This window comes from Falco cherrug, chromosome 5, assembly GCF_023634085.1.
Source record: "Falco cherrug isolate bFalChe1 chromosome 5, bFalChe1.pri, whole genome shotgun sequence".
In the NCBI taxonomy this organism is placed as follows: Eukaryota; Metazoa; Chordata; class Aves; order Falconiformes; family Falconidae; genus Falco; species Falco cherrug.
The window spans coordinates 14,295,707-14,439,885 of record NC_073701.1 but is presented as its reverse complement, the minus strand read 5'-3'; the positions used below and the strand labels follow the sequence as shown (position 1 = coordinate 14,439,885).

Below are 144,179 nucleotides of genomic sequence, written 5' to 3'. Positions count from 1 at the left end.
TATTTGCATCCTTAGGTTTTTGAAGAGTAAATTCCAGATTCAACATGGTGTTTAGATACAAATAGGGATTAAAAAACCCCAACCCTTCTCTAGGATGCCTGCACGTTTGCATCCTGAGCCACACAAGCAAAGTAGTCAGTAGGAGTTTTTCCACTAACATTAGCTACTATACTCCCTCCAGCCAAACCCCCATACCAAATTCCCCAGGACACTGCAGCTTTGTCTCCCTGCTTCTCCATCTCTTTGGGGATTCATGGGATTTTTACCTCTGTTCTTCCCAGGTCTGCCACAGACCGGCTGGAAGGCTTTGAGGAAGTCACCTCACTTGAAAATGCTTCCATTTCCCAATATATAAAATGCAAAAAATACTTCCTTCATGTGCTGCAGTCCAATAAGGAAAAACACAACAGTAAAACCCTAAGAAGCTGTTATAATCAGGAGAAATTTTCCATGCACAGCTGTTGGCTAGAAGAGACAACAGAAATCTCACCTGCCACACCTCACTGGTCCCAGTCAAGACGATATAATAAAAAAAAAAACAACCAACCCAAAAACCAGAAAGGCAGTACCTTTGGGCTTCTACCACAAGACCAAAACTGCCACCTACCTCAAAACGCTGACCTAGTATAAGCTCACTCTCACAACTTATATATGTTCAGGAAGTGTTAGCAACAGTGATGCCCTGGCAGGTATCCTCAAGCAGGTACTCTGTCCTCCTACAGCTGCTGGAAAGCTGGAATAAATGCTTTGGCTAATTTGTGGAAAACAAACTCATGTGCCCATACCTGCTGTGGATCAAAGTGGCACTGCAGGTGATCAAGTCAGGCATAGTCCTAGTACTAATTGCTGCAGCACTATGGCCAAATCCCCTGCATAGCATAACCTGCTCAAGGCTACACCTGGTTTTCTATCTGCCACACTAGAGGGGCCAGTGTTAAGGTCTGCTGCACACTACACTTGGGACATTCCTTCAGTCTGCTGGTGGGGACATGCAGTTTGAGCACAGCCTTGGCATGCAAGGTAGCGCTGAATGAAACCAGGATCAAATGGATCTCTGATTTGCTGCAGGCTCTTCCAAGGCACTGACTTTTTCCAACTCCCACTGAACAGGAGTTTTTGGCTTGAGAAGCTCAGCTGCATCACATCGTCAGAGACTGAACTGGAAGAGAAAAGGAAAAAATTCCAAGTTTCCCACAGACGTTAAGGGCTGCATGCCTCTGCTCGCTGCAAAACTGCTTTCCGTGTAGCCATCTAGTGGAATGCAACCGAAATGGTCCCAATTCGGAAAAAAATAGAGAGAGGGTTATTTCAAGCATTCAGAAGACCTTGACACAAATATCCCGTAAATTGAAAAGGAGAACCACCTTGCTGAAAGTTTTCCTAAAGCATAATTTTCAGTTACACAGTAGCAGTTTTATTAGGTAACCTCCTGTTCTTAAGAAAACATGGTAAAGGGACCCCAAATGTCAGGGGTTGATTTCTCTTATCAGCTTGGTCCTACTTTGATGTAACTCTGTTCTGCATTAGATTATTTTGGTTTTGATTAAATAAAGGTAAACGAGGTGGGAATTGGGCCTGTTAAGCGTATATTTAGCTGCTTCCCTAAGCAACATATTTTTTCAAAACCAAGGCTTCCTTATTTGAGACAGGTGTAAAGAACTAATAGAAAAACTAACTCACTGCCTGAAGAAACCTGGTTTGGTTCTTAGCATTAGCACAGCCACCGGTGACCCCAAAGGGCTGCAGTGTCCCTGCAGCTGTGTGCTGGTGTGTACTGCTCCATCAGGTAAAATACCTTGGAGTGGGGCAGGGCAGGGAATTCCTCCTCCTCTTCTATAAATGTGAATCAAATGCATGAAGCACTACACTGACTTAGTAAGGAAACCATGAGGGACAAAAAGGACATTTCTTAAGCTAACTGCAGCAATTAAGTGAGGAGAAAAAACAGAGTCAGCCTGCACTCTATACCAGGCAAATCTCTCTGGTTTTCCATGTATTAATAAAAAGAGAATGCAGAATTTTGCTACCTGCCCTTCCTCCCCTATTCCTTCTCCGCTCTAACACTTTCATTTTAATTGCCAGCTGGGTTCACAAGAAACAAGTTACTCTGAAAGATGCTTCAGCAAAGGGCAGCAGTGGTGACGGAATGTTGCTTCTGCTCCTGACTTCCACTCCCTTTCCAGACTGGAGCCATTTACAGCTGTATTCCTCCCCCAGTTTCTCCACCAGTAAAATGAGAAATGGCAGGGTGAAAAAACACTAGAAGTTAGGATTCTTTTACTGCAAGGTTGGTCTCATCATGTAAATTTTGATATTAACAGCTGTGTCCAGCTGAAATACTTCTTCATAACATAAATACTAATGGGTAATCACCTCTTCCTGGTTTTATGTAATTTTCAAGTACTGTGAACTCTAATGGTTTCACACCTAGCTCTGGGTTATGCCAACACATTGATTAAATGACACGAGAACCTGGTTTAATATTTGCAAAGCATTTTGAGGGTAAAAGGCACCAACAAGCTGTAAACTGAGTGTTATTGGATCTATGCAGAGATTAACTGGAAAGATGAAATTACCAGCCTTACCAGTATTTTCAAATCATAAAACACACCTCTGATTCCTCATGTTGAAAAGTATCTTTGTGACTGATGCCAACAGAGCAAGAGGATAACCCTATGTAAGAAATGTATATGAAGGTTCCAGACTGGGAAGCAGGAGGGTGGTACTACTTACTAGAGTTCCCTTTTACTCCACAAAAAGCTGAGACAACTGGACAGACTTAAGTTGTCTGAAGGGCAAGTTACTATCTAGGCTAAGTGGGGACTTTAGAATTTGTCCTTATGTGGTTGGCTTTTATTTATAATTTGAGCTCTTTTTCACCTCCAAGATAGTACCATAATAGAAACAAACAATTACAGACTCTGAGTTATTCTAGGCTTTTGGATACATTTTTCCTAGAAACACAAAGGTCTTTTTTTATTTTTCTGAATTCCCAAGGTTTACTTGCACATATTCCATTAATATTGATGGGAGTTAGATATCTTAAAAATCCCAACGCACACAAAAAAAGAACAGACTGCTAAGTGAATGTCTATTATAAAATGACAAAGAGCTGTAGTCTTTGCAAAAGCCAGCAAAGAGTATTCTTCTGTTTAATGCTCTAATAAGTGTCCTATTACACTGAATGAGTCTGTTTTTTCCAAAGCCTTTCACTTTGTCACAGTGAGTAAGGGGAGGCTGACAAGAAAGATGAGCCACTGCTAGCTCTTGGGTAGCTACATTGATCTCTCACTATACCTCAGCGAGAACCAGGATCCACTCATTAGCAAAAAGGAAACAGGCATGACAATGGCCCCCAGTAGAGCCCTCAAGGTACCGATCTGACAATGATCCCATTGTAAACCTCTTATCATCAAAATGCTTTTATTCTCATCCATTACCTAATCTTTAGGGGCTCAGACTTAGAAAACAACGAGGAAATGGCACCGTTCTGAACTGCTCAGAATGTAAGACCACGCTGAACAATTTAAGCCCAGAGCTACATGGGTTTTGATATGCTTCTTAATTCCCAGAAATTGGTTCTGTTGGTTTTCCACAACAGTGACAACTTCTTTTAAGAGGCCCCCCTTGTCCTTCTAGAAGAAGCCCTCCACAGTGCCACAGAATGGGACACAAATACACAGTACTTTTAAGTGGAGAAAGTATACAGAGGTATCTCACGCATCAGTGACACCATCACAATTTAGCTAATCTTATCCTATCAAAAGGGTCAGTATTTGAAAACAGTGGATACAAAATAATTAGATTTCAAAGGGATTTCACAGTATTTTGGCATAAGCTGTATATTTAAAGGTGGACTATAGAACTAGTAACAGAAATCTTGCATGTGTATATATTCCATTCAGTAAATAACGCAGTTTCTTAAGTTGCTGAAATGCATATGTATGCAATGGAGTGTCATTGCTTCACACAAGCCCCTTTAATATATTGGGTAATAAAACATCTTAAAAATTGGCTACATTTTTTTTTTTTTTAAAGTGAGGTACACCATAACAGTAACTTGCGAGGCATTATAGCATGTCTGGTAAATTGTCATAAGCAAATGAAAAATTATGTTAGTAAACACACACATGTGCATACATGTTTATACATATACACACTTTTACACCCTGATATGGTGATTTGAATATCCCTACTATATTTGTAGGGCTATGTATTTCCTATTTGAAAATTCCTACTATGGATATGTAGATAAATAGATAGTTAGACTGACACTGTCATGTCTCCTGCCAGTTATTACTGTTGTACCCCAAGGAATAAGTCTTATCTGAAGAATCAAAAACTATTTTAATATAAATAAATCAGTAAATCAAAGCCAAAACAACTTCTGTATGGGGATACTCCAAATGCACAGGTTTCTTTTGCCCACTAGAAGAAGCTTGGGTTGTCCATGTGTTTTCACATGTCCTTGCTCCCAGCATACACCCCAGCCCACAGCATGTACACATGGTCCTTCTTGATTCCCCCCATGAGAAGTGCTCAACATCCTCATCTACCCTATGGCACCAGTGTTGCAGCTCTCAAAACTATTCAGCTACAACAGGTCTTTTACCATCTCATACCAACACACTCTTCATAGCAGTCCCTCTGCTGCCTTCTCCTTGTCTCACCTCATCCAGGGCTCCTCTCTTGCTTCTTCCTCAGCTGCTCACTCTTCATCAGCTCTCAACCACTTAACAGAACCAGCCACAGCTGCACCTTATCTACATCAGCCAACCCCCTGCCCCTCCCTGAAGCCAGCCCACAGCTGTATATTATCAATGTTAATTAACCCAGCTTCATTCCTCTAAACACCAGCATGTGAAGGAGAGACATTAACTGACCTTCAGCATTTTTTTCCAAAGCGAAGCAAGGACTTCCCTCATCCTGAGCCAATTCAGCATGAAAAGGTGGCACTGCAGGTGCAAGGTCTTCCACATGCCTCATTATTGGCCCTGTCTGAGCTTTGCAGAGAAGTTGGAGGACCAAAAAATGACAGAAGCCTGACTTCTTTTCTCACAAAATTAAAAACTGAGTATCTTTGATCATAACCAGCCAGGATATTTGACACACTATGGCAGACATGGTTAAAACAGATATACATCTAAATCCACTTCTCATAGGATTTGGTCTGATGCTACAGAATGACCACACCGACGGATACGTAGGTCATTTTTGATGCACTGAGGGAGCACACACAAGGGTGTTCATTGGAATTGTGGAGGGTCACGACTGAAGGCTTGCTCCTTTAAAGCCTATTAATAACATCCAAAGATTTCTAACAAGGTGCTCAAAAGACACTATCCTAGTAGCAGAAAATGTCTTGTTTGGTTTGAGGACGTGGTTTAATCAGATGGTAATATGTATTTCAAATGTTTTACAAAGTATGCAATGTCAATCAACATTTGACACTGCTCTTGAACATCAGAAAGAGCTTTCCAGAAAATTTCTTCCTATTTATGTCAATTTTCATTTCCATTCATAGAAAACTTGCTAACAAAAGAGTGAATGTGATCAAACCATTTGTGATTACACAAAACACGTCCCTTTTCAGTAAACTCAAAATGTAATTATTTATGGCCTCACTGATCTCAGCTCTTTATTGCCTTTAAAGCCTTTTTCAGTATATCTTCAGTGATTCTGACCTACTCTTGACTTTATGTATATGGTAATAATCTAAAAGCTGGAGTCTCAAAAAATTTTTAAACTTCTTTAAATAAATGAGTTTCATCAATTAGGACTAAAATAACACAGAGAAGTATATAAAGATTAACACAAACAAACACCACCACCACCAAAAAAAGCAAAAACCCTCCAAAATCAGCAGGATTTCAAATATCATCCCAAATTTGGATAGCTATAACACATTTCACAGACAGCAAGAAATCTGTACAGGAAAGATGTGTCGGGAAGACACTTCTATAAGATTAAAAAGTGCTGCTCAGGAGATTCAACTCACTGAGCATTGAAATCAATGCAAAGACTACCACTGTCATCACTGCATATTGTATTGATTTGAACATGAATTGCTGTCTTACTGTTGTTGAGTTCATCCTTCCCAACGTGTATTGGCCACGTCAAAATCATGATTTCCAGAATAACTATACTCACCCAGCTTCATATTCCTTTTGTTTTTTTCAGTACCTACTAAGAGGAAACGATACCTTGTTGTAATATATTCTTCATAATACTTTTAGATGATTAAAGCAAAGGAATAGGGATTAAATATAGTGTATCAATAAAATCAAAAGCCGAAAGGCCCAGTGATTTTATCAGCCTGGACAAGGATTATCAAGCAATAATTGACATTGGTTAGGATTGAATTTGTATGTGTTCAGAGGAAGACTTTGAAATTGCCTTTCTATCCTTCATCTTCCAGGAGTGACTGTACTAGTAGTGTTTATTATCAGTAAGTTGTGAAAAAATATCAGAAGTATTTTAGGAACATGTACTGAAATCAGGATTCATTTAGCTCTCTTGAAATCTCATTTTCCTCCACTTTTCCAGAGAAGTTTCAATAGCCCACTAAACGCGCAAAAATAATGCCACAGTGACTTGGGCTTCTGAATACACATCACAGAAGGCAATCAAGAATGTCAGTGAAACAAGCAACTTTCAAATGACCCTTGATTTGACATGAATTTGAAAAAAGGAGTAAAACCAATTTTGGTTAACAAACAGGTAAAAGTACCACAATATATTTTTGAACAAAATTCTGACAGACTAAAGGTAAACGACCTGCCAGAAGTATTTTTCAAAGCCTAGTTAACATGGGTTTAGATGCAGGCAAAATGGCTTTGATAAAACTGCAACTTGTTCCCCAGCATAACTTCAGTATCATTATTTGCTGAAAGAAACAGAGCTCCAGAAATTAAATTCCAGATCTCAACGTGGACTCAAATCAAAAACAAACAGGAATTGAGGAAAGCTTATAGAAATAGGTGTAATGTGTTTAGAAACAGATTTAATGATTTAACACCCCTGATACTCCATGTCAATTTTTCAGAAGGCTTTAGAGGACACATAGAAATAAAGGCTTACTCATCCATAGTCTTTGAACAAATGCAATGCCAGACCCAATTTGCTGATCCCTAAAAGATGTTCTAAATAACTGCAAAAGGCAAATATAACTACGGTTACACCAGGGATCAGCTCAGCCCATTGTTTTCTTTCCTGGAGGCTATGACATTGAGTAATAATTATTAGAACATTCCTTATTGTCAACGTTTGAAGGGAATAAATGACTAGGAACAAGTGTTTACCTGAGCACCATTTACTCATCAGTTGGCTTCCAAATCATCTTTGGCAGAAGACCACTTTCAGTCTTTCAGTATGCAGCTGAACACTAGGTATTTGGTAAATCCCTATGTACAAGCCTCTTCTGCCTAGACCTATGGAGTATGTATGTTTCACAGCACCACAAATATCTTTTGACTAGGGTTTGCAAGCTTGTATTGGTATGGTCAGAATTTTATCTGAGGTTTCACAGAATTTAGAGCTTTAACATTGCAACCAGTAGTGGCTATTAGCCACATAACGCTTGCAGTTCTAGTCTCATGAAAATTTGATCAGTGCACAGGTTGAGACTGTGTAAACTTTATGGGCCACATGAGAATTTCTGGATGAATAGAACTTGGAGGCACCTTGTGGGTGAGGATTAAGGCTATCTGGCAGGCTCCAGCATGCAATCCCCTCTGGTCGTTCCCCTTATTCTAGAACAGTGAATGATAAAAGAAACAAGGTAATTTAAATGCTTTTTCACCTTTGGGGTATCAATAACATAAAATTTTGGAAAAAGTGTCTCCAGTGTGAAAGGTTAATATGCCATAGCCACAGATCTGCCACCATATGCAAGCACCCCTCATGATCTGCCCTAAAAAACCCTTGTAGCACCCACTTTTCTGTGTCACAGAGGCCTTTAGTAAGTAAAGTATCTGCGGGGGCCCAGAAAAACCTCAGTGTCTGGAATAGCACGTTACAATTACAATTTCATCCTGAGCTTATAACATTTGTTTCCATCATCACACCACAAGAAGGGAAAGGGTCTCCTTCATGCATTGCTTTGTGGTGTCTTGAAGGAAGTATTTCGTATTTTAGAGATTAGCCCACCTACTTTATGCTATGGTACAGGAGTTACTACGGGAGGTACTCGCTATAGAAAATCCTTCCACCCAAGTGCTAACAGCACAAAATTGATTTGTTCTAAATATCTTAGCAAATCTCTGAAAGAAGAAAGTTGAACCTCTCTTTAATGAAGTAACATGATTATTAGTACACAGTATTACAGAAAAGTGGCAATAGCATTATAGAATTATAGTAATGGGATACTTAAAACATTCTTTACATCTGTTCCTAGAGCAGTTGTGCAAAAAGCTGCAGAAAATGGATGTTCTTCAACCAGTGGATAGCTTTTCTTTGGTTATTTAATGAAATTAAAAGTTTATTAGGCAAATTCCTGTTGTGTTTGAAGGAAGATCCCATTTCATAAAGGCAGTTACAGCACGGTTACACTGAGGATATGAAATGAGAGACTCTTGGCTTTCGAAAATATATGCCCTTGTTTTTCAGACAGGGGAAAATAACTTTCCTCTGGTTAAGAGGCAACATAATGTAACCCATAAATCTATACACTTTACTATACAGGCAAAGGACTAAGCTGTGAGCTAGGCTGAGGATACTTTCTATCAAAGCAGTACCCAGAAAATTGGCAACCCTACACTGAAAATGTTGTCTTCAAGCCTTTGAGGACAGGACAAATAGAAAGAAAGCAGCATTTCATACGTTGTATGTAGTGATTATATTCTCACTTAATCTCTGTATAGTACATGGATGGCCATCTGATTACTTATTTCAAGGTAGAAATAAGACCACCGCAGTTTTTAGATGATGAAATGGCCAGGATCCCATAGGATACCTTGTGTATTGGAAACATGCTACTTAAGCTCAGCAAGAGCTAACAGGAATAGCCACAATATAGTTAGCAACTGATGAAGACACCAGTCCTAGCCCGTCCACTTACAGTTTTGGCTTCTAAGATGATGACTGAAAAGTTGTGATCACGTTGTTTGTTCTCAATTTCAGATCCAAGACCTGGGTCCATTTTCCTTAATACACTAGATCTGTTTCTCCACAAGAAAAAAAAAAAAACAAAACTTTTCTTCTTCCAGTCATGTAGCTCAGTGGTGGTACAGTATGACATAGAAAACTAGCAACTATGGAAATTTTTCTTGCATTTGGACTAGTGAAATTTGCATTGGTAGGAAACATATTCCCTACAGAAAACTCCCTGTGGCTTTCAAACCTGCTTGTGGACTGATGAGGCACACTGCCAATGACTGAAAATTTCATATTTGCTGCAAAAATATAACATTTTTCAGCAGTTTATTATGGGGTATTTCCTTAAGGGAAAAAATGTCATAAATAGCATTCTGGAAGAAACACCTTGCCTTGAGACAGGGTGTTTATCAAAACATAATGGAGCCTCTGAGCAGTCCTTTCTCACTGGCACTTCGCTACGTGTAACAGAGTAAGAACCAGGTTAGTCAATAACCTTGAAGTTTGCATAGGCTGCAAAGGACATAAAGTAAATTTTAAAATATCTGTTATTGTGATACTGTATTATATAAGGTAATCAGAATGTTTAAGATATTTGTATGTTAATTTAATTAATGACAGACTGGCTAGAAAGCTGACTTAAACCATTCAATGGCTTCAGATAAGCAGCCTCCTACTAAACAGACAGGAGGATCATTGAAAGATCTTTGCAGTTCCCTTAGAAGATGCTGCTTTCAAGACATGGTTAAATACATTTCTCTTCTGAAAACAGTAGATGTGATGATTAATATTAGTATTCACTCCTCTTCTAACTCTTGTTTATTTCTCCCAACATTGCCTTCATCAGGTTTAGAGGTTATTGCCACTTCAATAGTTTTGAGATTGCACTCCAAGCCAGGTCTATAGAAAGATCTAGCTGAAAACAATTCCCAGGGAGAGAGTAGCAACTACTGAAATAAGATCAAGCCCTGACAGTGGAGTAATATACATAATAATTTCCAGCCTGCAACAGACTACAAGCAATGTTAATGCAGCTGGTTTTGCCAATCTTGTACCAAAGTGATCCATAAGAACGGCAACAGTTAAAAAATGAAAATAGACTAAAATAATGCCCCTAAAGAAACTCCACAGAGAATAAGGAGATGGATTCTACTGTAGGATCTGAAGAAGCAAAATTTCTGTGTCTCCATACCACGGAGCAAAGGCCTTAGGGTAAGAAAGACTGGCATGTAGCTCTTTTATTGCGTTAAAATGTCTTTCTCTTGTGTTCTGTTTTCTTCCGATGATAAAGATTAAATATGTTGGTTTAAAGACAATATTGGGCACTTGAGCACAAACTCCTGAGTTTTTCTGATCTGCAGGATGCTGATCAGATTCCTCAGGGAGGAAGAAAATCAGCAGGCTCTACACTAACACCCAAAGTCCTCCTCGGTACAGGGATGTGTGGAGGCAACAAAGTTAAACAAAATTAAAGGTTTTGCCTTCATAATATTCATTATCTATTTCAGCTATGGTTCAATATAGACAATCCTCCAGCAGTAATGATTCCTTTGGCTATTATTAAAATCTCCTTTAATCTTCACAAGCAGAAAATTCAAAGCATTTACAATCCCAAGTGCATGGTACACAATATTTTTAGCAAGCTTATTCAAGTTGCCATACACTTTAGACAGGGATGAGCGACTGAACTCAGGTGACTGAAGTGTATCAGCTGTCAAAGACTTCTTCCTTCTTGTGTAACAAAAAGCAGCTGGCAATAGAAAATGCAGCTTTCTGTAGACAAGCATAACTGGTGGGTCAGTCTGCCATGTGCATCAGCTACTAACACACAGATTACCACTCTCTCTTGAGGAAAAAGCAGCAGCAAGAGTCCTTTAGAAATAAGAATATTACAGGACTGAAGTAGTCGTGTTAATAATGGACAATACAGCTAAGAAGAGGTTTTTTATTAAAGCCTATTATTTGGTTTAGTGAAAATAATAGCTTAACTGCTGTTCAGTCTGTTTCCCCCCTGAAGAGTGTATTATTTCAAGTATTTCTACATGTGAAATGAGAGCTTTATTATCTTGGATTTCGAAAAATAAAATAAAAGATGAGAACAAATCATAATGTTTCTTGACTTTTTTCTATACTTGAATCACAAGGACTTAGAAAATACCTTGTACAATAGCTCTGAGTACCATTTTCTCAGAATATTTGATTCTGACAAAAGCAAACTGCAGTTTCAAGTAATCCAGACATTAAATGTAGCCCCTTTAAATGTTGATTCCCTTAGAGTCCTCATTTTAACATATATTTCAAAGTTGTTTTCCAAATTTTTTTTTCTAAAGAATTCTGAAGTTTATCATTTGTCTCATTGCTGACACTCATTTATACACACTGTAACGAATCCTCAAGTAGCTCAGCTACCAGAAAAGCATCTCTTCTCTCTTGGGGAGAGGCAATTGAATCACATCCTATCTACTTTGCAGCAAAAGTGGCCTCATTGCTGTGGATGATGGATGGAGAAAAAGGTGACAGTTTTTGCAGCCGATGTTATCTTAATTATCTCTAATTCAGATGAAGTCTATTCATAGTGTAGCTTGTGTTTATTAAGATAAGAACACAAACACAAAGGCTGCAAATGGAGCAAAGGAAAGACATAGTATCAGACTCCCTTCCTGGCTAGTGTTAAATGAGCTCACTGCTGTAGAAAGATCCAGTTAGTCAATAATGTTTTGAAGAAAGATGATAGAGCAGATTGGATGAGAGTATATGATATGAACTCACTCATATTTTGCATCTGGTTTAAACATCTCTGATGGTAAGGAAAAGGTTACTGTTAGGAGTACAGTAATTGCCAGTAATAAGGCATGAGCTGGTATTCTTTTACATAATGATAACACGTCAAACTTCCTGTCATCTCTTCTCTATAATGGAAATTTGCAATGGTATCTCGTTGCTCAGAGCCGAACAAACAGAGAAGTTAGCAAAGTAGTACTCAAAAGACTTTTACTTGCCAAGATAACAATCAAAATACATATCTTACTAAACTTCGCATCAATGTTTTCCCATCCCATAAATATTTTAGAGATGTCAAAACTCTCCCCATCCTGTGGGAGGGCAAATAGGAGGACTTTTCAATACGAGAAAGAGCGACAGACCGACTTCTAAAGTCAGCATAATGAAACAAAAAAAACCCCAAAACAAACCAAACCAAACCAGAAAACACAAAACCCAAGCGAGATATAAAATGTGCACCTCAGCCATCACCCACCCATGCTAGTACAAAACACACTGACCACAGAGATGTGTCTAACAAAGCAATAAATTAAATTATTAACTTTTTCATGACTATTTGTTGGCTTCTTGGGCTACCACGTAATATGCCAAAGCAAGAAACTACTGTATGTTAATGGATTTAGGAAAAAGCAATGCTCAGTACAGGAGAAAAAAGGCTCACAGTGACAACAAGTTGTACGCAAAATTCACAGAGCACAGCAGAGATGACGTGTGTGGTGGGTTCACCCAGGCTGGACACCAGGTACCAACTAGGCTACTCCATCATTCCCCCTCCATAGCTGGACAGGGGGGAGAAAAATATGACAAAAGACTCATGGGTTGAGATAAGGACAGGGAGAGACCACTCACCAATAACCATCACAGGCAAAACAGACTTGACTTGGGGTAATCAATTATAATTTATTGCCAATCAAATCAGAGTAGGGTAATGAGAAATAAAACCAAAACCCCTCCCTTCTTCCCAGGCTCAACTTCACTCCTGATTTCTCTACCTCCTCCCCTAAAGCAGCCACAGGGATGGGGAATGGGGATTGTGGTCAGCTCATCACATGGTGTCTCTGCTGCTCCTTCCTCCTCACACCCTTCCCCTGCTCCAGCACTGGCTCCCTCCCACAGGAGACAGCTCTCCATGAACTCCTCCAATGTGGGTCCTTCTCAGGGGCTACAGTTCTTCATAAACTGCTCCAGTGTGGGTCCCTTCCACAGGGTGCTGTCCATCAGGAACAGGCTGCTCCAGTGTGAGTCCCCCACAGGGGTCACAAATCCTGCCAGCAAACCTGCTTCAGCATGGGTTTTTCTCTTGCCATGGGTCCACAGGTCCTGCCAGGAGCCTGCTCCAGCACAGGCTTCCCACAGGGTCACAGCCTCCTTCAGGCATCCACCTGCTCCAGTGTGGGGTCCTCCATGGGCTGCAGGGGGTTATCTGCTCCACCATGGATCTCCACAGGCTGCAGGGCTGCACCACGGGTCTTAATCAGGGGCTGCCAGGGTATCTCTGCTCCAGCACCTGGCCACATCCTGCCTCCTTCTGCACTGACCTCGCTGTCTGCAGGGCTGTTCCTCGTGCGTATTCTCACTCCTCCCCTTCTTAAATATGTTATCTGAGAAGTGCTACCACTGTTGCTGATGGGCTCACCCTTGGCCAGCAGCAGGTCCGTCTTGGAGCCAGCTGGCATTGGCTCTGTTGGACATAGGGGAAGCTTCCAGCAACTTCTCACAGAAGCCCCCACTGTAGCCCCCACTCCCCCCCACTACCAAACCTCGTCATGCAAACCCAATATGATGTGAGAGGTACCAGGGATCCTTCTAGGTAGATGCCTTCCAGGTAAATGCCTACTTAGGGCAGCCGTGACTTGCTGCCTGTGTGGAAAGCACGAGCTCACTGATGAAGAGGAGGGGAGAGGAAGGGGAGGGCAGGCTGCCTTCAGCTGCTCCTCCCAATTCTGGCATAGGAGAGTGTGGCAGGAGATGCCATATGTGCTAATTCATCTTTGTCTTCCCTCCCCAGTTTTTGACCAGATTAGGGCTTTTAGCACAAGCGAGATGGAAGCGGAAGCAGGCAGAGCAGAACCTAATTCCTGTGCACATTCAGATCCTACATCATGACATGAAGAGATAACAAACACAGTCTCTGAATCATGGAGACAGTTGAAGGGAATGGACTGGGGGAGAAGAACCTGTATCTGCAAGCTGCTTTTCAGAGTATGGTCATCTACAATCAAAGGGCATGGATCAAAGAAGTACAGTGATGGCCACCTTGAAGTCCTTCTAGGAACAGGTTGCAGCCCTCGAACTATAGTGGAAGAAAGAAACTTCTCTTTCTACAGACTTTCACAGCCCTGCTAGGATCACTTTTCCCACCCTCTCTTCTCCACAGCCCAAGAAACTTACTTCAGGCCTCCCCATTATTTCCACCAAGCCATGACCACAGAAATGACCTTTGCTGCTGCCAGCAATGGGACCACACAAGCTGCTTTGCCCCTTACCCTGAGGGTGGTAGAACTTAGTTTCACCTGTACTGCTCAGAAACACTGAACTCGCTGTCTACCTGTGTAGGAAAGTTTTTCCTCAAACGCTTGTCATTGAGAAGACAGACATCTCAGATACTGTGAGACAGCTATGAACACTGTTTTCAGTGATGTGAGAAGTGTCACTGTTTACCTACAGACTACAAAAGGCAGCGTTGAAAATAAAAACCAGCCAGCAGTTCAGGACTTAACCAGCAAATTACTATTTCAATAAAATAGAATTCTCTGAACAGAGAGAAGACCCACAAATCATACTCACACAACGAGTACATCTGTACTCAATAGGACCCCTCCTGTAAGGAGGAACTACTCATACAAGTAGGGTATGCACAATCACTGTTCATCTACCAAATCAATAAACATGTAGCTTAGTGCAGAAAATACCATCAACTACTAACAATAAGGAAAAATGGGGCAGTGGAAGGTTGTGTTTTTTCAGGACTATATTGTTGGTGGCAAAAAAAGGCATTACACAGGGCTGTTATAGCTACATCCAGTATATGAGAAAGGTAAATGCTCACATGCATTTAAAACTAAAATACGTTCAGAACTCCACCAGGGCTGAGTATTGTTATCATTCATGTTTTCTACTTACAATACAATGTATGCATATTTCTTGTAGACAAGGCCTGGGGGAAGAGAGAATTAAAATGAGATATGCCATAGTTTGGCTGTCTGAGTCAGCCTGATTAGACTTTCATATATTCAGGAAGATTTACAAATGGATTGTGTGCCTTTATTTTGAAAACATCCTTGTCTACATGACAATCAGCAAATCCAAAACTGCTGCCCTTTCAAGGACACTTGTCCTGAGCACAGGAAGGTGCAAATAATACTGATAATGGAGTTCCAAATCTTTCTAGCTTCCCTAAAGGAGGAAACAAAAGACAGTCTGGATGCTTTGAAGAAGCACAGCTAAATATTAAACATCTATTCTGTTGGCTTTGAAAATGGATTCAGTTATAAACACATAACCACAACCAAACATTCACCTTTGCAACTCTTTCTATAGCTCCCTTGCAACACTATCTGTATTCTCTTTACAATATAATTCAAAGTCTTTCTGTAGCCTTCATGTTTCAGGCACCTTAATATCCCCTCCTCATCAGCAGCCACTGACAAGCTCTAGGATCTTTATGTCCATCCTCAAGAGCAACAGTGGGGCAGCTGTGGACCATGGTGCAAGGAAGGCAGAAAGACCCTCGACCAACCATGATCGCTGCTGCCCTCTCACATTTTGGGAGCCTGGCATTAGTGTGTGCCATAAGCCTATGAGCTGCTGTCTAGTTTCTTTTCTTTCCAAGCCAATAGTCATAGCCATGTCTTCTTACTGATAGCTGAGTTGCAGCCACAAAGGTTTGCCCTGCGTTGAGCTTCCTTACTGAACCATTTATTCCTCACCTCATTATAATCTTTCCAAATCCTGCCAGAAAATGCACTGCCTTGCCCTCACTGTTCTTAAAGATTCTTTTTTTTCTTTGCCCCTTCTTCTTAACCCAGTCACCTGCCTTGGTACTTGAGATGTGTGCTTCATACTCCACATCCAGGCTCTGAAAAAGATTAAAAAAAAAAAAAAGCTCATTGATGAAAAAACTATTTTATCCCTCCTGGCTTGACCATTGTCCACGTGATCTAAAATAACGCTTAAAAATGTCTTCAAGAATTCGTTCTACTGCTGTGTTAGTGAAGATTTCAGTTATGTCTAGCTCTGTGGGACTTAATACTAGAAGCAACATTCACATAAAGGTTGTGCTCCATCTGTTTTACCTTGATTATTCTGAACTACTGTGCCACTGGAAAAAATTGTATGTGCAATTGACTTGCACCCTATGTTGTTTCTTTGCTTATTTTCTGGAGTTGGTGTAATTGTTTTCAGTGTCTTTTTTTAGAGAAAACTTCTGTAAGCTAAAAATTATAATAAACAAGGAAGCATAAGCTAGGGTTTCTGCAGTTGTGTCACGCTGCAATCTATACTACCTTCTGACTTTGTTTAGCCTCTTCCATAAAAGTAATTTTTGTATAGTGTGAGGACTATTCCATGCAATGCACTAGCCTAGCTTCATCCTCCTGTAACACAAATAAAACTGGAATAAAAGGATTTCAGTGAGGCCAAGGGAATTCTAAAATTCTCCATCCTGCATTCTTCCCAAACTCATTGCTCTCTGCAAATTCAGACAACAAAATATCTTCTAAAATAATGCACACACAAGCATTGCATGTATTGTGAACAGTTTGCAGCTTCTAAATTGATTCTCCCACAGTGTTATTCTCAGTGTCTGATGTGCATGCCACTCTGTGCTATGGATCACCTCAGTTTACCCTGTCTTGAGAGCCCTAAGCCTGCTGTCCTTGGCAGGTTTCACCAGCAGCAGCAGGCAACACAGCTGTGCAATTAGTGCCAAGGAGCAGCTAGATGGCAGCTGTGGTTACAGTCCTTGCTCTTGACTGTGACGATGTGGTCACCGAGGACAGTGACAGAGGCAGACAGGTCCACGTTGGAGAAGCATGTATGTATGATACATAGGCATCTGGAAGATAACTTTGGTGCTGTAGAACACTGGGATCAGTGTGCAGAACAGGCATGACCTATCCTGCCCAAACCAGGGCGTGCTGCTCGCCCAAAGAGCCGTGTGATGATCTTCATTGCACCCACCAAAGCAATTTACACATAGCCTCTGTTACTCGTCCAGCTGGTTTGCCACTAAACAAAACCAGCTTCAATTTAGAGCTTTATTCTGGTCTTTGTGCTGCCATTCCCTTGAGCTGGCAGAATTATTTCTGCAGCCAGGTGGTAAATCTGATCAGAAAACTTACCTAAGTGGAAACCATCCTGGCAAAGAAATATAACAATTAGTATTAAATCCAAACCAGTTCTCTAACCTTAGCTGCAGAAAACATCTGCCAACACAGGGAAAAACAGCTTGAACTGGTAATGGGTAGTAGAACTACTTTTTTTTTGGCAGCAGTACCAGTTGAAGTGTTTATAAAACTATAGCCTGTCTTACTCAACAAGACTTGTAAGGTTAGCTGCAGACAGACAAGTTGTTAAGTGTCTTCTTGCAATAAACTCCCAGAAAATTATATGAGAAAAAGATCAGGACAAATGATCTTTCCTCATTATTTTATGATCAACATTTTGTAATTTGTTGTGTTGGCTTTTTTTTAATAGAAGGACAACGTTTCAGCCTGCTACCTAACGATCTAAATGAAGCAACATTGGACTAAACTATTACTTGGTTGAATATACCCTAGGGAAAACTGATGTTGCAGAGGGTAACACCAATAACATGTAACCTCTGCATCAGCTAGAACCTTCCTTCCTGAAGTTCTGTTTTAACCTCCTTGTCTCCTCCTCAACTTGAAAGAAGCATAAACAGAATAATACCATAGTTGCTGGGAAAACAAAGGACACTGCTTTTGCAAACTGTGAAACCCCGCTACTGAGTAATTAAATGATTATCACAAAGATATACTAATATTTTTTATTTCCCATGAATTTAGAAACACCTTAACACTTCTTTTGACTTTGCACCCACCCCCTCTCAACTAATCCTCTTTTAAAACTTATAATTTTATTTTTTTTTTTAACCAAAGGACATATCAAGATCTGATAAAGGAATTTTTATTTCTCCTATTTGGTAACCAACAGGTTTCCTAAAAAAGGAAAAAGCCAAAAAGGCATAAACCATTAAAAAAAAAAATCAGGGATATTATATACAGTATGAAGCATGTACATTTTCTGAAATTTCTGCATTTATGCAGGCGTATCACAAAACAAATTAACAGCACAAACTTACATTTTTCAAATGCATGGAGATCTTTGCAGTCAGGTGAAATGCAGATGAAACAACTATACTGAAACGCAAAGCACTGGTCCAGATCCCTCCCCCTATGTGTGTGAAAAAGAGTTATCTATCACCTCATTTCTAAAAGCCAAGTACTTAAAAGAAAGAAAATGAGTATTTAAGGATCTTATAAATCTTAGACTGCCTACATCATAGACACACTATTATTTCTAGGTATAAAGAAATGTCTATTTCATCATAACAAAACAGCCTTAGCTACAGAATTCTGAATAAACATTATTCTCTATGTAAACTTAGCATAAAAAAAGCCCTGCAAAAAAGAAGCATGAAAGTATGCAATATTAAACATTGTTTGGCCTCAAAAATAAGATGAGCGTAAATAATTTTACTATAAAACAGAACTGAAGACTGTTTGTCTTGGATGGCAGGTAAGGTATTATTGTCAAGAAACAGAACATATAAAAATTTTATCACTTATTTTTTGACAGTTAGAGGGGGTTTTATCAGCTGAAAGGACATGTCCATACTAGTCTGTCTCTGTTGTGTATTGTGTATCAATAAAACAGCAGACACTATTCACAAAAGCATGTGTCTCCCAGTGTCCTCCATACCACCTTCAAGTTCACTGCCTCGCAGAAAACAGCTGTCATGCATCACAGGACAGTTACTGTGCACTATGGATACCCTACATTTCTGTTAAGAAACATTTTGTAGTTTCCCTTATATTTGACAGCATTTTTAGATCGATTCCCAACAGGAACACACTTAATTCAGAACACAAGGTGGATGATAGTCTCGCAACGATTTGCATTTTCCTCATTCAATGAGAGACTGAAGCCTTCCTTACTGCATACTATTCAAACCCTGCTCAAGACATTAAAATAATTAATTTTCTCCTTGCCTCCTCCCCCCCCCTTTTTTTTTTAACCTCCTTAAGATTTCTTAGCAAAAGTGTATCTGGTTGTCTCTTGAGTAGTGAGTTGACTTTTACAAATACCTAGCAGGTACAAAGAGCAGTGTTGGTGGCAGATGAAGACCTGAGATCAGAAGAATCCACTGATTTTAAATGCTAAGTTGAGGCACTACTTCCAAAAGTGAGGGCAACTCCTGCAGAGTACTGCTTGTGGAACATGTTTCCTGGTAGCTAGAGTTTAACTCGCCAGCCTGCCTTTTGCATCTTTCTATTAGTTTTGGATTTTTAGGGACCAATTGTAGTTTCTGTCAATCTGAAGTCTCCATGAAGTGCTTACTAGTGAATTTTATGTATGAAGAATTTTGTGGCTTTAAATCCATTTGAAAATTGGAAGATCTTACTCAAAGTACAGAACTTTTTGCAAGTGATCACTAATAGCATGTTTCTCATTTTTTTGCGTCTCCAGATCATGGATTACAATTTGCAGATGTCTCAGGCACTCATGGCTGTAAATGAAATCAATTGTCACTGTGCCTAAATATATGAAGTACTGAATAATACTAATTGCTGAAAAAGAAAAAGAAAATCCATGCTGAGAGATGCCTCTCTTAGCAAACTACTTCTCTTCCTCTCAATTCCAGCTCCATGTTTCTTAACTCATCATCAAAACTGGTCATTAGACAGCACACCCTTGCACAGGGTAAAGCAGAACAGATGACATGACATCTACGTACATCAGGTGATAGGTGCAGATAGTGCAAAGAAAATATGAAAATATATTGCAACGTGACTCCTAAGTATGAGCAGCGCACATCTACAGCACAAATTATCCAGAAACCTGGATAATCTACACATGGATAAATCAAAAGCAGACTGCACACCAGTGCAAAGACCATGTATGATAGCCACAGTTACTAACAGCCTTCAAGTTCTCCAGGAGAAATGTAACCTCTAGACTCCTCAGATTCCCAATTCTTTCAGTGACATTTTTTTTTCCCCCAGAAAAATGTTTGATTTGCTCCCTCTACCCTAGTAATAAGTGAGTCTTAAAAGTATTTGGTTTGATTCTGGCTCTGCGGCTGATCCTATTGATAGGGTAAGTAGGTTACTGTGGGGAAAATGTGTTACTCTCAGACAATAGACAAAATACTATGATGCTGAAGTTCAGTTTCAAGGCTTACAGATATCCAAAACCACTTTACTAAATATGTATCACTGCTTTTGTAGAGCAAAGTTAAATAAGGACAAAAATAAACATTAATTTGTAAAAAGCTCAACAGCACAATTTCTTAAAGCGTGGTAACTTCTTTTAAGCTATTTATTCCTGCTATCACAGCTTTGGAAGAGGTTCTCCTTAATACTGACTGAAAATCCCAACTTCATTTCTTAGATATCCCTTAAGCCCAGTAATTCACTTTCCCTATATATTACTTTGTTCAATAGCTTCTTTTATAAGCTATTAAAAGCAAAAATACAGTTCCTTAGAGGAAAATACCATTATGTCTACCCTTGGTTTCTGCGGGGAAGAAAAAACCAAAAAGTTAAAGAGATATGTCAGAAACAATTATTTACATAACTGACTTGACCTGATGTTTTGACTTGTCTTACTCTTGTCTTTCCTCAGTTGCCCTGGCCTAAACGGTATTCTGAATTAATATAATGGTAAGACAAAATAACCTTCAGGTTTTATTACATTTTGAAAGCTGCGTGGCTTTTTGCAGTTGTGGCTAATAGCACACAAACACTCTGAAGTTGAAGGCAGACTGTAACCAGCCTGCTGCTAAAAGCCCCCAGTAACAGGCAAGGCTACAAATTTTCTACAAGACCCAAAACCTGTAACTACCACTGCAGATAGCAGGTGCCACTTTCTCGCTTCTATTTCACCTTACTGTGGAGTGTTCCATTACCTTGGGAGAGAAAGATCCAAGTCAAGCAAGACAAAACCCAAAAATTTGTGGATGCTGGCTGAAAGTGTTTGCAGGCATATAACCTCTACAGTGGAACAAGGAAGACAGAAAAGTGCCTGCTTTTTGAACAGCCTGGGAAAGCCTGGTCTCTCAAAGAAGCGATTCTATAGCAAGTAAGCAGAAGGACCATAAATTGCTTTCTGCTGACATTAGGTGAAGAATGATGGTTTCCACTGTGTCAAATTCCAGACACTTATCTTGAAACCTGTTATGAAAGGCTGTAACAGAGAGACAAGAGGCAGGGTTCAATTTTGAGATGAAGACATAAATCTAGGTGTCTACATGCAGGTGATTATATAAACACTTTGTCTATAAGGTTGTGTTACAATCAAATGGAGATACAGTCAATAGTACCTAGCGGTATCTAGAAAGCTGTTGAGCTGACCAGCCATAAGGTATGTACTTTAGAGTAACAGAAGTCAGTCTTTTCCTTATGCTGACTAAATTACACAGTCTATGAGAACTTACAGTTGACAAGAGCTCATGCATGTAGAGCACAGGCCCCAGACTGTTAATTCTTGAGAGCATTAATCTTATTTACAGCAATAAAAGACAGAATCCAACCATGAGGGAAATGGCTTCCTCTGGCTCAGGCAACCTCAATTAGTGGCACCAGGAGTTTTCACAGACCTGCATGAATTAGGTTTATAACCAGGTGGAACCCCTGTGGCATGAGACAAGACAAAGAGAACCTCATCTTGCTGAGCAAAGCAGAAGACACAGTAACTTTGTACTACCAGAGGGGCCTCCATTTATCCCATGTGGACTAGGTATGAAGAACAGTGAAATGTAACATGCTATGTCTGGACTGCTCCAATCAGTCACCATTCGTATGTGCCCCACAACCTCAACTGTTTTTGAGGAAGCCTACTGGGGTGAAATCCACTTGTTGAGGAAGTTCAAGGTCGTACATCTTCCTCTGACCTAACACCAGCATATGCCAGGAACGCAGAAGTAACATAGCTGGCCCTCTGTCAGCCTGGATTCACCAGGAATCTTGCTAGGGAAAGATGAGTTGGTAGCAAGTAACAATGGTGCAGAAGGTGAAAGAGTGGAAGAAGAAAAGAGGCTGTTAAGACTGTTAGCTATGTTAAAGGCTTACAGTTTTTGGAAATCCAGGAAGAGGAGTGTCCAAGGTCTGCCAAACATGTGCTTACTAGGGGTGTGAGGCTGGTAACTGAGTCCCTTCAGGTACCCAAGTGCTAAAACATCCCTAAGCCCTCTATAGAGGGTTTTAATGATTTAGAATGGCTCCCTAAAATACAAATACACGCTTTAACAGTGGTATTATTAAGCAGTTGAAGATCAGGAAATTTATAAAATGTATGTAATTTGCAAAAAGCCATGCTTCAGAAACAGTTTTGACATAAGCTTCAGGAGGTCAGCCTTACAGACTGTTGTAGCCAAAGGAAGTTAGGAAAGGACTGGCTAAGGAAAAGCAGAGCTAAGAACAGGATTAGTTATGTTACATAAAACAAAAATGTCAATGTGAAACATATTGATGGGGAAATGCACTGACAAAAGGAATTACTGCCATTCTCCCTCCCCAGTTTTGTGAGTCTACCTAAATATGCACCCAGCATCAAGAAAGCAAGGCTGTACTTAGTGAAAAATATCAACAGTTCAACAACGTCTACTGAACTAATTGCAAAGTATTTGAGGCTTCTGGAAATTTGGCCCATGACAGCTAAGGTATTTTTATGTATTGAGAAGACTACTTTTGATTTAGCTTGTCTTTACCTAAATTAATACACAAAGTCTGTTTAATGGTAAGCTTGCTGTCACTTTACCAAAACTTTCAGGAGTTTTGTGGTTAGGAACTAGGACACAATAAAAATCATACAAACAAATGAAGACTCATAATAAAATATCTGTCTCCCTTGTTGTCCGCTGGGTTAAATCACCAACTATCCAGAGATCTTCATGCACATGGCTTGAGATTTTTGGGTCAGAACTGGCAATAAATGCTGCCTAGCAAATGGGGGTTTCTGTTAATTTTCCCCCAGCTTCCTTCAGTCAATAGCAGATGGAATTTCATTTTTCTAACAATGACTACAGGCTTAGAATAACAACTCTTACATTTCCAACAGAGATGATGGAAAGTAACAACAACAATAAAAAAATCCCACACAGACATTCTGGCCATCTGGACACTGAAAGGCAGAAATAATGCTTCTCTACAGCTAGGCTCTCATAACATGCCCACAGTCTCACTGTGGGTAGAATTAGGCACTGTATTTTCTACAAATTATCATATGTAGATAATAACATGACTTGATATTCATGAAGAAATAGTTTTCTATAAATACAGAAAATGTTAATCAACCTAATGGTTTCCTAAAACTTTATGAAGATGCAGCCAAAACTATGACATCTGTTTGTAAAATGAGAAAAAGCTTACATATGAAAAATAGCTCAAGTAATTAGTATTTTTTAAATTAAGACAGTTGCTGCAAAGATCTGCAAACTTGGTACAAACTAATCTTTTGTTTGAAGTCTGGTAGAGCAGAATTTATATTACAGCCAGAGAAGGAGAAAAACTGACAGTCTTGACCTATTTTGCAGCTAAGACTGAGCAGAAGAGTGCTGTAAGCACTTTTGGATTGCTGAGATACGTTACTACGACAAAATATTCCACTCTTTCAGAACATGATTCACCTTAATAGCCGTGTGTTTGTAAATATTAATTAGGGCTAATGACCCCACTTTGAAGTAATTACTATTACAATGATGATAAAGCAGAGTTCTAATAACATACAGAAGAATCTTGAAAATGGCATCAAAGAAATCTTTTCTGACTGAGATAGCAGAAACCAAACTGAACAGATATACCCCTGACTTTGCATTTTAACTTTGAATTGGCCAACTGTGTCTTCTTTGGACAAATTAATTATATAGAATTAAGTGATTGCATAATAGTTGAGGAATGTATTATTGAAATTTGCCCTCCCCTCCAATACAGGAAGAGTGCAGAAAAATCCTACTTTTTGCTTTGCCCAATTTTTAAAAAGAGTTATTAAAACACACAAAAAATAATGGAAACATTTCATTTTGGACAAAGCATGACAACTGGTCCTCAAATATTTGTAATTTTTGCCTTTCTTTGCCAACAACAAAATTTCAAGTTAATATGAAATTTTAATTTTTAGAATATTTTAAGGAAGGAACTATTAATAATTCACATAGCTCCTCTACTGTACTGACCCTCTTTAAGATGTTGTAGAGCTCCATCTCCTTGGGGAAATGGGTGTTATGTCTTCCAGAGCTCTTTGATGCACAGTGATGAACATGGCTTACACATCATCCCTTAGAAACCTATATAAATGTGCTAACTAGCCCAGACAGGCATCTTTGGTACTTGGTAGCACTGGAGATGAGCACAGCACGTTAGAAATAGTTTATAGCAGGGTTACAATCCTATTAAGAAACAACAGGAATGACAATTGTGCTCATTCCCTCCAAGAGTATTATAAAAAAGCTGAGTTATCATACATTCTCAAACGTCTTCTTCACTGCAGAGAACAGCTGTGTTTAAGACACTTTGGGTTTAGCAGAATTGAAAAAAAAAATATAATTGAAAACACAGGAAATAGGTTTCAGGACTAACTTTACATAAATTAATAGCGAACTGAGATTAAGAACTGCAGTCAACACATCGTACAGACCACTAGAAGAAATTTTCCCATTTCTTAGCCACATTAATCCAAAAGGTTTGGGTATTCTTCTGTAAGTAAGGGTTATTTTTAATGTAATCATTATTCCTTTTCTAAGAATTATATTTCATTTGCATTTTTTTCATCAACTTTCACATTTCTAAGTCAGACAATATTTTCAAATGCAGCTTTTGTAAAAGATCTCTCACATGACCCTTGAGTTTGCAATTGTGATTATTGTTATTTAGAAGTTATTTAGTTTTGTTATTTAAGAATAAAATCTATTTCATTTTCACTTGTATTCTTTCTCACTGAGGACCAAGAGACAACATGGTATTCTGAGGGACTAATTAAGAGATTGGTGGTGACATTTTAGCAAATCCAATTCCCTGCTGGGAGCTATTCCTTTAATTCCCTCTTTTATAAATTTTGGACTAGAAACAGCCAAGAAAACAAAGCCTTTCTATAGACAGTTATTTTGAGGTACTTGGGGGTTTAACAGTTGATCAGGTAAACACTGCAAAACAGAGACAATAACAACAGGAAAACCGATAACCACATTCTAACCCTGCACCAACACAGAGTTTGTTACTACAGAATTGTAGGCACAAACAGAAATGTAGGTGCTAACGCCTGTATTATCACACAGTGGTGAATATTTCTAATCATTAAGTCTTTTGCATAGTATACATCAGGAGTCCTTATACAAGCTAACAGACATGCTGTCCCTGCCCATAGCAGGGGATTTGGAACTAAATGATCTTTAAGGCCCCTCCCAACCCAACCCATTTTCTGATTCTACAATTTCCAGTTAAAATACTTGCTAGTAATTCCTCAGAAACCTTCCAGGCAACAATGTGGAACTATACAAGCATAAAAAACTGAATGAGGAAATGCCCAGAATCCTACTAAGTGACCCTGGAAAATTCCTTATTGGAAGAACATTTCAGAAATGGACCTTTTCTTAAGCACTATGAGTGCTTTGGTTACAACGAATACAAGTTGACAGATAAAGCAATTTTAAAAGCTACACTTCTAGAATAATAAAATGTGCAAACAGTGGAGAAAATGTTTCTCTACTTCAATAAAAAAATGTATTTTTTAAAAAAACATATTTTTTCTTTTCCTGTTTATTACATTTCATCATGATAACTGTATTTGACTTCTTGGCTTTTTTCCAGCAAACTACACCTGAAATGCCTCGCCCTCAGTAAAAACAGACAACCTGTCAAAGCCTCATACCTTCAACAGAGCTGGCACGGTGGGTGATGCAATCATGTGGGCAGTGACCTTTTCAATTTAAATCGAATGTGTCTTACAAGGGCAACGCTGGATTTGTCTTTCAGTTCCTCTTTACATGTTCTCTGCCCCCTACTGAGACAAAATTACAATCTTTATTTTCAGCATTCAGGCTGAAGACAGAGTTGGAGGCAAACCCCTGTCTCTGGATGACTTTCTTCTTGTCTCATACAGTTATTTCTAATGATTATTTTTCCTGGTGGAACAAGACACTATTCAGCATTTTCTAGAATGGGACTTCACAAAGGTCTAGCGTAGCTGCAAACCAGAAGCTGGGTTTAACCTTGCTTAAGAACAAAGAGAGCTCAACTGCAAGCCTTGAAGTGAATCCGTATTACTCCAGCCCATGTTTAGAGTTGCTGTTTTAACTGGAACTAGTCTGAATGTTTCCCAAACAAACTCTCTGGGTAAGTTTTCCGGCATCACTGAGACTGTATCTGCCTATTCATGCTTTTTGATTACTTAGTTCAAATGCTTCACAGGCCAGAATTTCTCCTGTGCCAAAATTTCTCCTGTGCCAAAATCTGCTAGGGGCAGGTTACGACTCCCCAAGTGTGTAGGGCACATACAAGTCATGGGGCTGCTTTTGCTTGTGCCAGCTGGCTGAGGGACCCAGTGGGCCAGCTGGCAGCCAAGGCAGGCTGGAGCGCAGGCACCCCACAAACACCCCTTCTCTAGCTCTCTGCTCACCAGGAGATTGCAGCCAACTCCTACCTGCCAGAGGGAGATCAGATGCAATCTGTATCTGGCAGTGCCGGTTTCCCCCAGAGGGTCTATGCTGGAGGTAGAGTCTGATCTCATGACTGTTACAGTAATGAAAGGGAAGGATTCTGTAGCGGGTTTTAATGGGATATTCTGATTACAAGAGAAACGGATTGCAAACATCAGTGTTGTCTGATGCTGATGTGAAAATTCAGCTCCCTAGGCTATCAGAAAGTATTTTCATGTACTGTAGGTTGGTTTCTCACACTGGAAAATAATCAGTCATTACAAAAACATCAGAGTCATCTGGTTTACATCCAACCAGGATGATACTGATATCTTTCACTGTACTGTGGGGAGTCTTGGGCCAGTTCTACAAACTGACACATAGGCTGGTGTCCCATGAAAATCAGGTGTCTTAATTTACTACATAAAGGATTACAAGGTCTGGCACATGCACCTCTTTTTCTCAAAACTGTACAATTTCTTGAATCTGGTCTACTTATGCTAAGTTTTAACAAGATTATATAGTACAGAGTTTTAAGACTAAACATGCTGTGATCAAACCCAATAAGCTTATTTAGTTCTATTCTTTACTTCCCAGAAGAAGCATATAAACAAATGTGGTGCTAGAGCCTAAAAAGGATACTGCCAATCTCAGTGATTATTTTTTTTTTAAAAAAAAAGGATTAAGTACTTAAGCTTTTTGGTTTTAATTTTGCTTAAAAGCTTACGTAAACTCTACACACATGTATAGCTAGTTTACAGTAAGTCAATCATTTTAGCAAACATAGTGGACTATGCCAAAGACATAGCTTCAGTTCAGGGTCTCTCAAGGTAAGACCCTGAGCCTCTTAACACTCACACCTTTGAACAGGCCTAAGTTTAAGACTGCTAAAACATGTTAGCACTGCAGATTCAACACCTAAAATTAGCGCTATTGCATCCAGTGAAAAACACATTATACACCAGGTGGTAGTATTTCAAGATCCGGTACAAGAAAGCACTCTGGGAAGAAAACGGTATACAACTTCCATGAACTGTAAAACCAGCAAAGTTACATAAAGCAGAGATGATTCAATTTACATGAAAATTATTTAGAAATACATAGCTTTGTATTTGTAGGTAATTGTCTATCATAGTGTACTACAAGGTGAGTATATAAGTCAGGCAAAATGTATTCATAAATTAATGCCTAAAAGTTGACTAGTGACATAATATGTTTTGTTTTGGGCCAGGTCACTCTCTCTGTCTGTCATTTTTTAAGTGCTCAGGGTATCAGAAGTTGGGACCCATCAAGAGACTTGCACAAAACCATTCCTGAAAATGTATTCAAAATGACTGGTTTACAGGAACAGAAAAATAGACATTTATACAACTATGCCAAAATATCATGTCTTCTTTTCCCAGTTTACTTCAGCTCTAATTTATGCTCCAATCTTTAAGACAGACAAGTTCAGTAAAGTCTAACTTTAACCTGTAGCTTAATTTGTTGTGAGAAAATGGCATCCTATATAGCACCATATTAACCGCCTAAAAAAGCTGCCCTAAAAAGTATGCATGGTGAGGAATATCCCTCTTGTGAATACCCTTACATGTGTTTATTATGCAGATGCAAATTCTTCTGTCTAGATTCCAATGTGCTCGGTGCTGTATAAAACTAAGAAAAGCATTGTCTATCACAAAAACTTCATGCACTAAACTGAAAATATATATCCATTTAAGAAGCACTGTTAATGTCACTGTGAGACCGCACATGTAAGTAACCTGTACAGGTCCCTGACTCAGAGAACACAGAGTACTGGAAGAAAATTAAACAGAAAAGCAGAAGCAAGTAGGAGGACAATACAGCGATAAAGCTACTATTTGAATAAATCACATGGGGGATGTCCTTAGAAGTTTGTTATTTTGTAGGAAAATGCTGTACGTTCCCATGCATTTCTTAATCAGTTTGTTCTTTCTGAAACAGATGTAGATATATTTTGGTATAAGTTTGTTTGTTGTAAGATTTGCATAGGCATTTTGCTTCTGACAGTTATTACGTTTTCACACACATTGTTTTGCTTTGCAACCAGATCGGCCTGGAGGCGTACCTGTGTATCCTCACTGTACTTGAGATTGCTCAAAGTACACCTTACTTAAATACAATAGAAGGATAATGAGGGCCAAGAACTCCAGAAAATATACAAAATGTAACTGAAAAATATTTGCCATTAATCTGTAATTGAAAGTTCTAATGATGAATATCCACCAATTTTTCCTTGGTAGTCTGCAACAATATTTAATTGTTGTAACAGAATTTCTTATGCCAGCTTCTACTTTCCCTGGCTATAAATAAAGCCTATTACTACTTACTCATCCCTTCAATTGACATAAAGGAGGTTTTATTATTTTTCCTAACAGCCTGCTACATGTTAGAGGACAAATCATCCTTTACTCCCCAAATCATCACTTTTCTTCTTCGAACAGACAATTATTTTGACTTTGCTTCATCAGTCATCTGTTCTTCACCGTTATAAGCTTTTATGACTGCACGTAGATATTTTGCATCCATCTGAATACTTAGTCCCTGAATCTGGACAAAGCATTTCACCTGAGGGTTTGTAATTATTTAACTCTACTCATTAGTGAACTTCCAAGCCTTAATTCCTCATAGAACATTGTAAAACAGTGCTTGTAGTCTGCTATAAACCCCCAGGTCTCCCCAGCCTGTTTCACTTGTAGCAGTTAATCTGTAGTTGACCGGCTTCCAGATACATGATTAATAGAACAGTCTGTTATTCAATTCGAAATTTATAAAAAGTATGTGACTATCTATAGTAAAAAACAGCAGAGAGTCTGAAAGACAGAGGATGTTACAGACAATTGGTGGAACATGGCCTTAGGAGAAGGGACAGAGGCTGTCAAGCTGGGGCATAACAAAATAAGCTCAAGGAGAATCAAATGGTTAATGAGACCAAACAGAGAATTACTTGAACTATGTGTGAACTATCCTAATTAGCACACTACAAGATCCACACTTGACCAAAGAAAGCCCCCTACTAACAGCCCCCTCCCCGCTGAACATGCACAGTGAAAAAGAAAGAATACTACCTTTAAATGGAGAGGAGGCTTGTAAGAACTGGTGAGAATGACTTGTGATTAAATGTAATTGTAAACAACTGTTCAAAGCTTATACGGTGTTATTACGATGTGTTAAAGAGGTGTGCTGGCTTTGTGGATTTACCAGCTACCGCCCACCTCTGCCCAGACCTGCAATGAATAGTAGCTCACACTTTGTATTGTGGAGGGTCTGTTCCTTTTATTTCTGAGGTGATAGATTTTTCATTTTCTTTCTAGGATTTATGAAGTTATGCGCTCATTCTTAATACTTTTTTCAGTTGCATAAGCTAAGTCACTGCATTCCACTAGGAGGAATTTCCACTGGGCAACTGCACTTATTCTGAAGAGCTTGCTTCTAAGCGTTCAACTACTGACTGTAGTAGTTCACTACATCGAAACTCTGTTTTTATATTATTTCTACCATGACCATCATAAAGACCTCAAGAAAATGCCTTCAAAAACTTGCTTTAAACTGAGTTTTGCAGCATCCTCTTTTTAGTTACTTTTATGTTTATTTTTGAAACCCAACCAAGGCTTTCTGTGTGGCAGGCAATACTCAAAGAATACTAACCCTATACAGCTTTGCAAGCAGCGTGCTTCAGAAGAGCACAGAATAGAGAAACAGGGTGTAAACCAAAAAAATAAGGAAAAAGCATAATGGTTTTATGGGGAGAGAGAAAGAACAGAACAATCAGGAGAAAAGAAAGTCAATAGTGACTCTACAGGGGGCATGGCACAGGAAAAGGTAAAGGAACAGCAGCTGAAGGAAACGAAGCTGAAGAGAATATTAAAGAAGTAACGGGGGAAAAAATGTGACTCAGGGAAGACAGGACAGATGAAGTCTAGTTAAAACTGCAGAATTCTCTGAATGCCTGAAGGTCTTTGCTTTCGTATTCCTGCAGCTGTGCTGGCGTCCGTACACATAAAACTTTGCTTCGCTGACCACCTTATCATCTCTCTCTACAGTTTCATGCTCATCTCAGCATTTTTGAACACAGATAATGCAAAATGCCTGGTAAATGGTATTGACCTCACCCACTGACACTGCTTTTGTTTTATATTACACTGAGCCTCAACATGGCTGCTGGGAAGGCCAATGTAAAAGCAGATATTCTTAGACTGGGATGAGAATTGGCCATCTGATGAGGAACTCATAAGGAGAACATGGCATGTTTCTGCTTGTTTATGCAAATCACGCTTTATTAGGGTTATCTGCTCATTGTTGTACTGCTATATGCCTGGCCTTAAAGAACTAACTTGCCAGAGCATAAGGATCCTGGGAGGGGTAGAAATAGAGCAGCCATTAACAGCTCCCAGCAATGCAGAGGGCAGACAATGGCCAAATACAACAGTACTTAACAGCCAGAATAAAAGGCGTTCTTACAACATTTCCAAGAGAGAGTGGAAAGCAAATAGGAAATACAGTACTTAAAAACTGGAGGGGAAAAACCTTTCTAAGCAGGAACTCAAGAGTGCTTCTCTGCACAAGGAGACATCTTTGAGGTTTTGAGGCTAAACAAGCCCAACACCACGAAATTCAGGGAGAAGCCTCCATGGCTTAGAAAAGTCCTAAAATCATAGAATTGCTTAGGTTGGAAAAAGACCTTTAAGATCATTGAGTCCAACCGTTAACCCAGCACTGCCCAGTCCACCACTAAACCCTGTCCCTAAGTGCCACAGCTACATGTCTTTTAATACCTCCAGGGATGGTGACTCAACCACCTCCCTGGGCAGCCTGTTCCAATGCCTGACAACCCTTTCGGTGAAGAATTTTTTCCTAATACCCAATCTAAACCTCCCCTGGTGCAACTTGAGGCCATTCCCTTTTGTCCTATCGGTCATTTCTTGGGAGAAGAGACTGACACCCACCTCGCTACAACCTCCTTTCAGGTAGTTGTAGAGAACCATACGGTCTCCCCTCAGCCTCCTTTGCTCCAGATTAAACCACTCCAGTTTCTTCAGCTCCGCCAGGAACACAGATCTGAAAATCCATAAATCTTCTGGTCTGATTGGACAATAAGGTCACAGTGTTTGTTAGTAACAGTACCTTGCACATTGTTTGTGCTAACAAAGCAAAGAGCAATTATTTTAGAAATTCTCTTTGAAGACTGCATCTCTGACTGTTACTGCAACTGTAAAAGGGCAAACTAGAATGCACCCAAACTCTAGGAGAGAATAACCTTTAACTCATAGGAGCCTGCAGGACAGCAAGTACAGGTTGGATTTAGCACAGATAACAGAGCTATTTCAAGGATTTTATTTTTTCAGCAAGAGAGAACTTTTCAAAAGGGTTGCCAGATAGGCCATGTAAGAAAAGGCTAAAGAATGTGTTTTGTCTTCCTGGATTAAAGAAAATTTAAAAAATCCACATGGGGTCACTGATGTGATCTAAACACAAATGGGATCAAAACAGCTAAGTGCCAGTTCAAGAAAAATTTTAATGGCACTGTGACAATCCTGCTTTTGACAGCAAGCAATAGAAGATATTTAGGAAACATTTAATTTTACATTCAAGACATTAACATTGGTTTATGCCATCATTATGCAGTGAGACACATTTTAAAATAGTGTTATCTGAAATCCCAGGTGGGCAGGTAAAGTAAATTTTCCAAATTATTATCTGATGATGGTTCAAAATATTTGCACATTTTATAAAGAAGAAAACCACATTGAAAACACATTGTTCAAAGGTAGAACTAGGTAACACAACTGGGGAGTTGAAGTTACGTACCTTAGGAGCCTTAAGGTCCCAGATACAGTATCAGTGCCTCTTACCTACTGCCATGTGTGTATTTTTCAAAAATATTAGGAGAGTGAGTTCTTTACAAGAAGCAATTTCTTGCCTTTTTTTTTTCCTCCATTAGATCAAGGTGTTTCAGCCTTCAAGTGTGGTAACCCTGAGTCTTCGCTGTAAGCGAACACCTGAGACAAGGCATGAGAATTGCAGTTTTTCGGTTTACTCTGCCTTCATGTTTAATGTTCTAAGGTAGCACTTGGTTGCTGTACATGGTGATAACGTGCTTGGGAGTCACCCTGTTCAACCTGTCACTGCGGCAGAGGACGTTACCCTCACTCCAGGCACTTCCCACCAGCGCTAACCCCGCGCATTACTGCACCGCAGGGAGGAAAGGCCGCCAGGGAGGCAGCGAGCGAGCCAAGGTTTTATAGGTCAGTCAGGCGCAGGGCCTGGCAAACAGCTGCTGCTCCCGCCGCAAGCCAGGCCGCAGCCAGCCCTGCCCTGTGAGTCAGCGGCCGCCGCGCCCGGCCGGGCCAAGGAGGTGGACTCAGCTGCTGCAGGGGGAGCTTGGACACCCCTCAGCCGCCGTGCGCGGCCTGACCGGGGGCCGTGAGGCAGCCGCGCACCCCGCCGTCGCTGCCATGCCGGCCCCCGCCTCACAGCCCGCCGCGGGGAGGGGGCGGCCACGTGACGACAATTCGAACGGCCGGCGCGAGCGCCGTCCCGCCCGCAGGGAGCATGCGCGGCCCAGCCGGCCGTTGGCAGGACGAGCCCATCCATTGGGCTGCGGCAGCCACGTGACCCGCGCCCCGGCAACAGGTTGCGGTGCTACCGCCGGGCCCGCCCCTCTGCCCCCCCCGCCACGCCGGCCGCGGGAGGAGGGAGGCGCATGCGCGGTGGAGGCGGTGGCGCGTACGGCAGCGGGTGCCTTTCCTTTTTTATTTTTCTTAAAAAAAATATTCCGTCTTTTAGGGGGGACAAAGCGGTAGCGGCTTGACGCCGAGTTAAGCAACGCCGGTGACCACGGAGGTAGAGGGGGCGGAGGGCCTGGCTGGGGGATGGGCAGCTCCGGGCCCGGGCAGCCTGTGACCAGACTCCGCCTCCTGCCCGCCGCAGCCTCGGCCCCGCAGCCCAGCGCAGCGCCGCGCCGCTGAGCCGCCAGCCCGGCCCCGTCGCCCCGCGCCCGCCAGCGGACGCCCCGTGGGGGTAAGTGCCAGCAGCTTGCGCCCGGGGCCGCCCGTCCTGCTGCTTTTGACGTGCGTGGGGCGGGGGGGGGGGGGGGGGGGGGGGCGGACGGCGGGACACACGGTGGGGCAGGGCTGCGGCCGGCCCTCGGGCCAGGCGGGGTGCTGAGGGCGGGCGGGCGCGCCGGCGTCCCCGGGGGGAGCTTGTCCCCGTACCCGACGAGCCGGTGCCTCCGGCGGGGCGCCGGACCGGGCGTGCGTCCGAGCGCGGGCAGGTGTCTCCCCGCAGGCCTCCCCGCCGGGCCCGGGCCGGCCGCTGGCGGCGCTTCCCTCAGGAGAGCGCGTGGGTTTCCAGGAAGGGGCGAGGAGCAGGGACGAGCCGCCCGCCAGCGTCACCTGCGGGCTGAGGGCTGCCGCCTGGGGCAGGAGCTCACCCTGGGAGCCCCGCAGGGCCCGGCGGGCGCTACCGCGGGGCGATGACGTTTTGGCGAGATGCCCCGGCGCGGGGGCCCGCACCCCCCGCCGCCTCGGAGGTGCGGAGCTGCGGTGAGGGGTGGGCGGGAAGCACTCGGGGTGCTCCAGGGGACTGCAGCCAGGCCCTGGGAAAGGCAGCGAGCGGCACTTTGTACGTGAGACCCAGCGAGCCTGCGCCGAGGACAGATGATCCTCCCCGGGAAGGCGAACGGCGGGCAGCCCCGGGCGCAGCGCGGCTGCCGTTGCCGCCTGCCCGCGCCCTCGCTCGGCTGGGGCCCGGCAGCGCACGGCTCCGTCCTGCGGTGGGGTGCGGTAACCAGCGGCGGCTTCTGCCGCCAGGTTTTAGCCTGGGCGCTCCAGCAGCGCAAGTTTTGTAGTCTTATGGGATATATAGTGATGCTGTGGAATGCGAATGTTACGTTTTGCTCTCGAACTGCTGCGTCAAGGCAGCGGTAGTTGCTAGGTGGATTTTACTGTTCAACAGAACATCTATATTGTGGCTTGTTTTGTTCTTAAATGGAAAGAGCTGTTGCTCAAAATACACCCATCTCAACCTATTCAACATTTGCTAAGACTTCTTGATGGTTATAATTATCAGATAAAAGGTGGGTTTGTATTGCTTCTTGTTTCACAGGTTAGAAGATGTGTCTAGGATTCTCTTGCTTCTTCAGTCTTTATGTTAAGAGTCTGTTGTCAGTATTGATGTAGAGAAATCATAAACACAGGTAGGTGCAAAGAAGCTGCAGCCAAGGCCGACAGGTTTACCCCTGTCCTATTGGTGGAGAACAGGCTTTCAGGTTAATGTGCTTGTCATGCTTCAGTGGCTGAGTTAAGAGTGGTAATGACCTTCTGTGGAATCCCATCCTGTAATTCTAGGTTTTACTAGCCTTGGAGATCTGGCTGCTGCCAAAGAGATGCAGTCTTGTCTTCCTGGTTGCAAGTGTTTGTATACCCTTCTGGGAGACTGGACTGGGGAGCCAATACGACTTTAAAATTTTCCTTCCCCCCCCCCCGCGTTAGATTTAAATAGTTCCTCGGTCTGCAGAGAATCAAGCAGCTCATGGTAGGACCTCTACTTTCAGGTTGGTGTGGATTAGGGTGTTTAGAAGTGTTTACCCAAAACGATCTTTTGTCACTGTACTTCCAAAATCTCCTAATAACTTGACCTTATTTGTGAAGTGTTAGACCAAAATTCATGACTTTGACGTGTGATCTCTGCAAGACTGCTGTGCAGTTGGATTCACTGTTCTGTTTAAAAATATTTTGCCGGCTAAACAAGATGTTCTGGAACCATGTATTGTTACCGTTTTTGGCTCTGAAATTCAACTGTGGATTTTTAAATTTATTTTTAAATCTGGCTAGGTCTTAATCACAAACCTGAGAGGGTTTAAGAGTTTCTTTTTTTGTGCTTGCTTGAGTCTAAAATTGCTATAAACCCACATCTTTCCTTTGAAAAGTTTTCATATTTAGTGTCAGATGATAATAGTTAGTAAAAACACTTTTCATGTAAGATTTGAGTAATGTGATTGTTTGCCAAGTCTTTCAGATACAAAATGTCATAGCTGGATTCATTCTTTGGTTTTGTACACAGCTGATAAGTTGTACTTTAGTGAAATTGAACTCAGAACTGTTACAGACATTTCTTCTCCAGTGTTGATTTTCTTGTACATTGCAGAGATTACTAGCAAAATCATGGCTGGCTGCTTACGGTAATTGCTCTAAAATCTATGATACGCTTTACATGTCCTTTGGAGTGAAAAATAATCTGATTTATTTGCAATACAATTTTAAAAAATTATAATTAGTAATATTCTACTGATCCTGTTTTTTTGTAGGAGGGCATTGTCTTCATTCTTACCCAAGTTTTCTGTCCAGTTGCTTCAGCAGGTCTTCATCAGTATTTATTTTAGATGCTATAATGCAGCTTCTTTCTTGCTTCTTACATGGGTATCCTGAGGCAAGATGGAGTGGAATATGGAGTGTTTTAAGCAGATCTTTCTAAAATATTTTTTGTTTTTGCAGCCCTTCAGAGTAAGTGATGACCAGGTATAAGGGTTATGGGATTGAAAGGAATTTCTCTAGCCAGCATTGCTGCTGAAGAAAACTTACCCCATAATTGACCTGCATGTTTCTGTTGTTGCTTAAATTTAAGATCAAATATGGCTTACTACCACAACTTTAGTCTCAAATGCTGTTGATTGTAGTTGCCACAACAGTTGTTAGAAACATTTGGTTTTCAACTGTCATTCCAGTTTTTACCTGCTTCTCTGTTAACTCTTTGTTCTGAGTAATACAAATTGAAGATCATTGGTGCTTAAATTTAATTTCTGTGCAATTTATTCTACGCTTTTTTTGTCCCCCACACAGGTGTGGAAAAATGGCAAAGAGAATTGCAGAGAAGGAGCTGACTGACAGAAACTGGGATCAGGAGGATGAAGCTGAGGAGGTAAGATACACTATAGATCCCAAACCCCTTCAGGTAGTAGGGTAGTCATTTACATGTGCTATTTATCTTGTGGGTGAAATTGGTTAGAAGTGTAGCAATTAAAGATAATTTTGTGTAAGTGATTTTTTTTGTTTGTTTAAATAAAGGTTCCAATATATTCAGACCGTATATGGCAAAGCAGCTTTTAACAGTTCAAATTACATCAGCAGCTCAGGGGAAAGGAACTTTACATTTCTAAAGGGAAACCCAGGCTTGTTAAAATGCATAGTGCTTTTGAATTCTTCAGATGTGTGATTGAGTTCACAAGAACAGCGGTTTTGATTTCTTGAGATAAATTTTTTTCATGTCTCATGACTTCTTTTTTTTCTTAAAGAAATTAAATAAATTAATTAAATAATTAATTTCAGAAATATGTTAATTTGTAGTGCTCAGTGCTTGTGAAAGAGGATTTTCACATTCTGTGTCTCATACTTATGGCTCATGTATTATCTCTAAACGAACTGTGCTAGCTTCTCTGCTACTGAAAGTATTAAATGTTTAGGCCTATAAAATGTAAGAAAGAAAACTTGACAGTATACTTCCAGAAGTTTAAATATAAGAAAGCTTAATGTCCTCATTTATTACAGGGTAGTAATTAGTCATTAGCTGCCTTCACTAATACCTGAACTACAGCAGACTGCAGATTGACTTAGGTCATACTTCTCAATATACTTTCTCCAAACTGAAGATTGCTTGTAACAGTGCAATACTGACAGATTACCTTCAGCAAAGATATCTTATGGTTTTGTTTTAAGATTTCTTTTAATTTTTTTTTAATTGTTTGTTGTAATAAAATTGAGATTTCACGAAGGGAAATACAATGCAGAACAACACAGAACAACACAGACGAGAGTTTTCAAAGTATTAGCTAGTGTCCAAGTAGCTGGCAGGCTAATCACAGTACTACATTTTTTATCTGGTTTTCTGGGTTTTTTTTACTTTTTTTTCTACTTCCCTTATTTGTTAGGGAACAATGTTACTCAGCCATCTCTTCAGACTGTGATGGCTCTATGTATTCCAAGAATTTCACTAATGATTCCAAAACTTCCTGTTAAAGGTGGGAACATTCTCAGTAGCTAGTGAAGAAGTCCTGAAGAACAGAGCTATTAAAAAAGCAAAGCGCCGAAATGTTGGATCAGAGGTAATGTAATTGCTGACCATTATTGTTGTAGTTGGACTTAGTTGCAAAATATGACGTCTGTGCTCAGGTTTTTACTTACTTGGGCTTGTAATAATACTGTATAAAACTATTATTTAGAAGGTATATGCAGCTAGTCAGCTCATACATGCAAATCAATTTTTGCTTACTATTCCATTAAGAGTAAGGCTAGAATGAAAAATGGCTAAGACGAGTATTGACTGGGTGAAGAGATGTTTATTTTTGAAGTAGAAATGCAATGTGTTTCAGGCACAAGGTCATCTACGGGTGGGTGATACTGTGTTCAAACTGCTCCAGTTTCATTCTTTGCAGAGCTAGAAGCCTAGAAATTGAAAGTTACTAGTTATCCATAGTGGAGGGCTGGGAGATGTCTCAGACAGAGGCTAAGTAAGTAAAAGCTAAAATACTAAGCTGTTCTGAGAATGAAAAACAGGTCTTTGTTAAGACTGCTGCTACTTCCCCCCTGCCAACCCCCTCCCCCAAGAACTTGAGTGCCATCTACTCTTTGCAGTAGCAGATTGAAAACTGAAAGGAAGTTGGCCTTTGTTCAGGGTTTAGTCCCTGTGAAAGCATTAACTCAGTCCAACCAAATTCTAGTCCTTTAAGAAGTTCCTGACAGATGCTTTGTCATATGTGTCTTTCCATGAAGCATTCTTTTAACAGGGAATGCACTGTTTTAGAAATAGGAGAGAAACTTTACCTATCACTCAAATTGTTTTTGGATTGAATGGGACTAGGCACAATTAAGGGCTAGATAGTTTTCTCCTGTGCTTTTGATTTTCCTTCTGCTGTCCAAGTGGTGTAAATGAGGAAGCTTGTCTTATCCCACTATAGTAGTTTTAGCCACAAATGTGGTAAAAGATGCAGTTAATTAAAGGTTTTAACTGGGAAGAAGTAATGCAAGAAGTAAACCACAACTTGAGCAGGAGGGATTCGGGGCCGAGTGGCATAGGAAAAACAGAACTGGCTGAGAAAGAGGACCAGGTGATGGTAGAAAAATAGTCAGGAGGCTGGGAGCCAGCTGTTAGAGCTCAAAGCTGGAAGAGCTACGGTAGGCTGCACAGTGTCTAAAAAGCAGAAGAGGTGGCAGGACAGTTGAGGTTGCATAAGAAACCCGTGAAACATTTACAAAAAGGTAAACTTGAAACATACTAATGTTTCTAAATGGAGGAAGCAGAACACTGCAAAGAAAAAGACTGCAGTTTAACTTGGATGTCCAGAGAGAGAGAGAGAGAGAGGTAGGACTGATCAGAGAGAGGCAGAGTAAAAATAGCTACCTAGAAATGACAAATGAGGACTGCACTGGAGAAAGTAAAGCACAAAGGGAATCAAAAGAGCCCATACCCACAAGGCCACATACTGAAATAGAACCTAAAATTGGTAAGTGTTGCTATTTCTTCAGTGGCAAAAGCAGATGAAACTCAGAAGCAATTCTCAGTTTTGTTTTGATGGCTTTCCAGAGACGTTGAAAGTCCGCTTCCAGTAATAAGTGCTTATAACCTCAAAAGACCTTAATGTAGTACCCAAAAGTGGTAGTGCCTATTTGCATGTTAATCACGCTATATCTTTTAAAAACATGTGAGAAACTATACCATAAAATAATAGTGTTCAGAACTAGGTAATGAAAAGGCTGCAGAAAACATACATAGACTGTACTTCGTAACATAATATCTTGGCTTCTCCCATCAGTCACATTGAAAAATTTTGGGTAAATCACTTAACACGTTACATAGGTGACTACAGAGTGTGCTGCTTTGATGAGTGGCTTGAAGTGTTGGACTCTTTAATTGCAGTTGTAAATGCTAAAAGTTGCTGAAAATAAGCCTGCAATTACATATTGCTGTGTAATTATTTAAACAAAATAAGATGCTGTGAATGTCTAAATAGGTAGTCAAACACATCCGCTGCTCTGAAAAAGTTTTAGGTATCCACTTCCTAGATCTAGTTTATTTTCATACCAGCCATCTGAGTCCTTTAAAAATAGTAGCAATATGTGTCACAAGGAAGCTATTAACTTTGTTCACATAGCTGACAGAATAATGCACAAAATGACACTCTGAACCACAGTAAAATAAATGGAGTATCAAATGCAGATAGGTTTTTTGTGGAGATGTATGTAACTGGTTCTCTCTCAATCTCTCTTCCCCCCTCCCCCTTCCCCAGTCTGAAAGTGGAGGAGCTTTTAAAGGTTTTAAAGGCTTTATATTGCCTTCTGGAAAAGGAGGAGGTGGCTTCAGTGGATTTGGTAACGGTGCAGGAGTAAAACCTTTAGAAGGGCTGTCTAATGGAAGCAGTAGTGTCTCCAGCACTCCTTCTTTCGGCAGTTTAAAGACCACCTCCGAAACACAATCAGCGTTCGGTAAGTTTTAAATAACCATACATATTTATCAACAAAATCAGCCATAAGGTCTGTAGGGTTATTTTAATAGTGAAAAACCCAATTTGAACAACTGTGTAGTGTTAAGGTTTTGAGACTTTATTCCTGTTTGTAACATTTCTTAAAAAGATTTTAGACTGCTGGAGGGACAACTTATCAAATGCATGTGATTTTAAGATGTAGAGACTAAATTTGTATTTGATCTAATACAGGAGGTAAAAGCTTTATAGGCACAAATGGGAGTGGAAGACATTGGCATAAGTCTCCAAATAGTATAAACCAGCTGATAACATATTCCAGTTAACTAATTGTCCCAAATCTCTGAATTTAATTAAAAAAAAAAAAAGCTAATGGAAAATATCTATTAGGAGTGCAGTTTCTTTGTATGTTTAATTTTTTTTAAGATCTTATTTCTATATTTTTTGTGGTTCTTGATAAACAGAAGCTGCATAGCTGAAGTTGTAACCTTCCCTGTATATCTTATGTTGCAAATGGTCTTACTAGAATTTTATCTGTTACATTGATACCTACATTTTAAGATACTTGAAATATTTTGGCAAGTCTAACTCTAGTCTCATGCTTTGGTAGTCCCTGGAGAATATTAGTTCTGGCCATTTGTGTTTGAGATGCAAAAATGTTAACCATGCCACAGTGTTTTAGTCAGCATACCACATCTGAGTAATTTAGATTTCACTGAGCTTAACTAAGTTAGGAGACACTTAAATACTTAATGAGGATTTTCTTAATTTCCTTATTGTGGTTTTTATATGGAAGCCACCCAAAACATGCAATCATGGGCTAGAGTGTTCAGAGGTTTTTAAAGTACAAGGAGCAAGAGATAACTTGAGTAATGCGTCTTAGTAAGCTGTTACAGCTTGGTAGAGCTTGCTTTAAGATCTTGGAGGTTTTGGTGAAATACAAAACTTCAAATTTTTTTTTTATGTTACTTTGTACAAGATTTCTTTGGATTATTTTTTTTTTGTACAACTGTGTGCTCCATCTACTGAAGTCCTACATTTACAGGTCCCTGAACTAACATACTTTTCTAAAGGAGTTTAGGCTTGTTGCACAGTATCATCTGTTCACTTGTACCAGAGTATCTGGCACATGGTGTTGTCATCCTAGAGAAGGCACATAACTGAGCAAGAATGAGCAATTTGATAAAGAAATACCCAGAACATCAGTTAGGCTTTTATGAGAACTCTGCTTTCTGGAAAAAAAAAATATCTTCTAACCCATGTTTTTCTTCTAACAGGATCCACAATATCAAATGGTCCTATTACTACTGCATTTACTGAGAAAAAGGCCGCGAGCCCAAAAGCTAATGGTGGCAATCAACCATCCTCATCTGGCTATGCTCAGAGTAAAGTTTGTAGCTCTAGTGTTTACCACAAACAGTTAGCAGCTTTAAACTGTTCTGTGCGTGACTGGATAGTGAAGCATGTAAACACAAACCCACTATGTGACCTGACACCCATCTTTAGAGACTATGAGAAGTATTTAGCAAATATTGAACAGCAACATGGAAGCAGTAGTGATAGCGGCTCTGAAAATGAAAGCAACAAGACACCTGGCTCTCAGCCTGTTTCTGCATTTGGGAATTCAAAGCTACAGCAAGGATCGACTTTTCTGTTTAACAACAAAAAAACTGAGGATACTGTGGACAAAAAACCTGAAGCTGCATCAGAAAAAAAAGACCCATCATTAGGAGCTACATCAACAGTCTCATTTAATTTTGGCAAGAGTGTTGACAGTTCTCTTTTGGGTTCCCTCAGTTCAGGAACACTTAGTGGTTTCTCATTTTCTCCTGGGAATTCAGGTTTGTTTAGAAAAGACGCAAACCAGGCTAAGTCTGGCACTGCAGTATCCACCAATGTATTGGAAGCTCAAACAGAAAGTGGCAATAGTGATGATAAAGGTAATTTCTATTTAAAACTATGATTTTAATGTTAAACTGTGAATGTGTGACTTAATACTGCAAAGATGAAATAATAGTAAGCTGAACTAATCATAATTGTTCTTGAATTTGAAAGTACAACACTGTACCACTGATCTGGAAATACCTGTCTTCTATACTGTTTAAGTAACACTAAAAGTATATGGTTATCAAAACCTATGTATTTCTGTTAGATTTATACTTCCTGTAGTAAGACATAAATCTTTAGCTGAATATAAGACTCGAAACAATGGATTTTAAAGCAGCTGGTATGTTCATCTTTGAGTCTGCAGGACATCAAGAGATCCCCTTAGTAAAATGTGTAAGATACAGAACAATTTCATACATCTTACCTAATAGACTGTAAGGCCAATAAAGTTACATGCTGCCTGACAGTTTTACTCTGCTGTTTACCTAAGCTGGGAACGGTAAGCTGATAGAAATCCTAGCAGTTGAGGGACTGGAAAGGCATAATCCTGCTGCTGTTACTCCTGCAAGTAATTCCCTTCCCCCAAATTAAACCTGGCTGTTGGAAGTATTTATTATGCTTTACTTGGACCCATTTATGGAGACTATTCTTTGAAATTTTACAACCATTTTCCCCTTGACAGAAGGTTTTCACTTAAGTTTGACTTGGTAAGCTTTTTATTTTCTGCGTTTGTTTGCCGGGAGTTGGGTTATTTTCATACCATTTAAACTGAAGATGAGCATGGAAGTTGCTTGAGGGGTGTGGCTGAATGAAAAGGAAGTCAGATTTTTTTTTCTGTAGCTGAAGCTGCTTCAGAGCCTATACTGACTTAAATGTGTTTTGGCATTCATTGAGAGGCCACACGTGTACATGTCAAATACAGCATGTGTAAGGTAGTTCAAATACAATGCCAAAAATAATTCCCAGGTTATATGCTCACAACACTAACATATTAAAACTTATTTTAAGGAGGAGAAGAGGAGGAAGAAGAGCCACCAAAAGTAATTGTTAATGAAATAAAAGAGGATGATGCTTTCTACTCAAAGAAGTAAGTGACTTTAACTTGGAACAGTGGTTATAATTATAATGTGGAAAATTAAATTTGTATCTGCATATTGCTATTCTTCACCACTGCAGTGCATAATTACTGACATAGATGTTCTTGATTTCCTAGTTAATAAAACTTGTTAGGAACAATATAGAATACTTTGCAAGTTCCACTTGCAAAAAAAGTTAGTTACAGACAAAAGTGTGTAAGATCTCACTAAAATTACTGTGTATCTTGGACACAAGCACTAATAGCTAGTTTTTGTTATACTTGTGATCAGTTTTTTACAAATGAAGGTGATAATGCTGTGTTTGTCAGGTTTTGTAAGTAAATTGTAGGTCTTGTACCAGAGAAATAACGTGCTGTACTTCTGAAAAATCAGTCAGGTACCCCACTATTTGCATAGCCTGAAATAAGACTCTTCAGTTGGAAAACGCTGATTGTTGTATGAAGGAGTGAAGAAGTTGTACTTTTAAGTTCAAAATGAGACTAGCACTACTAGAAGTAGTTTTTCAAAGCGTGTTCAATAGTCCAAGTAATTGCTTGTCTGCTTAACACTTAGCACAGAACTTGTCCTGCAAAAAGTCATTTGCTTTATCTGAGAGAAGGTACGTGCTAATTTATGAAGAATGGAGTTATGTTTATTAGCGCTTAACTTAAAAAAAAAAATGTTTTTAAATTTTACATGAAAGTCTTATTATAACCTTAGAATCATACAGCGAGTTATTGTGGTTTTGTAATTAGTGTTTTTAAACAGTAGCTTTGTAATTTCAATACTGAAAGAGATACTAACTTTCTCTTTCCAAACTGGGAGTACTATCCATTGGCATGTGAAACGGAGTCAAGAATAATAAAAATTTATGCTACTTACAGCATGTTAACTCCTGATTATTGTTCAACTATTGGCTTACTGTGAGTTAGATGCATACATATATATGTGTGTGTGTTTGGAAGATACCTTTGTATTTAATCTCTATGTATCTGCTCAAACAAGGTTTGGGTTTTGTTTTTGTTGTTGGGTTTTTTCCCACAGGTGCAAACTGTTCTACAAGAAGGATAATGAATTTAAAGAAAAAGGTGTAGGAACATTACACTTAAAGCCAGCAGGAAATGAAAAAACTCAACTCTTGGTCCGAGCAGATACCAATTTAGGTAAGTAAATTTCTTCTAATAGCAAGTCTTGATGTGAAACTCCCTGCTAAACATTAGAATTTTGTTTGTTATGCAGCCTAACAGACACGATTAGTGAAAACCTTTTTACTTTTTTTTTTTAAGAACTTAAAGTATTGAACAAGCAATTGGATGCCTCTAATGAGTATTACAAAGTAGTGCACATGAAGCAGTGCAAGGAAGTAAGCGGTTATGTGGTGTGTGTAGGTATTCTCCCCCTTTAATAGCTTTTCTCCATCCCCAGCTTGTTGAGTGGCTTTGAAGTGTTGCTTAATACCCACAGTGGAGGTATAAATGTCCCAGGTGTAATGAATGAAGAGGAACAAATTTTGTGCTAAGGTGCAGGCCAACTGTCTCGTCTGCAATTCATCCTGACTATGTAAATAGCAGGCTCATGCATCTGATGTACTTGGGGGTGAAGGGGAGCATTATATATATTGGGCACGCAGGATTTTGCTCTATGCATTGCTCTTAAAATGCTTGCTGAAGTCCAGCAGTTGAACTGTGTTTTAGCTAACTTCACTTGGATCACAAATGGTACGTTGACTTTACAGAATTAGAGAACCCGTAGTGCGATAGTTCCTCAGAATATCTTCTGAGATAAATTCTGCGATTAAAAAAAAAAGACTCAACTGTTTCTTTGCTTTTAGAAGTTAGGGACTTGATGTGTTACAGTTTTTAAGGTGTAATGTTCTGGCTGAGCAAATCTCTGTTTTGATACTCATTCGAAAGAAGCTTTGCTACACTTCAGTACTTAATTTCAACAAACCTGCACGTGAGGTTCACGTGCACTTGGCAACTTCCATAAAAGTAGAATAAATAGTATGCTTGTAGGAAACAGGACAAAAGCCATGCTGCAGTGTAGGCTACTGGTAAGTCTCACCTCACTTTGTTTATAATGCGCTCTGGCAAGTCTAAATGGAGTCTCTGCAGGCCCATTAGGGGCAGTTTTCAAACACCTGGTGAGATCAGGACTCCTGTGTTGTTAGTCACTTTTAAATTGTGAAGATTTTTCAGTGGAGACAAGGTTTGCCAGATGAAGAGCAGTTCTTGGTGGTAACACTGAAGGCAGATGTATGGCAGAGCTGTTGATGATTTCAGCATTTCCTTGGGGAGTTGAATGTGTTTGAATAGAGCAGATGAAAACTTGATTTCTTCAAGTTACCTACTCTTAACTCAAGTCTTGGTTTCTCACTCAGCTGATGCTAATTTTCATGATGTTGATTTACATTCCCTCTGCCTTCATCTGAGGTGATGTATTAGGAAATCTCTTCTTTTTCTTCAGCTCATACACTAAGATGTTGCGGCTTGGTGTTTCCAAGCATTGGTTTCTAGACGCTGCTGCAGTCATAGTGATGCACACTTTCCTTTTTGCTATCTTCACACAGTGCTATAATCCTTTCCTAAAATCTCACTGTGTTGAAAAACTGAACTGGAAAGGAAGGCGAAGACTGACTTTTCCCTAAATACTACTACCGTGTTCTGAACTATTTACCAGGTTTACAAAATGTGTGCATCTTCCGTGGAAGCAGATTTGAGTTTGTTTGCAACTGTGTTAATAGACCACTAATACTAAAGCTCTCAAACTCACTACATAATTTAACAAGTTGACGTAGAGCTGCTGTTAGTAATGTGGTGGCAGACCACATCAGATGCATTGTACGATTTGAGGATTGAAAGTACTTATTCTACCATAGTTTGTCCAATTTTAGATTAACATGTCTGTACGTGTGTTAAAGCTAACTCTTTGCTTCTGCTTATGAACTGTGCTTGATGGTCAGAACGAGTAACTTGCATAAGCATCGACTAAGCACTGTGACTGGATTCCTCATTTGCTGCTTCTCCCTTGTCCCCTTCCCTTTTTCCTGCGTGTCCCTACTATCATTTGATATTCTTCAGACTCCTCTTAAAAAAGGGAGGATGCAGTATTTTCATAGATTTCCTCATTCCTAATGAGGAAAGAAATCTGTGAGAACAGTGACCATGAGCAGATGCTTAGGGAAGAATAAGATGAGTATACATGATGTTTGTGAATTGCCTTCTTTCCAAACACAAACTTAAATCCCTATTTATTAAGTATACTAACATCTGTATTGCAGTAAAAGCTGAAAAATTGCTAGTGGTAATTTTTTCTCCTCCTTATATGCAGGAAACATACTGTTGAATGTTCTAATTCCACCTAAGATGCCATGTACAAGAACCGGAAAAAACAACGTTCTTATAGTTTGTGTTCCTAATCCACCGATTGATGAGAAGAATCCAACTGCTCCTGTCACTATGTTAGTAAGGGTGAAAACAAGTGAGGATGCAGATGAGTTGCACAAAATCTTACTGGAGAAAAAGGAGGCTTAAGTAAGTTGCAGTCAGTGATTTGAGGAATTATTGCCAAACTGCTGCTGCTCTTTTTTTTTTAATTCCGTAACTTCACTTGAACACTTAACTCTTTGCTCTGATATTAAGAACTGTTATAGGGACTCTGGAAAAATGAAAAATTATATGAGGAAAAATTAAACTAGCTAATAAAAGCTTTAAGAGAATACAAGTGTTGAACTGTGCTCCCTCATTTTTCAGTACCTAAATGCAGGACCTCTGCTGGATAAAGCACACTGATTTAAATTAAAGCGTATGTTTTTAACACTGGTCAGTTTGGCCAAATAGACTGAAATCAAGAGTACAAGAATACGGTACCAGAGCTTCCTCACAGACTGCGGTGCAATGCAACAACCTCCTGTTTTGAGAAGGAAGGATGTTGATGTTTAACTGTTGAAACTTTCTAGACTTCAGCTTTTTAATTTTAATTGGTCTGTTTTATTCTGATGAGAACTAACTTTTCAGACTCAGTGACAACAATATTACATATTGTACTGTGTTTTAACTCTTACAGACTTGTGTGCTTTTGGGGCTCAGAAGACTGCATCTCCAGATATTTAAAACAAAATGTGCTTGCGTAGTCTTGTTGACAGTAGCGTTTCCTAGAGAAGAACTGTCAGTTCTGTTCTTACTGTAGCAACAAGCTAATGATGTGCAATAGTACAAGCAGAGAACTGGAAGACTGTTTATCTTGGACCACAACCACAGCTGGCATTGACTGACTTCTGACAAGTCAGGGCAGAGGGTTGCACTTCCATTATGGTCCCTCCGAAGAATTCTTCCCTAGTCCTTTGGGCTACAACTGAAACCCAGCAGAGGCAGAGTTGTAAATGTTGTACTTGTCTTGCTACTCTTACTTTTCTGAAAATAGCTCTTTTCACAAACAAATTTCAGGATTTTTATAGATCTTTGTATTGCCTCTGGCCGCTACCAGGAAATACATACATAAATGTGTGTCTCAGTTTTAGCACATGAGGAAAAATAATTACTACAGTGCTTTACAGCATTGTATTAAGTAAAGCAGTAGTTTGCAGCTTTAGGACAAGCTTTCTGTTGCAAGTAGGGAACACCGGTTTAGTGTGTAACTCAGTTTTCAGCTGTGTTAAAATTAACTACGTGGCAATAATTTGTGGATCAGGACATCATTCTGTTCTCAGTTCCCATGACTGCTTTACCAGACCATGTTTGGTTATTTAATCCTTTTCTTTTTTGCTGGAAACTCCTTCTCTAACAATTGCTTTTCTGCTTCACTTCCAGCTCTAGCAAACTATCCAAGAGCTAGATGTTAAGATTAAACTTGAACTGCTCTCAGACCTGTCACACTGGCCAGCTCTGGGGAGATGGAAGAAACATGCCAGCCTGCCTCTGGCTAAGGTGGCACAGAGGAAAAATCCCATTCCTTAAAAAAAGCAGCATGATGTAATTCTCACAGGGGACCTGGAAATCCACAATAGTGGCATCCTGTAGGTGGGGAAAGAGTAGTAGCACTGTTTATGAGATGCAGCACATCTTACCTGCTCCCCACCCCTCTCTGGGGGGGGACAAACAGCTGCCTTTAGTCCTAGTTCACTGTACAATTCAGGTTATGGCCTTTTTCTCCCTCTTAACTAAAAGGAGGAAAAACTTCTTAGGATCTATAGCCCTTTTGACCAAAGTTCAAAAACAAAGGCCTTTGCTCATGTTTCAGCTACGCTTAGGCCACAGGAATTGCATTTTTAACACCCAAGCATAAAGGGAGCTCGGATACTAGTTTATATTTCAAATAGTATTTGAAATAGTGCCTTTTTTTTTTTTTTCATCTGGCTCAGTACTTAACCATTAAAAGGAAGGGACATTCCTCAAAATAATATGCTTTTTTTTTTTTAAAAAAAAGTCTGCCTAAATTGGAGGCCAAAAGCTGAAGGCATGCATGTTAATTGTGTATGAATGAAAAGCAGAACACTGCCTGAAATTTTATTACAGGCTCAGGTTTAATGTTCAAGGGCTGAGTTAATTTTACATTTGTCTTTTGACTGTAGTGTCTTAAACGTGTCTCTGTGCAGAAAGGTTCATCAACTAGACCGCTGCATGCGGGAAGTGGATTTGTTATGTGTCCCACCTAAGAACAACTCTGTACAGATTTTTACTAGTGGTCTTGGGTTTGTGATTACTACCGAAAGCTTGTGGATATGTAACTATTTGTTCATCCATTGAAATGTGGACCAATGAACTTGAACAAGTGAGACAAATGAACTCCCTAGGTATCCTCACGATTGTCTCCCGAGTGAGGCTAGCTGGAGTTTTGCACACAGGTGTTTGGCCCAGTTCTAAAGCTGGCAAACCGAGTAACTGCTAGTGCACCTCTGTCGGGTTTTCAGGAGTGGGGATCCTGAGGGTGAGCACGCTGTAAGGGGAAAACAAGGAGAATAATAATAAATTGTGTTGGAAGAATTATACCTTAAAATATCCATGGTAGCAAGTAATATCTTCTGTTAGCTGTGGGAGAGACTAATTGAGACAAGACACCTTACTTCTTCAGCAGTGTACGTATTTATCAGTAAAGCTAGGGAAAGGCATATAATTGGAATCTCATGTTAATTAGAATGTCAAATAAAGGCATAAACATGTGATCTTGCATTGGGAAAGTTGCCACTAAAAGATCATGGAAGAACTTTAGTGAAAATTAGAGATTTTAATCAATGTCATTCATAGTGACCCTGCAACTATCTGGAATATGAAGTCATAAACTTTTCACTTGGTGTTATAAAGCACAATCCTTGATGTTTCAGTTTCTAGTTAAGAAATACTAAAATATATAAGTACTGTAAAAGGCCAGAGATTACTCAGAAATAAAGGCCTAAAATGAGTTAAAAGCATAAATTAGCAGAGAGCATAGAAGTGGCTATACTGATGCCTTCGTAACAAAGTGGCAGCTGCTATATACAAGGAAGGAATTTTGATCAGAATTTAACCCAGTGAGGCATTCCTGTATCTTAGTAGATATTTAATTACCGGATGTTAAAAATGCAAGTCTCTTCCCTAATTGGAGTTAATGCCTTCACTGTTTTGGCTGTCCGTAGGTGCGGGAGTGTTCATACAAATCACATGTTCTTCCTTCTGCTGTAATTTTGAAGTTTCAGCTGCTTGAAAATCTTTCCCTCTCACTTCCCCACTCCCCAAAACAGAAAACCAAGCTCTCTGCTGCTTTTAATTCTCAGAACCACCTGTAAGGAAGATTATTACACTTGGTTTAAATTTTATTTTAAGATGCTGTATTTGGGGGGGCATTGTAATGTACTTAACTATTTGGGAGCACAACAAGTGTTCCTATAATCCCTTTTGGTTGACGGATGTGAAAGTTTAAATCAAATTTACAGTTCAAATGAACATTTGTAGAACCTAAACCAATTAGGAGGTACGCTTTACTATTAAGACCTTCAGTTCAGCTCCCTTTGCAGCACTAACATTTAAAATGTCCTTAAAGAACTTACTTTCGGATGCCTTAACTTATTTGCATTGCTAAAATTTTGTAGCTGGTGCCTGTGTGCAGAAATTAATGAATATTAAACAACTTAAAGTGGCATGAGCTAGTATAAATCCAATGAAAATGCTGAATGTGATGGTTTGTTAATTGTTAATAGATTTCAAACTGCTCTGAATTTTTCAGTGGATACTTAAGTTTCACATAACTTGTCATGTAACAATGTTCTCATTAGTTCTAATACCTTGAAGTGTACAAAAATCCATGGAAAATGTGAATAAATGAATGGGAGATAAGTGTCTCGTGTATCACTTTCACTTTGAGTGTAACCCACCGTATTAATAAAATGAATTTTACAAACATGCTCGCAGGAGAACTGCCTAGAAAATCCTGCACCCTGCCTGCTGCGGCTAAGAGCAGCACCGTCCTCTGCCCCTTCCTCAAGCCAGCTTTGAAACCTGTCACGTTCCCAAGAGCCACTTCAGCAAAATGCTGCCGCCGGGCAAGGTGGGTGAGCTGAGTCGGCTCTGGGGCCGCCTTCCACCGGGGAGGGAAAAACTGGTTCCGTGCTGAGAGAATGGCAGCAGAGATCAACCTCTAAAAATCCCTCCGCTTGCATACTGAAAGATTTAAGAGCAGAAGTAATCTCTGTTTGCCTGATGACATATGTAGAACTTGCTTTAGGTCGAGCTTAAAGGGACTATCGTAAAGCCAGGCCACAAAGTGATTCTTCTTGTCATTGGTGTGTGACAGTTCGGCAGAAGGGGGCAGGGAAGGATAATAAAATGAAGCCAGACTCCTCATGACAAGTGCAGATCATCTTCCCAATGCACCACGAGCTGCCGAGAGCGTGAAGTGCACCTGTCACCTGGCTGCTCGCTGCTGTTAGCCACTATCGTGCAGTTCAGCCCTACTGTAATTCCGCTCCTGGTTCTGGAGCTATCCACTCCACCCACCACCCACCACCGGGAGCTACTTCTTGCACCCGGATACAATTGATGGTTAGCGGAAGTTATCTCAACATTCCCCCCACCATCACGCACACCCTGCCCCCAAATTACAATGACTGAGAAAACCGAGAGTCTGTTCCATTTGTAAGGATGCAGGTGCTACCAGTAGAGCCACATTCCTACCTAGAGTGCCTAGAACTTTTTTTTTTTTAAAAAAAAAAAACCAACAAGAAAACCTACCAACAACTTCATGCACTTAGGATGTTGGCATTATTTCACGTTTTGGACATCTCTTGCTTCCTTCTACTTAAGAAGACAGCCAGCACCGCTCAGCCTCCCTAGCTTTTGGCAGTCGCAAAGCAAAAGCCAGGGAACAGCTCTTGAGAGCAAAAAGGAGCTTATTCATTTCAGGCTGGGGCGATCTAGAGAATCTAATGCTTAATACATTGCTAGGCACCCAAGGTTTTACCACTTTCACCTCAGGAAGGGGCAAAAGGAACACTGCAGAAGACACCAAGTCCTGAGCATCGAATCAGAAAATGCAATACTCCAAAAACGTTCTGCATCCATCAAATCCAGCCTCTTTCCCAATCCTGCAGGAAAACGCCCCCCACAGCAGACTAGTTACAGCGACCAAGCCATGCAGAAATCAGAACCGATCCATCTGAAAAGGAAATCAAGTGCAAGCAAAAGGCCTGCGTTGGTTTTGGCTGGGGGAGAGCTAATTTTCTTCATGGTGGCTGGTACCAGGTTACGTTTGGATTTGTGCTGGAAGCAGTGTTGATAATTCGGGGATGTTTTAATTACTGAGTTCCTGCTGAGCGGTGCTTGCACAGAATCGGGAGGGTCTTGTCTGCCTCTCACCCCACCCCACCAGCCGGGAGGGGTGCACTGGCAGTTGGGAGGGGACACAGCTGGGACAGCTGACCAAAGGGACATTCCAAACCATGAGTTCACACTCAGCATATAAAGCTAGGTGAAGGCGGAGGAAGGGGGGACATTTGGAGTGATGGCATTTGTCTCCCCAGGTCACCGTTAGACGTGACGGAGCCCGGCTTTCCTGGGGATGGCCGAACACCTGCCTGCCGGTGGGAAGTGGTGAATGAATTCCTTGTTTTGCTTTGCTTGTGTGTGCGGCTTTTCCTTTACTTATTAAACTTTATCTCAGCCCATGAGTTTTCTCACAGTTACTCTTGCGATTCCCCCATCCCACTGGGGCGACAGCAAGCAGCTGTGCGGGGCTTGGCTGCCCACTGGGGTTAAACCCCAACAAGGCTACGTACATGTCACCGGCTAGAAAAACAGCGAAGGTGACAAGTAAACTCTAATCATGATCTAAGCAACGCATTAACAGACAGGTTACCTCTGTAATCAATCTCCTGCTAAAGACAAAACTGAAAGCCAAATGAAGAGCAGGAGCCAGCCAAGTAATTTTGAGTAATGCAGCCTTACATATGACGTGACATTTGCAGCTGTGAATGAGCTCAGAATCAAAATCTGGTAAACTGCTTGTTTTGGTAAAATGCTTGCTTCATAGAAAGGTCTGTAAACACAGACAAGACAACAAGTCCAGGTGGAGAAGAGCAGCAAACTTCTTTGGATACTCAGCAGACGACAGCTGGATTACAAACCTCTGCACTACTGCAACAAGTTAAAGAGCAGTGACTGCATGAGCACCCATAACTGACTGAACTGCATGAAAACCAGCGGTGCAAGAGAGGCACACAAGAACAAAAGGGTGCACAAGATGAGTGAAGAGGTAGAAGAAGAATTTACATTGTTTGAAGTAGTCATCGATCTACTTATCCAAGTTTCTGTTAGGGTAGCGTACTGCTCATTTTTTTTAAGGCATCATACTTGTTTAGGAATTTGCATCTAAGAATCCTGAATAAGTATTACAACAAAAATAAATACTCATAATCATCAGTTTAGTGGGTATTACTATTTGGAACATCATAACCTGAGAGGTGATGCAGAAATGGACCACCTCTGGAAGTCTGCAGAGGCTTCAAAGGCACGAGTAGCATTTGCCTGCTCAGGCAGTATCACTGAGTAGAAACCTCTGACTTTGGTCTACTGCCTTATATCATAGATGACATAAAACAGTATAAATTTTTTTGTCTAAATTATGGTCAGTGCTAGTTTTGGAGCCCTACCTGAATTGGTAGGCACTCGGGGCATTCTTCTTACCTGCAAATGGTAATTCTGTTGACCGCAATTCCAGGGAAAACTTGCAGATGGTTTCTTCATTGTAAAAAGGAAATTCCTAACACTGAAGACAAAAATGGAGATCTTATAGCAAATTTAATTACTTTGGCAGTTTATGAAATGAGTGTTTCCTTACCTTTACAATGAAGTCAGAAATTACTATCGTGAACAATCACTTACGCTGACCTCCTTACGTGCTGGGCAGGTTAACCATGGAGGTACTTACCAGGAAGCCTATAATTCGGAATTCTTGCTGAGAAGGAAGCTTGAGTAATAACTCTTCTTGCTCCTTGATGCTGCAACTATCACACTCATCTTCAAAGTAAAACCTAGTCTGACACTTGCAGCAACGAGCAGGGATGGTAGGGTGGGTTCTGCTGACCTTCTTGTCCTTCAGGAGCAAAGGAATGCCTCTGGACTTGGTGCAGGCTTAAGGCATTCTCTATTTCCAAGTATCATCGGGTTTTGATGAACACAGTGGTTGCATCTGAATTAGAGGCTGAGTACAGGGCTTTGAAGAGTCTGTGAGCTAGTAAACTGCTTTTGCTGGATTTCTTCAGCAATATTCCTTCCTCCAGCAGGAAAAGCAGAACCATAAACATAAACACTCTTTCGTGTCGGAGGGAGACGGGTGGCGCAAAAGCATGGGTTGAGTAATCACATATTGTGAAACACTAAGTTATGAATCACCAGAATCAACTGAGTGTTGGCATAAACAGATAACAGGGAAAGCAAAACATTACAGCAGCTGGAACTAACATTGAAAAAAAGATTTGCCTCTGTTAAGTGGTCTTCAGTGATCTGTGCAGGGTGACTTGGTCTTTTTGAAAATTATCTGCCAGCTCCATTCATTTCAACAGGGCACTAAAACTGTTTATTCCCATCTTCCTTTAGCCAATTTCTCTGAATTGAATTCAGGACCACGTGAATTAACTACTTGCATGCTTACTATTTACAAATTTGTGTAATTGCCTGAAATTCATCACGTAACAGCAGCAGCATTTTCAGCAGTGCACTCACACCTCCACAGGCAGCAGCCAGCCCAGCCTGCTTTGCTTAATAGGATGCCTCTCCATCCTCTCCCACCCCTCACATTCATCCTATGCTCCTCTCCTACATGGATGTTTTGCCAAAAGACCATTCTTTCTGTGTAAATGCCATAGGGTACACATCACATGCAGGTTCAATGACAGCTATATAGCTGGCCGATTTTATCTTTTGCAGTAGAGGGAAGTCGTCCACGCTCCTCACACAAGTAAATCCCATTTGTGCCCACAAACACTTTGTGTGCCCACTGTCTTTTCCAAACAAGAAAATGGATTATCCACCTTGGTTTTCATACCATCATCTCAATCAACATTAAACCTACTAAGTAAAAGCCAGTTAGCATGACTTGGAGAAGAGTTTTCTGGCTTAACCAATCATAAATGACTTATTTTCCCCAATGAGGTCACTAGATCCCATCCTTATGCCTGTAAGGAATCAAGCTGGGGACAGAACTTGAATTAACATATTAAAATACATCAAGGGAAATATGAATTTTCTTTACTGAGCAGCATCTGCTACTCCCAGATTCTCATCTACACTGTTAATAGAAAATGGGACCCACAGTCTTCCTACATTTTACTCCTTTGCTTTCTGCAAGCTTTTCATGGAAAGTTTCAGGAACAACATTTCCGACAGGAGTACACAAGTAAGAAGATGCATATTGTTTCTTCAAACTCCAAAGTGTGATTTTACTTTGTAAAATCTGACCTTGATGATAAACTTGCGTGCCAAGCAGTATTACAGTTTCTTGGGAGCATCTCTCCAGATGAGGACAGGCAAGACATGTAGTACTCCAGGACAAAAGAACATGAGTTAATTGGATCCCCATAGCAGGGGCTCTATTGAACAAGATATACCGCCACACTGTTTAAACAGTATTTTTCTTTTAGCATATTCAACAAATTAATTCATTGTAAGTTGTGAAGGCTTTTCAGAGATGTATGTGGCAGTCTTCTGTCCCCCCAGAATTTGGATTAAAAAAGAAAACCAGAACAAGTACACCTTTTTCTGTCACTAACTCTTAAGAGTCTAACTAGACAGGTGAGGTCAATTACCACGATTTGTAAGCTTCTGCTGCTCTTTGCCTTTTGTACTGTTTTAAATAATGCCTTCTCCACTATGGCTGCTTTCAAAGCTTTCCATTTTAAAGTATTCAAGGGAAATCACACTGTGTCTAAGCCACATTTTCCTTTTTCGCAAGCAGTTAAGATTCCTGTCCAGTTGCACGTGCACGCACCAAACACCGCCGACAATCTGCTCAAACATCTATATAAAGAACGAAACCACCCTGTTCACCTTCCTAAGCTCTGATTTTTAATTCTGTCTAACTTACCACACCTCTCCAAGCTATCACGCATGGCTTAGCATGGACGTTGTTACATTACACGTGGGTTTGTAGAACAGTCCTGGTTTGGGATTCTTTGAAATGAATCAGCAGCACGTCAACTCCTATCTACAGCTGGTAACATCTGTTTGACGAGTGTTTTATTTTAACTGATTTAGATAGAAAAATCCCCTGAAGAAGCCCACTGTGAAATGTTAGACACAAAAATCAGGCACAGAGGGAGGGTTCAGTGCCTTGCAGGTATTTAAACCAAACCAGATTCAATGTCAGTCCACACAGTTTAAGGCACTGTAAGCAGTTAAGAGCTAAAGGTCGATCTCGTTTTTACAACATTGTACAAGCTCATATTGAAGTTCTTCCTGAATTTATCAGGAAGAAATCATTACAGGCATCAGACTCTCAATATTATGCACTGCACAAACTTAAATGTTAATAACCACATAATTAAATTTAACACAAAACACAGATCAGTTTAGAAGGGCTTTCTTTTTTTTTAATGTTAGCATCTAAAGGAAAAAACCAAAAAGCTTTTTTAAACAAATTCAGGAGTACAATACCTTTCACCTTCTTCCCCCTTATACAATGCCAAGTTGTCAGAGGCTGATCATTAAAAGATTCAGCAGAGTCAGAAGTTGGGCTTCCCTCAAAGCAGAGTAAGAACGAAGAGTAAAAAGGCTACTTTGCCTCATGCGTGCCTATTTGGCAATGCATACCGTGAGTGCCACAGAGCATTCTTCTGCCATTTATGCTTGCCACCAGTAAGGAATACATTCAGACTCAAACACCACTAGGCACAGCAGGGAGAGAACACTATTAACAGAATTCATGGTCATTAAGAGGTCTGTTTATTGGCTGCAGGGTCCAACACTTTCTTCACTGCTGCCATATGCAAAGTCAACTCCATTTTTGGTGCACAAAGGTTCTCCTTGCTCTTTGTTCAAAGGGCTCAGTACAGTGCCAGCATGATTTTCAACCCATCATCTTTTAATCAACACTGATGATCAATGAGGCAAAAAAACCCAAACCATGCAACATGTGGTAGTTTGATAAAATTGGGCTGAGAATATTTATATATTTACACAGAGAACGTTCAACATTGCAACCGGCTTGCAGCCCTGTATTATCCTGACGAAGCATCCAAACAGCTACATTCTGGTGTACAACACTCTTTAAGGTTTGGTGTAAAAGCTACTTAATTTCACAATGCCTTTAACTGGATTCTACTGCATCTATTTTTGATACAGAATTTCTACACACCAGTGCCACACACTTCCAGTCACACCTCATAGAACAAGGTAAGGCATTCGCAGATATCTCTCTGCTGTGATCACAAGAAATCCATTTTCCAGAGCATTCAGCCACGACCTTTGGAGACCATTGACAGACTTCTAAACACAAAGGGTTGTCTGTAGGAGACAGCCAGTTCTTCCAAGAACTATAAACTTGTCATTTCTTGACGTTGCTACACACAACACAGATAGAATTTAAGACTACTTTATTGATGTCCTAAATAAAAATTTGTTATCCAGTGGGGTTTAAGAACAACAGGGCTTAGGCACTTCTGAATATTTTATCTTTTATCTGTCTTTAACAAGGGGAAGCTTCAGACTACAAAATACAGGACAAACAATCATCTGGAAAGGGAAAAACTAATGATTGGCAAGAAGCAGGCCAATAGTCTAAAAAGTGTAGACTATTTATTTGGACTCCACATCCATACAGAACTTCAGTGACCAGATGGTATTCTGTACATGAGGGTCTGCCAGAAGAAATCTGTCTGCAGAGCCAAGGATTTCACTGTCTAAATTAAAACTCGGTGTAAGAATATACTTTGGAAAAACCGTTTTACCATGTGTGCAAACAATTTTCTTTTCTGGAAAGCACACCATGCCCAGAAATGGAAAACTGAGTGACACCAATCCAGAGCCCAACATGCTCAAGCCTTGTAAACAACGAAGACCAGGAGAATAAAAAGAGAAGGTACATGAACAACACACAAACTGGATTAGCCAAGACAGCTGAAAGATTTGTGGAGTTTCTAAAAATGGCTTCTTCTTTTAAAGGAGACTTGGAACCCACCCTGTGCTGGCTGACAATAAGAGAACGCAATTTCACATATGTGATGGTCTCTAAGACAGAGCAATAATCTGCTAATACAAAATTACTGTTTTAAGAGCTTTCTTTGAAAAACAAAGGCATTTTACTTGTTAAATTGACAGCAGTGAAAAACCTGTTGAGGGTGAAAAGATTTACATCTTTGCATTTGGCATCTACCAATATACCTTGGAGGGTTCAAGTGGTAAGCCTCGATCTCCAGAGGGAGTGAATGGGCAGAAGGATGGAGGAAGTTAACTGAGTAGTGAGGTATGGTGGGACTCTGTAAATAAATAAAGCTGTTCTGCAAAGCTTCCCAAATTTAACAATGCTGCAACCTCAAGCACCAACATAGCTAATGAAAACCACCGTGCTCGAAGAGTTGACATCCACAGCTATACAGCCTTTATAGCATGCAGAACACCTCAGTTCATTCCTCAGCAATTATTTAAATGGCAAACAGAGGCTCAAAATGGTTTACTGATTAGGACCTACAGAATTAACCCCCCCTCGAAATTAGAAGGGTGAGAGTTCCTATTAACATTCCCTTTTCTTTTTTGGTATAGTGCAATAGCGTGCTAAGGGCCCAGCCGTGCCATCTTGACCCAAGCAAAACTTTGATCACCTTCCCTGTCAATCTGTCTATACAAAGACAATAAATTATAATTTTCAGGGTTTGTTTAAAAGCAGAACAAAATTTGTTTTGGAATTTGTTTCCCCCCACCTTGAGAACAGAAAGTGGGAACCAGGGGCTATACATCAGAAGTGTAAGTCCGCTGTTTAGAGGAGGAATAACTGACAATCTGGCACATCTACTTGTTTCTGAAAAGCACTATTGACATTCAGTAGACTTTTTGACCTCTTTTTTCTATAGCTGTCCACCTGGGCATACCTGTAGCCCTTTACTGCTAAAAGAGCCGAGACTTTGACATAGCTATACCATATCCACTGGCAAGATACAAGAAATAAATTGACTTTTTTTTTAGGACATTTACATTGCAGCCCTTCAAAAAGTAGACATCAAAATCCACCCACGTACATGTAACAAAGCAGACTATACCTCCTGCATAATAGATGTGGGATCTGAACTTACTTTCTGTAACGTTGCCTTTATACTAATGTACTAGTTTAGAATCATTCATTTGCTCTGAAATCTTAGGCAGCAAGATTTGTTCAGTCTTTCAGATCACATGAAATTAAGCTACCTAAACATAATACACAATACCAAGAAAGGATTATAAATTACTGTTGACTGAGAAGTATTCAGGCACCTGCCACTCAGGTTCTAACCTGGATACACGTCCTTTTCAGGTGTGTTATTCCTCTAGCTGTTTGACTGACAGGTATCAATTGTCACTAGTAGCACAAATATGAACCCTCTCTCCCTTCCCTCCCCTCCCCTCCCCAATGAATATTTAAAGGAAAACTGAGCAGGGATTTGCCCAGCCCAGCAGTATGAAAGTGAAGAATAAGGCGCATCTTGAGAGGCTTCAGAGCAGGACTGGTCTGGCTGAAGAGTGGTTTAACTCTCAGCGTGGGCACAGGGAGAATATTTGTACCAACTGACATCAGGCACGCTACCTAGGGATCTCAGGTAAGCACCCAGGCTGCCTAGCAAGTTCCTTGAGGGCACTTCAGCTGCTGATTTAGGACTCCACCTGTTCCCCGGCTCAGGAAGGACGCCCAGGCACCCACACCACACGCCTCAGGTTAGACGGGGTGAACACCCTCACACATGCACAACCGCACGCTGCCACGGAGCAGAGTTGAAAGGCTGCCATGTGAAAAGTGCCTGCACTGGTAACAACAAAGTGAATGTTCTTCTAACACAGTTGCAACGCATTTGAAGCAAACTTCAAACCGGTGAGCTGTCCCTGTCATGCACTCATGCTGCCAGTGTTAGAAATGCTGTCACTCTGTGCTAAGGTGACTGCTTCCGGGCCTAACCTCAAATAAAAAAAGACCTCCTTACCATGCTGGATTCACCGTGTTGGGCTGAATGATAAAGTTAGTCTACCTTTAGGCTGAAGTGGAGCTATTCCCATGGAAACTGGCCTGGGGGAAAAAAGCAGAAAGTCCTGTTTGAGAGGTTAAGTCATCAGATGCCTCTGAGAGAATAACAACAAAGCACTTTGGGAACGGCTGGGTGTAAGGGAGACCAAGGTCCAGGCCCAGAGCACATGCCATCGGGAACCGTGGCAACAGTGTTAATTTTTAGGTGCTCAGAGTCTGAAAAGCGACAAACCCGGCATCTTTGCTCTCCCTGTGTGCATGTATTGAGTCTCACATGCTGTAAGCAACACACTACCCCATCCACTGCCATGCCTGTATGCAGTTGTAAAGAAACTGGAGCGTGACTGGCTCCCATATTGAAACAGTGACCCAGACTGCAGCAGTCTCAGTATTCAATCATTTAGCTTTCAAATGTCAAGGACAGCAGAGTTTTGCTATTTAGAGAAAGCTGAATTTTACCTGTAAACATAAGGCTTTTTTCCTGAGAGCTCCTGACACGCTGTTTTCAGACCTCCCACTATGCAATTTTTAGTCACTTTTTAGAGCAGAATCACATTTTAATCCTTCTTTCAAGAAAACTCTCTATGCTTTGGTGTGTAATAGTACCGTGAAACGCCACCAGGAATCGAAGAATCCAGGCAAGCTGCCCAACCATTAATCAGCTCTCATGCCCTTCTTGGCTACAAACGCTACTGCAAGGATGACTCCACGTACTCTGAAGTCCAGTGCATGCAGGAGGATGTTGGCTATTGGCAAGGTTTTTAGGTTTTGGAGTCCGATTACTGCCTCCTATTCTTCCACTTTAGACTCAAACTTTCATCGACTCAGCTAACAGAGAGAGATAAGCAGCATTAGTACTGGATACGAACCTCGGCTTTGCTATAGCAGCACATTTTAGCCTTCTTTTCACTGGCTTATTTTCTTAGCCAGTTCTTGAGGATGAAAATGTCGCTGTTCTTTGGTAGATACAGAAATCTGTCAGCAGAGTTCACCTGTCCTAACACTGACACATGAACGAATGGGAACATTTTCAGCCTCCTTTAAGCTCTGGCCTGGCCTGCTGCACGTACCAAAATGGCAATGTACCTCTGTAGCATCTTTTTCCTTTTCCTCCCTCGGTAGGAAATTATCTTATCGCTCCGATCCCCACACGTACGCACGCACACTCGCACACACATTAAGCCAAACCAACACGGAGAGTGTATGGGCGAGAGTCTATGGAATGACGTTCATTAGTACATCATTATGAAATTCTCAGGTTGTTTCTCTCAAAGAATATAAAGTTTAACACATTCTGTACATATTGTTGGTTTCTTAATTATAAAGTAAACACAGTTACAAACTGTCCATAAAGCGTTGACTCGTTTTAAACACAGCCCCTTCTCGTTTTGCCTTGCTGAAAGTCCTCTTCCCAGTCAGAAACACTCAAGCGATGTACTGCAAGTGGGCATACGGTGTGTGACAGCAGAGGAGGGAAGAAAGAGGCACTTTGATCGGCTGGTATTCTTGGACATCCCTTTTTCCTGCGGAGGTTTATGTTCCTGACACTAGATGGTAGTGTTAGCACAGAAAACCGCTGTGGTTAGGCACTTGGCAACAAGGCTCCAAGGCAGTGCCCGCTCTCTGCTATGTCATCAGAATTGGTTTCTGCCGCACTTCCAAGATATCTGGGTAAGGGAGAGAAACACACACAGCAAACTTAGGAGACTCCTGAAAGTAGCCACAGTACCAGAAAGCGTGAAGAACCAGAGATGCAAGCGTGGGCTGCAGCGCAGCCCCCCTGCTACACCACTAAAGGAATTCAAAACGACCGAGTATGTGCCTTTGCCTGTTAAAAGTCCAATTAAATTCCTCCCCAGCTGCATCCTAGCTGAGAGATGGTAAAGCTGCAAATATATCCCATCACACAGAGATGATGGCTGACCTATATTAAGTACCATTTATAGTGGGATGAAGCAACATGTGTCAGACACAGAGTGGCATAATTTTCCAGAGAAACAAGTGGAAGTGACATAAACAGGAGATGCCAAGCGTTTTCCTTTTCTTGAAGAGAGAAATGCACCATCCTCAAGACCCTCAAAGAAACTTTTGGCTCTGAAGATGTGGGTAGAAATAATGCAACTGTTTCATCCATCCTACAGTCCAAAGCCTACATTTCTGCACTCAAAAAGCTGCCAGAAAAAACCCACTCCTTTTGTTGGCCCCTCAGCTCCATATTGTCCAAATGTGACAGCATATGAAGCTGTAAATTATCTGTTATAATCAAGGGCATCTTTCCAAATGTGGACAGTAAAACCAGCATGCTGGCAGGGCCATATGTAGAAATACCTGGAAATTGGGCTGCTATGTCCTTTTCAAGGCTACACAGAAAATAAAGAACATGGGAAACGGGAGCACATGCTTCCCTAAGAGGCTGATCACACACAACTCCATGAAGAGGATGACATGAATAAAAATTGATCCACCGCTCCAAAAGGCTCTAGCCACAATTATAAAAAATAAGACACAGCAGAACAAGTCCAGTGAAGGACCACAAAGATGATTAAGGGATTGGAGCATCTTATGTACCAGAGAACTGGGATTATCTAGCATGGAGAGAAAGCTCAGAGTGAAGGAAGTCTTACCAGTATGTAAAAACTCCAGACATTTTAAGATGTACCTGGATCACTATCACTGGGATTTTAATTCCTTAGTACCCAAGGAAGATGAGTATCTTTCCCACTCCACCTTGCCTCACATGTAATACTCCCGCTTGCTGGAAAGCTGCCACTGAACGAAGCGTTAATTACAAAAACACACGGGAAATGGGCTCTACCCAATGTGCCAAGCTAAACAAACATGGGGATTGAAAACTGCGGAATAAAATTCTGCCTTATAGCCCAGATATTTCATGTCCTATTTCTGTGCAACTCAATATATATACTCCAACTCCTGCAACTGTATGTTAAACAAATTAAGTCTTAGAAAGGATGTTCAAGCTTAGAGCAAATATTTGAGCACAGAGGCATTTATGCCACCCACTTAAGCAAGTATTAAATGCCAGCAGGAACAATACATCTTCTGTGAACTCCAAAATGCCTGTGGTGAGACAGTGTGTGAGCTTGATAACTCCAGCTAACTAGCTATAAGATTATCACCACAATTATCATACGGAATAATTACGTATTTCACAGAAATATTCTTCAAAATCCACCCTTAATTACAGAGGATCAATTTCTACTGGAATCTGTAATTTCTTCTAAATTGAAATCAATCCCTACATACAGTGAAAGGGCAAATGTAAAAACACCTCTTTGCTAAGTATAATTTCCACCTCTAACTTACCAGCTACAATTTCCTTTTCTGTAGGCTAAGAGCCAGCCTACTTTTGCAACAGGCTCTAAGACCCTAGCCTGCAAACAAGGACAAGATTGCAGCTATTACTATTACACTAGCATCATAAACCTGACGACATTAATACCCATACTATCTTCTCATCTCTTAGCAGCAGCTTAACCCGTTTACCAAAAGGTTTCCCAACTCCTTTCTTCTTGGCTACCTTTCAGGAATTCTGGAAACAACCACTGTGTAATAGACTAGGTTTGATTTCAGGTGTGTTCTCTTTTTAGAACCAGACAAGAAAAAGCAGGCACTGACCAAAACCCCACAGTCCAGACAAACGTATTCAGACGTTATCCCACCTGCTGGATGGGAAAAGAATAAAAAAGATTCACTTCATAGAGGAAGTAACAGTTCTACGGCTCTTCCAAGGTTAGAGACAGGACTTTACATTGTGCTGCGATCATAACTTTATTCCAGTGGATTCCAACTTTATTCTGGTCTAGATTTTGGAGTTCAGCAATAGTTTTGCCCGAGATACTACTGTGCAGCTGGATCAAGCTTTCTTTCTGCCTGAGATAGTCCTTGTGTGTTTTCAGTAGTTGACACTAGCAATGTCTATATGAAAGAAATTGTCACTACATTTAGACAGAGGAGAAAGCCTTTAACCACTGCTGCTTTCTCAGTTTTCAGATGTATCTCAAGAGTCCCATGGGCACCCTCATACTGCAAGCTGTACCCCTGAAAGGCTAGCAGGCTTGCTGATGCATACAGTTCAAACAGACCGGTTCTCTTCTCTAGTCCACCTGTATTTGGAGGCAGACAAGAGTTACCTGGATAAAAATCAAAACGTCCTTACTGCCTGCAGATTGTAAAACCCAGCTTACTGTGCTATGCTAGCCCATCTGAACAAACATAGAGTTGGCTATCATCAGCATAGTAGCTGGCATAGCTAGACCAACGACAGGGAGGACTGATTATTCATGGCATGACACACATACATCATTATGTCCAGTCAAAGACACTGGGCACCTGACAGATTTACGGGCATCAGTGTGGACACTCTGATCAGCCCAAGCAAAACTTATACAGAAATCAAATCTAGGAGTCCAAACTGGCAAAGGAGGTCACTCCAAATTCCAGAGCTGCCTTTGTGTAACACTCCCAGTCACAGGTCTCTGTTACGGCTGTTGCTGTCAGTGCAATATGCCTTGCACTCAGGAGATGGATGAACTCTGTATTCCACTACTGAGGCAACTAGTGCTCCTCTGCACATTTGTTAGTACAAACTACCAGTTTATGTGAGCCATCACTGAGCAAAACTGGCTCAAAGCCAGAGAACAAGTTGATGCCATTCTACTTGTTCATACCGATTTGCTGCTACAGTGAATAAATGAGGCCTGTGAAGTGATGCTCCCTTACAGAGAAATACCTGTTCCTCTTGCTGTCCTGGCTAGAGTTAACTTTCTTCTTAGCAGCTGGTGCAGTGTGGTGTTTTGGCTCTGATGTGAGAACAACGTCAATACAACACTGATGGTTTTAGTTGTTGCTGGGTGATGTTTATACTGTGTCAAGGACTTTTTGGTTTTTCAGGCCCTGCCAGCCAGAGGGGTGGAGGGGCACGGGAAACTGGGAGGGGACACAGCCAGGGCAGGTGACCCGAACAAGCCAAAGGGGTATTCCATACCATATGACGTCATCCTGAGTATATAAGCTGGGGGAAAAACGAAGGGGGGGACATTTGACATTATGACATTTGTCTTCCCAAGTAACCGTTACGCATGATGGAGCCCTGCATCCCTGGGGATGGCCGAACACCTGCCTGCCCATGGGAAGTGGTGAATGAATTCCTTGTTTTGCTTTGCTTGCGTGTATGGCTTTTGCTTTCCCTATTAAATTGTTCTTATCTCAACCCTTGAGTTTTACATTCCTTTCTGGTTCTCCTCCCCATCCCTCTGGGTGAGGGGGGGTGAGCAAGCAGCTGCGTGGTGCTTGGCTGCCGGCCGGGGTTAAACCACGACACTTATCCAATAGCAAAATCCCCAAACAGAGAAGGCTACTTGGGACCCAAAGGACTCTCTGTTTCTGTGTAACACAAGTTAAAATTCACCTGTTAAAATTCGATGCAATGGCAAAGTGATGTAAGTTAAGTGTGCATAGAGTAGAAAGTTTTCATCTGTTCTGTTCAGCTTCAGCCACGAGCCCACCAGAGAGCGTCCTGTTCCAGATAAGGACCGCGACCTCAGATTTGTCGCATTGTGCAGATCTGTGAAGGCAGAAGACAGCAAGCTTAAAGTGACTGTTCTTTCTGCGTTTTACTGGAACACTTCTGAACATTAAAAAAAAAAAAAAAAAAAGGAAAGGCTACTATTCATTGTCTCAAGAGATGTCACATGCAGGACAGGTCAGAACTTATCCAAAGCCAACTGAAGAAAATGCCTTTTCACCAACTTTAACCAACTTTGGATCACATCAGGGAATTCAGAGAACTTGTCCATGAGAGGATGCTCTACCCCCTGTGAGGTTCAGGCTGTTTTTGAAAAAAAAAAACAACCCAAAAACAAACCAAAGAAGTGTGCTGAAGAAGGGAAACAGCCGTTGTAGCCATAAAGAGAGGAGCAGAACTTGGCATAGTCTGGGTAGTTTCTCCTTTCCGAGGCCCTCGATCCCTATTGCGCATAGGTGATAACACTGCCTTGCTCACACCCTCCATCTCAAGGGGAACAAAGCCCAGAGATAAAAACTATCTATCCGCTAAGGGGGAGCACACATCCAGTCTTGTAACACCTCCATGTTGTGTCTAAACCGATAAAAAAGGCTTGCCTATCGAAGTTATCCATACAAAAAGCCTACATGACTGTAAGGGTATAAAATCTCAACTCAGAAAGTGCTCTATGGAGCTCCCTCTCAGCTGGCCTGAGATCCCTTATCATCATCACACAGCGCTTTTCCCCTCAGCAGGTCGTATGTCTATTTACTTTTCCCACTTGTAGCTTACTCTAATGTGTTGATCACCTTTGTAGTCTATTTCTTTACCTTTCTATGTGTTTATTATGATACTATCAAGGGCGATCAACATATGATCACTACCTCCATTCTATCAACGGGGATAGTAGTTTGCTTGTGAGGATTGATTTATGGTGTTTACTAAAGTAATCATATTAATCACACGGTGAGTCCCACTGTTTGGTTGCACTGCCCAGGTCTATAACCAGTGAAGGTTATTCCCCACTCTGGGTAGCAGGCGGGAAGTCTGTTGGGTCACGACATCCCCTTAATATTGCGATACCTGGAAAGGTGCCACCTGGGAGCACAGTATCTGGGAAAGGAGAAGGCTCTTTCCTGCTCAAGTGTTTCTCAAATGGGTCTATATAAAAGGTGGAGATCAATTTTAAACATACGCAGGAATTTATTAGTTTCCTGCCTTCAAAAAGATGCTGAGCTTGTGAACAATCCCATTTTCAGAGTGGCACTAGCGTTGGACTTTCCGGACCTAGGTTTTTCACACTGCAAACCTTTTGGAAATCCAGCATTGGGATCTCTTTCCATAGCTCTGTACCCTCTCCAGACAAGTCTATTGAGCTGATATTACATCTCTCACCTCCACCATCATCATCTCTGAAGAACTCCTCACTGTCATTTGCTGAGTGGGATTTTTTCATCTCAGCAATTCGATTTCGGGGCACTTTTCTTTTGAGGGATGGGGAGAAAAAGGATGGGCGATTGTTGCGTTCTGGGGTTGGCGGTGTGCTGAAAGAAGTCACCTGAAAAGGAAATAGAAGAAATGCTAGTACTACGCTTCTAGTAAGAAATAATCACTCTCAAATATGTGCCACGAGGCAGTCATATGTGTAAAAATCAGAATCATGACTGGTGAGCAGCTGTAAAAGTTTAATCACAGTGGCCAGAGAATGTCAACCGAACAGCCATCTCAGCTTCAAGATGCTCATCAAGATGAAAATATTTTGACATATCATCACCCTCAGCTGTTCAGTGAGTAATGAAAACCCTCTCTTAGCTGATGACTTAGAAAGCATTTGGTCAAAAAGGGACAAAATTAATAATTTAGGCACAAGAACATCAATCTTACTTTTGTGTGTTGAAATTTAGAAGACTTAATAGGCTAAGAACGTATTGTACTTGACACACTAGAATTGCGCATCTTCATTTCTTTGGCAAACACAAGACAGTAGTTTCCCTGCTTAGAAAGATGCCACATGGGATCACTGCAAAATGTCACAGTGTCTCTGTGAAGCAGGGTCACAAAGCAATTACTTAGCTCAAGATGCTGATGCAAAAGTGAAGTCAACGTACAATTATATGTATACCATATTTCAATACACGATGGAGAAAAACAAGATGAGATGCCCCTGATGATTTCGTTAAAGTGATGACAAATACAAGGATATAATTGTCAAAGGTGAAATAGAGGTTATGGACAAAACTATAGAGTCACCCTTCCTTCAGAGCAGCAGTTGCTCTTGTGTAAACCACAACTTCAGTCAGCCACACCTATTTCAGAAAGAGTTGAAATGCAGTGCTTATGCACTGGTTTTGGTAGTGGATTTTTAATAGTTTCTTTTCAAATGCAAAAAAATAGAGATAACTACTTTGCTAATGGAGGTAACTTCTATCTCACCCTTCCTTCTTCACACAGTTAATTTAACAATCCCACAACTCTCCCTGAGATGACACCTGATATTGCTCATGTCCGTCCATACAAATAAGGAGGGAGGTGACATGTGAGTAAGGATGACAGCCAAGCCAGGTTGGTGTTGGACTGCAGAAAACACTGTGTCGTCCCTCTATTGTTAATGTTTAAAATAAATTAAAACAAAGTAGAAGCATTCTATCACCCAACTGATCCTCTCTTTAGTGCACCTGACCTCTGATTTGCATTTGTCTCTATTTTTCATTCTGTAGCCATTTCACATCATACCTGGAGGGAACATCAGAAACCGACAGGTCACCATTAAAAGCATTAGCAAAATGCAATAATAATGCATTAGCAAATCTATTTTATTTTCCAGTTGACACTGGAAGTCTTTGAGCCAAAAGATCGTGAAGTCCCTCCAGGCCTGATTTCTCCAGGCTGTACCTCTATGGTGGAGAGCAAGCAGCTAACAAACTCTGTGCTGGCAGCTTATTTTCCCTTTTAGGAAGCCAGAAACAAAAAACATTCAGTTTGCACACAGCCATTTAGAAGCAGTCCTGCAGACCTTTAAACTACACTATGTAGCTATGTTACACATAAAACCAGACTAGAATCCATCAGGAACTACCCAGCCCAGGCCAGGACACATCTGTGCAGGTATCTTGAAGACATGTTGCCTAATCACCATTAACTAGGTAAAATGCTTTAGTGGAAAACAAGGCTTAGGACTGAACAAGGGCCAAATCAGCATCTATGGACTGATTCTATTTGTATTTTACTGCCCTTGCATCAAAATCAAGCACGTGCATAAATATGATACTGCATCTAGATCCGTAATCTTTGGTTTAATATTATACAGGCTTCACATTGGCAGCATTCATCAGTGGCAAAATCTCCTAACAGTACCACTCCCTGTGAGGTTTAACAAGCACCCTACACAACACACAAATTCCACATTTCTAGGTAAATCCCGCCTTGCACAGAAATGGAATCTGTTAATTTTCACAGAAAACAGGCAGAATCATCATTTTCCCTGGCATCAACGTTGCTGTTTCAACAAAACACTCCCCCAGAAGTATGAATCATCCAGTCATCTCTGTATTCAGTATTTGCTCAAGGGAAACTGTGCTAAAAGCCCATCTGCACGTACTGAGCATGTTCAAATCATACACAGCAAACCTAAATTCAGAACCTTGATGTGAGTTAATCCCAGCTTTAGTTCATCTCCTGGCTTTGGAACAAAACAGGTTCACACACCTTTAATTCAGTATTTCTGTCTGCTACTTACTCTCTCATGCACTGGGGATTCTGGATTTGAATCTTCTTCCGTCCCGTACGGTGAAGTGTCACCAGTAGAAACTCTACTCACTGCCATCTCTGCGTGTCCTTTCCCTTGTGGCCCTTTCATTCGGACAAACTCCATGTTGTTATATTTATAAAAGCCAAAAGACATTCTTTGAGCCATCTTAGCTGCAACACTCACCTACAGTGCATCAAGACAGGAGAGAGAAGCATGAAATATCACCTCCATGTTTCAAAAATATAACATGCCCTGAAAGTAGTTATCTAAGAATAAGTAAAAAACATAGTGGATAACAATCATTATCTTGATTATTAAGAAGCATTTTAAGCTACAATCTGAAGTGTCCTCCAAAAGGGAAGCAGTTTTACAGATACAAAACCAGAAGCTCAGAGAAGAGTCAACTACTGTAGCTATCCAAAAGGCAGTGACCTAATGGCACACTGAGATAAAACAAAAGGTTTTTATTCAGATCCACGCAACGTGGCACACCAGAGCACAAGAAGGCACGTGCACAACTCAATGCAGCCTGTGCAGGGACACTCATTTGAGTTCAAAAAGCAATAGACACACAGACACAAGATGCTCCAAACTAGCAAAGCGCACTGCACAATTCTGGCACTACTTTGTGGCAAGCCAATTTGGACAGGTGTGTGTCCACGCTGTCCAGGCCAAGCCATAAAGAACCAGCCCCCGTGCACAACTAACCTGCATCGCATTGCTCACCGCAAACCCCTGACAGCTTTTGAACCCTCTGAACAGACACAAGGGCTCAACTTCCAGTTAACACAACTGAACTGAAAACTGAACTGAGAACTGAAAAAAGGAACAGACCAATATGAAAACAGTCAAGGTTTTGCCACATGAAATAAGTAAGACTTATCCATAAGTTTAAGCGGTTTATCAAAACTTCCAGAAGTTTAATGCCTGAAAGGGCGAAGATGCTCACCATGTAACACAACTCATACTGTACTAAGAATCGTAAAATCATAGAATTATTTAAGTTGGAAAAGAACTTTAAGATCGAGTCCAACTGCAAACCTAACACTGCCAAGTCCATCAATAAACCCTGTCCCTAAGCACCACATCTACACACCTTTCAAATACCTCCAGGGATGGTGACTCAACCACCTCCCTGGGCAGCCTGTTCCAATGCCTGACAACCCTTTTGGTGAAGAAATTTTTCCTAATATCCAATCTAAACCTCCTCGATACAACTGAAATCAAGTAACCTTCAAAAGGATAGAGAGATTGCTTCCATTCTGCTACAAGAATGGTCGAAGTTCAAGTTTTGCCTTCAGTCATAATTGAGTATTTGAAGAGCTAACAATTTGATTTCATTTAATAGAACAATGTAAAGTAGCTGTGTGGTCAGACAGGGCATTTGGAGGCTACGACATGACTTTACTACATCAAATCTTTTCTTTCTACTGCAGGACTTTTTTCTTATGTTGTCTTTAGTGATTCTTATTCCCATGTATTTTAATAACCCACCTGCCGATTATATGAGGCCATAAGACGATGGTGGGACAAACAACTTCAGTTTCACGTTCTCTTGAAAAACTGCTAGAAAAGTTCAATTATTCACATTTAAAACAGGAAGGAGAGAAATTACTCATGACTTCTCATGACAAGGGTCGGAACAAAGGAAAATGAAGTTTAGAGTCACAGTAGATATTGGGGGGGGAGCGTTTTTTAAAATCTCTCAGAATTGTCTTCATAAACTGAGAAGTTTATTGGCTCTTGCACTCACTGGACTTGAGCACTAAGTACTGAATTTCAAGCTGAAAGTGCTGGCATTTCATGTTTCTGTAGGGAAACAAAGAAAGCTTCTTTCTGTGGCAGTGAAACTACAGTGGTCAAATAGCCACGAGTACAAAGACACTAAAGAAAAACATGTTTTACATATAGCAAGACAGTGATCAGAGTTTAAGATCTCCCTGCAAAACATGCCTTCGCTGAAGTAACTAGAAATATCCATGACATTTCCAGAAAACGAAGGGGCTCGCAGACTTCCGTTACTCAGATCCCTTCCTGTGTCACGCTCCCAACTATTTACCACCTTCACTAATTCTGGCAAACACCAAGGTAATATATACCCTGATCTGAATACTCTTCAGCTGTCTGAGCCAAAAACATTAGCTTTCAGGTAACTTTCAAAGCCAAAAAGGACAGACTACGATATCTAACGGGACAAAAAGCCAACAGCCTCAGCAGCCAAGAACGGTGATCAGAGGATCATTGTTGCAAAGGGCATCGTCTTTCAGATCCACCTTACCCTGTTGTCATAGACCTTCTTGAGTGCTTCATAGCGGATGGACCCCTGAAAAATCACCCCTTGGAAGGTGTTGCTTTTGTCACTGGCCACCAGCTCCACACAGACCATTTCTCCTTCTCCAACAGTCATGTCACTGAAAACCTGCCAAAGATGCAAGATGAAACACTTGGAGGCAAACTGCAGCTGTTAAAGTTGAAATATATTCAGATTCCCATGATTGTCCTTAGGCCCAAGGCAGTTTCAATGTAAATGGCAGAAATCAAGGCAGCTGTATGCTCCACCCCAGCCTTTCAAAAAAAACTTAGTTCAGGCAGTGCACACTGCAAATCATTTGTTGAGATAAGCAGCTCTCACATCAAGCTCCTTGCTTTAGCCCATCATAAAGACAAATGCCAAAATCCAGCTTTAAGCTCAGATTTCAAACACTGAAAAAAGAGAAAGGTCATATAAAATAAAAATTACTGGAAGATAACACCCAACTAGCCAAGAACATTTGTTCAAAAGGTACAAGAAAACAACTAATCAGGACATAAGACTAGAATAGGCCAAAGTTCTGCTGCTGCAGCAAGGAACTCACCTCTTCAAAACTGTCGATCATGAAGAATATGTTGGGGTAGCTGATCTTTGACTCCTCTCCTTTACTGTCCATTGGGTGTTTGCTAGGAGATGCAAACACTTGCTGAGAAAGATATGGAAAGACATACATTTTCTCAGTGCCACGTGCTCAGGAACGGGTGTGCTGAATACAAGGCAAGCAATGCCAAAACACCATGGTCCCACACTGCTCAGTCAGCCAACACTCACTTACGCTAGAGATGCTGGACATCCTGCAGGCAAAGCTGAGCTGGTTTCTGACAACAGCCTGTTTTGCAATAATGACAACACTTGTGAAATCCTTGAGTTTTCACCTGCAAGTTATCAAATACCAGTTGCTCCACAGTAAATGTGTGTACTTGGCCTCTCAACATCTTATGGTACAGCTAAGGTATTCTCCTTTTCATTAACAGAGAAAACCACCTTGAGCTGCCTTTAAGTTACTGCAGTGCACTGCAAAAATAAAAGCACACACAGCAAGAAAGTTACTGTGGAGTAGCTGACCTAACACTATTTGCTTGTACAGTTAATTCCATTGTTATTGTTTGCTTAGTACCACAATAAGATCAACATCACTCAGTAATGGAAAGCATGACCCTCAGGAAGACAAGCACTCGATTCTTCATCCTCATCTTCTGCTTCTGTTTCTTTCTCTATTGACTGTGCCTCCTCTTGCACACTCCTCCCACTGAAGCAGTTCCTGAAATTCACTGGTCACTTAACTCCTCAATCCAACTTCTGTTTAAAGAGCTAAAGGCTTTAGATTTTATCATTCCAACAAGATTAAAAAGCAGATAAAGAGGGAGAAGAATTCATGCCGAGTACCTTGCTTTGCTTCCACCTCTGTTTACAAACAAAGCTTTGAATTAAAGAAACCTGTCAAAACTTAGCCCACTGTGAATGTGTGGAAAGCTCTGAACCTGCCCAGATTGTCAGGCTTGCGATACAGTCTCGCTACAAAGCATTCAACACAAACCACGACTAAGGGTAGGGTATTAGATATTCATGATGGTTCCCTTTCCTTATTTGTACTTATGAAGCCTACATGCCCATTTAAATACAGATTATTAAACAGAAAGGCTGCTTCATGACAAGAAACAGCATTGTAAAGTAACAGGACTCCTCAAAGATGACACTTGCACTAATGACTGAAACAAGGACGTCTTCCAGGCATCCTTGTTCTCATGGCATCCAATGTAACACAAAAACCCCCTCCAACTAATCTCCAGTCAGACCTGTCACACCTGAGCAAAATACACATCCAGTCACACCTGAGGAAAATACAGTCTGTAGAGATCTTAATTGTCAAGCCAGCAGAGAACCAACCTTATCTGCAAAATAATTGAAGGGAAAGTCAGCCTTTTTCAGACTGGCTTCTTGCCTTAGGTACTCTGCTGGTATGAGCACATGGCGTTGTCATAGGTCTGGGGTAGCACAGCAAGTCCTGTGCCTGAATAGAGCTTCTACGTATTCAGCATCTGGCTGCACACTGATAGGATAATACATGCTTTCTAAAGCAAGAACCATCACAGCAGTAATATAGATCCAAAAATGTTAACTTCTGTTCATTTAAAACCGAGCCTCAGTGACGCACGTTACAATGAAATGCCATACTGCAAGTATGTTTTCCACAGCATATAGAACTGCCCTTTCTCTCTCCATAGATCAGCTTCATGATGTTGAAACGATACTAGTATGTACTGGTAAGTTTTAATGTGTGCTGAGTTTGCCCTAGAAAAGGGGAGACAAAAATTTATAAGCAGTCCCACAGTACAAGTCTCTGGGAATGAGGAATAGAAAACCTCCTCCTTACTCCGAACACCACTCACATGCAGTGAGGGTAGGTCCCTCATCCTCATCTTCCTAGTTTTGAAATCTGCAAGTAATATTTACAGATTTTTCTCATAAGAATTTTACAGAAGTTTACTGGGAGTGAAATTCGCAGCAATGGAAAAAGCAGTAAGAAATAAAAGGCTTACATCGGTGGCGTTAATGTGTTCTCAACACCACCAGAAGGGAATTATGTGCCTAACTAATGCAAATTACAAATACAATAATCAGCATTGCTAGTTTTGTCTGTAGGCAAAGCAACAATTGTTTCAAAATGGTAAAACAAAAGTAAAGGTTTAAAGAGCATTGGTTTATTTTAGGTAAAGCCAGTAGGCAGCTGAATGAGCTAGAAGGAATGGAAATGCCTGTGAGAAACAGCCTTTTAAAGGCAACAGGAGCCTTTTACAGGAAGAATTTCTGCCTAGGAGAAGTTGCTGCAAGATCTGCTGGAAACTGAGTGAAGTCGTCTAGGGTTTCTTGTTCCTATCCCCTCCATGCTTATTACTCAGTTTCCTCCACTATGCTAAACTCTGAATTAACTGTGTGCTGCACACAAACAAGTGATAAAAGCCTTTGGCATAGAGATGGAAGGAATGAGCAGTTTAAGAGAGAAAACAAAAATATCATAAACCAATAAAGAGATGAATTGATAATCAGTAAATTGTCTACAATTCAATAGCCCTACATTACAGATTTACCCTGAAGGCTTCTAATAGCTCAGGTCTCACCCAGTTTCAGGGTTACCCTCAGACTGGTCAACAGTTGGGCATACTCCCCACCTTCAGCAGCTCCCACCATCCCCAAATCCAGCAGGCAAATATACAAATCTTGAAAGCATGCAGAGGTCTTTACAATTTTTTGAGAGGGACTATAAAGGACATTTAGATCTCATATTTAGATGACTGGCAGGAAATGTCACTAGAAAAAGACTTGAGATGCTTCACAAGGATGCATCTGTCTGAGCACAGCCTGAGAACCACCGCCTGGTTTTGATGCAGTTTTTAGGATTAGGTAATACTGGATGCCAGCCTCTTAACCACTGCAACAACAGGGTAATCTCACCTGAGACTTCTTTTTGTGAATGTGAATATCTCCTCCATCGGAGCGTGTGCACACAGCACATGTCACCACATAATCCAGCTAAAACAAGGCACCAGAACAAGAAATAAAGGTTTAGAGTTAGAAAAACATAACATTCATGTGCATGAAGCAGAACACATTCTGTCTTAATATTTTTAGCTGTCTCGTTAAAAAGTAAGATGCTTTAGTATTGCCATTTTCTTTATTTTCTTTACTATACTGAAACTCCTACAATTTTCAAGCCTATGTTTGTTTGTTAACTTAGTGATACTGAAATATTTTGCACAGATGCTTGCTGAGGTGCACAACCTATGGGTAAAGAAACTGCTGTCAATATTGTTTAAGACTAGCAAGCATGACCCACACACACAAGCACACTTAAGGCAGAAATGGAAAAGACACCCTCACTTCAAAAAGGGAAAAATAGAAACACTAAAGAACACAAGCAACATGTTAGAGAGGTCAGAAACCAGTACCATAGCCTGCCAAACAACCTGAAAAAAACTTGTAAGGAGTAAGCATGATAGATCTGGATAGAATGCCCAGCTGTAACAGCATCTCTGAATTCTGACTGTAGCAAATGGATTCTGGTTTTATTCAGCACCAAATAAAGGTGGAAACTGCTCTCTGGAGAGAAGTTCTGCAATGAGACTTCTGGGAGGAAGGAGAGAGAATGAAAACAATTTATTTTCCAGGATGTGTGCAATAACCCAGCAGTCTCTCATTCTGAGATCATAATCAACAAAATTTTTAGGGGATCTCAAGTGACTGTAGTAACATTCAGCTTCCCTAAGCACTGACTTAAAATATGAAGTAACTAAGCAACCTATGAGTTAATTACAGAAATAATTTGTGCTCATGTTTCCACCACCAACAGAAAAAGTTTTATTGAAGTTCTGATGTCAACAGCAGCAAAGTCCCTGTGTAATACATAACACCTTTAGTACATTTCCACATAGCAGTTCCCTCTTAGATGCACCAGGATTGTGAAGTCTAATGGAAATGTTGCTTAACAGTCTCATTCACCCACAAAAACCATTAAAGTTTTGCAAAATGGAAGGCTTTGTCACAGAATATAAAATTCAGTCCAGCTTCACTGGATACACGTAAAGATTTTTTGAGGAAAGCTATTAGGACTCCACTGAAAAATAATAAACATCTCAGATTATATTCATTTGGACTCTGAAAGACAAAATTAAAGCCATGTTTTCTTTATATCCTCCAGAAGTATTTAAATTCCCCAAGACAGCGACGAAAGGGGACAGATCAAAGCCTACCCTGAAAAGTCTCTAGCATAAATAGCCCATGAAAATTAGATAAACATTGCTGTTACCTTCTGTAGGATGAGGTTCAAGTAGACGCTCTCTTCCCAGTCAATGTCAGGGTCTCCCAAGCCAGGAAGCTTCTTAGAATCTCTCCGGTAAACTTCAACTTCAACCTGCTAAAAAAATATCCCATCTCCTTGAAAAGTATTACTTAAAGGTACCTATATGCAAAACTGAAATGGACACCAGAAGCTGCACGTTGCACAGCATCCTGCTATATTTTTCTGTCAGGACTGGATTTTGCTGACCATGCAAGGTGAGCCCTTGTGGAAGGTTTTGCATGGAAGTGAAGCTGGAGAGACGGGGATGCCAGGGAGAACAGGTGAGAAAGGCAGGTCTGTGCAGGGGAATCTCAGTTTTGAGCAGCAGCTTCATTTATTCCTTGTAAGTGGCATGGTTTAGCAAAAATGAAAAGAAAATCAGGGATACACACACATATTTATCCTAACACAGTCCCTCGGAACCAAACATGTCACTGGATTAATGCTCAAGATCGTCAAGCAGGTAGGTGTTGCTTGCTCTGCATTAGGGTGGGAGTCTCTGGGAAGATGAAGTCCACGAATTAAAGCCTCACAGAGGACATTTTGGCAACCCCTCTGTATTTGGTTTGCATGGCAAGGTTTGGGGCGGGGGGGCTACAGTGGTGGCTTCTGTGAGAAGCTGCTAGAAACCTCCCCCATGTCTAATAGAGCCGATGCCAGTTGGTTCCACAATGGACCAGATGCTGGCCAAGCGTGAGCCCATCAGTGAAGGTGGTAGGTGCCTCCCTGATAACATATTTAAGAAGAGAGGAAAAAAAACCTGTGCAACAAATTGCAGCAGCAGGGTGAGAATATGTGAGAGCAATAACCCCTGCAGACACCAAGATCAGTGAAGAAGGAGGGGAAGGAGGTGCTTCAGGCACCTTCTCTTGTGGTGAAGACCATGGTGAGGCAGGCCACCTCCTTGCAGCCCATGGAGGTCCACAGTGGAGCAGATATCTACCTGCAGCCCATGGAGGACCCCACGGCAGAGCAGGTGGATGCCTGAAGGAGGCTGTGACCCTGTGGGAAGCCCGCGCTGGAGCAGGCTCCTGGTAGGACCTGTGGACCCATGGAGAGAGAAGCCCATGCTGGAGCAGGTTTGCTAGCAGGATTTGTGATCCCATGGGGGGTCCTGAAGGACTGCACCCCATGGGAAGGACCCATGCTGGAGCAGTTCATGAAGAACTGTAGCCTATGGGAAGGACTCATGTTGGAGAAGTTGGTGAGGGACTGTCTCCCATGGGAGGGACCCCACGCTGGAGAGGGGAAGAGTGAGTAATCCTCCCTCTGAGGAGGAAGAAGCAGCAGAGACACAACGCGGTGAACTGACCACAACCCCCATTCCCCATCCCCTGCACCACCTGGAGGGGGCAGAGGCAGAGAAAAATCAGGAGTGAAGTTGAGCCTGGGAAGAAGGGAGGGGTGGGGGAAGGTGCTTTAAGATTTTATTTTATTTCTCATTATCCTTCTCTGATTTGATTGGTAATAAATTAAACTGATTACCCCAAGTCAGGTCTGTTCTGCCTGTGATGGTACTTGCTGAGTGATGTCCCTGTCCTTGTCTCAACCCACCAGCCTTTTGTTATATTTTCCCTCCACTGCCCAGCTGAGGAGGGGAGTGATGGAGTAGCTTTGGTGGGCACCTGGTGTCCAGCCAGGGTCAACCCACCACACCTTCTTCTAAAGGTTTCACACTGACAGCACTGATTGGACCCAACTGCATGTGAGATTTTCAGCTGTACTGAAAATAAGCAAATGAAAAATCCCAAATAATCTCAGAAAGCAGAAACAACTCTACCAATGCTAACAAACTGAAGCAACTGAGATAAATATAAAACTTGACGATGTAGTACACTGTGATGAACTGTACCTTGACACTTCAAAAAAAACCCCCAAAAAACTCCACAGCATGGCTTAATCTCTGAATTAGAGTGGAATACAAAATAGGGTGACAAGTAGCACACCTAACAGGTGTCAAAGCTATGCACTATCTTGACAGAATACCTGGAAAAGCATTTATTTCTCTGTGTTTGTCAAATATTTATTTATTTTTCTTTAAACACAGTAACATACTTTAACAGATGTTTAAGAAATATCCAGAATACGGTGACCGGTTGACATAGCTATAAACAGAAATTCATGATTTTTTTTTTGCTTTGGTTGGGGCAGAGAGAGAAGGAGAGAGATGATTTGTTAAAAAACAACAGATTGTTATAAAAATCAGGTTGTGCGAATGAAATCAGAGTAAGATTAAGCCCTATAGTACCTGTGCTTTTGTTTCAACTCCTCTGGGAAGGATAAAGCTACAAGACCGAAGTACAGTGAACAACAATGGAACAGTACAGTATTTCAGGATTGACCCTATTATCAGGTGCCATGAAGACTGACTGCACTGTTGTCTATCATTCACTTTTTAACTTACAAGTATCTTGTAGAAATGCCTGTAGACTCATACAACATCATTCTTCTGTTTTGTTTCTGTTTCTACTAAAGCTCCTAACCATTAATTTTTCTATTGGCAATACAATCACATAAACTAATGAGAGTTACTGTAAAAAAACTAATATGTGAGCAGCTGAGGGAAATAATCTAATTTCAATTCTTCTCCAAATAAACAAAGGTGATATTTGCACTTTCATGCCTAAAAGCCTAAAAACACCACATTCACAAGATTCTAGAAATACTCTGTGAAACAAAACCCATCCTGTTTCCGAAGGAAAGACACAACGAGAGGGCTGGGTGAATGCACAACTGAGTAATTCATAGAATGGTTTGGGTTGGAAGGGGCCTTAAAGATCATCTAGTTCCACCCCGCTGCCACGGGCAGGGACACTTTCCACTATACAGGTTGCTGAAATCTCCATCCAGCCTGGCCTTGAATGCTTCCAAAGTTGGTTCTTCTCTGGGCAACCTGTCCCAGTGCCTCACCACCCTCACAGTAAGGAATTTCTTCCTAATACCTAATGTAAATCTATCCTCTTGCAGTGTAAAACTTGTCTTTACCCTTTGTCCTGTCACTACAGGGTAAAACTCCAGCTTTAACTAACACCAGGGTAAGTGACACCAAGTGCTCAGCACTCTCTGCCTCCGCATCCACGGAGCCTTTATTTTACTCCAGACACCTCTTAATGATGAAATTTAAACTTTGCTTTGCAGAAGTCAGCCACTAATGTTTTCTGCTGGTGAAATTAATTCACAAGCTCCCCAGCAATTACAAAGCCACTGCACAACAATTCTTTCACGGAACGTGTGTCCCCCAACCCTGTCACAGATAACGACAGAACACGGCCCTTTCTTTAATCACTTTTTCCCTCTGCACTGATTTAGGGTAGGATTCCCAGGCAGTACAGCCTGCGGGTTAGGCCATGGTGGAGCACCATGAATCACCACCAAGGCTGTTCCCCAAGTCAAGTGCTTAAGCCACACTGTATTCCGAAGGAAATTAATTTAAGGAATTCAATCTTTTGCCAGGCAATAAATCGCACAGGGTACAGATCTCTGTTCAACTGGTCAAACTGGGCAGGACAGAAGCAACCTCCTCCCAGCAAGGAAGGGGCCATCAGCAGCCAGAAGTAAACAGAGGCAGCACTCAGCTGACCTCAGAAAGACAAAATGGACTTCCAAACGCTCTCTGTGGGGCTGGCATCTACTGGATGTTTTTGCAGCTCCGGCTTGCGCCCAGGTAAGCATGCTCGGTGAGCATCAGGGGAACAAACCAGCCCTACCCAGCACCAGGACAGCAGTTACACCACAAAGTCAGCGTTTGCTACAGCAGCCAGTGATTTCAGATATCTTAACGTTCCACATCACTGAAGACTCTGCTTTATGAAAGACAATGAGCCCCCGCCAGGGTGCTGTAACAAGCAGCACCGCTGCTCCTCAACTGACTGGTAATATGCTTCATAGTGTGGGCACCCAAATTACAAGTCACTTTTGAAAAAAACCCACACCCCTTATCTCACAAACACCTCTATCTGCAACATCTCTTTTACTCGTTTCCAGACACTTGTTTCAGAAATAGCAAAAAGGTGTCCATAAGGCATCCTGGCATAAAGCAAAATGCTAAATCCAGGCTGGCCAACACAAACAGCGCTTTCCAGGGGTTCAGTTTCACATACATTGCTGTAGCTCACAAATTAATCTCAACTACCCTCTGCTGCCACTGCACTGGACATGTGAAGGTGGCAATCCAATATTACGTGAAATAAATCAACAGGCCAGTTCAGCTCATAGCAAATGATCCTGCTGTCGTTGGCACACTGTGGAGTCTCAGGCAGGGCCAAGGACGTAGGAAAGACTGGAGCTGACTCCAGTCAGACCCTGCAGCCGCTTGTTCAGCATTAGCCAATAGAAGAGCCATCCAAATCAACCACTTAAAAAAATGTAAAATTTAAAACCCCTTATACAACAAACTTTAAACACAATTCTTCACTGTTCCATACATCTTAATCCCTATTGTTTAAATCAACAATCTAAATTTCTTGGCAGGCTGACCTAATTTGTCTGTGTCCCAAGGAAGCTTGCTTAGCATCTTTACACTTATATTCCTAGTACTATGCGCAAATGGCATATATGCCAAGTATGTAAAATCAAAACCTGAAGCCTCAGAAAGCCCCTTACTCAAACTTCTTATGCAAAAAAAAAAAAAAAAAAAAATTAAAAAAATAAAAATTGCGGCTGTAAGATCACATAGGTACTGTAGAAGCAGCTACCTTAGCTGTCACCAAGGGATTTTCTTCATTTAAGCCCCAGTCTGAACATCAACAAGTACATACTAACCTTTCATATTCAAGTTAAATGTTTCAAGTAAATGTAGGCATTTGGGATTGGCGGTATGGGAGGCAGAAGACCCACGTATTCACTGTTCCGACCTCTAAGTGCTCGGACATCAACAAACTCTCAATGAGCTCCCAGTAACAAAAACCATTATGTGAGTTTTGGTAAGTTATTGTTGCCAGAGCTGAGCACAGCACTTCCTAAATAAAGAAAAACATCTGTCTTGCCAAAGTGTTGCCTTATAGTTACATAGAAATCACATGGTAAATGTGAGCCCAATTGCTTTTTATAGATAATAATATATAAAATAATATATAGAATTTTTATTTTATAATATCTGTATTATAGGATTTCTCAATATATCTCATGCTTTTCATTAGAACACCATTTTGTGATAGTCTAGGCTTAATACATGTTATCACATTTGGCCTTCCGGAGTTAAGAAATGATATGGACTAGAGAACATGATGGATTTCAGACAGCTGAGCCCTCCCTGGAAAACAAGTCTGTCTCAGCCAGGGATCCAAGAGACACTGGGTCTTCTTCCAGGCGTGCTGCTGATTCACTTGGCCATGCCTCACCTCTATGCTTGTTTATCTGGCTTTAGACTAGATGTGCTTTCCTGCAAACGTGAAAAGTTATTAATAGAAAGAACAACGTAAATACTAATTATTTATCCCAGTGAAATCCAAAAGCCAAGCTGGACACTTCCTCATTCAAGTCAAGAAGATGACCTTTCTACAATTTCAGCAAGCTGAAATCCATTACGCCACCTTTATAAAGTTTGCACAGGGTTACTGAGCTAAGGCTGTAACGGAGAATTACATCAGCCAGGCTGACCTCCTACGTGTCACCGACATTTTATCCTGTTACTTCTTCACAAAACCCAGTTAATCATATTTGACTAGACAGTGCCTGGGAAAATACCTTATTTTGAGAACATGTTCCAATGATTAATCATCCTCTTGGCTGAAACTGTGCAACTTCATTTAATTCAGCTGCTTTCCTTTTGCCAGCCTCTGGTTTTTATCATGCCTATTTTCCCTATATTAATAAGCTCTTTAATACTCAGTTCTGGTTGGTGGGTTTTTTTGGTTTTTGTTTTTGGTTTTTTTTGTGATTTATCTTTAAGATGAATGAGACAAAAATTCCTTTAGGAGGTCTCTGTGCCACTGTAGAACTTGTGCTCCTTTTCCACCTCCTCAGTATTTCACCAGTACTGGAATTTTCTGGTACCAGCACAGCACTAGCGTACACACATTTACTACTCCCTCAGGATTGCATTTTTTCTGCACAGCAACATGACTACATGCTAAATAACTTGCACTCTGTCCCTTCCCTGTCCTTCCCAGAGCCTGTGCACACTCCTGGCACTGAAGTCTTCAACTATACTAATAAATGGAGCCATCTCTCCTAGGGATCAGGCTGCGCAGTCTGATGCGCCCTCAATTTATGCAGCACCAATATGTGCCACCTGCAAATCTGAATCCACTGTAATTTTACAACTCCAGTCACCGATCCCTGCAGAGCCCCCTTACAAATATCTCCACCCGAAGTTGTTTTCCCCTTCCCTGCTCCATTTACCACTTCTGCTAGCCAGGATCCCCACCGTCATCCTGCTTTTCCTCAGTCCGTTTCTTTTCCGTGCTTGGCAAATGTTCTGGCTACCTTCCCGCACAGCGCTCACACACTAGTACGGTCCATCCCTGGGACTTCATGGGCTTCTGTGCCACAGTGCTTGTGCCTACTCTGGAGTGACACCAGAGGCCCCAGAGAACCTCACAGCTACTTCCAGCTGCAGCTACTCCCACCCACAACACACATTACCAAAACTGTTGTCAGGAGTTATCGTCTGCACGAAAAGAATATCCTAAGTGCAAAGAAGCAAACTGGTGTATTTTTTAACAGAAATATGCTTTTCTGAGACGAATATATTATGGACTTGTTATCTTTACAGAAGAACTCAAGCCATACAAGACCTTGTACTGGAAGTCAATACAACAGATCTTAAGTTATACACTTACAGACAGCTGGAACACTTTTATCATGAAACCCATCTAAGACCTCAGTCTAGGCTTAAAATCTTTGTGATAAACTGGATACTTTCTCCACTATGCCTATTTACTCCCCAAAACTTCCAGAATACAATCAATATTCTTAATTGATATTAATAAATATGAACACTGGGATATTTGGGCCCTCCCCCTCCAAGCCCCTCACTCAGGAGAGCATTAATCCTGTTCAGTTCCCAAGGCATTAGAGCTGTTTGATGAAAACTGTGTGAATTGAAAATCATCTTGTTTGCACAGCTTAGTACCTAAGCCTTTGAAAAATTCCTGGAAACAAATCTACAATCAAAATTGATACAGGCTGTCAGCTGGGCAGCATGGAAAGCATGGGGTAATAAGAACAGAGTTTACAAGAAGCACCATTTTGTTGGCATTCAGAAGCCATCCAAAAAAAAGCAGATTCTGGTTTTCTATTAAAAAGAAGTCTAATGGGACTACAGGTCTATCTAGTAGTAGCACCACTTTTCAGTTTTTTTCCCCCAGACCACAGTCACTAAAAAACAGTAAAGGGGAGGGGGTTGAACAGATACAGTGAACAAAATTCAAGATTTTTTCCACAATACAAGTTTAGCGAGGAAATACTCCTACTGTCTCCAGAGCCAACCGCAATACAGAGATTGCAATTTGATTTTTAGGATTTTACAGGTTTAGTTCAAAAGATCCAAAAAAAAAAAAATTAGCAAAAGAAAAAGTTTCTTTCAAAAACCGTCCATCTTCTACAAAAGTAGAATTATCCCCCAGTGTGTGCTCACCTCACAGTTTTAAAAGATCCCATCACACAGTGCATCTACCTATTGTGAAGCTAGTGGCTTTCAACATTTGAAGCATCTTGCTCACATTTATCCAAGTATTTCCTTTTACTAGTCCTCCCTGTAGCAAAAAGGTATAATTCCAAAATGGTATCTTAAACACTAACTAAATTAAATGTTTTTTCTAAATTCACTGACCAAAGGAACTAATGTCCTCCTCTCCCATGTTTCCGATCCACCTCCAAATACAGCCCTAGTTTGTTCTGTGCTTTTCGTGTGCATTATCTGCCAGTCACTTGTTTTACTTCCTCCCACTTTAACAATCTTTTTTCAGCACTGAGGTACCTTTAAGTGGTGTAACCCAGCTAAACATTAACAGAGCAAATTAGTATTACCAGCAGCATAGCATGTCGTCATTTTCTGGATAACACTTTACTCTTGGACACCTAATATTCTGCACCTCCACAGGCACTTATTTAAGCATCTAATCACATAGCTGGGATTTATGTGTGGCATCCTGTCTCCTCAGCCCAGCAACTAAACCTACAGCAGAAGGAAACCAGGTAGCTTTGGTACTGGTACCTATGTAGCTGCAACTGCACGAGCCTGGCAGAAGCCAGCAGCTCGAGCTGTTAGGCTTTCTTGTTCCATTCCAGCAGCTCCTCATGGTGCAGCACCGCTGCCACAGCGTGAAGCTGGAAGTAAGGAGTCGTTCCACAGTCTGCAGGTAGTCACAGACACCTACCATACCCCATCTAGACCCTCTCCAAGTGGAATTGTTGGTTCTCCAGGATTCAGGGCACCAGAAGAGCCTCTCCGTACAGATGTGATACTCAGATGCTTTCAGATCTGACTTGCATACAACTGACACAGCACACGGCACTTAGTTACAAAGGTAGACTGTGAAAGATTCTTACCAGTATATATTTCTCTCTTAGGGGAATGAAAGATGTCTTAAAAAAATATTTAAAGAAAATATTTAAAGGGCAACAAAGTAGTGTTAAACGCTAAATACCAGCCATCAAGCAATGTCAGGACAAAAAATATATATATATATATACACTTAACTGTAAATGCAATGTTAATGTAAGTTCTAGTTATATTCCCAAGCTGGGCAGAACATTAAACCCCTTCTTCTTTCTGGATCCTTTAAACACACACATTACAAGTAACTTTAAATGCTTCAAATAGCACCACCAGTGCTACTACAGCAAGACAGTTTATAGATGTGAAGGAGAGAGAATTTGTGACTACAGCAGCTTCTTATTAGAACCAACTGGTTACACAGCACGAACAAACTCTGGGGCATAAGCAGTCACCTTTAGCTCCTTCCACAACAGAAAATAATCTGTTTTTCCCCAACCTACGCAAAGACATCAGTTCTCACTCCCAGACCTCAGTTTTCCAATAACCTGAAAATAGTAGCTTCAATGGTTCTCAAAACCCAATATACTTCTGGACTTCTGCATCATCTCCATGACCAATGTCACCAAGGCTATCTCATTGATATAAATATATTTTGAACACATCAATCAAGCTGTACTAAGGTATTGGAATGCTTAGAAGAGTCCTAAAAGAGGCATTAAGAGAAAAATCCAGGTTCTCTGATGGAAGCAGACCTTCATTAGAAAGCAGATGATAAAGGGCATTAATTTTCTATGTTTCACTTTCACTGTCGCTCTGAAACACTCCAAATCCCAGTAGGCTTGCTTCTAACAATGTTAACTAAAAGAAAAAAAATACATGCAAACTCCCTTATAACTTTCAGAACATTATTTAATTTAAAGATGTAGCGATGCTAAGTTTTAAATCAGCCTCACAAATATCTCAAGCTACTTTAATACACTAATGATGGGGAAAAGAAGCATTATATTGATTTCTGCATCTAAAAAAAAAGAAATAATAATAAAAAAAGAAAATCAATAAGCTCCATGACCTCGATGTAATGCAGAGCACTCTTCCCTGGTCTGAACTTTTAATGGCATTTTTACCAGCAGGTGTCAGGTCTGAGATTATCAGATATTAGAAGGTAGATTCAGTCTGAGCCAAAGCTACCCAGTACCAGAAGAGGTTTTGTCCTATTCATCTTGGTCCTGGGGCTGCAGTGGAGGTAATTCATAAAAAAAGGAAACTAAGTGGAAAATAAGACTGCTGCCTGAAATCCAGCAGCAATACAGACCTGCATGAAAAATGCCGAAATCTCCGCAACGTCTCTGGCTTTAGCACCTTCTCCAGCTCATTGGAGCAAGGCTGGCTGCACAGAGACTGACCAGCCAAAAATCTGCCAAAACACGGTCCAAACTCTTCCTACAGCGTGGAGCTGCCATTACAACAGCGTTTGTTTCTTTGGGCAAAAGCTCCCCACCTCCAGACCACTGAGATGCAGGTCACTCCTTGCTTCCTTGCCTAGGTACTAGAACATATCAACAACATGATGCAATTTGGGAGGAAAAGACAGTACCCCAGGAGCTGCCAGGACTCTGGCATGGAAATAGGACATTTTCTCAGAACATGAAATCACCACAAATGGCATGGAGATCACCAATCTCCAAAGACTCTGGCCTCACGTGTATTTAACAAGCTGGAAGACGTGGCAATAATACAGACCTGTATACGAAGCAGTGTTCTTGTGTTTGGTAACAGGCTGCCAAGCATCACTGTAGATTATACACCCGATAAGACAGCGTGAACTGATCCGACCAAGTCACCCATGAAAATCCATCTGCTCACTCATCCGCTCAGCATTGACAGACCTGTCTTTATTAAATAGGAAGAAAATCAAAGAAGTCTGGTATTTTCTGGAGCATGTAGAGAAGCCCTATGGGAAGAGTGAATCCCCAGTCCTGTCACATAGAGAAGGTGCAGAAGGGACAACGATACAACAGATTACAACACATTATGGTTACTGTAATTTTCACTGGCTGTAACTGTAAAGGACAAGAAAGCCCTCCAAAGCAAAACTCCAATTCCTTTTTCCTAGATACCATTAATTATTCAGAAGTTGCACCTGATCCTCCTGGAATGCACTCCGAAGCCCACATAAAGGCAGCATAATGCCCAGTAGCTATGGCAACTCAACACCCACCTTAGCTATAAAGCTGAAACAAAGCCCACTGCAATAAAGCAACTGTAACCTGTTTTTGTGCAAGAGGCAAAGTTCATCTACGGACAAACCCATCTGTGTTCTAAAAATTTGCTTCAACATTAATTACTTCTAATTCTCTCCCCACAACCACTTTGTATAATCAAAAGCCAAACCAACGGAAAGAGCAGTAAATGATCTAAAAAGCTGACTGTAATTTCTAGTGTATCTGAATAAATCAGAACAGCAAGAAGATAGCTCAGACTCTACTGCCTTGCAGAGGTTCCTTCAAAGGTCCAAATGGGACAAGTTGTGTGCCCCAAAAACGTTGCTCATCTTTTCTGTGATGCAATCACCCAGGAGAGTATATTGATAGCTTTGCACTCCCTCTTCCATTTGTTGGCATAAGAAATGCTGGGTGACTACAACTTCTGCCACTCGCTCGTGACCTGCAGGTGAGAAACTTAGCAACGCAGATCATCCCAAAATGCAGTATTTACACCCTACCTCTGCCAACACCATGCTGACATTTAGCTTCAGCATTCAACTTGGAATATTTACTGCAAATGTTATGTATATTTGTAGGTAAGGACATGGGAGAGCATCTGTAGGTGGAATAAGAGCCTTGGAGAATGGCAGTGGATTACCCTCCCATCACCCAAGCTGCAGAATGGCTGAGGACACATGAAAGGTGCTAATACAACAGACACCATCCCTCCTCCAGCCCATACTAATCAGGAACAGGATTCACAGGTGGCTACAAGCAAACGTGCTTTTTAAATTGAAACGTAAACAAACACTTCACTCTGTTTTGTCACACAATGGGAGAGCCATTCAAATCAAAATCATCCAGACTATGTTGCAAGAATAGTTGCAATATTTCCTATCCTGAAGAAGACACGTTAATTTAAATAAGCAGCTGAACTTGTTGTAAAATGTCTTCCCTCTTCCTGTCCTCTTTCTTGCATCTCTTGCATGTATTTAGAACATCACAACAGTAATCACCCCACGTGAATGTAGGATTGCCAGACAGATGTCACCTTAGAGCAAACTGGCTATGTGCATAAAGGGCTGTAGGGTTACTGACGTAATAATGCATATAATGGGGAAAAAAATACAACATCTAGCTTAAGAAAACGGGATTTACACAACCGGGTTCCTTCCTACTTGCACCCATCTTTCAAATGTGTCAGCTAGCCTCAAACCTGACAGAGGTCTCACAGACTGTATCACCGTGACAATTGGCAATCAGACGCCTCCTCGTTCCTACGCTGCTGAGAAAGGAAAGGGAAGCTCTGTCTTTTTCTCAGACACCATATGCCATGAACCACCCACAGCACCAGCTATCTTTTTGGTCTTTTTGGTCGCTACCAAGGCAAAAGGACTACACAGGTTAAGAGGCATGGGTTGTTGCTGGAGGGACACTGGGGATCAAGCATGGAGATGAGCTGTACTTTGGAAGGGCCCAGGGAATACTGCAGGAACAGAATCACAGCAGTAAGAGAAGCAAGATTAGTCAAAGGGGATTTTTACAGAGATCAGATGTATCCATAGGCCTAGCTATATTATTCTGCAATTCAATTTATTTTGCCCTCTATATTTAATGGGAATGAAATTCTTGCCCATTGAAATTAATAGCAAAATTCTCAGCAACTTCAGAGGAGCTGGCATTTTACCTGAAGATTTTCCAAGTATTTGTAACTTATACACACATAACTCGAAGTAAATTTGACATTGGTGTATCTACAATAGTCTAGATTGAAATGTTTATAAAACAGGCAAACCACTGTAACAGGCAAACTGGATCAGATTCCAAAGAGGAATAATTACATATGAAGATTCACCACACAGGATCTTTTCTTTTGTATCAGAGTAATCTGATGGATTTGTAGACTTACTTGCAGTCCTATCACTAAAAACCACAGGCCTTGTAAGGTTTATTAGTCTTCATGTAAGAAATATAAAAAGCAACAGTAATGATTTTAAATAAGGTAATGAACGCTAGGGAAGCTAAAAAGAAAGTATGTGATTGCATAAAACATTTTTATTTGGTACAAAAAATACAAAAGGCAGGAAAATACTGTATTATAAAAATTTAATTCATATTTTGTTGTCACTTAAAGACTTCACTTGCAATTATTAAACTGGAATGATGCGTTTGAGACAGACAGCCGTTACATGGAGAACCATTACCATGATTTGCATGATATGTACTATATTTTTATTCCTGACAATTGAAATTAATTAAGGAGATTAAAATGGGCAGTGATTTCACCATATTTGATAAGGTTCAGCATGGTTCCCAATCATTTAAGTTTAGCTTTTATCAGGCAAAGAGCTAGAATTATGCTTTCTTTTTTTCATAGTTAACTTGGGATTTTAAAGAAAGTAAGACGACTAGGCTTACTGCTCTCCCTTCTAAAAGTCAAATAGGACTTAAATCCTTAAGGAAATGAGATGATCATGAGCTAGATTGCTTGGGAGCTTTTTCTTGTGCTAACCAAGAGGTATTAGGGATAAAGCCTCATACACCTGTGAAGGAGAGCAAAGCAGGGCTTTCTTCCTTGAACAAAGCTCTGAGCAAGATAGGCTAAAATTCTGATCTTGCACCACTTCATTACACAACGCTCCTGTACCCTCCACGTTCTAATGCACAGTAATGCTGAAAGGCTCAGACTGGGGATAACAGGTAACTGTATCCACTGACCAGTTAACTCATCGCCTGTCCACTCAACAAGTGCAGTTGCAGTCTAAGCTTGAAAACAGCAAAGTCACCTAATGCATAGCCTTTATTCCCTCCCTTTGATTTTACTCTTGATACTCAGTTCTGCAAAGCTATTCCCACTACTCACATGGGTTTCAGTGCTGCTGTAATTCCTTACAATCTAATCTTTCTCCTGTCATATATTGATCTGGTTGCAGATGATGGCTTAATGACATAAACCTGCCCTAAAGTCAACATTTTAGTTTACCTTAGACTGAGAAATGCTCTGATTGTGAAGTCCAGTCCCTGGAATTCAAGGTTAATTATGCTGCTCATCATCCCAACAGATGTGTGTCAGAAGACACAGAGGCAACGCTGCAAACATCCTCAGCTTCCATCCTTTGGCATCCTCTCCTTCCACCCAACTGTACTTTTCAGGGAAGAACAGACTTTGGTCTATGATTAGGTTTGAACTGAACATTAAACTCCAAAAAGAGAAACCCCATATATCTCTAATGAGAGAAAAAGCACACAGGGCATCAGTTGGCAGCTAGAAACAGCAGCTTCCCGTCTCTTCAAAGACGGAAAACACGCTCCTGTAACCTTTGCAATCTGTAGCAAAAAAATGCTGGTTTCCCCCCTCATTTGAGGGCACACACCAAACACTAAGGGTTTTTTTTAGATCCTGCACTGCCTTCTGTTTTCTCACTTTCTTCATTATTACGTGTTTATATCTCAGTATTAAAGAAACCACATTAAAATTAATTATAGCTCTTGCAAAAGTAATTCTTAAGCACAAGGAACTCCTCCCTAACGTAATGTTTTCTTTTCAATGAGCACAAGACATTCCTTCTGGATCAGCAAGTCACAGTCATAGAAAACAAAGACTTAACAAGCCTACACATCTAACTGTTTCCAGTACCTGCATATTGTACACAAAAAAGGAGAATCTGAAGTGATAAGAAGAACAAGTAAATTATAAGACTGAGAAAAACTAATGAGACCCACGGAGCTAAAAGTTGACTTCAATCAACCACGACTGAAATTACTTATGTGAAAAGAATCCAAAGAGCCTAGTTCTGCCTTTGCAACTCCAGCAATAGCAGAAGAGGTATAGAAGATTAAAAATACAAAAAGTGCAAGTCGTTCATCTTACTGGAAGCGCCCAAATGCTTGATGATGCTCATCAAACAAATGAGGGGAAAGCAACAACACGTAAATCGTAAGACACACAGGGTTCGGAAACTGTTTTCCCCCAGCATAGCTCCGGCACCAAGAAAGCCATTGTAACTGTGGCTAAGCAAGACAACGCTGGGAGTTAAAATATGCTGATCAGTATCAGCAAGGCAAGAAATCACAGTATTCAAGATACTGGCAAAGTAATCCTAGCTGCTGACACCTGTACTCTGCGAATCGCATCAGCTTTCATTCCCCACTTCAAACCTTCCATAAATCTGCTAAATCAGCTTACAAAAATGGGAAGGATAGATACAAGTGACTATTTAAGCATTATCAAACATGGTCCCAGACCACACAGTAACCAATATTTTCAGACGTAATGGGTTGCTCGCTGTTAACCTTATTCCTGTAATATTCTCCAGTCTTTCTGAAGTCCTCCCTAGAAAAGCAGAAGTGCCACAAGCAACATGTAGCGTGCCTCCTGCAGAACACCCAGCAAAACAAGGGAAGACGTGCTACATCAGTAATGAAGGAGAATGAAGGAGGCAAAGGCACGGCAGAAATAAGCTTACAGGATGTTAATAAATCATCTTATTTCAAACCATCTCTGTTGAATGTGGAAATGCATAAACTGGATTACTGACCAGAAAAGGGGGGGGGGGGGGGGGGGGGGGGGAACCAAACTTGGTGAATAGATTAGACATTGAAATTCTAATTACTAGTGTTATTAGAGACTTGATTACAATATTCCAGAGCTTCCCTTCAATTGCATATGAATTTTGACACCAAAACCAGACATTGTCATACCTCTACTAAGCAAGTTGCAATGGACTATAACCCACAGATCAAACATACCAAGTGCTCTGCTGAACTAGTAGCCTGATAAGGCTTTCAGGGAGCTCCAAGCAGACACTTTTTCCAGGGTGTAAAGCCCAGCCCAGCAGTGCTCTTCTGCCCCTCAATCCCCCAGTGACTCTGATATGCTGCATTTGTGATACTGAATTATTTATTACAATTCTATCAGACAGGGCAATCAGCTCTGGGCTTCTTTTCTTCCCACTGAAGTTTCTCTCTGCTGCAGAGAGTAGAGCACCCTCTCAGCCACATGACTCAGGGCTACCATGTTGCAGCACAATTCATATTAGATTCTATTCTGATCTGGGCTTTCTTGTCACCTTACTTGGCTGCTTAAGAAGAGTTCTTCAGAGACTGGAAGCAATTAATTAAAAATGCCTCTGCAGCCCACACCCTGTTCCTGAGTCCGGAGTTTACTGACTGTGATACTGCAAGGATATTTCAGCTGCATCCTCGCTTTGCCTCAGACACAAATTTACTCTGGAAACAGGACAGAATATGAAAGCATGTCCACTTTGAATGCTCGCTAGCCTGCCAGGTATGTTATAAGCATATTCAAGTCCCAGCCAGCCAGACCCAGTTCTGTGTGGGAAAGTGATGTTCTTGTAAAACCTGCGGCAGTATTCTTCTCTTCACTTTCGCCAAAAGATCCACTTTTGCATCACATGTAGGAAATGAAGAAGGTCTTGCAAAAAATGCACCATGAGCAGAGGCTGTCCGGTAGCAGCTCCTTTATGTTCACGTATTTAGACAACCAAACACTAGCAAAATAGTGTAAGAAAGTACAGGAATTTCTGAGAAGGTTAAGTATATAAGAAAAGCCAAATCTTTGCATTTAAGATGTTGAGCTCTTTACAGAAAATTGTATCAATTTGATAATGCCAGTGTTCCTTTTTAATTTCAAAATGAGAACCATGTGCTGATGCTGTCCTCTTCTGCAAGAGCCACTGCTCCTACTCACTGCAACTCCTCCGTGAACTTAGTGTAACAGAATAGTTGAGGCAGAACAGCTGTCTCTGGACTGACTTGCATATGTTGCAATCATTTTTTGATCCCACATACTATCCATGTTCAAGGAAAGAATTTATGTGGCAAAAAATATACATTTTTTGACCATTTGTTTCTCTGTTGCATTCAAACAGTGATACAGAACTGTCACAAAGTACACCAAACAGCTCTTCTGGAGACATCCTGTTTGCTTACAATGTTCGGAAAAAAAAAAAAAAAAAGGCAAAAAAAAAAAGCAGCACTGTTCTGAAAAGTGCAACAGAGACAGCAACATAAGATTTTTAAAACATGCATTTCTGCTATATGCTGAGTTCAGGCTGTCAAATCTTGCAGCCAGATGGTGACAGTGAATTAGAGATTCAGCTATGAAAATCCTGTGTTTTTCAGTGGGAGTCATATGCCTGAAGTCACTTAGCTTTGGAAGCTAACTGGTCTCCTACCACAGCCAATATTTGTTGTGTCACAGGTCCAGATGCACACCATGGTACTGATGTTGTGGCTCCTGTTCAGTTCTGCTTCTGAAGCTGCAGCCACAACATCAGTAGCTTAAGCTTTTTGAAGATTTAACAGCCTAAATGACTACTCCATGCATTTGGCAGCAACTCTACTCCTCCACATTTATAGGATGCTGAAGAAAACAGGACCTAATCCAAAATCCAGGCAAGCTCAGAACATATATCAACAGTGTCTTAAATTTATCTTTCTTATTGCTTTGCCCTATAAAAGCAGCACCCTTTCCAGGTGACAAAGCATGATGCAAGGCTGAAGGGGTCAATACAAAATAGCTCTGCTGGTCTGAGGTTTTACCTTAGTTTCCCTACTCAGCAGTTGTCTCTTAACACCATGCTAGCATCTTCCATAGTCCTGTGAGAAAGTAAAGCTTCTTTCTCCAGAAAGATCAGAAGCTTGCAGCTGTAACAAAGCTTAATCCTTTAAAAATGCCTTTTGCACTGGAAAAAGCCAGAGATATTAAGTCTTTATCTAATACGATTTAAAAATCAGAATCCCAATCCAGCCACTTTAACCTTTTAAAGCTGTAGATTTTGATTTTGGCAATATACAGGACGCTTTGTAAGGGAGGATCACAGCTTACATTTTCCAGCAGGTCACATCAGCTGGTATGTGAAGCAGCAGCAAAGGGATTTTTTGAGTCTTAACAGTGCATACAGAGTGACATGTCAAAGGGATTTCCCCTTAAAAAAGCCCTGAACCTTAAGAGCTAAGCTCCACGGTGCCCTGCCTGCACAGATCCTGGCAGATGAGGTGTGTGGTTTGCTTAAAGACTTCGAGAGAAAAAGTTATCTTCAAAACCTGGCAAGAAAAACTGCAAGAGTATTATTGTGACATGCCAAGGAAATATGGAGTTGAATGCATTTCTCTGGGATCCTAGAGTCCGTGTAATGGATGTAGTCCAGAATTTGATATGGCAGTTCTGCCCTGGCACAGACCATATTAAGAGCTTAATTGCTGTTTCACCCATACACGCGCCGTTTAGAAATTGGTGGGATGGAAAAGAGAAGCAAACAGAAAGTCACTTAGACCAGGGGGTCTACGAAGTACACCATTTAAAAGGCCTTTTGAAATAAAATTTATGACAGTAGTGATGTTTAGCATCACCACCTACTGATACACCAAATTGTAAGATTTATTACTTCAAGCTGTTGTGACTAAGCTGCAGCCAAAGCCCTTCTCATCCAACCTTAAAACTGAACAGAACCTCTAATCTTGATCCTATCAGATTTTTTCTGCTTATCCTCTATTACACTTCAACTTAAAATCAAATGTTATTTCTGACACTTTTCAGCTCCAGTAAGCACAGAAAAAACCCCATAAGCAGGAAGGCCTTTCAACCACACATGACAGCCATCAAACCCTGAAAATAGTTTGATAAATTGACACTTGTTTATTGCTGACATGAATCATCACACCATGGCATGCAAATGATGTGAACACGCTGCATGAGCTCATCATCCTAGAACACAATCACCACTGTTGTCAGTATACAGGCAAACAACCCCTCCCCTCTCAATCCGTTTTTGTTGTTGTTGTCATCAGTTCTACAGAAGAATGCTGTGCAGATTATTTACATGAATATAAACTAATGCTCTGAGATGTCATAGGACAACTATTTACCTCACATGTCTCTGCCCGTGTTCTTCAGTCCAAACCTACAATTGCCAGGCAAATGCAGGGCACATATATAGGGTCTATGGAAGAACTACAATGAACTTGCTTCACTGTATACCCAAGCTACAACACCACCCACTTCTGTGGTTACCTAATAGTCAACTTCTGCGTGGCACGTGGAGAAGTCATCACCAGACCATTCAGCACAGGCTGGGCACAAGGCAGGAGCCAACAGTGCAGCACCAGTTCTAGCTCTTCATGGTCCCAAACAACTCTGAACCTCTCTCCTTTATCCATCTTTTCAGCCTACCTTTGGGGATGTAAATGAAAGCACACGGTTTGGTGGGTGGCAGGGATGCCTGAAGTAATGTTTGGCTTCTATAATTACCAGTCACTTGCTTCTTCCCCTTTTAATGATACAACTTTGGTATTTTGACACCATCTCTCAAGAAAGAATGGCCAAAACAACAAAGTAAAATAAAAACCTGTCTAGTCACAATTCAAAGAGTAGGGGTAGCTGTTTGGTGTCTCACTGCGCAGGACAGGCTCAAAAATTAGAAGAGGAGCTGGAACTGCAAAGCAGTCAGCTAAAAATTGAACAGGAACGCTGCACAGGTACCAAAGAACCACCAAACTATGGAGTTTCAAATGTAAAGTACTTCAAAGTCACAGGAAAGGTTCATTTCTCAGAGGCTGAGCAAAATGCAAACACTCAAGGAGGAATTACACAGTGTGTGCTACAAGGCACACTTCTCATCTTCACTGTTACGCAAGCAATTCACTAATGCTGACTTTGCAGCAACTACCACTTACAAAACCCCCTCACAAATAAAGATTATTTATGATGCTTTTAGGAGGCTTAAATAAAGCTCTGAGAGCAAATGCAATGGTTTATCTCACTGTCTCCTCTCCATAAGGAGTTCAAACACTTTATACTGATTAATAAGTTAAACAGAGATTGATCAGGGGCACGTGAATGAATTTAAGTGACCAGCCTTCCTCTGAGGTTCAACCTTCCCTGTTGGGAAGGACAACAGAGTAAACAACCCATGCTTTTATTAGGCTAAACAAAGCCACAATATTGTTTGATGTGAAACAGGAATACATTTATAGTCATTTAAACAACAATTAGGATGAAAGTTGCCTCCAAAAGTCTTACAGCTCCAAGTATGCTGGCCAAAGACTACTAAACCACTGATCTGACAAAGAAAGAACAATATTTTGCCATCATCCTCTTAGTGGTTATCATGATGAAAGCTGGAGGGGTGGTGGGAAGAAAAAAGATCATTCCGGCCATTTTCTTATCTCCAATAAAAGCATGGAAAAAATCTTCTGGAATCCTTTTCTCAAGGGAGTTGACAACTATGGTTCTTTGTTTCACCATATTTAAACCCAGAGAACTCTGGTGTACCTGATTAAACACACTCTCACATACACCACGTGCAAATATCTGTGATTCAACAACAGTGTAAATTATTTACGTATATCAGGAAGTTAATCCCAGTCTTTTTTTCCTCCATTTATCTTCCTGCTTTTGATCCTCTGCAGTCATCTTAATTCCCATGAAAACTATAACTTCCTCCTGCTTCTGTTTCCCCTGCCTAAGATGAAAACTGCCATGAAATGCTGAGAAGTTTCTCAAATCTCTAATGGGAAAATACCCATGCAGCAGCACCAGGCTACCCGATTGTGTTTTCAAGAAATAGCACTTCTGTAGGAGGACATATTGTCTTAGATGTAGAATACAGTCATTTCTTCACTCTTTCTTGCTACCGTATCCCAGCTCCAGGAGGAAGGATGCATTCTGCTACTGAGTACTCAACAGGTGTCCATTCCTGACACTCCAGTATCTCAGGAAGAGTTCTTCTAGAAGTACTGGAGTAACCATATTACTCGTCCTTTTTTCCTCCCTTTCTACAGATTTAAACTTTCAGTTTATAAAAGCATCATCATTGAAAAGCAAACCAAAAATCAGCATGAATGTCCTTCCCTTTCCCCCTGAGTGCAGGCTGATCAGCATAAAAGCTTCTCAAAAAAGCACTGAAAATCTCTGATCTCCTCAACTCTGTGATACTGAAGCTCACTTACACTGCTGCTGATGTTCACAGCGTTAACCACGGTACTTCTTTGCAGGCCAATTTTGCGTAACTTCTTGTGGTGGACAAAGCTAGAGATTCCTTATCCTTGGTTTATAGTTCTTCAGATGTGTCAGGTACTCCAGAACACCAAATCCCATGTTAACTTAAATTTCCCAGGTTAAAATATATCATTACTCACCTTTTTCCCCTCTGTACTATCACCGCTGACATAGGACAGTTTTCGACGGACATAGAAAAGCATATCATCTTGCCGGGGGGCCCATTTCTCCATAAAATACGTTGAAAACATCCAAGTCCAGAACACAATACGGTCATCTTTGAAACACCCTAAGCAGCATAAAAGAAAGGTGAAAAGAAAGGAGAAATAAGTGTTGTGGAATTAGCATGTCACATTTGATTGTGTTTAACATGACACTCAAAAGTCTTCGCTACACATGGTGGGGTCAAAGCCCATCTGTAGCAGAAATACTCTTGCACAGCTCAGAGTAAGTTTTTCTACAGTGTAGAGCATAGCTGCCATTCAGCACAAACCCACAGACTGTCTTTGGCCACCATCAACTGAAACCACCTTCTGACAACTGATCTGCCCCTGTACACAACAAAGATCAGGGCCCATGAGTGTACCCTTGCTATGCCTGTGCCATGAGGAAGGACAGAACCAGTGCACTGAGCAAAAAAACATCAAAGAAGCACTCAAGGAGTGATTTCAAAGGCATGTAGTGCCAATATATGCTCCAGTTAATGATTTGAAGCCATCAGGTGCCAACAGTTTTATTATATGTTCTCAGGGAGTATAGCCAGTCCTTCAGAAACTAGCAGCTGATACCTTCCTTAAATTGATACACAGGACGAAGAACGTACCCATGCAGGGGCAACCGTAATTCACCCTCTCTCTGACAAGGAACAAACCCCACCTCTTCCTCCAGGAAACAAGGAGTTTTGAAGTCCTGAATCCCAATTAAACAACAAAAGCAGGGGGAGAAGTGGAAAAATGGGAAGGGGAAGATGCAACAAAGTCCTGTTCAAGGAGGTATTACACCAGCAATCATGGCAGTCGGCCTCCCACAAAGAAAAGGAGGCACAGCAGCGGTAACATCACATTTTGTGAAACTCTTCAAGCACTTAGCTCAAATTACTTAGCTGTAATAAAACAGCAAAAGGTGCTGAATCCCTTCTGTACCGTAATGCTTGCACACTGTTACAGACCAATATACAGACAACGAGAGAAACCACTCCTGTGCCAGGTGACAAGAGAGCTGAATTTCTCCACCGCTCTCTCAGTCCTCCTGGAGGCTCCTTGATGGAGCAATTGCATCCCCTCCCCGAAGCCCCACTGAGAGATAATTGTGGCTGTTAGCCAGAGCATAGCTGTTTTAAAACTCGTGAAGACAGAAACACTAAAAAAGGATATTACATTGCTGAGAAACAGCAAAAACCTGAAATGGATGATGGATGGTAGTGTTAGGTACAAGACGGCGAGACAAGTGTGGGGGGGTGTATGTACACACATGCAGCTGACAACCCACCCTCCAGAACATCTATCCTTTACAGTGGCTCATCTCCCTAAAAGCTATACATTGGCTGCCAAATTGGTACACACATTGCTCCCCAGCTCTCAGCTACCATTCAGCTTAGTGTATTTCCCTCCCAGCAGCACATTCCATGTATGAAATAGTTCTGCAGAGAAAAGAATCTTGCATGAGACAGAAATGACACCTATTTACAGCAATACCTGGATTAAGCTTTAGAAGATTTTCCAGTCAATTGCAAAGAAAGCTGACACATACCATAACAATGAACACGATTTTTCTCAGATACTGGTGGCTAACTGCAGGCTTCATAAAGCAATCAGTCAATCTTTTAATCCACAAGTGTAGCTCAGCACATTTTCCTACTTCATTTTGTGTGCAATATTTACCAGACAAAATCTTTTTTCCAATCTTTAATTACTATGGTGGGCAGGAGATTAGGCTTCCAAATTCTTCAGCAGACAAATGGGTGATTCAAATCAAAATCTTACAGCTCTCCAACTAAATCCAAAAGTAATATTGAAAATAAAATTAAATCCCACTGATGGACCGTGCACAGAATACATTGATCAACATGAGGTAGGATAGTATTTGAAAAATGTATATAGTTGACTATGTAAAAAAAAAATAATTAAAAAATGAAAAGGCTGAGAGAGAACAGGAAAGTGCAAGGTTAGGGGGATCCCAGTGCAGGTTAATTCCAGGCCACACTGCAATTGCTTTATTTACATGACTGCAGTGAAGGAAATTCAATTACTTAAGGTGGCATAGAACGTAATGTGGAATCATGAATAAAATATGTGATGCACTTAAGTACTATCCAGTTTTTCCAGCAAAGAAAGGGAATCTAGCACTGGAGAGATCAGACACGGGGTGATGGCCATCTGCACCATGTGAACCCCTCCCTTGGGCACAGGTGAACAGGCCTGCATGGCAAACAGCTATATCTGTGAGCCTACCACATAACAGTGGATTCAAAGGTGTTCAGACTTCCAAAACCAGGCTGAGAATGGACAGGATTATCATCAGTCAGTATATTCACAGACAAACACCAAGAAGAGAAAAAGGACTATTCAGGTTTAAGGATATACTGCTGATACAAGGACAAATGGCTTTATACTACCCATCAACACATATGTAGGCTGGAAATTCACAGCCAATTCCTAAGTATTCAAGCCATGAAGTTCAGGAGCAGCACCCTCAGTTGAAACAGTAAAGGCAAAAATCCCTAAGGCTGTAAAGACAGAGCTCAACTTGGTTAAGAAGGTTCAATGTCGTACCAGTGACAGCCAAGGACACCATGACCCAGTCCTGCCTCTATATTTAGCAGAGTAGAAAACAGGGCATACATTCATTGTGATTCATTAATGGTCTCGAAGAAACTTATTAGATCTCATGGGTTTTGAGTACCTGAAATCCCAGCCTTAATTAAATGGCGAGGGGAGGAGGAAAAGGGGAAAGAGCATTGCCCTGAGTTCATCTGGAGTTCTAGGAAAATCAAAGGAAAAACACTCTGTAAGAACCATCTCTGAAAAAGTTCTAGTGTTCAGAAGTACACTGCTATGGTTTTGCTTCATAAATGAGTAAACAAAATAACACTTACCAAGCCACTTCAAAATTTATAGAAGAATCTTTATCAGGGGAAAATATTTTTTCCTTATAAAGCAAAAATCAAGTTATCTAAACTCAGCATTGTAAATGAGGGTTAAATTCTGGTAGTACCTGCAAATATCTTGAGAAGCTGTCATATGAATTGCTTACATCATCAGATGTAATATGCAATAAAGCACGGGAATTAATGTGCTCTTCTGAACTATTTATGAGCAGTTATTATGAGCATTAATACATGCAGCAGAACAGCAGAACGGGGTAAGGTAACAGGATTTTGTATGTACTTTTACCCTTGCTGGGGAATGCAGGGCAAACTGGTTTAATGTATTCAACATTAGTCTAAACCAAAAACCAGGGGACAGAAGTGCTGCAGTAATGAAGTTACTTCAGCACTGCAGCATAATTGGGCAGGGGGGAGGGGAACCAACCTAAAACCCCTTATACCACTATTGGACAGCCATCAATTCAAAACCTTACCTGCAACAGATTAGATGTAAAATCATCCTCCAAGCTTCAGGGATACTTGCAGACACTGCTGTAATTAAAACCAGCCTGAGGATGTTCTAACTGTTCTGCCTGCAGTGGCTATAGGACTTCTCTTGAAGCCAAAAAGAGCCAAATCACTGCAACACAGCTGCCTCTATTAAATTTTAGCAGAATCACGAAGGATGGGGAACAGCACACAAGAAGAATTAGCCTTTAAAATCTACTCTTAAATAGCATTAACTTGGAAAGGAGACGATAAAATTTGTAATCGTAATCCAGACTTCTTAAAACTTGAGGCAGGGGGTGGGAGGTAGACTTCTATTCCTATTTCAAGCCAGAAACTATCAGATCCAGTATGTCCACTCAAGCTTGCCTTCAAATATTAGACCCCTGAAAGCATGGCGTACCCTTACAGTTATTTTGATGGTTTACAGCATCTCACTGGAAGCCTTCCAGCTTTGCCAAGGAAAAACTTGGAAACTGCTTTTAAAACTGTTTTGGGTGATGATTTTGAAACTGTCAGGCTAACAGCCAGTCAATAGAAAGAAGAAAGCCCAAAGCTTTACTTTCCCAGCCTTTACCACAGCACTCTGTCACAGTGCCTCAGCTGCACTCCAGGCAGTAGGGTCCACAGAGCAGTTGTGTCCCCATGACATGCCACCCACCAAAGAAGGGCTCACATTCAGCTCCCAGTTGGATAGCTGATGACCTTAACCCTCTGCTATTATACTTGATACTGCTTCTATCCACCTGGCAAGGACTGAAATCAAAAACAGACACAGATTTTTCATAGCCCAGACAATCGTGAGTTGGCAGCAGTTTTCTATCACGTTGGTTCATCACCATTTGTACAACGCTCAGAAGAGGTGCATGCACACTTATACCCTACTGTTAAGTTGGAAGGCCCTTAATAAAACACCTGGCACTTAAAAGCTCTTGAAGTTTTGACTTTGGTATTTGGGGAGGACCTTTTAAACTGCTAACAGTTTTATTTTTGCCAGAGGAGTATTTGAGCCTTCTGCAACACCAGAATTAGATAATATTTGCAAAGGAATCAAATCCCATCTATAGTAGAGAGCATGTAGCAAGACAGCTTCCTGAAAACACTCCTCCCCTAGCAAATTCTGCTTCTAAATGAATGAAACAGATTTAAGAGTTCAGACTATAAATCTTAATACACCAGAAGTTGATTATATAATTATGAGACCTTTGTCATGAATAAATCCTAATTACAACAATTTACTGTAATGATTCATTTACATGGATTTTATCCTCATTAGAAGCAAGATTTATGCCAGCTGCAATGTAATAAATGTCTTTCTTTTTACCTATTAAATTTTTATATTGAGCATTCATTTCAGGGAATTGACTCCAGAGCCACATAAGCAGTTACGATTTTTTTTTTTAAATTAATGCTTTCCAAAAAGATCACTGGATAAAGAGAAGTGTCAGCATATTATTTTGCTTCGAAGGAATAGAAGAAAAGATTTTCCATTTGGTGGATAATAATTTTTTCAGCATGTACCACTCAGAGTTCAGAGGAACAGTAACTTCAGCTAGACAGGGTTTCTTCCTATGCGTTCATTCCTCTAGCCTGCCATAGCTACTCTTTAACTGTGAACCATCACAAAACTCATTTCATCCAATTCTGCCACAGTGCTATCAGCTGTAAAATGAGCATCCTTAGATGTTTAGGGGTTAATTAGATGCTTATGAAGACCTTTATAGCCCCAGCACGGAAAGCAAACTAGAGTTCTAAGAGTTTCACACCATATTTAATTTTTGATTTGAGTTTAGCCAAGTATTTTGCAAGGACAATATGAGAAGTGCTTCACACATTAAAGCTACCTTTGATACTATAAAATTATAATTATGACTGCATTAAATCAGAATGCATGTTCCCTACCCAGTGGTAGTTGCCAGCTAGACAGATCATTAGAAGTCTAAAGCTCTGTCTTCTTCCCATGCCTGCATAAAAGGACACACCATTTAATCCCTTCACTTTGACTTCATAAAAACACAGGACTTCACCAAACTTTCAGAAGTTCACTGGCAATGAACACTTGAGAGCAGGCAACACAGAGGGAATTATTACCAAACCAGAGGTCCCCAGAGCACATCCCTTGCAGCATGCTCCTCTCTCATAAATACTTGGGCTGGGAAAGGAGCACCACTGCTGATGCCAGCTGTAATGACATAGCACAGTGAGAAGTGTGCTTTTGCAAGTATGCAAGTCCTAAATCTGTCAGAAAAGACAACATATACTTTCAACATAAGTTTTTCTGGCAGAACTATAGCTAGAAAAAGAAGGCATCACGGTAACAGCAAAGACAGGGACAAGAAAGTTGTCACAGATTAATCATCCTACTCTTCCACAGACTCAACCCTCCTCTTCTCCTCACTCCAAAATGGAGGTAACCATTCTCCTACCCCATCAACTGTTGCACGCATACAGCCATTAACATAATATAAAGAGGATAAGCAGAATATAATTAAAGATGAGAGAATAATTTCATAACAAATACAGCACACACTTCTTTACTAACATACAGTAATTTACAAGGAGGATGAATGGATGAAAGCTCATCTAAAGTTGAATGTAGAAACCCGGTTTAAACCAAATAGAAATGTTGCTGCTTTTTCCTTTCTTTCCATGGGCATTTTAAGACTATATCCTCCATCATGCTTTCAAACATGCACACATACATTAGACTTTTTTTAAAGCAATATAATTGATTTAAACCTTGGCTTCATAGCATATCTAGAACAGAACTGGCAGAATTTGAGCTTCAAACATTGAGTCATCAATGTTAAAAGGCTGAGAAAAACATTAGGCCAATTACTCTTAGAGCTGCTGTGACAGATTTACTCATTTGCCAATAGATGATATCACCTCTCTCATATTTATCACCTTCTCTAAGCACGACTAAATGGTAGACGTCACTAAGATCCCCAGAATCAATATGCAGTTTCAGTAGACACCTTAAATTTAAGGCCTGTTCTCTCCAGGTAATTGGCTCAAAGGCCCAAAATAATATGAGCCAGAAGCTGTCACTTGGATCAAAGACAAATGTGGTCCTCTGTGTGTAGAGGGAGAGAGAAACACATTTCTACCTTCAGGACTAGGCTGTAAAGTCTTCCAGGAAGGCCTGTGAACAATTCCATGAAATAATACATCCAAAATACTTGAGATTCAGAGAAACTAAGCTCATTTTCAACTGATAAATTCCATTTCCTAAAACACAGAAATGACTCAGAGCTGACTGAACACAAGTTGTGCTTAAGTGTTATGCTGAACTACACAACAGTGGGTAAAACTTAAGTCTGTTCTAAAGATGACAGTTTACCCTACCCAGTAATAGTCTCCCTTCTATACACAGAACTTTAACTTTGAGTCTCTATACAAAAGTCAAGCTACAGTTGTAGCAATGCAACTTTCACGGTCCATGCTTGTAAAACACCTGCCAGTCAAACCACACGCCTATCCACTACTTGCAAAGTGACGGAATTATATTGCTCTGGAAAAAAAAGAAGGAAAATGCCACAATGTAAAAACTTTTGATTCTGAGGACTGAAGTATAAGCTTAAAGTATATTTGACATTCACTAGTGATGGCTCTCCACTGCCCCACGTTCCTCCTGACCCCTCGGACTGTCCCCTAAACCCAATACAACACGATTTCATTCACATAATTAGATACAGACTTTGTCTAGATTCTGAAGTTTTCTCTTTTACCCAGAGAGGCTATTTAATCAGGGTCGAGGCTGATGCATCAAGGGAATTCTGTCGCAGAGACAGCTTTCAGGAGGTACAGATTCCCTGTGCCATAACCATACCCCTACCTAGCCACTTGCTTTTTCATTAGATGGGACAGGTTTGTGCCGTAAATGTTAAGACAGAAGGCTTTGCTTTCAACATAGCGCAATTTCTAAACATCTGAACAGCAGACTATTCACAGACAGTTTATCTCTGTCACCAAAATTTATACCTTCTTCAACATAGCACGCATGCCAGCTACAACCACTTTCCTGTCTCCCTGGAAAATATGAAATAATTCATTTATATTGCAGCATCACTTTGGGTATCGTAAACAAGCTCTCCCTTTCTGCCTCTGAGAAAAAATAATTCATGCAAATTAAAATTTCACAGTATCTCCCAAGGTTGTTAGGAGTGCATATTCTTTCTAAGAATCACCCATGAATAACTTTGATGACACGAAAGGTGCCTTATCAAAATATCCAATAGAATGGAGATAGACCAGAATCAGACAATAAAATATACATCCATCTATCATTTCCTTAAGTTCTTTCTTTTGTGAAGGATCTGCAGAAAGTAACACAAGGTGTATTATACACAATTTCTAATATTGACTTTGCTTGAATTCCAAAAGCATGTTAAAAAGAATAATAGTTTCCGAAGAAATCAACTGTCCCAAGAATGACGCATATTTTGGCCTAGAATTTAGAGCAACATCATCCCCATAACATTAAAACAAACAAACAAACAAGTAGTTTTGTTCCTTTTCCCAGCTTATTTTTTTAGGAAAAGACAGTACTTCCACCGTCACCATATTTCTGGAAAAGGGCCTAGAGAAACCCGCTTTTTAATAGCTATAATTTGAAGGCTAAATCTTGAATTCACTGAACCACTAAGCTTGTAAGGGTGCAAACTTAGTGCTACTGGTCATCCACTGCCTTGGCTCTTACCTTTATCAGTAAGATGAGGAGGAAATTCTGCATGTTGAGGAATCAGTTCTCAGTGCTTTAATTCTACTAATGATCCCTAATGTTAGAAAGGAACAATTAACATTATATACATCAATAATCAGCAAGTGTTTTACATTTTCTGCCAAGAAATACTTCTTGAAATTAGGCTTCAAAGCGGTACTTTCTGAGTCTTCAGGTCTAATATTACAGTGATGAATTTAGTAACATAGAATATAAATATTGAAGTTTCATGATAAAGAGTGATTATAGATAAGGAACTACAGGTCAAACTAAATCACTTGAAAATAACAGGGACCATCTTCTCTTACATTACAAAAAATTCTAAAGAAATTCAAATGTTTCAAGACTAATAGCATGTAATAATGCGCTCCTTTCAGTGAAACCAAAGATAGTACTTTTTCATACTAGCATTAAGAAGTGTTTGCCCTCTTGCCATCAGTATAAAAATAGCATCTGTTAACATGAACAATAAACCACCAGCTCTCCATGTGGGGCATTTGCTTACTGAAGACAAAAAATACTTGCCAATAAGCTTAAAAAAAACCCCAAACAACTATATATTGAACCTCAAGAGATCAAAGGAAAATAGTGTTAAGGAAACATGTGAAGGGTAAAATATGAGAGTTGCTATTTCAGCTCCTGCCTGGCAGACCATGGAGAGCCACATCTTGTTTCTAACAGGAGCCTCAGAAAAAGCAAGAATCATTTCACAACAGGTAGGTATGGGATAATCTACTGCACACCCAAGTCTTACCCTAACACTTTGTGCTGAACCTTGAAACATGAAGATTTTTGTCCTTTCCAGAACTTTGGAATTATCCTAATGCACCTCAATAACTTGGGGGAAAAAAAAATCTTATGAAAATAAGACTTCCTCTCTGAAACTTTGCAAGTTCTCAGACTCAATTAATATTAATTCATTTTGATATAAAAGAGTGGTGCCGTTTCGGGGGGGGTGTTGAGCTTTTTTGGAGGGGTGTGTGTTTTGCTATGCTTTGGTTTGTGGTTTTTTTTTTTATTGTATTTCATAACATGCAGAACTGATTTTGATGAGGGAACTAATAGGAAAAGCGATACAGCTCATGTCAAAACTAATTTTGCCAATTCTGGAAAAAACACATTGCAAACCAGCCAGCTAGAGCATTCCTAGAGGAAGACAAAATTCCTCTTGCAGCTTACAGGGAACAAGTGTATTGTCGTAGGAATGGATTAGCAATACTAGCTCCTGGTTACTACTAGCAGGTGATAAATGTATACTTTCCAGGGCAATGACCATGGACAAACACACCAAATTTTAGTGTACAGCCAAAATACTCTCTAGGTGGTTTTGCTACAGATAGCCATTTCCATATTGAAACAAGCAAGCACAATCTGAGTGCATACTAGGCTTCTGAATGACAACAAAATGCACTTATTACAGGAAATGATAATATTTTAAAAACACATAATAGAAATCTAGATCCCATTTCCAAGCAACTGCAAGTACTTGAAGTGTAAGTTTCATGGAAAGTCAAAGGACTTGGGGTTTTAAGAGCCACTTTATTATGTGACATTAGTAGTAGTAGTAGTACTATTATTATACACATTTCCCTCTGCTCTATCCTTTGGCTTTATTTCAAAATGCCCATTGTCTGTCTCCTTTTCCCTGAGAAGATACAACAAATAGAATAAAATCAGCATATCAAAATAGCTAAGAGACAGTAGATAAATGCATAGAATCTTTTAGAACCTGAAATCCATGCATGGAACCTGGAAATTAATACTTTCTCCTATTCAAAAGCCCTGAATTTCTGCATTAAATGTGATTTATTTTAAGCTTTTTTCCATAAAAAGATATCAATAGATATATTTTTTAAAATGTAAACAAAAGCATCCAGGATGAAAATGAAGGACTAAATCAAGGGAAGGGAAAGGTTACTGGAAATGCTAACAGATCTACTGAGCCAAGACAGTCTACCCTAAACGATGCCAGATTTTGCAAGCTGCCATTGTTACCAGAATTGGTGTAAATTCTAGCCCTATTCTAGTAGCTACATACTTAAAATACACGTCACTTAAGAACACAAAATAATAACAGGCAATTATTATCCCTATAGCAAAAAATAACCTTTTGAATGCAACATATTTAATACACCTCCTCTGGCTACAAAACAGGAATTTCAACAGGACTGTGATTTGTTGCAAGTGCACAGGGAGACCAGGAGTGATAACTGAACAGTAAATATCTACATCACAACATCAAACTAAAGTTAAGAAGTCTTGATTGTTTTATAAACAAAAAGTAATGCAAAAGAATGCAAGAAATAGCTCTTTCAGTAAACAAGAGTGTTTCTTTAAAAAAAGCACTGACGAGTAGCAAGCAGTAAAAAGAGAGGGATATAAACATCCTGGTAGAATAGGATTGTGTCTTACAAATCCTTGCATCCATAAATTTCAGAGTTAAAAAAAAAAAAAAAAGGCTAGTTTTAAAGCAAAGAGCTAACTGAAGGTAGTAGTTATAATTCTGCTCTCCAATGCTAACAAAAGACCACACCAATCTACTTTCAGATGCTAATCTTCAAATCTTACTTTCTCATTAAAACCAACCATGCAGAAGGAAAAAAGCAAGAGCACTTCAAAGCAACATGTGGCACAAAGGAGGGCTGCCATCATGGCTAGGGCTGCACTGCTCACCAACACTTTGTTTTTGCTCTGGCTTGTGTTGCAGACTATCTTGGCTACCCTGGGAAGCTGCCCAGTTTCCTCTCAGGAAAACAGGGTAGGGGATGCTTTCTCTTGTTTTCAGCTTTGCCTCTTTAAGTTGAAAAAAACCACATACAGCTGGTTCATTCATTTTTTCCCCCTTTTCTTTGTACTTTGAGTGGTCTCTGAATTCTCTCGTATACTAGTACAAGCAATAAAAGCTATGCTGACTAAAAACACCAAGACGAAACTGGAACATGCCCCATCCTTGCTTTAGTCCCATTCTTTAAGCTTTAAGACACTATTTCAAGGCTTTTCCAGCTGTTTCTGCTTGACATTTGCATAGATGTCAGTAACTCCACAGCATACCAAGGTAAGGTACATGTACACAGGGGTGCTCACATGCTCTGCCACCAGCTGCTGGGACACGCTAATACTGTTTCCTATTCGCAGCATAACAGTGATACCAGGATTACACACCAGCTCTTCAAAGACTTTCTTAAAATTTCTCACACTCAAGTGGCAAAGAATACAAGAGGATATCCTTTCTGACTATTCTTCTTTCTTTTTTCCTTTTCTTTTTTTTTAGCCTTCTAGCTGTGAGAGCGGGCCAGAATCAAATTTCCTTCCCAAATCTAGTATGCATAACTGCTCTGGTATCTAAACCCTACTGAGATTTTATTGAACACTGCTTCCCAACTTCAAGAAAAGACAAAGAGTATGAATAAAATAAAACCTGTCACGACATCAGCAAGCAGGGAACTGACAAGGGAGAGCCCTCAACACAAGCCTGTTTGCCAAGTAGACTATACAGTGCACCGCAACATCTATTTTGTTGATAAGTTGCCCTACAGTCAGTGTAACTTACCCTCAGTTAAAAAGGCAAGATAGGGTACAACAGAAATAAAAAGGAAGGGGAACATGATTCATCCTATATCTTCTAACCTGATTTTGTCATTTTTCTTCCCATAAAGCCCACATTTGTGGCACCATTGCAAAGTGAAAACTGCATTCATTTACCCCCCACGTATACCAACATCCAGCTTATTTCGGTATTGTATCACCTCAGCCCGTGGACCAAAGCACAGATGGTCCTGCATGTTTTGGGCTATGTGGAAGGAATGCATTTGAGTCACTTGTTCTTAGCCAACACACCACTAAGATTCAGATCATCTGAAAGATCAAAGCAAGAAAAAAAAAAAGGGGGGGTGGGGGGGTGGATTTTGTATTAAAAGACTTAACTACATAATCATTCTACAGTCTTTCAACATAGCTTAGAAATTGCCAGGCATTTCCCTGAAAGGCACGTGACGATTAGACAAGAAAAATAAAGTATTTCTGTTTTTACTAACAAGCACCCCAACCTTTCTTGCTTCTTGTAAACAAGAACTTCATTCCATTAGAGAATACACCTAGCTAAATGTAGCTGAGCGAGCGGCTGGTGTTTTGGGCATGCAAGGTAATTGGAAGAAAGGAGTATGACAGAGCAGGGATAAATAGCTTCCAATTTGCTAAAGGGAAAATGGGGGCAGGGGGGAAGTTACCACCAAGACCCAGCACTTGTACTTCACAAATTAAAATCCTCAATTCATATCTGCTCTCCCATTCAGCTTCCTTTTGTATAGGAAATCTGACATCTTGATACCTTTGACATATGCATTTCTTTCTGCAGGAAAAAAAAATGAGCTTTCTTCATTGTGTATCAGTTGTCAAGCTGTCAAGATGACTAATGTTCACATCACTGCCGCATCACTATTGTTGTCCTGTTTAAGCACTAAAAGCATTTGTCAGAAATTTTCTGTCAAATTAAAATACAGAAGAGAAAATAGCAGAAAGAGGATTCCAAGCTGGAGAAAGAAAAATAAAAATAAGTCGTGAGTTAATTATGAAATTCTCTCTCCTCCCAACATTAACACAGATGACTGTAATACCTAGAATAAATAAAAGAAAGTTAATCTTAAACCCGATGTGTCAGAACAATAAATTGCCAGGAGGAAGACACTTCCATATGTTAGAATTTTGTACAGTTAGATGAATCTCTTGGCTAAAATGTATGATGAGGAAAAGTGGAAGAAAATACGCAGCCTTCCCCTAGCACAGCACTTACAGAAAATAACCTAGCACACTATTTGGATCACAAATTTTCTCCTAGGATGAACTAAAGTTCAAATCCTGGACACTAGCACAAGTAGCCTGGGCATAAGAAGGAACATATGTAAGTATTACCTTTCCACCACGGAATCATACAAGGTGACTGCAAATACACAACTTCTGTTGGAAAAAAATTCTAAGGTTGTCATATGTGGCTGATGGTTCTTTCTTCCACCATAAATTACAGCCTTTGGAGCAGAACAGGTGTTGAATTTGCACCTCAACAGCTGTAGTTCAGAGTATTAACATGAACTAACATTTTTTTTTTTTCTTTGAGTCTGCCAGGCTGCGAGCACCTGAGGAACAGACTCAGTGACCATTCTGCAACCACTGCTATGGAGGCAATCATCTCCAGCAGACAGCAGGGTGGATGCAGCTGGGGCTGGCAGCCTCTCAAATCCTCTCAGCATGAGTCTCCTGGTAATCTATTACATGTCTTTTCACATTAATTCCAGGTATTTGTTCTCTAGAAGCCCGAGCCAGTAATCTCATAGGTAAGTAGTGCTTACAGGTTAAAACTGCCTTCTAGAGCTCCTCATGGAAAAGATGGCAAATTAAAGGCACTAAGTTAATAAAATAATTAGACAATATTATTTCAGCAAGAAAAACTGAGATCTCTAGCTTAATGTTTATTCAAGAAGACATTTGTAGATAAGCCAAGAAATCCATAGAAGGGTGTGTAACCTGGCTGCAGTCAAACACATATTGATTCCAAGGAAATCCATACCTACACACTGTGCTACAAAGCTGTGTAGTTACAAATTCAGGAAGTCATCCCACAGGATCAGTGACCTCTAATCAATTTTGTGGCTTGATATCAAATTATTTGGAGAGAATTAGAATGGAAAGAAGGTGTCCCTCCTCTCCTAGCAAAAGTGAGAAATCAATCAGCCTCCCCTTACTCCACTTGAGTCTAGGAAGATGAGCTTCTTTCCTCCTTTTCATTAGCTTCAGAGATCAAGGAACCTCATGGAGGTAAACAGAAGGGAGATCAGCGGAAGGGACCAATACAGAGAAACAGATACTGAAGAACTTAAAGGGTTTTCTCATGTTGCTGTGCTCAGCAGCATAAAGACAGGCATCTGAAAAAGCAGAAATTGCCTAATCAGAACTTGTATCAATTGGGGTTTTTTTTTTCAGCTTTCAGGTGATTTTATTCCTATATTCTGCTTTTTGAGATCAGGTATTTTTTTTACTAGACATTGCATCAGAAGCTCTGCCAGGTCCCTCCAGCCTCCCAAAACTCCACAAAGAATGGCCATGAACTGGTAAGTTTGAGCACACGTGTTCCTCAGACCTATGCATCCACCTGTCACCAAAGATTTCCCAGTGCTCTGCCCCACCAGACAGGAATGATGCCACCTCCATCTTTTCCTGCTCAGGGTGCCAATTGTCTCTATCCCTGTGTTCAAGGTATCATACTTTAAACAATAATGGCGAAATTGTTTCAAAAGCTAAGATAAGTCATATTAAAAAGGCTCAGAAACAACTGAATGAAATCACTGTAGAAAATACAGCTGACATAGCAAGGAGAGTTCTACAGAAAAGTTTAAAGTAAATTTACCATCATCACCTGCACTGAACAAAACACTTCAGAAAAATGCACCATGTCCCCTTTGCCACCCAATTCTCGCCGAACGCTTTATCCTTGGGTAGGAGAGGGGGCAGGAAAGCCAAACATTGAAATAAACCGCTTGAAACCCGGTGGGTCAGGTACCCCCGGAGCCCCCGCTGCGGGACAGCGGCCCGCGGGCCTCAGCACCAGGGACAGCGGCGCCCCGGCACCCGGCACCGGCGCCCCCCGCCCCGGCATCGAGGCCCGGCGCCCTCCGCCCCGCCCCCCGCCCCGCCCCCCCGTTTCGGGACAGCGGCCCGGCGTCCCCCCATTGCGGGACACTTCAAAGGAACCACACGAAACACACCGAGCTCGATGGAACTTCCCAAGGACACTGCTTATGCGGCATCTCTAAACGGGTCACAAAGCATGAAAAAGCCATACTTTTTCGAAAGTAAACATAATTTCCCCCCACACATGTTGATTTTAACCCATATAAGTATCAGTCAGTAGCTGTAGAAGCAGAGTTGGTTATCGAGGATACGGCATTTAACTGATGCCTTCTATAGACCTTTTGAAGCCCAAACGCACCCTGGAGGCTCCATTTTAGGCCCGCACCTGAACCGCAGTGCCATGCAGGCTGCTATGGGGACGGTGAAACTCCGCCTGAACCAGAGCCTGCACACAGGTCTATCAGTGGAGATGACCCATGTGCCATCGAGGCCAGAGGCCTCTGATGTCAGCACAAGCTGTGGCAAGCCAGGCTGGGGAAGGTCCTCCAAAAAAACCAGGGGAGACCCCACCAGCTGACAAGCCCTCTGGGCAGAGAAGCTCAGGAAGCCCCCACCCTCACCAAGTGCCTGAAGCAGATGACCTGCGTGTGGGGGTGGACTCTGGTCTAGAGCCACAGGACAGTCCCACCTGTCTCACCCCAACAGCGGCGGGACCTGCCCCCAGCACCAGTGGGACCCAGCACAGGAGCACTCCCTCCTCCTCCCCACCCCTGCAGCGCAGTCATGCCCAAGAGCAGGAAGCACAGCCACCATGTTGCTGCTCCCTGCTTGGCATGTCCTCCTCTTCTGCCCACCACCATCAACCCATCACTCATTGCTTTTACCTGTTACTCATTAAACAGCCATTTCTCCACCACCATGGCAGCACACATCAACTCAGAACCATCACTTACAATGATCAGTTGCCCAAACTGTTGGCCAAAGGTAGACCTGCAAATTAGTTAAAAACAAGAGTGCTGTTTTAAAATTCTTGTTTTGGATATGATGGTGACTGAATTACCACAAGTAAGATCAGATTCTCCTGAAGACCAATTTGCACAAAACAACTCCCTTCAAAACCAAACTCGCGTTATTCCCACCACTTTGTTCTAACAGTTTCTCCCTGACAGGGCATCTGAAAAAGCTCTGCTCCACTCTCAGCAGATGAGCTGCTACCCTCCCCACACCATGATGACTTTAAAGATTTATTTGGCCAGGTTTTTGGCTGAGAAATTCCTTTTATGGCTTACTTACCAACCAGATGAATACAACAGGTACCACGAGAATGGTTTCACAGTAGGCAAAGAAGGGTTTCTCTATTCATGTCACATAACAAATAAAATGCTTCTTTTTTTTTTTTTGCCTTTTAAAGGTGAAATTAGATATATTCAAAAACTCGACACAAAGAAAACAAATCAAAGCTACAATATAAAAGGCTCTGCAAAAGGCATTTCCTTCACACAGCGGGCATCTTCACTCTACAGGGCTTTCAAGAGACTATGTCAAAGGCCTTACTGAAGTCCAGGTAGACCCACTACTCAAGCAGGACTGAACTGCCACCATGGCCTCAAAGAAACCACCACAACACTTCATCAACCACAACAGCAGAGACACTGCAAGATCAAATCAGCTCAAGGGAATACCAGCTTAGAGAAGAAAAACAAGTCAAAATTTAACAGCAAGCAGAAACAGGGTCACTAACACTGTGTGACACCAACTGAACTTCCTTTCGTACCTTAAAAAGCAGAACAAAGGTCCTGGTTCCTCAACTGTATTTCCCAGAGGATCCATATTGACAGCTCTACATTTTTCCTGCTGGGTTGTGCCTTAATTCTTGCTTGGAGCACAAGCATCAAACAAAAGGCAAGTCCAAAAAAGAGGCCTTGGACACCTCCAAGACTACAAAACACAGCCATATAGAATTTCTAGTTGGGAGGTAGTAATGGAAAACAGTTTCAGGGCATGCTGTTGAAAACAAGGTGACTGGCTGGCTTACTTGTAAAGACCAATAACCTGCATCCAGAAGCATCCCACCACCCACACGCCTTCCTTCAGCACACATTCATACCTAGAGGCCATTCTGGCCCACGCCTGTGGACGTACTCTTCTCCCAAACCCTTCCTATCTTCCTGACTCAGCAGTGTACAACTGGCACAAGGGACCTCAAAGATCCTCACAGCCTGGAACTGCCAGGCACCCAAGGCACATCTTTCTCCAGACACATACACACAGGCAGGCAAGCCCAGAAATAGCCAGGGCACAACTGCAGGCAGGCATCGCTGCACAAGCCTTGCATTTTCACTACATGCTCAGGCCCAAGCCATCATCTGCTTAAACATCCTAGGGCAGGCTTGTGCTTTCAATTCCACAGCCAGATGGACAGAGGGAAGGAGATGAACAAGAAACACATCTAGAGAGGACACCTGTGGCTTGGCTAGAAGCCTGCAAGCTGCCATGAAACACACAGAAACACTACATCTACTTGGAAGTGTGTGGTGGGGGCAGGTATTTTAAGGAGAAACACTCAGCTTTACACCTCAGGCTTTGAGAGAGGTTTGCAGTAGCTAAACCAATTATAAACATGATTGTTGTTCATAAACCAAATGATACTAGAAGCCCTAATCATCACCCTTTCTGACAGTACCAGGCTGCCTTGCCAACACAACCTCAAAATGACCTCTCTCAAGGGGGAATTATTTCCTTTCCACCTTCCTCTCTTCAGCTCTTCCCCTTCACAGACACAGCTGGAAGGGGCATCATTAGGGACCACCAGGGCAGCTGCCCTCCCCAGTGTACCTTTGTCATGGTTTAACCCCAGCTGGTTAACTGCTACTTAACCAGTTGGTTACTAAGTGCCACACAACTGCTCGTTCACTCTCCCCGAACCCAGAGGGATGGGGAGGAGAATCAGAAAGGAATGTAAATTGTTTTTAACTCAGCCCTCGAGTTTTAATTAGTAAAGCAAAAGCTGCGCATGCAAGCAAAGCAAAACAAGGAATTCATTCACCACTTCCCACGGGCAGGCAGGTGTTCAGCCCTCCCCAGGAAAGCCGGGCTCCATCACACGTAACAGTTACTCAGGAAGACAAACACCATAATGCCAAATGTCCCCCCCTTCATATACTCAGCATGATATCATATGGTATGGAATGTGTTTGGGTCACCTGCCCTGGCTGTGTCCCCTCCCAGTTTCCCATGCCCCTCCCTCCAGCCCTCTCGCTGGCAGGGCCTCAGAAACTAAAAAGTCCTTGACTTAGTGTAAACGTTCCCTAGAACAACCAAACCCATCAGTGTGCTATCAACATTGTTCTCACACCAAAACCAAAACACAGCACTGCACTAGATACTGAGAAGAAAACTAACTCTATCCCAGCCAAAACCAGGACAACCCTCCAACAGCTCTGCCTGAGAAAGAGGCCCCAGCCCTGTACTCACACAGGGCACTGGAAGAATTTATTGCTCAGAAAGTGTCCAGAAAACAAGGTAATACTTAACTTGCAACCTGCCCAAGTCAAAGCTCCAAAATAGCTCTGCACAACAACAGGTAAACACTTTGCAGCATGGGCATGCAGAGGGAGGAAGCTACAGATGTCCACAACAGCCAGGCATCCTCGCTTTGCCATTTGCTTTGCAATCATAGCAAAGGGGAAACTCTTAACTACAGACTGTTTCCAGGGTTAGATCGCACCAAATGCTGGGTATTTGTAAGTACAGAGCACTTTTGAAGCCTTAATGCTTAAGGCAATGTTACTTGTACCTCCTTCCTATCTTCCTCCTGAAAAACAATCAGTCTTGGGACCACCGGGGCAATACAGACCACAGCATTTTGCTAGCACAACCAACGGTTAAATGTGTCCACAAACTACACAGACAATCCCAAATGTCACAGGCAGTTTCCAAACCGGCGCAGACTTGCACAATAAGGTAAAGCCACGGCTGTGCAAAGGCCCTCGCAAGTGGATTGGTTTCTAAGCATTGCTGAAGTTCTGCAGAAGACCATTGTTGAGCATCAAGAGAAAGAAGGGCTGCCCTTCAAAAAAATAAAATGTAGAGGGCAAGTTCCTCATGGGTCATCCCCCTCTTTCCTCATTTGGTGGTGTTAGGCCACTTTAATAATTGTTTGGGGGTTTTTCCCCCCCACTATGTTTTCCAGGCCACTGGGACAAAACAACCAAGAACTACCACTACACTTGCTATCAACTGGTCAAAGGGCTTCACCTTTTCTAAGGACTCTTAAAAGACTGTCCTTTTTCCTCCAAGAGTGAGCCTCTAGTCACCAACAGCAATAATAAGCAAAGCGCTTTGTGTCACTTTGCCTTTCTTTGGCCTGCTCTCCCCTGCCTTAGGCTTCAAACTCTGGAGGCAGAAACCATTAAGTACCTCTTCAAACACCTTGGCAGCAGTCACAGAAGCCAAACAGTGCTACTTCGCCAAAAGGAGAGATAATCAATACTAAATGTACTAAAATACACTTTCAAAAAACTCTCTTACCCTCTTCAATTTACGTACAGCCAACATGTGAGAAAGGTAGTGGGTAGAAATAAACACTTGATAGAGAGCAGCCAAGCCCAAGTGGGGACCAAAACTCTGGAAAAGTCCTCTTCAGCTCTGAACCCGGAGGCCTTCACATGACAAAGCCAGCAGAGAACAGCAACACTAGGACTTCTCTCGAAGCTCACTACCTCATTCATGCAGATCCACTTCCCACCTCCCCCTGCCTCACACATGTTTGCAGCACTCAAGCTCAGCTTTTGTAGGGAAGCAAAAGCCATGTCGAGAAAACCAAGTCTGGTCCCTGGGCATGTGCCTTTAGCCACGCACAAGGTTATGGCCCTTCAAAGCTCCTCATAACATGAATCTATCAACACTGGAACTGGAGTCAGGGTTTTCCTTCCCCACACTAAGTTAATCCTTGTATTTCAAAGTCGTCTAGTTTATTTCATTTCTGGGTACCAGAAACACATCCTTAGTAAAACTCCACCAACTCCAAACACAAGCCATGCTCAACAGAAGGTTCAAAGTCCTTCACCATCCTCTGGCAACGCACAAAATCCTGCTACTGCTTTGGAGAGCAGAAGCGGTGGAAAAGGAGAGCAGAGGAAGATCCTCTTGAAAGCTGAACTTCTGGGGACAGGGGGAAATAGCAGCATCAGATCCTCCCAGATACTACAGGAAATGAAGCCTACAGGATGCTCCTTGTTTCTAAACCATCTTAAAAATGCCTTTGATTTTATTTTCTTTTTTTTCCTTCCTTCTGATACCTTGGTTTCTTCCCAGTTCAACACTAAGCAGCTGCAACCTTGGAGGACTAATCCATTGGAAAGATGATACTCTACCTGTCGTCTCCTGCCAGCTTCCAAAGCTGAACAGCACAGGCTGCTTTCCAGAGAGCAGGAACAGCGTGAACAAACAGGCATTCTCTGAAGTTTGCATCCTTATACCCACATGTTACCAACTGAAACAGAGTATGACTGGCAATCATCTAGTCTCATCACTAAAAAACAAAGTGACACACTGGTGGTAGGTAAATTTGCCATTTACTTTCAAAAAACAATTCTTACTTTGACCATGACAATGACAGAACTACCAAATTTTTTAAAGGCAAAACTATAACCATTAAAGAACTAGACAAACAGAAGTAAAAAAAAAAAAAAAAAAGAATTAACAGGCTGTGCACACAGTATTTCCTTTGATGGGGGATTTGTCTGTGCTAAGGGATCTGCCTTTGCTTGACAGGGCTCATCCTGTTCACGCAGATGAGCAAGAAGCTTCTTCTTCCTCCAGCTCCACTCAACGAGGGGCTAGCCATCCGCCCACAAACCCAAATTCCCCAAAATCTAGTCCTCCCTCACCAGTCGAGACAGGGGAAGGACGTGGCAGGTGGCATCCCTTCTCCTCCGTGTCACACACACAGGCGATCCCCACCTCAGCCTTACTGCCACTTTCTGTGGGAGCCTGACACGTGAGTGCATGAAGCAAACCGACAAACCTCATGAGAGATTCGGTAAAGCAGCCTCCCCTTCCCCGCCCAAAAGATGTCACGCTGAGCTTTAGCACACGGATCTCCCTGCACTGCCATCCTACATCGAATCCCTCAGCTTCTTCTAGAGACGTTTCTGGCTCTTGCTACGAGCCTTTGGAAAAGCCCTTGCAAGTGACTGCAGGTCCACGGCAGCCAGCCTGGCCACCCAAGCACAACAAGGGACTCTTCTGCAGGGGAGCTGCCAGCCCATCACCCCTGACAGCTCAACACCCACACAACCTGCTCCTCCCCGTCCCCGTCCTGAAACAGCTACGGGCCAGCAGGCAGGAGCACCAAAACCCTCACCCCCCGTTGCCTTCCCATACTCGGGCGACACACCAGGGGTTTGTGCAAATCTGCCTTGATTAACAAGGAGCTTGGCTGCAGAACCAAATTACCAAAATCAAATAATTAAAGACAAGGATAGCCAGTGCTAATCTAACACATATACACAGGCTTCCTAATAAATGTAATTATAGTATTTCTGTAATGCATTTTGAGTCTTTCTTTCCACATCCTAATTAGCCACTGGCAAGCAGGAAGAGGAGCACAGACACAACCAGTGCTGAGAGACGGCAGCACGGTTCCTCTGTGAAGTTGCTTTCATCTGACTCTATACCACATCAACAGAGAGGAGACATTTAGGCTGTTGATCTGTCAGTTATTTCTGTGTTATTAAGAGTATAGCTAATGATCTGTAGGGAGAAAGCACTGACCTCCTCTTTGCAGACTTTTGCTAAAGCAGCACTTCGTACAAAGACTAGAAAAAGTGGTAGTACGTTTATTCCACCACTTTCTGCTTATTTTGTACAAAAGTGCTTAAATATAGTCCAGGCACCTAACTGTACATGACTATTACCAGGTATAGCTAGCTATTATCCTAACTTCTAGAGGATTTTTTTTTATAGAGTTTGTTGTAATTCTTTAATTTAAATGCTTTATGACTAGAAAAGTAATTCCTACATTCATCTTATACATCAGGTGCTGTCTTTTGAGTTGCTTTGCCTTTTATAGTTAAATAATGTTTTTATTGAAGTTAAAGAAGTTGGTCCTGTATTCCTACAATGATCTCTAAAATCTACAATCTGTTTACGTATCTTTTTCCTGCAGCTCCTACTGTTTTAAGTTCTTTTCTCCTCCTCCTCCTCAGAGAGGCTGCCTCCTCTTTCTGTGCATCTAGACAGAAAAGATACCAGACCACAACTTCTAGAGCCATTAAGATAATACTGTGCAGTCTTTCTAGATACCTGTACGTTAATACTGGGCATAAGAACAATAGCATTTCTAGTCAAAGACAGAAACAGTCAATGCATGTCTCGCGCATTTAAGGACTTCGTTCTGCCCCGATGTTACTACTAGGCTCAAAGACTTTTGGAAAGGGAAGAGCAGGGCACAGGGCATAGAAAATCTTCAGACACAAGTACCAGTTCTATCATTTGCAGCACTCTGGGAAAGGGCAGGTCTCAGCAGGTTTTCAACAACAGAATACAGTACTTCAGGATTAAAAGTGTCAGAGGTGGCTCTAGCTCACCTGGGAAAGGCCCCAAAGAAGAAAAAAGCAACCAAAAGAGGTTCTGGCCTTGCAAACCTCCCCGCAGAGGGAACACAAAGTAGAGGGAATGGCAGAGAGCAGGGCTTAACAACTCAGCAGCTGAAGGGTCTTTCTCATCATTTATTTCAGGGCCCATAAGTTTAAGTACTCCCTCAGTAGCAAAGTGGGGAGAAAAAAGGCACAACACTTCTGTGCACCTAAATCATAACAGAAACGTGTCTAATCAGGACCTAAAACAGCAGGGAGCAGAGTCAGCTATAACCATAGCACTTGACCATTTTGGAGGAACTCTTTCACATATTTAGATGCTATAAGAAGCACTCCAAAATGATCATGTTTTGTACCAAAGGCATGAAAACTTCGATGTCCTCACTTTCAGGATTGCCTGCATTACGTTACCGAAGATTCAACTTTTACAAAGATGACCCAAAAAAACCCAACCCAAAAAACAACAACAAACCATGGACTTCAAAACAAACGTCAAACACATTGCAGGAGGGATTGAATGCATTTTTCTGTCCTTTGTATGAATCCAAGATTTTACTGGAAAAGTTAATATTCCAGAAAAAAGCTCAAGTCAAAAACCACCAAAAGAGGGTTGTCTCTCCCTATCACCAACTCTTTTGGTCTAAGTCACTCACTTAGCAGCCCTGCTTGACCCTATTCCACCTGTCAGGATGAGGCAATATTTTCATCCTGTCACGGAGACAGGTTAGTTTATTAAAAAAAAGATAATCCTCCAAATATTTCATTTGTAACTAAAGAAGAACATGCTTTAAGCTATTCTTTGACAAAAATGCTCTATTTTGTAGATTATGACTCCAAAGTAGTGCAAGCATAGAAGAGCCTAAGAGCATCAATGGAAACATAAAAAAAGATATTAAAGGTCTATCTAGACACCAGTTGTCAACATAGTTGTCATTAACTGTCTGGAGCTAACACTTTGGGTGTACTGACAAGACACCACAAAATTGCAGTTTAACCTCTTCCTAAACCAGCTCCATGCCACTACCTTGATCTGCCTTGGCTAATTAAACAGTGACATAAAAGAGCTTATTTTTCTTCTCTCTTATCAACTGCTTAGGATTAACACTGGGGTATCGTTCTGCAGCACAATTTCTTACATTGCATTTCATGATCAAAGTTATATACCCAGAAACTCGACAGAGTTACTACAAGAGCAGCACAGCAATAGCACAAAGAAGTTAAATTCTGAAAACTGTAAAGTATGGAATATTTCTTCTCTAATTTCCAGTTCTCTCTGTATTAAGCCATTACATAGCAAAATGCTATTCCAGGGCATTCCTGATAAGGAAACCACTTGGAGAACATTATCCTTTAAATTCCAAGGAATACAAAACCAGCACGTAAGAATCGTGAGTCAAGACCAAAGACTGTTTATTCCAGTAACATGTCTTAAACAGTTGGCAATGTAGACGGCCAGGGAGGAGCAGACAACAAAGGCAGTACACTACCTTTCTCTTCAATACCTTCACAGTCCCCAGTGATTCACAGGTCAGCAACCTTCTGTGCCAGAGACCTGTGTATGTGGCAGCTCCCACTGGATCTCTGTTCTACTCACCTGTTCATGTTCTCCTTGGACCCACGTAAGCTTTTACAACCTACACAATTGTCCGTGACCACGAACCCCACAACTCTTACCATACATTGTGTGTTTTGGTGGTGGTGGTGTTCTTCACCTACTACTTTTGTGTAATGGCTTCCTCCACAAGATGACAGTGAGCATTTACTGCCTATACACTGTATTCACATCACACACAAGACCTGAAGCACCCCTTTTCCAGGTTGAGAAGTCCTAGCCTACCAGTTAAACATCCCTTGTATGGAAGGCATCCCCATAGCACCTCTGCTGCTCTCCTTTGAACCTGCTCTTCAAATCTTCTCATTGCAGAGCTCTAACTGAACGAGAAGAAAGAATCTACCCTCATGCACAGCCAGGAACAACAAACAACGTTTCAAATGTGCTCTTGTACAAAAGGACACATTAACAGGCCTGGGAGAGGGTATAATAGAGCCCTCACAGGCAACACTTAAAATACAAACATAGTATGAAATTGCACAGCTTTGTATTAAGGAAGTTCAGCCCAGAGCTCTTTGAACACCTCTTTATCAACAATATGTAACACAGGAAGAGACCCCTAAGAAAAACCTAAGCTCAATGTTTAATATGTTTTAATTTTCCAAGATTAAATTCACAAAGCCTACTGCATTAGCAATGGAAACAATTCCACCCACCTGAGGAATGCCCCTGGAACTCAAGAGCAAGCAACGAACACAAAATGGTTTTCAGTTGCATCCTTACTCTTAAGATCTTGTACAGCCGTTTCTGAATTCAAACCATTCTTTTCCACTATTTTTTGTTTTATTGGATTTCACCCAAGAGAGAAGCGATTCACTGAAGTTATCTTGAGCGTGGCTTTAGGTACATCTGTAATGTACAATGAACAGAGAACAACATACAACACAAAGCGAAGTTCTCCCGCAGACTGACTTGCTTTTTCTAGGTCAAACTGAGCATCTCCTTATACAGAAAACAGCTAAAAACCAGTCAAAGAACTCCCGTGAAGAGTAGTTACCTTATGAGAGAAAGGACACTGTGGTTCAAATACTAGATTGGTACACACCCATTTGGTAGCTTTGGGATGGAACTTTTTTTTTCCTATTTTCTTACCAAACTAAAGATTTTTTGCCCAGTACTCACCTCACCATTCTAGATATCAATAACACATCTTACCTACGTCCTCAACTGTTTTCTAATGTACTTCTGGTCATCTCAGAAAATTTCAGTTTCTGGAACATTTGATTTCTGCTTCATATACCACCTACCACTTTGATCACCTTTATCATACTTGTTTTCACTCTGTTCTCTCTCACTGCGAGAAACAGAATGACCTTTGTAGAGGTCTAGCACAAGTTCATGCATTATTTAAGACCAACTCCTCAAAGCATTTTTGTGGAAGTCATGTGAAGAGAACAACTCAGCTGATCCTGCAACTCATGCTAAAGTATATTCTAAGCATATGAATACTTGCACTTAATAAAACAAATGCCAAGTTGAATGCTCATTTTCACATGACAGCCACATAATATCATATATTATGGCACCGTAATACATATGATGCTGATTGCCACAATTCAATGGACATGCAAATCTTTGTACAGTATTTTGAAGGACGACTAAAAGAGACAGAGAAAGGTATAACTGAACACACCTGAGTTCGCACACTAGCCACAAAGTGTGGCTGGGGTTTTAGAGCTTTCTCAAGTTTGGACCCTATTTTGATTTCTCCCATCCTGGAAAAAAAAATAAACTTGCTTATTGGTTACTGCATTTCATGCAGTAAATTAAAAATATCAAAAGAAAACAATTGTTCACTCAAACAAAAGCATCAAGAAGTCTCAGTGCTTGGACCTTGGGCACTGTGGTTTTCTTCTTTCTCTTCCTTGGGATGGTTTCTGTATTACTCAGGAGGGGCAGGTGGGGGAGACCTTACTTTCTCTCATCCACATTTGTTTCAATTCTCTATTTCCATTTGCATTTGTTCTTCTCCTGCTGCAGAAGATTGCTGCATATCATCATGGCTGAGAACACAAAACACAACCTCCTCCAGAAAAAAACTGTAAAATGTATTCTTGAAGTTCACGCCTCTTCCTGTCAGTCTTCTCTCTTCTGTTACCACATGCATTGTGGAAACCATCATTTTAGTTAACACTTAACAGTGAATCAAAGCCCACAGGATTTAAAAGCATAAACTACTGTGCACCATCTATAATACCCACTTTGACAAAGTGGAATTCAAATTGAGCCATAAATAATTTGAAAAATATTTTGTGAGACAGAGCAATCCTAGATGTAAATTTAAAGAGAAATAATTAAATATTATATGTCAGTATGAAACACCAAATCAAGACAGCATCTTACAGGCATCTGCCAGTTTTCTTTAAATACCTAATCATAGCAAGGGTCAACAAAATCAACAGGATGCAGTTATCAGCCACTGAACTTCGGTGCACAGCAATAATAAACTCATTTTCATCCAACTGTCATCAGCTACTTTGCTGTACTTCAGCCTCACAGCACATGATCGTTCAGTTCCCCAGAAGCTGCATCCAAACCTCACTCAAACCCATGTGCAATTCCACAAGGGACGGAAGCATCACTTCCACAGATTTAATTTATTCATTACAATAACACCAGAGGAACAATCTAGTTGTGCCTTTCACATAAGAAACTAATGCAGAAAGCGTCTGCGTTTCCTAACTGACATAACTGGGAATTCAGTGCAGTTGTAAACATCCTCCCTTAACCAAGAGGCAACCTTGATTTCACTGGGTGCAACCACTTTAAACCCAGTGGAAGAGGGACAAATGGTTACACATTCCCTACTGCTGCTTCCAGGATCGCCCAGCAACAGTCCCAAAATTTCCAACACCTAAATCTGATCTGGAAAGATTGCTTAGTAATTTATGAAGCATGCTGGCACTGCTGGAGCGCAGAAACTTGTCTGTAAGCGGACAAACGTGCATTTTCAACGCTATATATGCATGCTATTTTTGTTCTCTGCCAAAGCAATCACTCTGATCAAAGACTGCTAGTCCTGTAAGTTTGTGACGTACAATGGCTCTGGTTTCACACTTAATAAATACCACTGTCAAAGCACTCACTATCTGACAGACTATTGTGGCAGATCAGGTAAAGCCAACAAACTGCATTTTGGAAGAACTCCAGCCTTACAAAACTACCTATAGTGTGGTTGTTACTTATGTTTTCATGTATGTACCTCCCCTAGCATCTCGTCTTTGTTGTGGGCTGCTAGTTAGCATCATGCTGCCAAGGCAGAAGAGTAATTATTACAACAGCAGTCTGCAGGGAAGCAGAGCTATTTCCTACACGTCTACTATCACACACTGGCATTTTCCAAATTCAGTTTTCCTTGTTCTAAGTAGAAACAGCAGCAGCAGCTTTCCGAGTGAACACTTGGCAACTTTGCACTGGAAACCGTAATTCTCACTTACCTTCTAGACCACAAACCCACTCATTTTTAGAAGCTGGCAACCAACACTGTCACCCATCTTGTGGCCAAGATTTTTTTTGAAAAATGTTTGTCACTGCATCTCTCAACTGGGTGCCCAACTTGACACACATATATAAGAAGAGTAGTCTACAGAAGGAGGTGGTACTTGAAAAAACAAGCCCTTTAAAAATCCCACTTTGGGTTGCTTTCTAAAGTCGTCAAGCTAAAGCAAATTGGTAATTGATGCTATGTCCAACAAACTGAACGTCTTTGCCAGTGCCTAGATATTTCAGTTAATTAGGCAGCATTCTCTTTAGCATTTCCATTATTATGATGACAGGCTTCTAAGATAATAAATACAGCTGTTTAGCTAAAAATAAAAATGAAGAGTGCCTGCCCACTCACATACATCCCAGTGAAACCTCCTCTTATTGCAAAAGCAGGTCTCTCTCTTTAAACAAACCACGCTCATACAAGGAAGAAAAAAAGTTTCCTCTAACAGCTTATCATTTCACTGTGAAACCATCAAAGGGACAAGTAACCAGTCCAAGGCCAACCTGTAGACATTGCATGTAGCTTGCAGAACTGCAGATCTGGAGACCATCAATCCCCTCGACAGCACACCAGCCTTTTGTGCTGCAGGCATCTCATATGTGTGAGGAAAGGTATCACTCCTTGACAGCCCCAAGTAAAGCACAAGATTTTAATTTAGTTCACGACAGAACAATTGAAAACAAGAAAAATTGGCTCCCTGGCAAAACAGTCATTATTGATTACAAGAGAGAAAGGAGAAAAAAAAAAAAAAAAAGAAGAATTTTAATAACATCTGTGACACACAAACTTCAGTCAGAAAACACAAAACTGTTCTAAAGCCAGCAGCACCCTACCCTTTAAGACAGAGAGCAACTACTGCAAAGCTTATGTTGTACTTTGCTACTGCAAAACGGTAGGTTTAGCCTGCCATTAACATGTTAGCTGCTGAAAACATGCCATCCCTTTCCACTTGTAACCAGCACCACTACTCTAATTTCTCCAAAGAACTGGAGACCTGCACAGGTACAAATCCCTACAGATCTGGAAGGCTTGCACATGGGTGTACGATAGTGAAGTGGCCCAGTGAACATGATATTGGACTAAATATTTAAGAAACTTCCTAGCTTTTTGCCTCCAACCCGCAACATGACTATGGTTTGACACTTCAGTTGTTTCTCCTGCCCTGCCTCCCTCCCTGGGTCTCTCCTACCCACCACATCACACTCAACCAGCCACTCTCTCCAGACTACAAAAATCATTGTGAAATACAGTTAATAAAACCAGAAACATTTACAGCCTTTATCTGTTAAGAAATCAGTTTCAAGGTCTCAAGCAGGAACACATGAGTTGAGAAAGAAAGGTTTTATTTAAAAAATGCCTCAGCAAAAGCACAAAAAGGAAACATCTTTTTGTGCTTTTTTCCCCACCATTGGGCTCACAAACACCCTCCCCTGTGATTTTGATTACATAGTTCAGTACCTTTTGGCGTTGTCACTATAGTTTTAAAGTAAAGAACACAAATTTTAATATCCTTCCGTTCAATCATCCAAGCACTTGGTAGAGACACACAACGGCTTCAGACACAGTCACAGAAACTCCAGTTTGTCCCTGTCCTTTTGTAAATTTCAGACACCACCACCACCACCACCAATCTCAGGTTTAAGACATGGTCACAAACAAGTTTAAGGTAAACATTATATTTTTAATTGCTGTATTTTTCCACAGCATTTTGCTGAAGAAGAAATATTTTTGATTCTTGCCAGGAAAGTAAAAAGAAGAAGGACATGCCTATGCTCGATTTCCCCCTTTTGCCCCATTCAAAACAATGCATGATGAAAAATTAGAACCTAGAGTTTTCTTCATTGCTGGCAGGTACATAAAATAATTCAGGTTAGGAAGGACCTCAGAATTCAAGTTTTGACACAAAAATCCCACAGACAACTCTGTGTTTATGGGTTTACTTAATAAAGCAAGATTTGTGTTATTTACAGGCATTGGTTTTGTTCAGATGGGGAACAAAGCCATTAAATTACTGCATTACATTTTTTATGTTTTATTTTTAACATGTATTGCAAAATACACTGCAATACATGAACTGGCGTCTTCTGTTTTCTTTGCTGTTCTCATTTGCTCAATCTTTCTGCCAAACTAACAAGCTCAGGACTGAAGAGGGCAGTCCGCACTGGATGGACCCATGCTCTCCCTGATGTACTCCACTTTGGCTACGTTATTCCACTCCTCTGGGATGTCACTTACGGATGGAGCTCTCTGCTCCCACTCATCCCTCGTCCCCATTTTATCAGTAGAGTCACCAGTCATACGAGAGTTTTCCCCTCTGAGGTAAGGACTTACCGTTTCCCCAATACCAAATGCGGAACACAGGTGCAAAGAGTGCCAGCAACTTCCCAAAGTCACAGAAGAAATACACAGAATAGCAGACACTATATTAATATCTCGGAATTTCAGCATTAATGGTTGGTATATCCCTCCTCAGTGCGTGCATGCAGGGTTATAGACTTCGACCATGTTCCAGTTCAGAGTGACTCATTCCTCCCCCTCCTTCTGTAGTGCCAGAAACATCCAGTAAAAAGAACAATGAATGATAAAACCTCAGGTTGACTAAGGACTCAAAGCCTCAAGCAAGCATCAGATGGATGACAGTCTTCTATCCCCTGGCAACACTTGAAAAAAGTTTCATGACAGTAAAATATCACTAGCTGAAGGCAGTGCTCCTGGCCAGGATACAGTAAAGAGCAGTATGTCTCTCATGCAGAGGATGCACAGCTTCCAGAAATGGGACACCAGCCTGCTCAGAGCGCAACACCTATATCATTAGGACCATCTACAGAAGACAAGTCATAAAGCCTCAGAGCAAAAAATTAGAGCAAGCTTCAAGTCAGGATTCCAAGCAAGTCCAAACTTTTAAATCTCTTTATATTGGAGATACCTAGAAATGTTATTTTAGAAATAAATACAAACCAGTAAAATGTTAAAAGTGGCGAACAGCATACTTGGGATCTTACATTTTGCCTGCTTTTTTACTATTTCATTTTAGGCTCACAGCCACTTTCCCCCCAGTGGCTTCTAGGAGCAGCTATGTGCAATTAAATATTAAACAAAAGGTATCATTCCTCCATTAAAAAAAAAAAGTTTTATCTTGCCATGGGATCAATGCACTGAATTAAAATATATATATATGTGTTTGTGTGTGTGTGCATTTAACCAAATGAGTTAGCCTGACAGATGCTGAGCAGAAGAAAGTAAAAAATTTCATAGTCAATATTCTGATCATGGAACATTTTTAAAGCACCTGCATCCTCGAAGCACATAATGCATACCTTTAAACCTTTGCTTCTTTTTTAACTTGGAGGAGAGAAAAAAAATGCTTATGAAACAGTATTAATCTGAAAAGTCAGACCACAGAACACAGCATAGCGTAGTCTATGCCTGTAATATCAAAGATCAAAGAGGATGAAATTAGTTCCCCTTTATTCATGTGAAACATGGCCTACTAACAATTCACATGATGCTTTGACTTGACTTTAGTTAGCCTTATTATGAAAAACACAGGTCATCCATTCAGATCTTCATTATTTAGGTAGAATTAAACTTCTCATTAAAACTAAGGGAAAAAAGTAGTTAAGCAGTCCTATAAAGTATATAAAAAGCTGGATCATGATTATTTAGGAAGCCAGCTGGGTTTACACGGAGGTTTACCTCCAAGACATACTGCAATAACCTTGCTGCTTTGTTTCTGAATGGATGAGATCAGGTAATAACTAAGTGTAAGCGACCCTTATGAGGCAATAAACTCCCCTCCTCAAGACCAATTACTTAAATCACACTAAACTCCCTGTGTACTGTTATAGCTGAGTTTTATGGTAATTTTAAATCCACCTCTCAGTCCTTTAAGGCAGGTAAGTAAACATATCCCTTATTGAAAATACAGCATTGCTAGACACTCAAGAACTGTATTTGTTCTCTGAAAAAGCAGAGGAATAAACTACTTGCAAAATATTTCACAGCTCTTAGCAGAACACTATATATCCATTTCAAAACACTTCCCTCACCTTGATGATGTTTCAGCATCTCCAGGCAATTAAATCAAACTCTTCATAGTGCAAAGACAGCTCAAGATTCACTGACATTTTAATCCATCTCTCAAGTTCCTTCTGATCACATGGGGCCCTGCGAGACAGGACCAATAATTCCCAACATGCTTACCCCTTTTATCTAAGCTCGGTAGTTAGACAAAGATTGGAGTTAAAACTACCTATGTTACATCCAGATAATCAGAAGTAATGTATCTTCCACATCCATTTGATCAAGGGAAACACCACCCATGTGTTCAAGTGGCAAAATGCTGCCAACGTTCCTACAGAAGACCCTACATTCTGCAGCCCCAATGGGTTGATAAAGTGATAGCAATGCCTAATGCAAATTCCCTGAAATTAAGAATCCAGGCATGGACACAGCCTCTGGCATTTGCTGATATAAGGCCTCTCTCCTCTGTGTGGTAGCTTACAAAAAGCTAGGTCGCTGCTGAGCCATAAAGATTTTCACCATCCCAGCACTAACATCAAAACCAGGGGCAGCCTCAGCCCGACTCGCTGAGCGTGACCTGGTTAAAGGGGAAAGACAGAAAGTATGACAATATAACCTCCCATAAGAGGTTTATATACAGATTAGGTAGCCCCAAACGCACTCCTGAGCATCCAGCACGCTGTTGTACAGGGAAACATCCTGGAATGCTTCAAAATTGGTCCTAACATAAAGGACTATTGATTACCTACCATGTGCTAGGCTTTCTGACAGATCCAGTTGTAAGAAAGAAAATTATGCAAAGAATATTTTGAAACACCAGATACCACCTAAATATCAGCACTAGTAGCCATAATTTTCATTCTGCAGTGGCAGGAAGGACATGACCCCAAAAGGAATTGCTCTTCATGTCAGAACACACTATCTACCTGCAAAACAATATATTCACCTCAAAGGGATTTAACTTTGAGACTCCTAATGAAACATGTTTAAGAAACCCCCAGAGAAGAAAGATAAAGAATATTACTGTTTTCAGGGTTCAACTTCTGCATAATACTAGCACACAGTCAGTACTAGAGACCAGGCAAACCAAAGTGGCAAAGACTTCAGTTTCAAAGCTTTGTTTGTAAAACAGGATTGCAGAATACCCTATAAATCCTTACACGTAGTATTCATGGCTTAAACAGTAAGAATTCAGGGGAAAAAAAAATTACTTAGGACTGTTGTTGCATCTGATCAACTTCAGTCAACAGAACTGCTGTTGAAGCGTGCCCAGGTTACCACATCTCCTCTAAAGGAGCAGTATGATGCTGTATCTGGCGTTTCTGTATCATGGCTATATTTTACTTCCTGCATAGAGAAAAGTAATCAATACATTATTTTGGATCATACACACAAAAAAAGAGCAACCTTGATTCTGTGACATTCACCCTGTTCAGCCCAAGGGGCTGCAAACAGACCAAAAGCAGCTTGTTTCACATTATTTTGAATACTTACTAGGACAAAGTAGCTTCACTATTCTCAGTGGGCTCCTGAGGCCATGAACTGATTTTGTACAGACTTCCTTCTTACACCTAATCATTCACTTCATGGTATATTTTCAACATCAGTGGGTGCTACCCTGATCCTACTTAGCTTATTTATAACGATCATTACTAACTATTCAACAGCAGAGTTTTGGTTTTCCCAAAATGTAGCTGGAACATAAGAAACTGAGGATTTCAACTGTTGAAAAGTTTGCATCCTCTGAGCTTTTTCTATTGATCAGTACCCTGAACAGAGACAATGGGAGTGGAGACCAACATGCTTCATCCTTCAGGAAATTCAATTTTTCATTTCTTTGGAAAGAATCTAACCAGATATATTGTTAAATTCTTAAAAGATCAACCCTGAACTGTAAAGGTAAACTGTATTTTGATCCCTAAGACAGACCTCCCATCCATCTTCAAGTTCAAAACAGAACACAGACTTCAAAATTGCAACTAGTACCCTATTTAGAGAGTATACTGCTAGAACAACAAAACCAAACAGTTAAGGTATCAACTAGAACTACAGCATTACATATGTAAGACATGGGTATTTTAAAATACGCTGATATTCCCATTGTCAGCCCTACAGATTCATAAGTCGGCTCTGAGGGACTCTCATTTTCAAAAAATTGGGGATCCAGCAACTTCTGCTAGCATCCAAAAATGAACAGCAGCATGCCTCATATTAAAACTAAACTGCTAATTTAGTTGGGGCAAAAATGTTCTGAAAGGTATTTTGGTTTGTTTGGGTTTTTTTTTGTTGGGGTGGGATTTTGCATTTTTTGTTTGGTTGGTTTTAGTAGTGGGTTTTTGTTGTTGGTTTTGTGGTTTTTTTTTTCAATCTTGTCTCCTTACTTCAGCATTTCCAGACTCTTAGTATTTGAACATGGATACTTTTGAGCAGGACACAAAAATCCCATAAAGCTTCATCTCCATTAAAAAGAAAGAATAAATTAATAACCCAACTGCTCAAAAAAATATGTAAGAGATATAACAAAAGAAAGACCACATTATATTATTGGTCTGGGATGATGTCCATCAAGCTCCTGACAGAAGCTAACCTTCATAGTCAAATTACAAATCCCCTGAAAACACTGCTGTGTAATGGAAAGTCTGACAGGCCATTAGTGACAAAGCATAAACAAGGTTCTAATAAACAACAAAAATGGAATTTTAAATGAACCATTGAAAAAAAAAAAAAAAAAAAAGGGTACTTACCCTGCAGGGCTGCAGCCCTACAGTTCGCCCCGTGCCATTCTCCATGACTTGATCCCACATGGATATTCCTAAATACCTTATGCTTGACTGCAGAAGTGGCAGGATGGGATCCTAGGGTACAAGATCTCAATAGTCCTTGTGACACCAGTTATTTTCTCTTCAGTCTTAATATGAAGATCATTATTTACCTCTTCCTGTAATCCTGTAACACAATCCTATCCCGACATCACAAGGCCTCCCAGCCCCAGGGTGAGATTCCCATCTGCCCCCCTCTCAGCCCCCACCACAGCACAGAAACACACCACAGCAAAATGACAGCCTCTCCTCTGCTCCGCGACACCAACAGAAAGCATGCCGCCTAGCACAGCCCTGTCAGAAAGGAAATTCCCCAGCAGCTGCCTACAACTCACTTTGTTCTCACTGATGCATTACAGCAAAAGACATTACCTTAACAACTGGCACTGCACTCTGGTTTTAAAATTACCCGCTCCAGGCCCAATGCGAGCATCCAAAATTACCCTTCATCGGGCTTGCCCGAGTCTGGTATCTTTAGAGTACGAACAGTTCTCCTTGCATGAGTACTGGTTGCTGAGGCTCATCCCAGACCAGCACCACAGACTCTTCTCTCCCACCCTCTCTTCTCTAGGACGGCCATCCCTGCTCCTTGCCCCTGCGCCTTGCTGGGATAGAAAGCAAGACAGATCCCTCGCAGCACCAGGCGAGCACATCCCTCACTCCATCAGTCCCGCACACAGGGCTGCTGGACATGCAGAAACACGTTCCTGTCCCATGGCCGAACCCACTGGGTCTCAGAAGTAGCTCCAGCTGTTGTTTTTCCTATCCCACCCTACCCAAGCACTCAACTACACATCAAATGTCTACATGCAGACTTGATTTCAGAATTTCTCCACGACAGTTTTCTATGCCAGGCAAAAAAAAAAAAAAAAAAAAAAAAAAAGGAGCTTTAAAAACATCTTCTTCCAGCTCTAGAAAAAAAAATAAATTAAAAAAACATCACATTATACCCACTTTCACACTGGAACTTCTTTGCTATTTGTTTATCTTTCTCCGACACAAATCTGAGGTTAAATCACTTTGACTTCAAAGTACCTGCTTTAACTTTGATTTAAATAAACTGTTCTGATCTTGCTTTGCATTTGTACTTTCTAGAACTTCTTCTGCAAAGAAATATAGACTCTTCCTGGCTGGAATGCAGTGATGAATTTTTTGTTATTTTGTTACTGATTAGGAAGCTACTGTATAAACTTCTTTTTATTTTACTATTTATAAATTACTTACGTTAGTATTTTTGTTTCTCTTCAATATTTGAATACTCGTTTTTTATTAAGAATTTCACATTAATTAGCTGCAAAACATTTTATAAATAGGCCGAAAGAATTTTTAAAAATAATAAGGTACAAGTAATAAAACCTGCATTTTACACTCAAATTAAATCCTTCTAAATGTGTTGAATGAAAAGAAAGTAAATTTATCAACATATTTGTATATTAAACTAACTCATTACAGGAGACATTACCCATAGTTAGTGAATGTGGTTGTATATGTCCCTCAAGTTTTTGTTAGGACAGATGTCATTTTCACACCTTCTTGTTATTCATAGATCAAAAAAACCCAAAGCTTCCCAGCTTTTGTAGTTTCTCACCTTTGACTGGACAACTCACTGAACTAATTCCAGAAAGAACCATCAATGAAGAATATGTTTTGTTTCTGCATGAAAGCTGCTCCTGTCAAACCAGTTCTGTACTGCAGCAAATTCTCAGCAGACGCTTCCACTTACTCAGTGGCTACACTTTCTTCAAAATTTCACAGAAGCAAATATATCCTTCTTGAATATTATAATTTAATTAGAAGTTATTACACTATGATAGAGTTAAGGCCTGAATCTAGTACTTTCAAATCCAAATTACTAATTCTTCTTTTTAATTCTTCATGTTAACCTCTTCTGCTTTCTGAAAATTTCTTCCAGTGCTCTTTACTCTTCTGCTGATGTTTTCCCACTTGGGTCTTTATGTTTCCATCACATTTTTGCAACACTTATGTGCATGAGCACTTACTGTATGCCACCTCACCCTTCCTTCTTTCAGGAAGGCTAGAGACCTATTTATTTCCAGGATTTATTCATCAAGATAATTTGGCACATGAATCATCTCACTGCCTTTACTCACATGACAAGCCCTGAGGTGTACTGCGGTGCAAACAAGTCCAAGCAAACCTCAGACTTTAAGGATGAATGTTCCTCCTTCTGCTGTCCCTATGCCAAGTATGCCCTCCTCTCATCAACAGTCGGTCAAATACGAGGACACTCTACCACTAGGAACCCAAAGAGATGACACGTTTCCTTACTGATGAGACTACTGGGCCTTCTGCACAGTCCAGCTTCTCCACCAGCACCTATGACCAGCACCATTACAGACCTTCAGTGCCTGGTGGCAGCAGTTTTCAACAGCTGGTTTACTCCCAATTTCGTGCAGCCACCTCCTTCCCAGGACCCTTACCACTTCACCTTTCACCTGGCTACACATCTCCATTACCGACCAGCCACTGTTCAACACATTATTCAGATCTACCTATTTGGTTTTTCTTACTCGTCGTAAGCTCCAATACGCACAAAGTCACAGCTCCACCCAAGCACACTGTGCCACATACACTAAAGGCAGAGCAATTTGTTGCTGGAGGACAGAAGGACACAGGGAAATTAGGCACCTAACAACATTACACAGTAGTTTCAGGCACAATCGAAAATAAAACCTTCCCACTTCAGGGCTTTGGCCAAAAAGGTAACTTCAGAGCCTTATGTGCAGCCTGGCTAAGGAGACATACAGCAAGTCTGTCATTCCCTCAAAAGGAGAGCTATTTTGCCAGAGAAATGTTCTGGCACACAGCATTTCAGAGTGAGCTTTGTGCACAACACTAGTGTATACTCTGTACAAGTGGATGACACTAACATCCAGCAGAGACTATTTCTCAGAGAGGCATCATCCTTCCCCCCAGGCAACTTGACGAAGAGTCACACATGAGTCATTACTTTGAAGCACAATGCCAGATTTGCTATATTTTCTATATTACACAAACAGGACAACATAGAAAATCCCATGGAAGGGTATAGACGTTTTTGGACAATACTTGTCTAAATGCTCATGTGATATTCCTGAAATAAAGCAATCCCCTTCACCAAAACTCAGCATCAGCAAAAATAGCAATTTTCTCCTTAGGCTAGAGAGTAGGGGCTTGCTTAAAGAAAATACACAAAAGGAGAGAGGCCACGCAAGTTATAACCCATTGAGTCCCATTCTATTGTTGTGGGGTTAAGAGGGGAAACCCAGAATTTAACACAGTCAAAGTCTTTGCCAGTTGATTTCAAGAGCACTCAGAAAAGCACACAACAGGTTTAATCTACTGCTGAAAAGGATTTGGCCATTACAAAAAGAACCACTAATATGAAACTAGTACTGGTGTGCTAGTCCTGCAGACCAGCAGGTGATGTATCACAGGCTGGATCATTGGGACTCTTTTGAATAACGGCCCCCAGGCATAAAGAGCAGATGGAACCTCTGTGTTAGCCACCTAGAACCCATATGGGACTGTGACTCCTTTCATGAGTACTGAACTCAAGGAAAAGCCTTTACATCTGCTGTGCTGCTAGTGCCCAGCATAGTCTATGTTGCATGGTTTGCAACAGCACACGCTAGTGCAGTCCGCACATGTGTATATGCCAAGTCATAGGATTACACCCGATAACCTCCTGTTCATCTACAATTTCTATTGAGCACCACTCTAGAAATTCGGTGGTTTTGTCCCAAGAGAAGCATTTAAACTATTTACTTCCCTAGTAATAAGTCACAGAATAGGGAAAAAGAACACTAATTAACTGGGAGTGACAATGTTATACATTAAGCAACATGCAGCACACAATGAAGTGAAGGTTTTGGAAAATCCTTCAATACACAAAAGTGGAGATTTATAGCACAGAGGGGTTCTCTGTCTCATAAGCCTTAAGGAAGCTTCCCAGTATGCTCCTTCCAAATGTTAAGTAATAATACGTACAGATTTTAAATAAGCTGGTCAGATGCTGTGACAATTTAGATGTCCCTATAGCAACCTGAGTCCACAACCTCCTAATCCTGAGAGGGTCCCGCTTTGTGACTCTGCAGTGCTTGGGGATTAGCAAGGGGAGGGCCAGCTGGAACTGATATTCAGCAACTGTGCTCAGAAATACCCACCATAGAACAGATTCTCTCTGCATTGAAACTGCCACACTGTCCCACAGCCACTGAAGCTGAAGGTCCATCACACCCACAGTTGTCCAGAGTAAGGAGATCCACGGCACCTCTCCACGGGCAGGACACTGCACTCATGGGAAAGGCATACTGGCTTGGCAAATGACAGTCTTTTCAGCTAAAACTTCAGCTCTGCTCCCTGGATACAAAAATTGCACATCTGAGGCACTCCTGTGGCGACACATAACCTATTTCCACACAGGTATAGGCATCCACAGGCAAATCTCCACACCCAGGATCAGCCCTTCAGTACAACAAGCTAAGCACTTCTACCAGACAAAGACCTGAAAGGACAACATCTTGTGATTACTTGTGTGATTACCACACAGTTATGCAGAAGAACTCTTCATGATGACTTCTGTGGATGTGTTCAAACACAAGCAAAGAGGAAGCACTTCTATGTTATCAGCCACCACAGTTTTCTCCTTTTCAAATTTCAGTAACAGAAAGTGATGGTGATACTTCTATACCTGTGAGTCTTTATTTTCATTCAAACATGATATGGCCAAACATGAGCTGACAACAGCTTTTCAATGAATGCAATCTCACAGGCGTTTAGATTTTGTGAGGTTTTTTTCCTGTTTTGATTACAGTTTGCCACAACACTTTATTTGGCCCTGTAACATTTTTACACCACAGTAAGGCCTGGAGATCCAATTCCATTAGAAAAAGGCATAAAGAAACAAGAAAGACTATCATTTCTCTTTGTCTGCACAAGCCCTCGTTATGTGCAAGGGAAAAATAAAAAAGTAAGAGTCCATTCCTCCCTGGGGAGACCACAGTAAGCACTGGTGGGCAAACCAAACATCAAGGTCAGGTGAAGAACCAAAGAGATTCGCCACGTCAATCCACATCACAAAGCCAGTAAAGGCCGAACAAAAACCTCATTCTGAGTTTTTAAAGAAAACTCAGAAACAGACATTTTTGGGACCTTACATACGAGCTGAAGAAGGAGTTGCCATTAATGAAGGCCCCATGGAAGAAACAAGTGAAGTATTGTACATCAGTGCTCATAATTTAAAGCCCTGGGCATTCATCCCCTCAGAGCACAGGTCCAGCCCAGGATATACAAAAGTTTTGAACAAGGTCAACAACATTTCTCACAGCAAAAACTTCTGTCTATGATCTCTATTGTTGCACATGAAAATGAATGATTTCTATTCATTAGCCTAGCCAGAAGTTTCCTGACGCAAAGGATTTTGATGGAGACGTAAAACCACCCCGTGTTGCCTAACTGAATTTCAACCTCAAACTTCTATTTTGCAATGCGTAAGCTTCGCCAAAAGCTAAATAAAGACAGATCATATAAAATTTGCTCCGATCAAGGTGCAAACAAGCAAGATAGCCAAAAAGCTAAAGAAAACCTCCATGGTTTTAAAAAAATTACTTGACCAGCAAGAGCCACAACATTATGTGCTTACTAGACTACACCAAGCGGCGTGAAGTCATTTACTCAGAGGAGGGAGGTATCTGACTCAGAAGAGGAAAAAAAATCTACAGAGATCATCTGAGAGCCATAGGCTCACATGCACTGCAAGAGTAACAAAAAATTTGTTCCGTTCGATTCCAAAGCAGATGATACATAGTTTATACTTGGAAGAAAAACATGGGGCGATGTGCGTCGTGCCTTCTGACCATTTTCCTCCAAGGGCATTTCAGACAATGGAGAAGACGGCTACTCCCTCCGGTTCTCGGGGACCCGGGAAGGAAAAGGGCCCATCCCCGTGACAGCAACACACAACAGGTTCCCAGGGCACCGCCGGCTGCGCAGGGCGAGCCCGCAGCCCGGCCCAGCCCGCCGCCGCGGGGGTCCCCGCTCCCGCCGCGGGCCGCCCAGCCCGGGGGCGCCGTGCTCGCCCCTCCGCTCCCGCCCAGCCCGGCGGGGAGGCCCCGGCCGCCGACTCACCGAGGCCGCTGATCTCCTGGCGGAGGCCGGCGCGGCTCCGCTCCTCCGCTATCGCCCGCAGCATCTGCTGCAGGGAGCGGTCCAGGTCGCCGTTGGCCTCCTCGTCCCTCGGCCCGGCGCGGCCGCCGCTCCTGGCGGAGGCCATGCTGCCGCTGCCGCCGGCGGCGATGATCTCATGTCAGGCCGCCCCGCGGAGGCGGCCGCGGCACCCGGTGCTGCCGCCCCCGCCGCCCGCACGGCGCTCCCGGCAGCGGCGGGCGGAGCCGGGGGCCGCCCGGTGGCACTCAGCGAGAAACCTCCCCGGCTCCGCGCCCTCCGGCTCGGCGAGGGGCGCGACCCTCCCCGGTACCACCCCCCGGAAAGTTTCCCGGGCGCCGAGCGGCACCCCCCGGGACGCCGCCACCGGCTCCACAGGCGCTGCCCGGCCGCGCTCCGCCGCTTCCTGCTACAGCGGCCACGGGGGCGGCCCAGCCGGCCCCTCGCCCCGCCCCATCACACCCAAAGGGGCGGGGCGGGGGCGGGGACACGGCGGGGGCGGGGACACGGGGGCGGGGACACGGCGCGGGCGGCTCCTTCCCTGGGGCGTCGCGTCGGAGCCCGCGAGCGCGCTGCTCCCGGCAGGAGTCGGGTATTTACGCGGGCCTTTTGCGGCGCAGACCTGACGGGGACCTGACTCCCTGCTGCACGAACGCACCTGGGCCGTTTGGGACGGAAAAACTTCTCCTGGGAGCTATAAACGGCGTAGGAACAACCAGAACGTGCCATGAGTGAGTTGGTCTGGGACATCAGCAAGAGCTCCCTCAGCCAGGGCAAGCCCCCTGCACCTTCCCTTATGCTCCCACCCACAGGTATGGGTTTTCACCTGCTGCGTTGGTGAAAAATACCTTTTCCTCTAAGGAATACCCAAGCACGTCCAAGCAGAAAATGGAGAACGGTGTTTCAGGTGGGCTGTAACCCCACAAGGCTGAACAGAAAGACACAAAAATACACCTGCAGGCAGGCGCTGTGAAGAGAGCAGGGCCACGCACCTGACCATCATCCAGGGCAGCCCATGCAGTCCTGCATCCCTGCCATCTAAAGATCTTTAGTTTCTAGCCAGGCTTTCTGGACACCTTCTTCCCCATCCTTCCCTTCCACAGGTTTGCCCCCAGACTCCTGCCGCTGCAGGCAGAACTTCCCTGCTGGCCCTACTGACATTACATCTTCTGAGCTACTGCTACCTTCTTGCTCACCTGTCCCTGCTGCTGTAAATACACATGTACAGCACTATGGGATCAAAACCCAACCCAAGGCATCCTTTGAAGTGTCTGCCAAGAGCTGGCACTCCTCTCCGTTACCTTTAGCACGTCTTGCTAGTGAGGTGTTGAGGTGCCATGTAAATCAGGAATGGGTGATCTGAGAACAAGCCAGCTTGTGCTGCAGGGTTTGGACCCCAAGCTCTGCTGCTGCTGGTTGTCCCTGGCGGATGCCAACAATGGCCAAACTTTCCTCAGCTCATAAATTAAGGATATTGTAAGCCTTATGCAGCCTTTTCTTCTCCCTGAAGTCCTATTTGAAACTTAGCCTTGAAGGTGGTAGTGGGAAGGAGAGAAAGAGGCAGGGGACAAAAGACTTGAGCTGACATCATTTGAGAGCTGTGCTTTCTGCACCTGTTTAGTAAGAAAGAAAAGTTTTCAAATGCTGCATGATCATTTACCAACATAGCATACATTTACACCGTGTTTCCAGTTGCAGTTTCATGTCAACTTCTGGCACCAATAAACAAACAATCAGGCACCTGAAGGCTATTTACAGCCATATACTGATTCCCTATTACAGGGATATGAAGAGTATTTCCTATGGAAGACTCCTATGCTGATCTGGGCATGTGAGAGAAATTTGAAGTTGTCATACTGTTTTGGTAGTAAAGTATCTAGTTTTTTACAAAGCAATGGAGAGCATGGACGTATAATCACAGGACTTAAGCACCTCTTCTACTGTTGAGACTGATAGTTCTCTTTCTAGGAGAGAACGAGGGTTTCCAGTCACACGCTGGCCCTGAAAATGCATGCTTTAGAGGTATTTACCCCACAAGCTTACAAAAGGGAAAAGCAGCAGAAGAATGTCCTGTACTGTTGGCCTCCAGGTTGTTCCTGACCTTGCCAAGATATGACACTTGAAACAAGAGGAAGGAATCCTGCTGCTGCCAGAGGAGATCGTGGTCTCATTTACCTCACGGCATCCAAGGTAAAGTTTGGGCATTTTCCCCTGGTAGATTACTGCTGGATACCAACACCACTGTCATGTTAGGGGTACGTGGAAATAGTTTACATCTGTTGTGTCACCAGCCAGTAGACAACCCTGCAGCAGTTTCTCCAGAGCCTCCAGCAGTTCAGCCTCTCTGCTGAGCCCTGAACACTCACCCTGAATTTCCAGCATCCCTGCTTAAAAAGAAAGCAAGTAAGCAAACATTCTGCTGCTCCATCCAGGCCTTTTGTATAAGGAAATGGTATCCCTGCCCCTATTCAGTTCCTAGGCCTACCTTCAGCTTCCTCTGGTTTCCACCAAAACAGGCCCATGGACAAAATCCTCACTCATTTTTCTTCCTGCAGCCCTCCCTAGCCAAGTGCAGCTCCTAGCAGATCACAGCTCTTGATCAGAAGGTGGAGGGATAAAGTCTCTTTTCTTAAAGGGCTATTGATTAAGGACCCTTAGGATCAGTTAGAAATCTGAAATGCTAATTGATTTTGGTTTTTAAAGATCCCATGGTACATTTTAAAACAACAAACCCCTCTGCCTAGCAAAACTCTTGATGGGGAGGGGGGATTGTATTCTGACTTTACATATTGCTTCTAAAGGTTTTCTCCACCGACACTTAGCACCATGTTATCACTATAACGGGTATCAGGAGCCCTGTCCTACCATGCATGCTCTCACTGAACTCAATTACACACAAAATAATATATTCTCTGTCTTGCAAAGGGGTAGTGGGTGTTAGGACTCTGGGGACACTAACAGGCTTTAATGGCCCTGAGGAGCCTCACCTGGGGCCTCCACACACCCTCACAGGCTGGGGCCTGTTTAATCTTGGCCCTGAAGCTCTGGCTGAGCTGCAGCACTGGTTTTTGGTTCTGTTGCAGCTGTGTCTGGCTATGGATGTTATTCATCCGGATGCTGACTTCTCAGCTTGGCCGTGGACCTGCCCCATGACCACGGAGGTACCTTTTGACCTAGGCTTTGATTTACTGTGTTCCCTTGCTTAGGTTCTGGAGTGTTCAGCTGTAGCCCCCAAGGCCCCTGCCAGCCTGGGAGTCTCCCCCTTGTTCCTTGGACCTTAAGGAGTTTCCAGCCTGTGTGGTGCCCTGAAAATAAATCCCTGTGCTTGTTTATATAATAATGCACTTTGTGTCCTGCTGTAAAATACTTATATAGGTTGACAAGATTGATAGACTGGATGCATCTTTTTTTGACTTAAGACGTGTGTTCTAAACAGCAGAAACCTACAAAAACTCAAGTTCATTGTAAATAACCAGCTGATTTAATGTGGTGAAGTAGGTCTTTTGAATTAATGAATAATAGTTAAGCTTTGCTACATTTGCACAAAAGTTAAGCAAGTTATTTATATAAGGCTACAATTTCCTTACTGTATTTATTTTAGCAGAAGCTAATGGTGATAGTCTGCAGCGTATGTTAATAAGACCACATGGTGTATGAATATCTAACAATTAAAATGAGCTTGCAAGTTAGCAGATATGGGCTTTTTTAATGCATTTGAATGTATTTCTAATGGATGAGTTCTAAGCTATATACGCCTTACAGTACTGACCCTGTCAAAACTTGTGTAGCTGCATATAGCCTGTCAAAGAGATCAGCATTACTTATGTGCCTCAAGCTCTGCATGTGCATAAACTTTTGCAGGATTGAACTTTAAAATTCTGAAGCTTTGAAAGTCCTGTTCAACACATTACAAGCATGCCAAGTACCCTCATTTTTTTGATGTCTTTATTGATAATAATAAATTCAGATTTATAACAGCTACAAGTGGCAAATGGATGTTACATCCACTTTAAAGGTACAGGGCATGAAAAGCACTTTTGTACTGAAGAGATTAAGCAAGTGGCTTAAAAATCTGAATCATATTTTGGTCATAAATTGGGGTATCTCAATCTTCAACAGTCTGATGCTTTCTAGTAAAGACATGCTCATGGCTCAGTGGGCCATCTGGTGAGTTTATATGCAAAAATTAATTCTGCAATCTTAATTGCCTCCCTAACTGTATCAAGGCATCAGGACACAGCAGTTTTGGGCCTTCCATTATAAATTATGTTAGTTTGGTCAGTTTGAAAGTTAATTCGGAGTTACTTTTGGAACTTTCCAGTGTTCAGCACAGGACTAATTCTGCTTCCAAGATTAAACCTACAATTAAAGTTTCTGAAAGTTCTGTCTCTAGAATGTTGCAAAATGTTTTACACCTAAAATTATCCTTTATAGTTACTCCTCTGAATGCACAGCAGAGTACTTAAGGTCATGTATTTCTGAAGTTAGAGGTGTTCTACCTGTTAGCTTTCTTTTGTCCTTCCATCTTTCTTTGTACTACTTTTGTCATCCCTGTCACTACTTGCATTAGTTAATTGCCACAGGGTATGCTGAATGGAAGCCAGAGAAGCTCAGTCTTGCATTGTAGGAGTAGGAACATATATACATATAACATATATGAATGCTAAATTCATATTCATATGAATTTATATGTATATGTAATATATATTCACATAACATATATGAATAGCTTTCAGTCCAGCTGATCCCTCTCTTGGGCAGCCAAAAGCACTGAGCCTTCTGTACCTGAGCCTTTTATCCTAGGTTGCTTCTGTGCTGTTCTTGAGTGTAATTATCTTAATAGGATTGAGATGTGAGCTGTAGCCTCTGTGATAACGGGCTGTTGGGTTTTGTAAGCAACTTGCACAGAATCCATGTTTCATTTGTTTTCCTTAAGTTGTACTTGTATTCAGAAACACCTCACTACCTATGAACCTACTCCAAGCCCTATGTCAGCTCAGGAAATTTAAAGTCCAAGTAGGAATTTGTTATTTTTTTTTTATTACATAGCTAAGCTCTTGCCTAAGAGGAAATGGGGCAGTTCCTTGGTAAGGAGCTGCTTGCAGTAAGGAAGCCTCTGCCAGTCTGGGTATGGCTTTGCATTCAGGGTACAGGATTTTGCTGTAAAAACCGAACTGGGTGGGAATCTGCCTGAGACCGCAGCTTGCGCGGGCCAAGTATCTGCTGAGAAGTCTGTCCAAAGCAGTGACAAACTTGGCATCGCTTTTCACTGGAGTGTTACTTGATGATAATATGTTGTTCCTTGAAGTGTTTACCTCTACGTATGTGTTTTGTTTCATGCGTCTGTGCTCTTTAGCCTATGTTTTATGTTGCAGGCTTTGAGTGAATATGCAGTAATAGATAAAGAAATGTTCACCACCTCTTAGGGAACCCAGGATTTCTGAACTGTGGATGTGTAACAGAGTGCTCAAGTATTGCCTATATCCTCTGAGACAACAAGTCTAGTTGAAGGGAGTTGCGTGGTGAGTGTGCAGTGGTTCAGCAAGGGTAAGAGTTGTGAACTAACCTTGTGGAACACCAAGCTGTACCTGTCTGGCTGCCGGGATCTTGCATGTTTGCTGTTTGCTTTGGATGATGCTGAAGGTTTATGCAAGATCTGTTTGTAACAACAAAGAACTAGTTTCAGCCTGCCTTAAGGAGAAAGTTAAATCCTAACAGAGTAATAGAGGGTATAAAAGAAATTACTACTTCAGAGAAGTGATCAAATCATGAACAGATTATAAAGAATGCGGTAATCAACTTCTTAATTCTTTTGGGAAAAAATGTGTGGTAACTTTCAAAAAATAAACTGAATTTTCAGCAGTAATTTCTAAATAATTATATTGGAATCTAGAAATGAGATTTCGAGAAGTGTACACAAAAAATCAGGAGTTTAAAATGTAGAGGCAAAATCAAATTTGGCAATGAGTAATGATTGTATGAATGCAATTAGTAATGATTGAATCTTTTCTTTTTAGAAATAATCTAAAAGGGTATTTGGAAAGCCTACAATTTTTGTGATAGAACAGTATTTTTAATTTACTATTTAATATGTTGATTATACTATATTGTATAGTTTTGTTAGTATCTCAGTATTAAATTTTATGAATATTAGTTAATATTTTAAATAACAGGCAGAATAAGAAAGAAACTGTGAGTGAAGAGCAAAAGAAATCATATTCTCCAGAAGATCTGCTTTTATAGGCTGGGTTTTCCTTTGGTTTCATAGTTACTTGAGCAGACATTTAGACTGGGTCAACTGCATTCAAGACAATGCAGGTAACTTTCAGCACTTTACCTCTAGAACAAATAGTTGGACTTTATGATCCTAAAGGTCTCTTCCAATCTAAACAATTCTATGGTTTTTATGAGAAAGGCTTTTTCTACAGATCACTAGGCTGAACTCTGCTCAGACCCTCTTTCACCGATATCTAATCAGAGTGTTTCTTCACCTTTGCAAGATATTCTGGTCATTGTGTATGTATTTATTACATAATACATGAATTAGGGCAATCATGTTTCAAATACAAGAAATTA

At 41.3% G+C, this 144,179-nt stretch overlaps 2 protein-coding genes across 7 annotated transcripts; one reads left to right on the top strand and one right to left on the bottom strand.

Moving 5' to 3' along the window:
* The first annotated feature begins 33,463 nt into the window (after nucleotides 1–33,463).
* Nucleotides 33,464–50,508, top strand: NUP50 (nucleoporin 50). 2 transcript variants are annotated; one of them, XM_055710631.1, is made up of 9 exons: nucleotides 33,464–33,787; nucleotides 36,607–36,685; nucleotides 37,782–37,865; nucleotides 40,047–40,242; nucleotides 41,516–42,178; nucleotides 43,134–43,212; nucleotides 44,246–44,364; nucleotides 46,532–46,734; nucleotides 48,010–50,508. In XM_055710631.1, exons 2-8 carry the CDS (start codon nucleotides 36,617–36,619, stop codon nucleotides 46,732–46,734), a joined length of 1,413 nt encoding a protein of 470 aa, XP_055566606.1. In that variant the 5' UTR covers nucleotides 33,464–33,787; nucleotides 36,607–36,616; the 3' UTR covers nucleotides 48,010–50,508. The 2 variants fall into 2 exon arrangements, with proteins under 2 accessions (XP_055566606.1, XP_055566605.1); XM_055710630.1 differs by having other exon boundaries at nucleotides 47,267–50,508.
* A 5,721-nt stretch (nucleotides 50,509–56,229) lies between these two features.
* On the bottom strand, nucleotides 56,230–138,031 carry KIAA0930 (KIAA0930 ortholog). Of its 5 annotated transcripts, none has more exons than XM_055710635.1 (10): nucleotides 137,568–138,031; nucleotides 97,098–97,246; nucleotides 76,257–76,364; nucleotides 74,906–74,983; nucleotides 71,997–72,098; nucleotides 71,420–71,560; nucleotides 69,130–69,324; nucleotides 66,789–66,951; nucleotides 65,298–65,453; nucleotides 56,230–59,911 (listed from the first exon to the last, which is right to left on the bottom strand). In XM_055710635.1, exons 1-10 carry the CDS (start codon nucleotides 137,710–137,712, stop codon nucleotides 59,892–59,894), a joined length of 1,257 nt encoding a protein of 418 aa, XP_055566610.1. In that variant the 5' UTR covers nucleotides 137,713–138,031; the 3' UTR covers nucleotides 56,230–59,891. The 5 variants fall into 5 exon arrangements, with proteins under 5 accessions (XP_055566610.1, XP_055566607.1, XP_055566609.1 ...); XM_055710632.1 differs by having other exon boundaries at nucleotides 56,230–61,536; nucleotides 137,568–138,030; XM_055710634.1 differs by having other exon boundaries at nucleotides 56,230–61,536; nucleotides 76,257–76,361; nucleotides 137,568–138,030.
* Between the last annotated feature and the right edge of the window lie 6,148 nt (nucleotides 138,032–144,179).

Bases quoted from the DNA above. Each gene is read 5' to 3' on its own strand.
- KIAA0930 (XM_055710632.1), bottom strand. From the start codon at position 137,712: ATGGCCTCCGCCAGGAGCGGCGGCCGCGCCGGGCCGAGGGACGAGGAG. The intron at 66,952-69,129 runs GTAAGTAGCAGA...TTTCCTTTTCAG, and splicing joins AATCCCCAGTGCATGAGAGA to GTGACTTCTTTCAGCACACC. The intron at 65,454-66,788 runs GTGAGAGATGTA...CTGCCTTCACAG, and splicing joins CAGAGATGATGATGGTGGAG to ATCTGCACAATGCGACAAAT.
- NUP50 (XM_055710631.1), top strand. From the start codon at position 36,617: ATGGCAAAGAGAATTGCAGAGAAGGAGCTGACTGACAGAAACTGGGAT. The intron at 36,686-37,781 runs GTAAGATACACT...TTCCTGTTAAAG, and splicing joins AGGAGGATGAAGCTGAGGAG to GTGGGAACATTCTCAGTAGC. The intron at 37,866-40,046 runs GTAATGTAATTG...CCCCTTCCCCAG, and splicing joins GCCGAAATGTTGGATCAGAG to TCTGAAAGTGGAGGAGCTTT.